The sequence below is a fragment of the Sus scrofa genome, chromosome 14 (assembly GCF_000003025.6).
Source record: "Sus scrofa isolate TJ Tabasco breed Duroc chromosome 14, Sscrofa11.1, whole genome shotgun sequence".
NCBI classification, from domain to species: Eukaryota; Metazoa; Chordata; class Mammalia; order Artiodactyla; family Suidae; genus Sus; species Sus scrofa.
The window spans coordinates 56,638,080-56,779,048 of record NC_010456.5 but is presented as its reverse complement, the minus strand read 5'-3'; the positions used below and the strand labels follow the sequence as shown (position 1 = coordinate 56,779,048).

The following is a 140,969-nucleotide window of genomic DNA, read 5'->3' as shown; positions in this document are numbered from 1 at the left end:
GGAGAACACATCCTAACTTTTTCTATGAGATCAGCATTACTCTGATACCAAAGCCAAATAAATATATCGCAAGACAGAAAACTACAGATCAATATCCCCTATGAATATTGATGCAAAAATTCTCACAAAAACAGAATCCAAGAACATATTAAAAGGATTGTAGGTGTTCCCATAGTGGCTCAGTGGGTTATGAACCTGATTGGTATCCATGAGGATGCAGGATTGATCCCCGACCTCTGTCAATGGATTAAGGATCCAGCATTGCCGGGAGCTTTGGTGTAGGTTGGAACTGCAGCTCAAATCCTGCATTGCTGTGGCTATGGCTGCAGCTCCAATTTGATCCCTAGCCTGGACCTTGCAGGTGCAGTCCTAAAAAAAGGGGGGCGGGGGACATTATACAACAGAACAAGTGGATCCCTGGAATACAGGGTATGTCAACAAAAGAAGAACAATGTATGGAGTTCCCATTGTGGCTCAGTGGTTAACAAATCTGACTAGGAACCAAGAGGTTGCGGGTGTGATCCCTGGCCTTGCTCAGTGGGTTAAGGATCTGGCATTGCCGTGAGCTCTTCTGTAAATTGCAGACGTGGCTCAGGTTCCAAGTTGCTGTGGCTGTGGTGTAGGCCGGCGGCTATAGCTCCGATCAGACTCCTGGCCTGGGAACCTCCATATGCCACAGGAGCAGCCCAAGAAATGGCAAAAAGACAAAAAAGAAAAAGAAAAACAATGTAATATACCACATTAATAGAACCAAGGAGAAAAACCCACATGATCATCCCAATTGACGGAGAAAAAGAAATTCATAAAATCCAAATCCTTTCATTATTAAAAAAAAAAAAAACTAAGAAAACTAGGAATAGAAGGGAACTTCTTCAACATAATAAAGGGCATTTATTAAAAACTCATGGCTAACATACTACCCAATGATGAAAACTGAAAACTTTCTTCCTAGGATCAGAATAAGACAGGGATATGTGCTTTTACCACTGCTATTCAACAGTGTAATGGAATTTCAAGCCACAGCAATTAAACAAAAAAAAAGAAAATGCACCCAAATTGGAAAGGAAAATACTTTCAGATGACATGATCCTATATACAGAAAATCCTAAAGAATTCAAAGATAAGGAACTAGAGCTCATAAAATAATTCAACAAAGTTGCAGGATACAAGATCAACACACAAACATCAATTGTGTTCTGTATATATGTAATAATCCAAAAGAGAAATATAAAAAGCAATTCCATTTATATCAGCACCAAAAAGAATAAAATATCTAGGGGTAAATTTAACCAAGAAGGTGAAAGACTTGCACACTGAAAACTACAAAATTTCAAAAAAAAAAAAAAAAAAAAAAAAAAAAGAAAAAGAAAACCTAAAGAGAACTAACTAAATGGAAAGTTATATCTTATGTTCATGGATTAGAAGACCTAACCTTAAGGTATCAGTACTATCCAAAGTGATATACAGATTCAAGCCAGTACATATAAAAATTCTAATAGGTTTTTTGCAGAATTGGGAAAACTGATCTTCAAAATTATTATAGAATTTTAAGAGACTACAATAGCTAAAACAGTCTTTAAAAAGAAGAACAAAGTCAGAGGAACCACATATCCTGATTTCAAAGCTTACTTCAAAGCTATAGTAGTTAAAACAATGCAGTAATGCCATGAGAACTGACATGGCCTAGAAATAAGATCCAGGAATAAACCCATGTATCTATGGTCAATTGATTTTTGACAAGTGTGTCAAGAACGTTCAAAGGGAAAGATCAGTCTCTTTAACACATAGCGCTGGGACAACTGGATCTTCACATTTAAAAGAATGAAGTTCAAACCTACCTTTTACCATATACAAAAATGAATCCGAAGCCTATGAGCAAAAAAACCTTTAAATCTCTTAGAAGATAAGATAGACATAAACCTTCATGACTCGAATTTGGCAATGATACCAAAAGCATAACAGACAAAAGAAAATACAGTAAGTTGAACATCAAAATTCAAAATTTTGTGCACCAAAGTACATTATCAAGAAAGGAAAAAAAATAGGAGTTCCCGTCATGGGAATGAATCAGACTAGCATCCTTGAGGCCACAGGTTTGATCTCTGGCCTTGCTCAGTGGGTTAAGGATCCGGTGTTGCCGTGAGCTGTGGTGCAGGTCGCAGATGCAGCTTGGATCCCGCGTTGCTGTGGCTCTGGTGTAGGCCTCTGATTCGACTCCTAGCCTGGGAACATCCATATGCCACGGGTTCAGCCCTAAAAAAACAAAAAAAGAAAAAAAAAAGTAAAAAAATAGGAGTTCCCTAGTGGCTCAGTGGATTAAGGATCCAATGTTATCACTGCTGTGTCTCTGGTCGCTGATGTGGAGTTGTGGGGCCAATCCCTGGCCCAGCAACTTCCCCACTTTTTAAAAGAAAGTAAAAAATACAACCTTCGGAATGGGAGAAAATATTTGAAGATCACATGTTTGATAAAGGCTTAATAATCAAAATGTATAAAGAATATATAAAGGTTTAATAATCAGAAAATACAAAGAACACTACTCAACTGTAAAAACAAAAAACCCACTAAAAATAAGCAAAGGACTTGAATAAACATTTCTCCAATGGAGATATGTAAATGGTCAATAAGCAAATGAGAAGATGTTCAACATCACTAATCATTAGGGAAAAGCAAGTCTAAACCCCAAAAAGATGCCATTTCATACCTCCTAGGATGGCTGTAATAATTATTCATATAAATATAGATTTTTAAAAGCAGAAAACAAAAAATGTTGGCGAGGATGTGAAGAAATTGGAACTCTTATACATTGCTAGTGGGAATGTAAAACGGTACAACTAACTGCTGCGGAAAAGTTTCCCAATTCCCCAGAAAAGCTAAACATAGAGTTACTATATGACCCAGCAATTCCATTCTTAGTACACAAAAGAACTGAAAACAGGAATTTGAGCAGATACTTGTACACCAATATTCACTAAATAATTCACAAGAGCCAAAAGGTAGAAATAATTCAAGCGTCCATCAAAAAATTATTGGATAAATAAAATAAAACATAGACATACATTGGAATGTTTTTCAGCCATAAAAATTGTGAAGTTCTGATGCATGCTCTAACGTGGAGGAATCTGGAAACTATTATTAAATGAAATAATCCAGTCACAAAAGGACAAATACTGTATGACTCCATTTTTATAAGGTACCTAGAATACCAGGTACCCCGTAGACTTATTGTCATAGACTTAGAAGGTGGATTAGAGGTTACCTGGGCCCAGGGGGATGAGGAGGAAATGGGGAGTTATCACTTAATGATTTGTGTGGTTAAAATTGCAAAGTTTTTTTTTTCTTTTTTGGCTGCACCCAAGGCATATGAGAGTTCCTAGGCCAGGGATCTGATCCAAGCCATAGCTGCAACCTACACCACAACTGCAGCAATGCTGGATTCTTAACCTACAGCAGGCACTCCCTAAAATTGAGAATTTTATGTTACATTTATTTTACCACACACACACACAAAAACAGGCTATGGATGGAGACAAAAATTAGAATGTGGTAAGTACTACAATGCTCATATATCCAAGGATAGAGGGGGTGGGGCTAGAACTAATGGGCTAGCAAAGAAAGAGCCCAGGAAGACTTTATAGATGAGATACCACTTAGGTGGGCATTTTCAAGGTAAATAAATCAGGAGAGGAGTACTCAAAAGGGCAATATTTATGGCAGAAGATAATGCTAGGGAGATAGGTGGGGCACAGATCATGGGTACTGATCCTTTCAAATTCCTACATTTCCTGACTGCTGCATAAACTGACTGTGACTAAACAGAGCTTATGCCACAAATACCATTGGGGAATTGTCCCTTCTTCCCAAAGCACTGTGACGGAACTCTAGGAGGAAGCAGGCAGTAGAGGTCTGTCTAAATGTTTACAAAGAGTACAGCCAGGGGCGATTACACAGTGTCAGGGCAGGTGGAGGCAGGCTGGTCCTAGAAGCCCATCTGGGACTGCGTATTGGCGCCATGCTCATAAAACGAGCTAATGGAATTGAGAGTGGCTGCTTTCCACACAGCGATGCGACCAGATCAATCAAGCAAACAACAACACAAATAGCAAAGAATCAATAAGAAGGGAACTTCAGTTTCCCCAGCAGAGGTTTGGCAGAGAGAGTTCTGTGTGGATTTCTGATGAAAAGTCAGCAAGTAGAAAAATCAACTAAAAATAGAAACTCTTTTAACTTTTATGGGAACTCGGAAGTGTAACATTAGAATTAATAATAGATGTTTGCAGGAAACCCTACATATTTCCAAACAACTCAACCATAGGGAACCCTAAGACTCGTTTAGGCTGTTGCCAGGTTATTTTTATACTTCACCTATGACAAAGAAATCAGTTCTAAAGATTGTGTATATGAATGAGCAGATTTACTCTCAACTGTACTAGTTTGTCACTCTCATATGTGAATCTGGGGATTGCTCTAAACATTTAACACTAAAAGCTAGACACTAAAGTGATTTCTTCAGCATCTATGATGTTGTGCTAGAATGCATTACTTTTGAGGTTCTAGTTAAATTCAAGATCCAACACAGTTCCAGCTTTACAACAATGATTAAAAAAAATAGCAATCACCATATTCAATGGCCTGCAGTTTTATCTAGACTTCACCAAGTGTCTGAGCACCCCCTTGAGTGGGGGAGCAGAAAAAATTCTTTAAATCTGCACCTATGTGTCTATAGCTATTAGCGCACTCTGTTTGGTCATTGAAAAACACTCTGGAGTCACTCTTATGAGGCAGAGCACATCATCTCCAGAAAGGCTTTTTTGAAATTCAAAATCGGAATCTGGAAAAAGCCATCCTCTGAGCTGATGGAGCCTATTAATTTATTTAATCAGAATTCAATTCAGTGACCAGCCAGTAAGTCACTCAATATATCCCTGAGAGAATGGGACATAGGCAGATAAGCTCTTTTTCTCAGATGTTGCCACAATAATGCTGCATTAAAAGTCCACCTAGCCCTTAACAGGTGTGTGCTCAGGCTTAGGGTCTGCAGGGGACTGTGCTGTGGCTGTCAGACCTGGCTCCGTGGAGCAGTCCTGCTGCAGGTGAGGGTCCATTTGGATTGGGACCGAGGCTGGTGTGGGGCTCAGCTGTCAGGGCACTCAGGTCTCTTCCATGATGGAGCTGCCCTTCTTCTTTGTCCCCTCGCCCCTTCCCAGCCACTTTTTTTTTTTTTTTTTTTTTTTTTTTGCCACCCTGAAGCACATGCAAGTTCCTGGGCCAGGGATCAAACTTCAGTGACAATTCCAGATCCTTAACCTACTGAGCTACCAGGGAGTTCCCTCTTTGTTCCTATATTTGTCTTCCACTCTTGTTTTTGGTTTTGTTTTGTTTTGTTTTGTTTTGCTTTATCTAGGGCCGCTCCCACGGCATGTGGAGGTTCCCAGGCTAGAGGTCGAATCGGAGCTGTAGCCACCGGCCTACACCAGAGACACAGCAACGTAGGATCCGAGCCATGTCTGCAGCCTACACCACAGCTCAGGGCAACGCCGGATCCTTTAACCCACTGAGCAAGGCCAGGGATCGAACCCGAAACCTCATGGTTCCTAGTCAGATTCGTTAACCACTGTGCCACGAAGGGAACTCCTGTTTTCCACTCTAAATCTGCCTTCTGTGGTTTTAATATGGGGCACTTTATTTTCTTTCCTTTATTTTCTTTCCTTTCTTAGCATATCAGTTTTTTTTTTTAACTTTTGTTGGTGGTTGCCCTATACATTTGCAGCTAATCCAACCACTTTGAACTAACACTAGATAATGTCGTGTAGTATGAGTACCTTGTAACAAAATAATCCTAATTTCTTCCATTCCCTTGTTATCATTGTTGTCATTTTATTTATACATAAGCAGACATAAGCATAAGACTCACATATATAAATATGATACATAATCATATGTAATCATATACATTGTTGCTATTATTTTTAATAAACTGTTACCCATTAGATCAATTAGAAATGAGAAAAAATTAAAGTTTTCATTTTACCTTTACGTATTCCTTTTTTTTTTTTTTTTGGTCTTTTTAGGGCCGTACCTGTGGCATATGGAAGTTCCCAGGCTAGGGGCTGAATCCGAGCTACAGCTGCCAGCCTACACCATAGCCACTAGGGATTGAACCCTTGTCCACATGAGTATTAGTTGGGTTTGTCACCACTGAGCCACAATGTGAACGCCTACTTAATCCTTTTTTGAACTGCTCCCTTTCTTTGTGTAGATCCAAGTTTCTGACTTATTTTATTTTCCTTCTCTCTAAAGAATTTCTTTAGGAGTTCCCATTGTGGCTCAGTGAGTTAAGAACCCAACTAGTATCCAAGAGGATGCGGGTTTGACCCCTGGCCTTGCTCTGTGGGTTAAGGATCCAGTAATGCCACAAACTGTGGCGTAATTTACAGATGTGGCTCTGATCCAGCATTGTTGTGGCTGTGGTGTAGGCCTGTGGCTGCAGCTCCCATTCAACCCCTAGCCTGGGAACTTCCATATGCCACAAGTGCGGCCCTAAAAAGAAAAAAGAAAAGAAAGAAAGAAAGAGAGAGAGAGAGAGAGAGAGAGAGAGAGAGAGAGAAAGAAAGAGAGAGAGAGAGAGAGAGAGAGAGAGAGAGAGAGAGAGAGAGAGAGAAAGAAAGAAAGAAAGAAAGAAAGAAAGAAAGAAAGAAAGAAAGAAAGAAAGAAAGAAAGAAAGAGAAAGAGAAAGAAAGAGAGAAAGAGAAAGAAAAAAAATTTCTTAAACCTTGCTTGCAAGGCAGGTCTACTAGCAACAAATTCCCTCAATTTTTGTTTATTTCTCCATTTTTGAAGAATAATTTTGTGGGATACAGAATTCTAGATTGGTGGGGTTTTTCTCTCAACCCTTGAAATGTTTCACTCCTCTTGCTTGCATGGTTTTTGAGCAGAAGCCGGGTGTAAGTCTTATCTTTGTTTCTCTATAAGTAAGGTGTTTTTTCTCTCTGGATTCTTTCAGGATTTTCTCTTTCTTGGATGGTTTGAAAATGATATGCCTAAGTCATTTTGTTTTGTTTTTGCATTTATACTATCATGCTCTCCGAGCTTCCTGAAGTTGTGGTTTGGTGTCTGACATGAATTTGGTGGAAATTATCAGCCATTATTATTTCAAATATTTGTTTCTTTCTCACTTTCTTCTCCTTCTGCTATTCCCGTTAGAGGTAGCTTACACATCAGTTGTTGTCCCACAGTCCTTGCATATTACGGTCTGATTTTACAGTCATTATTCTCTTTGCTTTTCACTTTTGGAGGTTTTTATTCATACATCCTCCAGCTCAGAGATTCTTTACTTGACTGCATCTAGTCTACTAATAAGCCCATCAAAGTCCTTCTGCATTTCTAGAACAGTGTTTTTTTATCTCTAGCATTTCTTTTTGGATCTTTCTTAGGATTTCCGTCTCTCTGCTTACATCACCCATCTGTTCTTGCCTGCTGTCTACTCTACCCATTAGAGCTTTTAACACATTGATTATAGTTGTTATAAATTCTCGGTCTGAGAATTCCAATATCCCTGTCATGCCTGATTCCGTCTCTTCAAGTTATGCTTTTTGCCTTTTGGTATGTCATACGTTTTTTTTCTTGTGGCCACACATGATATACTAACTAAAAGGAACTGCTATAAATAGGTTTTTAGTAATGTGGTGAGATGTAAGGGAAGGGAAACCACTCTATGGCCCTATGTTAGGTCTCTGACTTTTAGTTTGTTTTTTTTTTTTTTTTTTTTTTTGTCTGTTGTTGTTGTTGCTGTTGTTGCTATTTCTTGGGCCGCTCCCGAGGCATATGGAGGTTCCCAGGCTAGGGGTTGAATCGGAGCTGTAGCCACCGGCCTACGCCAGAGCCACAGCAACGCGGGATCCGAGCCGCGTCTGCGACCTACACCACAGCTCACGGCAACGCCGGATCGTTAACCCACTGAGCAAGGGCAGGGACCGAACCCGCGACCTCATGGTTCCTAGTCGGATTCGTTAACCACTGCGCCACGACGGGAACTCCAGGTCTCTGACTTTTAGTGAGCCTATGCTCTGGACTGTAGACTTCCCAAATGCGTCTCATTTTTCTCCTCCTCTCAGGTGGGAGAGGATGGCAGAGTGGCCTAAAGTTGGATAGTTCCCTATCTCCATGTGGAAGGCTATGCTGAGTGGAGTTGGGTATTTCCCTGCTCCAGGTTAGTTAGGCTCTGATAATACCCCAGCAGGTTAGGCTCTGGTTAACTAGTTTCCCCTGAGGGCAGGTCTCATGAAGAACAGAATGCTCTGGCATATTTCAAAATGGTTCCTTTTCCCCTTCCTCTGCCAGAAGCATGAGGGGATTTTTCTCCAATATTTTCTATGGGAACTTGGCTGAGGTCCTGGAGGTAAATTTCACCATATTGTGGAGGGCCCTCCCTAGAGTTTTTAACTCTCAGACTTGTGCACATTAAGCCTCCAGAATCTGTCAGTCACAGTTCTGGTTTTCCTGTGTTGGTACTGGGTCCCACCTGGTTTTTGTTTGTCTCTGCTCTGGTAGGGTTTCATCTGTCTCTCCGGTCCTGGGGGGCAGTCTTTTGCCCTCTGTCCTTATATCTCTTACAAACCCTAAGAAGAGTTGATTTTTGTAGTCTATTGAGCTTTTTTCTTGTTAGGATGGAGTGGCAGTGTCTAAGCTCCTTACTTGTAGAACTGGAAACTGGAAGAGAATGGCCTACTCTTTCAAAAAACACTAAGAAATAATGAGGTGGAGCAAAACAGAAATGATTTCAGGAAGGCAAACTGCCCAGACCTAGATGTCTCTCCCAGTTGACCTTCTGACCCTCTGGTGACAGGGCTGCTGCACTCTGCAGGCTTCCAGCTGCTCCTCCTCTTCCTCCAGTAGTCACCTCCCTCATGGCTCTTGGTTGACCCACAGGTGTTCAGCTTAACTCCCGTAGTGGCCATCCTTCTTGTGCTGCCATCCTGATTCATGGTTCTCATCCTGTCCCTTACAGCCACCAACATTTTTATTTCCTTTTTGGCCAGCATATCCCCTTTCCAGCCATGGCCAGAGACTTAGGATTCAAGCTTCTTAGTCTCTGTAGGTTTGAGAATGTGGAGAGATTTAACCATGTTCCAAGGTGAGGAATATTCAAGGTAGTGATAATTCACCACCCTGCAGGGGACACACCTTTCCACCATAAGCACACTTCGTAGCAATTCTTTAAGCCTTCAATAATCAGAGCCCATTTAGAATGATAATTGCCTCACATCCAGTAATATAAGAGCTGTTGTCTCATCTGGATAGTGTAGCCTATGTTTACACAGCTTTCACTGCCCACAGTATTCGTATTCATTTTACTTATAGTCAAGATTTAGTTAGGAGTTCACTCCAGCCTATTCTCCTGAGATTGTTCTGTTTTGGACACAAACAGGATTTCATACGTATCTCTTTTTTCGCTGTTGTTGTTCTATAAATACTTTAAAAATGGAGTCTGCATAACTGAACCAGCTCCTGACTTTAAGAAATTTAGAAATTAAAAAGAGGATGGATGAAGGTCACCAAGACCTCTAATAAAAGTCAGCTTGAGACGGTTGACTCTCAGGAGCAGACTTTGTGCTATTTCAGTCTGGAGGGATTGGAAGCTACTTCATGATGGAAATAACTTTCTGAGTTGGACTTAATAGGAATGAGTAAGATTGTGAGGAACTGGTGGGTGACAGGGAAGTTCAAATAAATGGAAAAGCAGGAAGAGAGGCAGAATATCATGGGCAAGATCTGGGAAGAGCAAACAGCTCAGGTAAAGAGATAGCTGTAGGAGTGTGATAGGAAATAAATTCAGAAAACAGGCTAAGTCCTAATGCAAGGGTCTTCAATGCCATGCTGGGATATCATGGAATTTGGAGTCAGACAAATGCCCTGATAGATAGAAAGCCACTAGACCTGATCAATGCATGATTAAATCTTGTTTATGCCAGCCCACCATCCCAGCCTACTGATATCCTTGAGACTTTCATTAAAACTATGAGCTATCTCCTCCATCCCCAGACCCCATGTAGGTTTGATAAGCATCCTTGATTATGCTTTTCTAATCCAACTACAAAATGTGTAAAAGTCATGGCTATAGACATAACTCTAAAGTGACCTCCCACTAGATGGATCACTCAAATTCTTTGGGCTATGCTTATTCAACCATGTAATTCTCATGAAAAACAGCATCATCCATAGTTCTCAATAACAACAGATATTACTGATTTCTTATTTCAATACACATGAGTTACACTCACTATTACACTCTTATTTAAACCTTTCGCCAGTGCTCAAAGATGAAGCTATTGAAACTTACCGCGAATGCCTTTAAACTTCAGTGTCTCTCCTGTGACAGACAGGTTGAATCTCAACCTTGAATTGATTGGTCTTCATCAATCTCCAAAGAAAGTATGGATTTTACCAAATAGATTGATCCTTTCTAAAACGTTTGGGCAACACTTAACTCCTTTAATACCTATCTGGTTAATATAAAGAGCTGTTGAATTCACAAGACCAGTTGGAAAGTTCTTTTTTGTTTGTATTTATTGAGGCTAACTGGAAAGTTTCAAATCTGGCACAGGGGGATAATGAAATAGATTTCAACTTAGCCAAGAAGCATGATTTTCATCTAAGTAGACCTGAATTTCCTGAAAATTTAAAAAATAATCTAACAGTGCCAGCATGAGCCCTTAGTTGCCTAGGTAATAAAGCAGGTTTCCATGGAAACACATTGGTCTGTATCAAAGAAATGCTTTGAATTTTAATGGAATGAAAGATCACTGTCTAAGAAAGACCAAATAGTTATTGCTACCTGAACAGTTCTTGGTGGTGATGGTTAGCATTTTGTGTTCATATTGTTAACAATGGTGGTTGTTTTGCCAGGAAAACAAGCTTTAGATATGAAAATAATTGTAATAGCTAATACTCTGCCTCGTTTCCTCTGTATACCACAGAGTTTCAGTCCCCATGTGTATTCTTACATTTATTGTAGAAAATTTTTATTTCCTAATTTTGTTATACTTTTGCATTAAATGTGAGAAGTTAAGGTGTAGAACTTTTCTTCCCAATGAAGTTAGTAAATGGGCCCACATGCTATGATCGTTCTTCTAAGTACATGAGCCTCAGAGTGTAATGAAGTACTGGGCTCCATTTCAGAATATGCTTTCTGTTTTTGCAGACAAGCCCTCAGAGCACTCTGCTCCCTGCTCAGGGAATGTTCAGGGAACATCTGTTAACTGAAAGCTTGTCTGACTTGACGTTGATGACTATTCCTTAAAAGCGAATTCACAAAGGGGTAGAGCATCTGTAAAAGGCTTTCTCGCAGACTTGCTGCAATTCACAGCAACTAGGCATAGAGAGGTGAGTAAATCACATAGCTAGTAAATGGCAGATCCAGGGTTTGAACTCCTGAGGTCTATTACAGAAAGTGGGTGACACTAGCCTGTGTGAGACTTTGGCGGAAGGCCATTTGACTTGGTAGGAATCTTACCTCTCATGTCTGGCCTTCAATATGCTATCTAAACTAGCTGGGCTTTATGTGACAGGCCTTACAGTGAGCACAGATGACTAGGCTTAAGAGGAGAGAAGTGAGCTGGGAAGTAGATTGAACGTCATTACCCGAGGAGAGCAGGGACTGCTCAGCCAGAACTGCTCACTCAATGCATTTCCAATAGGCAGGAAGCTCTGGGAAGGACGCCACCTTGTTTGCAATTACATTTTCCTTTTATGATATTAGTCCGGGCACAAAGCTTTTTATTAAATCAAAGAGATTAAAAGTCTACAGTCCTTTGGTCTAACACTTACCCTTGTCTCTTCTGTTTCCCGTACCTTCATGTTTTATTTATTTATTTATTTATTTATTTATTTTTAAGGGCCACACCCATGGCATATGTAGGTTCCCAGGCTAAGGGGCGAATCGGAGCTGTAGCCGCCGGCCTACACCACAGCCACAGCAATGCAGGATCAGAGCCACATCTATGACCTACACCACAACTCACAGCAATGCCAGATCCTTAATCCACTGAGCGAGGCCAGGGATCGAACCCGGAAGGTCATGGTTCCTAGTGGAATTCGTTTCTGCTGTGCAACTATGGGAACTCCGATAATTAAGGCATCTTAGATTTGATGAAACCCAGTATTACTCTCTTTAAAGGACTTCTAAGTCCAAGGTCAAGTGGCTTCTAAAATACAGCAATACTAATAACTAACATTATCTTTTTCTTTTTTCTACAATGCTTACCTAACATATGTAATAGAATGTATTTTTTCGCATAATATCTCCCTGCTAGAATGCACATTCCATAGAGCAGGAATTTTCATCTTTATTGTTTTTTGATGTCTCCCAAGCCCCTACAACAGTGCCTGGCACATGAGGAATCCCATAGATATAAAAGTTCAGTAACCTGTCCAAGGTCACACAGCTTGACATCACTGGCAGGGGTGGGGAAGAGGATTCGAGCCCAGTCTGGTTCTGAACCTACACCCTTATCCATTGAACTCTGCTGCCTCTAACACTGCCTGTGTTCCCCTTCTTGATTTAACTCCTATTCTAGGCTCTCACTCTACTTGGTGCACGCCTCTCTCATAGCTCTTCTTACTCTTCATTAAAGGATAGTATGGCCTATGTCCTCTGCAAGACTCAGCTTCTCAAGGGCCAAGGCCTATTCTTATTCATCTTTGCACCCCCAAGGCCCACCCCAGTGCCCCGCACTGTGCAGATGCTTAATGTCTGTGAAGTAAACTGGCTATGTACGTATTGAGCAAGAAGCATGAAAGAAAAGTCAAAGGTTCCAACTGGCAGCCAAAGGACTTGTAGAGCTGATGAAAAAGAACAGTTTAGAAAGAGAAGCTCTTCTGAAGAAAGAATACTGAGTTCCAGTTTGGAACTTACTGGAGTGATGGAGATCAGTGCCTTGGAAAGAAAACTGGCAATAAGGTTCTAAGACACAGATTTGCAAGTCTTTCTGACAGAAGTGCTAACTGAAGCTATGACAGTGAATCAGCTCACCATGGAAAAGAGAAGGCAAAGAAAAGAGAGTGGGAGAGAGAGAGAGGGAAGGTAACATCTTTGAGCATACCTATAGTAAAGGCAAGAAAAAGACAAGGAGTCAGCAAAGAGACCTAAAAGAAATTCCGAAGGTTCTCTGCAGCAACACGAAAGTCAAAGGAATCTTTCTTCTGTTTGTGTCCCTGAGTAGGTGTCTGTGATGACTGCTTTGTTACACAGTACAGATTATAAATAAAAGTCTGTGGGCAGCAAGAGAAAAACAACACATACGTTTCAGTGCTACTGGGTCTGTCTGGCCCTGCCCACCATTAGTTTGGGATCTACTTAGTTCAGACCGGAGCACACCCACATGCAATTGCTGGCGACGGCAACCGCCAGCACAACACGCCTTCCGCCTCTTCGCACTGACTTCTCTTCGCCTCCTCTCTCCTCCAAACATAGGTTGGAGATTACACCCCCTCTGTGTCAAAACAGCACATCTGAAATCATCTCATGGCCCCCACATTCTTTCACTTGCCCTTGTCTTCAAGGTTTTGTAAGGTGAATTCGGCCTCTGCAATTTTTATCCTGCACTATTGTGGTTATTATTGTTCTTTTTAACCATATCAACACCTCGAAATTTCTCTCTTCTAGTTGTTTTTGCTGTTGGCTAATTGGTGAACCACAGAAGTCCTTGAGAGTAAGTTGGGGCAGGGGAAGGGGCACTACTGCAATTCATTGAATCTCTCTCTCTCTTTTTTTTTTTTTTTGGTCACTTTTTGGGGGGCCACACCCCGAGCATATGGAAATTCCCAGGCTAGGGGTCGAATCAGAGCTGTAGCTGCCAGCCTATACCACAGGCACAGCAAAAACAGACCCTAGTTGCATCTGTGACCTGTACCACAGCTTGCAGCAATGTCAGATCCTCAACCCCCTGATCGAGGCCAGGGATCGAACTCACATCCTCATGGATACTAAGTAAGATTCTTAACCGCCTCAGTAAATCTCTTTAGTAACACTTTCCTTGTTTGTGCCACAGGCCTCCCACTGACTGGTAGGAATTGCTTAGCTGTTCAAGTGGCAGTTAGCACTAGAGACAACTGACTTTTGAACTAGAAGAGCACATAAGATAGTAAATCCATTAAAAACTTAGTAATCACATTATAAACATTCTGAATGGACATTATTTTTACCATTCTGTAAGTCAAATGCAGACGACTTTTCTCAGGCCAATTACCCTATCTATCTATCTATCTATCATCTATCTACCTACTTACCTACCTACCTATTGCCACACCCATGGCATGTGGATGTTCCCCAGCTAGGGACTGAACTCAACTGAACACCACCACAACAGTGACCCAAGCCACAGCAGTAACAACACAGGATCCTTAACCTGCTGAGCCGCCAGGGAACTCCACTATACTTTATTTAAAAAATTATAACATATTCATATATGGGACATATGTTCATTCTTTTTCATAGGAGAGGAAGACATACTTGTACAGTTTACTTAAGTAATTAGAAAACAAATGGCAAGTTTCAGAAACAGAACACACTGTCAACTCTTCCGAAGCCCTCCCTGGTTACATCCCATATCCCTTTTCTTAATACTTTACTACTTATTGTATGTATCCTTAATAGTATAACTGGGTTTTGCATGTTTTTACCTTGTGTAGGTGGGAACATGTGGTATTTACTCTTTGGCTGACTTGTTTCTCTCACTCAGTATTGAGATTCACATTATTATAAATGGCTACAGTTTTTTCATTGTTTTTGGTGCATTATATTTCACCATATGGCCACATCATAATTCATCCATTCCTTTATTGATTTAAGTTTGGGTTATATGCTGTTTTTAGCTATTACAAAAATGCTCATATACAAGAGATTCTATAGAACTGCTGAATCATAGCAATTGTATATCTTCAACTTTACTAGATTGTTTTGTCTTTTTAGGGCTGCACCCATGGCATATGGAAGTTCCCAAGCTAGGAGTCAAATTAGAGCTGTAGCTGCCAGCCTACACCATAGCCACAGCAATGCCAGATCCGGGCTTTGTCTGAGACATGCACCACAGCTACGGCAACACCAGATCCTTAACCCACTGAGAAAGGCCAGGGATCGAACCCGCATCCTCATGGTTCCTAGTCAGATTCATTTCCGCTGCACCACCACAGGAACACCCAAATTTACTAGATTTTATTCTTTGGCCTGGTGGGTGTCTGATAGTTATGGCATTGTGATTTTCATGTTCATATCTGTGGTTACTAATAAGGATGTGCACACTTTCTGTTGCTTACTCTTTGGTGCTCTGCCTATTTAAGCCTTTTACCTTTTTGGGGGGGCTATACCCTTGGCTTATGGAAGTTCCCAGGCTAGGGGTTAAATCAGAGCTACAGTTGCCGGCTTATACCACAGCCATAGCAACATGGGATCTGAGCCACGTTTGCAACATACTCCACAGCTCAGGGCAACGCCAGATCCCTGATTCACTGAGCAAGGCCAGGGATCCAGCCTTCATCTTCATGGATGTTAGTCTGGTTCGTTTCTGCTGCGCCACAATAGGAACTCTCCCTTTTGCCTAATTTTTAATATTAGGTCATCTGTTTCTTATTGATTTGTATGTGCTCTTTATATATTCTGGATAGTAATTCCTGTTACATGCTTTGCAAACTTCTCCCATATTGTGTCTTTTCCACTTTATGGTGTTATTTGGTAAACAAAAGTCCTTAATTTTAATGTAGCTGAATTTATGGATCTTTTCCTTTATGGCTAAAAAAAATTATTCTCAACCATAAAATCATAAAACCATTCTTCCATACAGGTCTGCATATCTGAAATCCTTTGGAACCAGATGTGTTTTGGAATACAGACATTTTTGGATATTGCAAAGGTACCATGGGACATACAACATATACTATGTGACAAGTACTAGGACAGTAATTATAATAAAAAATATCAATGTTTCTACAGCAAAACATACAGTCAACTAAGTGATATATAATGACTATCTGTCACTAAATTACATTTTTCACCAAATGAGGGCCAAAGAATTTGATATTTCAAGGTTTGGGGATCTTATAACTAGTATAAAAGTTTTGGTAGCTTCATATAACAAAAATGGAATTATTTCAAAATTTGAAGGAACTTACTGGTAGAGCCATGGACCTGGAATTTGTGTGTGAACATTCTTTACTCCTTATTCAAATTATTTAATGGTTTAGGACTATTCATATTTCGACTCTTGAGTCAGCTAGTTGTTTCTCTTGAGATTGTATAATCATCCAAATTTTATTTGCACTAAATTGTTCATAAGATGTTCTATTTTGATTTCTAAAATATAGTTTTCATTATTGTTATAACATCTCTCCTTTTATTGCTCTATACTGTTAAACATTTGTCAATTTTTATTAGTCTTTTCTCCCCCAAAAAATCAATTCTTGGAAGTTTAACATCTACTATATACAGTTCTGTGCTAGTGAATTGCTTCTGAACATAACAAAACAAAAACTCTACCTTGTTTGCTGATTTTCATTGTGTAAAGATCCCCATGAGGGAAATTTCAAGCTACCAGTTTGATGTTATTGACCATGGAGTTAGCAAGAGGTGTATACAATTGGTTCTCCTGAGCCAGTACAGGCAGTGTCTAGCGTACCACTATTTTCCATTGCATTCATATCTGCTCTTAGCATTCTTTCCCTCCTACTTTCCTTAATTTTGCTCTTCTTTTTCTACTGTCTTGAAAGGGGATGTTTAGCCAAAGACCTTTCAGCTCCTTTTCTAATACACATATTTAAGGCTACAAACTACCCTTTAAACACTGCATTAGTTTGTTTTTTTAATATTTTTTATTTATTTATTTATTTTGCCTTTTTGCCTTTCCTAGAGCCGCTCCTGCGGCACATGGAGGTTCCCAGGCCAGGGGTCTAATTGGAGCTACAGCTGTGGGCCTATGACACAGCCACAGCAACGCAGGATCCAATGCATCTGCAACCTACACCACAACTCATGGCAACGCTGGATCCTTAACCCACTGAGCAAGGCCAGGGATAGAACCTGAAACCTCATGGTTCCTAGTCCGATTCGTTAACCACTTGCACCACGACAGGAACTCCTACATTAGTTTTATTCCTCAGGTGTTACTACTGTATTTTATTGTTCAGCTCAAGATATTTTCTCATTACCATTATAACTCTGGCTACAGTTATAAAGACTTGCCTCTATAGTTCTTTATTGCTTTCTAGTTTAATTGCATTGTGCTCAAAAAACATGTGCTGAATGATTTCAATCTTTAAAATTTGTTGAGAGTTACTTTACAGCTAACTGTGACTAATTTTGGTAATATGTCATGTTTGCTTTCCAAAAAACATATGTTCTGATTTTGGTGGTGTTTTTCTGTGTATATTCATTAGGTCAAGTCTGTACATCATGTTATTCAAATTTTCTATACACTTATTGATTTTTAAAAAATTTTTATTTCATTTTTCCCGCTGTACAGCATGGGGATCAAGTTATTCTTACATGTATACATTTTTTTTTCCACCCTTTGTTCTGTTGCAATATGAGTATCTAGACATAGTTCTCAATGCTACTCAGCAGGATCTCCTTGTAAATCTATTGTAAGTTGTATCTGATAACCCCAAGCTCCCGATTCCTCCCACTCCCTCCCTCTCCCGTCCGGCAGCCACAAGTCTATTCTCCAAGTCCATGATGATTTTTTTTTTTTTTTGCTTGTCTTAATCACTGGGAAAGGCTTGTTAAAATCACCTAATATGGCCACATACATTTTTCTTTATAATCTTATCAAGTTTCACTTTATACATTTTACATATATTTATCACTATCCACATAAAAATTTAAAATTTGGAGAGTTCCCTGGCAGCCTAGTAGGTTAAGGATCTTGCAGTCACTGCTGTGGCTCCAGGCCTGTGAACTTCTGTATGCTGCAAGCATGGCCAAATAAATAAATAAATAAATAAGACTTAAACTTTTAAATATATATGTATTTTCAACTCAGAAATAATTCAAGGAGTTCCCGTCGTGGCTCAGTGGTTAACGAATCCAACTAGGAACCATGAGGTTGCAGTTCGATTCCTGGCCTTGCTCAGTGAGTTAAGGATCCAGTGTTGCCATGAGCTGTGGTGTAGGTTGCAGATGCGGCTTGGATCTGGCGTTGCTGTGGCTCTGGTGTAGGCCAGCTGCTACAGCTCAGATTAGACCCCTAGCCTGGAAACCTCCATATGCCGAGGGAGCGGCCCTAGAAATGGCAAAAAGACAAAAAAAAAAAAAAGAAAAAAGAAATCATTCAGGAGTTCCAGTCGTGGCGCAGTGGTTAACGAATCCGACTAGGAACCATGGGGTTGCGGGTTCGGTCCCTGCCCTTGCTCAGTGGGTTAATGATCCGGCGTTGCCCTGAGCTGTGGTGTAGGTTGCAGACACGGCTCGGATCCTGCGTTGCTGTGGCTCTGGCATAGGCCAGTGGCTACAGCTCTGATTTGACCCCTAGCCTGGGAACCTCCATATGCCGCGAGAGCGGCCCAAAGAAATGAAAAAAGACCAAAAAAAAAAAAAAAAGAAATCATTCAAGATTCCTCCATTCTTTCTATATCTCATTGGTCATACTTAAAAGATACTTTTTTTTTTTAGGGCCACACCTGTGGCATATAGAGGTTCCCAGGCTAGGGGTCAAATCGAAGCTGTAGCCACTGGCCTATGCCACTGCCACAGCAACTCAGGATGTGAGTGCCAATGCTGGATTCTCAACCCAGTGAGCAAGGCCAGGGATCCTGAGTCTTCACGGATGCTAGTCAGATTCATTCCTGGAGCCACTATGGGAACTCCAAGATACTATTTTTATATAAACCGCCCTTCATAGTGGAAAAGAAATGGTGGCTCTGGGAAAACTAAAGCAACCCACTTAATAAAGTCCATTAACTATTACAGAAATACTTCCCATGTTGTAGAACATTATGTTTGGTGGTACTTAGCTTCACATAGCCAACCTGAAAATCTGCATATGTTGAATTTGGAAAAGATCGAACAGCTGCAAAGTGCAGAGCTGTAAACTGCTTATGAGTTTTTTAAGCACTTAGAACTTAAGCAAGACTAGGTAATGGAGCAGATGGAATCAGTAAGTGAACTAAAGACTAACCTTTATCCATAAGCGTGCTTTCAAATAAAGATTCTGCTGCACGGAATATATTAACTCATATACTGAAATAACATCCTTTCAAAATATCTAAAGGCGCATTTTTTCATTCCTTAAAAAAAAATGTCAGCGTTTAGAGTAAAAAGAGCTACAAATAATTAAAACAATAATGCAAGTATTAATTTTACCCACTCTCCTGATCAAATTGTAGCACCTTCGCAAATTTCAGATCCAAGTCCAAGGATTTTTAGCTGTAAACTCTAATCATGCTCACTTTTTAATTCCACGAACTACCAGAACTTGCGGACTCGACCTTTGCTTTCATATTCTTTCACTAGATGTCTCCAAATACCAACTAAAAGAATCTTTTCCATCTACAAAAAAAAAGTCGCAAGGGTTCAAAGCAAGAACAAGGTGATGCCGGGAAATGTAACAGGATGAAATCTCAATGGGGAAACTGGGAGATTGGTGCCCTGAGTTCTCAGTTTAGTCACTTTTTTGCCATGTAACCTGGGGTGTCATCCGCCTCTTTCTGGAGCCGTTTCTTTCTCTCTCTCTCTTTTTTAACCTCAGAAGCGTAGAGTTAAGCCTTCAGGGCTCTTTAACGTTCCGTCCAGCTCTCACCTCCCAGGTGCAAACTTCCACACAAAGCCGCCTTTTCCAGTAGGGCTCGCTCCTGAATTAACCCTTCCGAGCGGCGCTTGGCGAAACAGATATAGAAACTGAGACACGAAAGGAGCATAGTTCGTTAAAGTTACGAAAAGCTGCAAGGAGAGACACTGAAACGTAGTAAGTACAAGGCTGCTCTGAAGAGTGACCGGACGCTAACCACGCAGTACTTCTACTTCTCCAGGAACTTCCTCCCTTGACTGAGCAGGCCCGGAAGTCACTCTAGCAGGTAGGAGTGTGGGACCGGAAGTCCCGCCGTTTTTGACCGGCAAACGGTAGCCCGTAAGGGTCACAAGGCCAGCGAATCCGCCGCGCGAATTGTTTTCCTCAGGTGGTGGGTTTATGCCGCAGGAGCCCAAGTCGGCGAGACGACTGTGCGGCACTGGGACTCGGCCCCGCACCCTTCTTCCCCTGTTGTTGGGCTGTGTGACTTTTTCCTTCCGTTGGCGCCGAAGGGAACTTGCTGCTGGGCGGGCGGAGAGGTCAGCCTGCTGGCGGGGCCGGGGAGTGCGAGGCGCTCCCGAGAGGGTAGGAACCCAGGAGGTCGCCGACTCTCCTCGAGCGCCGGGTTTCTCCTCTGCCAACAGAGGAGTACTCCTCGTTTTGCCTAGTTGTTGTGCTCTCGTGCAGTTAATTGTACAGTACTTCGGTTCGAACAGCAGCTTTGTTAAATGGGCAATGCTCCTACCCTGAGCGTCACCTGCCGATGGGGAAACAGGCTCGGGAGAATAAATGAACCGTCTTAAATGACAAACTGTGTGAAAGTCAGAATTCTAACTCCGGCTTTCTGAGATCACGCTGCCACCCCAGCAGAGGAGCAAATTACAGTGTAAAGGATAAGTTTCAAAAGCGAATGCTCTTACAATACCATTCCTGTGGGACTGATTAGTTTCAGTCGCGCCATTAAAATCCAGAGGCATAACTTTAAAAAGAGGGGATTGGAGGGAAAGACGGTATTTTTCCTTTGGTTTGCCTCCTCTCGAATTACAAGTTCTTTGTTAATATCACGTGTTTTGGTTGACAGCTCGAGCCCACCAGGAATGGCAGCCCCATCTATGAAAGAAAGGCAGGCTTGCTGGGGAGCCCGGGATGCATACTGGAAGTGCTTAGATGAGAACACAGAGGACGCTTCTCAGTGCAAGAAGTTGAGAAGCTCATTTGAATCAAGTTGTCCCCAGCAGTGGGTAAGTCACACTTGGACATGTTTCTGTTCGCTGTTAAAATACATAGCACTTACAGTGAGTGGTGGACTATGAAATGAAGCACAGTTTGAGGCTTCTCAAGTCAGCAGTTTCTGTTAGCAGCAAAGAAAACCTTGTCTGGTAATCCAGGCTTGTTTTTGTTACAAATAGGGCAAACGTTTGGAAAAGGTCATCTGACTCTTTAAAGATCATTGAAAAACAAAATAAACATAAGAACAATAACTAAAAAATTCCAACCCCCTAAACTGATAAGACTTCTCTAGGTTCTTCTGAAGAGATATTTAATCTTGAGAAAGAGTTAGCAAATTCACTGTCCTAGAGCTACTATCAGAAATAAAAGCATTCCCATTTGTCACCCAAAGCCATATAATTAAAATACAGAGAAAGGAGTTTAGAAAGTAGAAGAAATAAAATATCCAATGGGAGTTCCTTTGGTGGCTCAGCAGGTTAAGAACCCAACCTAGTGGGCTGTAAGGATATTGGTTCAATCTCTGGCCTCGCTCAGTTTGTTGGTTAAGGATCCAGCATTTCTGCAAGCTGCGGTGTAGGTCATAGATGTGGCTTGGTTCTGGCCTTGCTGTGGCTCTGTTGTAGGCATGCAGCTGCAGCTCTGATTCGACCCCTAGCCTGGGAACTTAGATATTCTGCAGAAGTGGCTGTAAAAAGAAAATAAATAAATAAATAAATATTCAGTGGTAGATTCTGCCACCAGCTGCTCCAAATGCCTCCCTGACATGTGTCCATGCTCTCTGTTGCCTGGCCTTAGAATGGGAGGGTTTGAAAAAGGGAACTGACATTGCTGGGCTCCTTAAATGATCCTGTATAAGTGCTTGGTACTCCTTCAGTAATACTCTTTAAGATGGGTTGTTACTTTCAATTTCCAGAGGAGGTGAGTGAAACCCAAAGCATTGAAATAACTTGCTCAGTGTTGGTTAGTAATTGGGAGAACTATAGGTCTAAGTCAGGCCTAGTGGCTGATGTGAAGCTGTGTGCTTTTTCCTCTCATGCTGCTCCAAATTGTACCTAGTAGTTTGAGTACAGATGGTTTTAGAGATGAAGTGGATTTAGGATCTTCTCCCTCTCACACCTCAGATTTTTAGATGAGGCACCTAAGGCTGAAGACCTCAAGAAGGGTGTGATGGAGGGCGGGGATGAATGCAATGCATAGACAGTTGCTTTAGATGAGCCCTTCATCTGTAAAAGCAGCATGATGTAACCTAGCTCATGGAATTACTATGCAGAGCAAATGTCTAACTTGACATACAGACTGAAAACTGATAAATGAGGGGCTTTATGATGGAATTAGATAATGATTTAGCCCCAAAATATAATACATCTTTGGTATTCCCATCAAGTAGATTCATTGAGAGTCAGCTCCTGTTTGAAGAATTTGGTAGAAAGTGTGGGAGTTTGGGCTGACATCACTCTCCTTTATGGCCTGGATGCTGCACCGCCTGTGCTGTCCTCTTCTCACCCTGCTGTCTGACCCCAGGGTCACTGAGGAACAGGGACATGGGTGGGAACAGGGATGGACTTGGGGGCCTGGGGTCGGAGTGATGAAGCTCATCGAGGTAAGTCATGACCAAGGTGTTGGTGGGTCCCAACCCCTCCCACCCCTACCTTTTCCCTGGAGAACCTCTTCACTATGAGACCTGTCTTTAGACAGCTTAGCCATGATCTTTCCCTCAGGGTTGCACATCAGAATCGTGTGGAAATTTTTTTCTTTTTAGGGCCACACCTGCAGCATGGAAGTTCCCAGGCTAGGGGTCAAATCGGAGCTACGGCTGCCGGCCTACGCCGAAACCACAGCAACGCCAGATCAGAGCTGCATCTGTGACCTACACCACAGCTCATGGCAGCGCCAAATCCTTAACCCACTGAGTGAGGCCAGGGATCAAACCTGCGTCCTCATGGATGCTAGTTAGGTTGGTTACTGCTGAACCACAATGGGAACTCCCATGTGGAAATTTTAATAAAAATAGCCATGTCCCAGACCTCACCTTAGATCTATGAATTTCTGGAAGCTTTTTAAAAAAGGGTTCTGGCTCTGTAGGTGACTGTCGTGGATAACCATGCCTGGGAATCACTGTCTTCACCCCTTTGATAAGTTACACTTCAGTCCTATTTTTTTTTTAATCCCTTCTCTCTCTAGCAAAACTCACTGCTTTTTCTTCAACCCAGTGGCTAATTGACCCTCCCATCTCTCTGATTTCAGGGCAACTTGTGTTCTCAGCATCATAAAGGGTTTTTAAAGCCAGTCAGGTGCTTCTTTACTGTAAGTCTCTTCCACTCACACACTGAGTGAGTGGCTGAGCACCATGCCATGCAGGCTCATCCTCTCTCCATCCAGGTCACTGCATCCTTATCAGAGCTCACAGCACAACAGATGTATAATTTATCCCTCACAATAACTCTGTTCCCAGTTTTACATGTGAGCACATGGGCACACAGAAATGTGGTCACTTGGAAGTGCAGAGCCTGGATTTGAGCTCAGCCGTCTGAGTCCAGACCCCATATGCTTCCCTGATCCACATCCTTCTTTCTGTGCCAGTCATGCAAGAAAGGAGCCCAGGAATTAGGCTGCACAAGTCTCACATTGTCCTAGAAACTTAGTCATCATGCAAATCTATTTAAATACAAAAGTGCTAGCTCCTTGGTCCCTTCACAGTTAACTCCCCAGGTTCCCCTCCTCGGGCCTAGCAGCCATTGCCATGCTAATTGCCATCCTCTTTAGAGTTCCCTTCCAGGCCACTCCCTTTCCCAAGGCGGGCTTCTCTACAACCATGGCTGAAGTACCACTTTCATGGTGATGCCCAAATCTGCATCCTCACCATGGCCCTTTCTCCAAGTCTAGAAGAACCTTTTGGGCTTTTAAGTGAGATGTTCAGAAGAGCCAACCTTGATCTCTCCCTCGTCTTGTAGCCAACCAGCCTCTCCTCCCACACTCCCAACCTCAGTGAAAGATGCTAACAACACAGTTCCAATTCACTGTGGGAACTGTTAAAGGACAGTTCTTCGGAGGGAAGCAGGAGAACACAAGCAATGGCCCTGCAGTGGGAACAGGTCCAGGGTGTTTCAGGAACAGCAAGGAGAGAGCTGAAGTTAGGGTCTTGGGTGATGGAGGCCGGTGACGCTGGAAGTTCTGAGTGATATGGAGACTCATTGGAGAGCTGTGGGTTCAGGGGTAAGGAGGCAAGTGAGGGCATAAGAGGGATGAGAGTTAGCAAAAAGATGGTGGGCCATTGGGTTGTTGGCATCAGGGTCCTAGAGTGAAGGGGGTGGTTGGAGGAAGGGAGGCTCAGAGTTGGCGTTATGGAAGGGCTGTGTTTGTTGGTATGGTCCAGGACTAGGCTTTGATCCTGGGAGTAAGGTGGGGTGGAGGACTGGGTCATAGACGAGGTCAAGGAGCCAAGAGGCCAGGGTGTTGGATCAACCACATGGACAGTGACTGGCCAAGAGGTGGGACAGAAAATGGCAGCAACCTGTGAAGTTGTAGATGATGCAACAAAGAAGCCGATGGGAGTGGAATAGAGGATTCAGAGTAGCTTCTGAGTGCCTTCTTTGTGGGACATTGTGTTTTCATCAGCTTTAACTTTCATTCAGTCTAATAAGGTACTCGTTATCTCATTTACATAGTAGGAACTAAAGCTCAGAAAGGTGAGACGCTTTGTTCAAGATCAGCTAACCAGTGAAGTAGTAGAAAGGGGATTTGAATGTAGGTCTCTGATTCCAAAGTTTGTTTTCTTTTACTAAGCTGAAGTCACAGCCAGAGAACAGAGATAAAAATAAAACCACCAACTAGAGATGTACAATGAAAACTTCTATCATAAAAGACTAAAAATACAATTTGTTACGTGATAAATATGCCACACAACTACTAGGCTGTCACAAAACCAGATTAGTCTTCTCTGCCCCTTTGCTTATCTAGTCAGTCTGTATTGTATAATGAATGGTCTTACCTAAAGGCTCCTGTTGGTTCATAACTAGGAGCGAGCAGGGATCAGGTCTAGGTCATTCTAGCATCATCCAGCACAGTCTCCCACAGAGAGCAACTAGACATCCAAGATAGTTGATCCCAGAAACAATTTCAGATATTGTCTTTTCCCTGTGAACCTCTGAAATGTCTCAGAAATTCCAGTGCTTGGGCATTCATGCCACTGTCCTGTGTCTCGGTTGGTGGTTTAGAGGACATTAGCATCATATGTACACAGTGCTTCTCAGTAAATCCTTGTTTAGACATTAATCTCTTCGAGGTGCCACTAGTTGAGGGTCCTCAACTGTTCACCAAACCAGGTGGTACAGACTACGGAAAAGAGCTTTTCAAGCAGAGAGTGTGGTGTATGCAAAAGCGTGGAAACAAGATGCACAGGAGAGAAGCACCTTCAGGAACTGGGGCGGCTCTGGATGGCTCAAGTTGCGGGGCTGGTGGTAAGCTCAGGGGACAGACAGAGACAGAAACTAAGCCATGAATGACCTTGTTTGTCTGACTGAGCTGTTTGGATGTTGACCTTGAAGGCCATAGGGATACCCTGAAAGATCTTGATCTAATTGGGATTTCAAGAAGATTCTACTGGGCAGAGGTGCAACAGATGGGAAGTAGAGAAAACCAGTCAAACAGCTCTTACGGCAGCGCAGGTGAGAAATGATATGGGCCTGTACCTGGCCATCATGGGGGAAAAGAGATGGAAGCATTTGGGTGGACAGTGATGCAGTCACTGGAACAGATACCAGAGGAGGAGGGATGTTTGGAGAGGAGTAAGTTCTGGACAGGATGGGGCTGAAATGTAAGTAGGACAACTAAGCGAAATTGTCCTTTAGGCAGTTGGAGATGTGACAAGAAATGCAAAATTCTGTTGATTTGTCACAGAAATATTAAGGACATTGTCCACCTCTTCATCTAGTGTCCTTTATTTTATTTTTTATTTTTTTGCTTTTTAGAGCTGCACCTGTGGCATATGGAAGTTCCCAGGCTAGGGGTTGAATCAGAGCTACAGTTGCCAGCCTACACCACAGCCACAGCAAAGTGGGATCCAAGCCACATCTGCGACCTACACCACAGCTCATGGCAACACTGGCTCCTTAACCCACTAAGCGAGGCCAGGGATGAAACCCGCATCCTCATGGATACTAGTCAGGTTCATTACCCACTAAGTCACAACAGGAACTCCCCCTTCATCTGGTATCCTTTAATCTATAACCCCCATCCCAGCTCAGTCAGCCTGTGGCCACCAGGGGTACGTGGTGTGACAGTGAGATTCACTAACCTGCTGTAACCAGGGAGCCCGTGCACCGAAGTTGCTGTGGGCCTCTCACCAACTGAAGGAAAGGAGTTACGAGGTGTGGGGAAGGGAGAAGGTAAAACTGAAATGAAGCAGTACTTGGACAGGCTCAGAGCAAAGCAGGGCGGCATAGAAGGAGGTTGTCCACTCTGGACAGAGAGGTGGACCCAGGGCCCTTTATCCTACAGAGGTAAATGCTGAATGTTGTCATGCTGAGAAACCTCTTATTTGAAGTCCTGCATCCGAGTTGGAAGCCAAGGCTGCTGCTTTGTGTCAAAGTGCCTCCCAGATCCTCCAGATAAAATAGGGTGTTTCATTCTTACTGAAATAACCTCAAAGGACAAATTTCTGATAGTTTGATTTTTAAAGAACAGAGTTTCTTGCTGAGTAAGAAAGCAGCAATCACGCAAAGGGGCCTGTCAGGACAGTCTGTGGCTGCAGTGTGTCCACGGAGAAAGTTGACTTTGTAGCTGGCTTTATCTCAGTCTCTTTATCCAGCTAAAGACAGGGTAGGGCAGATTTTTATATTCTTAGTCTAAGCTAATTTTTACTCCCTCGGGCTCAACTGAAATATTTAAGGATTAAATCCTAAGAAAAGCTTTGCTATTCAGACAGTGAAAATGTACTGTTGCCTTGTTTGCAAAGCAGCTCACATACAGACACTGGTGATTTTGTGGTTGCCTTGATTTTCCACGTAAGAATTTACTGTTTCAGGATATGGGTTTCAAGATACTCCAAATTCCCTATGGCAAGAGGAGGATGTAACTTAAAGTCTTACCATCAGTTTACTTGCTTATAGTTCATAATTTTTAACTATGTGTTTATGTCCTTAAATGTATGTTTTCAGATAAGATAAACTTAATAAAAATATCATGGCTAATGAATTAAAAAAATGTTCTAAACTTACAGTTGATAGGAAACAACTTGTATGATGTCTTTAAATCATGAAGTCATGACTTGAGAGTTCTGTAGACTCTGACCTTGCATGGGAGTTTTCACATCTAAGCACAGATGTTCTTGAGAAGGTGCACAGGGTACTCAAATTCTCAACAGGGCTTTTTACCCAGAAAGGGTTTGGACTCACTCTCTCTCTTTAGAGACTCATATATCAGATGCACTGATTCAAACCGGTTCTAGAATATAAATTACTTATGCTATTTATATAATTTATATTGAATAATTAGCTACATTTAAATCTGTGCTTTTGTTTAAGCCACATAACTTGCCCTTATTTCAAATCCTTTTTTCTCAACAGATAAAATATTTTGATAAAAGAAGGGACTACTTAAAATTCAAAGAAAAATTTGAAGCAGGAGAGTTCCAGCCTTCAAGAACAACTGAAAAGTCCTAAGCTATTCCTGAACGTTTCAGAAAGGTTGAATTAATTTTTTTGGACATTGAGAAATGCTCTATGGGACAATAGTAATTTGAATTATGGTAAACACCAGTGCTTGTTCCATCTATACAGCTCTTAATTAAAGTGATCAAGTAACAAGATTCCATTATTCAAAGTATGAAGAATTGAAATAAAATGATATGAAATATGCTAAGTATAGTAAAAAATATTTTAAGAGAAAAATTAAAGCTTATAAAAACATGTGTACTTTTGTTGTTGTTGGAGGATGGGCAGTAGGCAAATACTGTCTAGATACAGATATGCACTGGAAAAGTAGGCTTGCCATTGTCCTGGGAGTTAGTATTTTAATACAGGCACAAAAAGATGAGGAATGGAAGAAGGTTCAACTTCAACAGGTAAAATAACAAAGACCATATACAAAAAACCCTACAACTGATATAGTTAATGATAAGACAGTGACTCCTTTTCCCCTAAAATCAGTAACAAGGTAAGGATGTCCTCATCTCCATTCAACACTGTGCTGGATTCCTAACTACTTCAACAAGACAAAAAAAGAAAAAAGTGTAGGATTGCAAACAAATGGAACCGGCTCTATTCACGGATGATATTATTATCTCTGTAGAAAATCCCCAAGATTTGACAAAAAACCACCCAGAATTAATAAGTGAATCTTAGATGGTGGCAGGAAACAAGCTCAGTATATAAAAGAATATCGTTTTTGTGTATACCAGCAATGAACAACCAGAATTTAAAATATACCGGTTACAATAGCACTTAAAAAAAAAAAAGAAGAAAAAGGAATGCTTAGTTATAAATCTAACAAGATGTTAGGACTATATATCCTGAGAACGACAGAACACTTTAAATCAGTGAAGAACAACTTAATTGGGAGAGGTATTGTGTTCATGGGTAAGACTCTGTTGTTAAGACATTCTCCCTGTTTTTTTTTTTGTTTTGTTTTGTTTTTTTCTCCCTGGTTTTTTCTATGAATTCAAAACAACCTCAGTCAAAATCTCAACAAGATTTTTGCTAGATATTGACAGGCTGATTCTGAAATCTGTATGGAAAGGCATATGGTCTAAGCCAAAACTATTCTGGAAAAAAAAAAAAGGCGCCAAAATTGGAAGAGTCATATGATTTCAAAGCCTATTATAAAGCTACAGTAATTGACAGTATTGTATTGGCAGAATAGACACATAGCTCAAAACAACATAACAGAGCAGTACACCCACACAGGTAGAGTTCTTGAACTAAGTTTGGCCAAGTTGCAAAGGTGAATCAATGGAGAAGTGCACACCATATTTAAAAAATGGAAAATATAAAACTATAAGACTTCTAGAAGAAAATATAGAGAAATTCTACATGATTTGGGGTTTGTAAATGACTTTAGATGATGACATCAAAAGCACTATAACAGAAAAAAAAAGCGAAGGTGGACTTTTTCAACAGTAAAAATGCTCTATGAAAGATACTATTGAGGAAAAGAAGATATAAACTGGGAGAAAATATTTGCAAATCACATATCTCAAAGAAGTTGCAGGGGGGATGGATGGACTGGGGGTTTGGGATTGGTATATGCACACTGGTATATGAAATGAGTGGCCAACAGGGACCTGCTGAACAAGGCCAGGGACCGAACCCACAACCTCATGGTTCCTAGTCGGATTTGTTTCTGCCATGCCACAACGGGAACTCCTAGAATAAAGAACTCTTATTAAAAAAATCACCTGTTTAAAAAAATAGGCAAATTATGTGAATAGTATTTTCACAAATCTTTTCATAGGGTTATAAATAACATTGTATTATGAAAAGATGCTCCATATTATTTACAGAGTAATGTAAATTACAACCATGTTTACCTGTCGCTACACACCTATTAGAATGGCTTAAATTGGAGTTCCCGTCGTGGCCCAGTGGTTAACAAATCCGACTAGGAACCATAAGGTTGCAGGTTCAATCCCTGGCCTTGCTCAGTGGGTTAAGGATCCGGCGTTGCTGTGAGCTGTGGTGTGGGCCGGCAGCTACAGCTCTGATTCGACCCCTAGCCTGGGAACCTCCCTCCATATGCTGTGGGAGTGGCCCAAGAAATGGCAAAAAGACCAAAAAAAAAGGCTTAAATTAAAAAGAGTTGGAGTTCCTATTGTGGCTCAGTGGGTTACAAACCAGACTATTATCCATGAGGATGTGGGTCTGATCCCTGGCCTTGTTCAGTGGGTTAAGGATCTGGCATTGCTGTGAGCTGCAGTGTAGGTTGCAGATGTGGCTCAGATCCTCCATTGCTGTGGCTGTGGTGTATACTGGCAGCTGTAGCTCCAATTGGACCCCTAGCCTGAGAACTTTCATATGCTACAGGTGCAGCCCTAAAAAGAAAAAAAGGTGACAGTCCCTGCTGGTGGGGGAGGGGGTTGACTGAAGGGGTTACACAAAGGAAACTGTAGGTGTTGAAACTGTTTTTCTATGGCACTGGTGGTGAATCCATGTGTGCATTTGTCAAAACCACAGAACTGTACATTGTAGGGAGTGCGTGCACATCAAAATAAAATCAACCAGGGCTTTGGAGGGATCCTCGTTTGGAATGAAGACTGATAAATGAGTCTATTATAAGTATATGACATTAACTCACTGAAAGCAGAGGCTAAGAAAGGGGTTCACCCACATAACTAAAAAATGGTGTTCTGACTGGATTCTGTAAGGTTAAAGACAAAAGGAACTACCCAAATTGTTAAATTTCATAGGGGTATAGTTCAGCAATTCAGAAACTACAATGAGAACCAGGTTTGTGTTAGGAAAAGCAGTTAGAAATAAGCATGAGGTGAATATTCTATTAGGAGTCTTGGGTTGGTGTCAGAGGGTATTGGTGAGAATTCCTGTTTATATGAACATACATGGATGTTGTACACACATGGGCTGGCAGACACCCAGGTCCCCAAGTTCTGTCCACGAGAGGGCCTGCAATGACACCCCAGGAGCAACAAGCACATCCAGCACCCATAACTAGGTTACTAATGGTATTTGCCAGTAAACGGAGACAATGATCCTCAGTGGAATGTCTGACTCTAGAGCTGGGATAGAGAAAATTAAAGATGGGCCTGGAGCATTGTGTAGTACTGGAATGTAAAGGAGTACTTTAAAAAAACAAACAAGCAAAAGAATGGGAGCACATAGAGGACACAAGAGCCATCCATGTTGACATAAACAGATGCCTGAGGGCCAAGACTGCCTTCCAAAATTCCAGGTAATGAAGGATGCCCACTAATGGGTGATCAGGTCAGTGGGCAAAAAGTTCAAGAGAAACAGCTTATTAGCGTGGCCTCCATGAATCTCTCCCCAAAGATTTATTAAAAACTGCGGTACTTTTAACAGTTGCCTCCGAATCCTCTGAAACTCCTCCTGCAGGAGGGGAAGCTCACTTTTCCTGTCCTTGAGCATGGGTGAGGCTGGGTGACGGCTTCTTTCTAACAGACCATTGAAAGTGAAAAGTGGTCACTTTCCAGAGGAGAACATGTCAAATACACCCCTAAACAAAAGGTCAAAGTAGTAGGTCAGAGAGATGTGATGAGAAGGGCACTTAATCACTGCAGTTTCCTTCCTGAAAACCCATGACCTCAGTCTGCTATGAGAAAACACCAGATAAGCCCAAATGATGAGACATTTGCTAAGTACCTGATGGATACTCTTCAAAAATGTCAAGATCGTGAAAGACAATGACAGACTGAATCTGTCAGAGACTGGAGAAGGGTAATGGGCAGGGTCAATGCAGTGTTCCTGTCCTGGATGCCAAAGCCAGGGCTTCTGGGACAGAAAAAGTGCATTTGTGGGGAAATGGGTAATATGGGCATAGATCAGGCTTGTAGTCTGTCGGTGAGCAGCACCATTATCGATGCTAATTTCTTAGTTTCGATAAATGTCCATGGTTATGGCAAGATCCTATTAGAGGTTTCTGGGTGAGGGACATATGGAAAGGTTGCAATATCTTTGCAGCTATTCTGCAAAACAAAAATTATTTTAATACAGCTATGGAAGAAAGCTGTAATGGACTCTGAAGTTTAAATACTGTTAACAAAGACCCACACGTGATTGAAGTTCATTGCTGGATGGTGAGGGTTACCAGTAAATAATAATCCTAGAATATCAAACAAAAATCCTCAGAAGAACAAACACAGTAAAGCAACACTTGTAGGTTCCATCCTCACTAGTGGTAATGACATGTTAAGAGTAAGTCACCTTCTTTGGGTCCAGACTGACAACTGTCAGCGTATAAACTATTTCTAACCATTATATGGCATCTGGGCAAAAGTGGAATATGAAAAGTTCCTGAAAACTTCATATGAATGATTATGGCCTAGTTCATAGCTTTAAAAATAAATTATGAACTTTATAGGGAAGCTGGCTGGTATCTTGCCAAGCATGTTTCTTCCCCGAGTAAAAGTAGTTACAGAGCAGCAGAAAGAGGCTAATGACTCAGCCCCATGAGAACCCTTTGCTTCCCGCACTCGTGCCCCTATGTTCCTTTGACGAGAGGGTGGTATTAATAACCAGAGCTGCCTTAAATCTGCCTTACTCCTACCATAATCCACATTTCTGACAATACCAGTTTCTAGGAAAGAAATGCTCTCACGGGTTCAATCTCTGGCCTTGCTCAGTGGGTTGGGGATTTGGTATTGCCATGAGCTGTGGTGTAGGTCCCAGATGAGGCTCGGATCTCCTGTGGCTGTGGCTGTGGTGTAGGCCGGCAGCTACAGCTCCAATTCTACCTCTAGCCTGGGAACCTTCATATCCCACGGGTGCAGCCCTAAAAAAAAAAAAAAAAAAAAGACGAAAATAAAAAGCACTGTTTCATTTTCACAATTGCTTAAAATATTTTATTAAAGAAGCCATACGACTTAGCTAAAAATGTTTATTAAAGGGGACAACATATAGTAAAATATTTAAGGCACATGACAGAGTTTTGGCATTAAATTGAAAGAGGAAATGCAAATTAGCCCAGTGGATTTTAGAATCTATTTCTTCATAGATTGAAAACAGTGTTTGAATAGCACCGCTAACTCATGTCAGGGAAGGCACGCGCTTCAGGACCCAGCGTCCCCGGGCCTCAGGAGCTGCTGTCTGGTGTATTCCCAGATCAGCAGAGCTCCGCTCACATGGACGTTGAGGGAGCGGATGATTCCCTGCTGAGGAATCTCCACACACACATCCAGCTGCTGAATCAGATTTGCCGGGATTCCTTCACGTTCATTGCTGATGAAGAGAAACCGGAGAAGGGAAGTTAGTTTCCTTGTAATAATCAATTTTCTTCTCAGATATTCCAGTAACATTCCAGATAATGCTACTGGAAGAGAGAGCTTAACCAAATGAAACACGTCTATGGTACCAGGAAAACAAAGAGTGTAGCAAAAACATTTGTGGGTCAATTCTGTGTTCGCCTGACCATCTCAAATGGGAGAAATAAAACAAAAACCAGGGGGGGCGTTCCATAAACCTTGTAAGTCAAAACTCAGGTGTGTGTGTAGTGTCAGGAGTCCAGGTAAAATTGAAAACCTTATGAGATATTTTCTAGACAGAGACTCGAGACAGTGTTCTTACCCCAACAAGAGGAGGGACTTCTCAGGAAAGCAGAACTGGGTTAGGTCTACACTTCTGGCAGTTTGTTCCACACCCACTATGGTGTAACCTTCTGCTTTTTTCTCTTGCAGATAATCGATTAGCTGAGGTGGTTTGACCTTAATATTAGTTTAAAAAGAGCAGAATATTAAATCATTTATAGCCCTGCTGAAAGAAAAATCAGTTTCTAAAAAAAACTTTTAAGAAACTGAAATTTGTTAAAAGGAAAAGGACAGAATTACACACTATAAAAAAGACCCTCCCCCAAAAGAACTCCTCCAACATCACATAAATTTATAAAACAAAAGTTTTATAACAGGACATATTTTACCAGCCACAGGACACATTTTACTGAAAAATTGATGACTTATAAAAATACAAACTTTAAACTAGACTACTGGAAAAGGATCTGGGAAGATGGTATACTACAAAAGATTCTAGCATGTGAGAATTTTAATAACAAATGACTTTCTACCCACCTCCACTAAAGGAAGCCACTGCTCTGCTGAAACACTGAGGTGCTGAAACTGCTTGTCTCTGATGCACTGAAGGCTGCTGACGACAAGGGCCGAGGCGCCAAACACCTCGCAGGTCCGGCAAAGCCCTAAACACGAAAGGCCTTGGTTACTGCTGCCAGTCTAGGGCCAAGTTCACTATGTCCCTGACATTCCTCTCAAGCTCCCAGAGAGGGTTAAATGTGGAAAGGGGAGCCAGAAATGGCACTGGGTTGATTAAAAATTTTCAGCACCAAAGGATTTTCAGCAAGCCTCCTGGAAAACTATAATTGTACCTCCTAAATTGGTTGGCTTATCAATGAGTGAGGCCACTACAACCAGCCTACTGATTGATTTTCCGAGTCTAGCAGCACGATCCTGAAACACCAGCTCCAGGTCTAAGTCTGGAACATTATTTTTCCATGGGATAATCTTCTTCTGAACATCAGCCCACTCTGACTGGTTATCTGCTTCACCTGAGTGAGGACCTGGGAAGGAAAAAGAAAATATAACTCTCTCTATTTATTTACATACATAACCATTTTTAATAGCTTAAAATGATAGTGTACAATGAGATTCATTACAGAACTTTTGGATTCAGATACAACTGGCATTTTCAATAATAGCTTAAAATTTTCAAATTCTACTTTACTAACCAACATACCATATTTCGTAAATATATAAGATGCATATTTTTTTCATATTTTAGCATACCCCAAATTGGAAAGTATCTTAGAATCCGTAACGGTATCATAGTTTGAGAGCATTTTTTCTTTTCTTTTTTTCTTTTCACCAGCACCCTCGGCATGTGAAAGTTCCCAGGCTAGGGATCCAATCGGAGCTGCAGCTGCTAACCTACACAACAGCTTCAACAATGTGGGATCCAAGCTGCATCTACAACCAACATCGCAGCTTGCCGCAATGCTGGATCCTTAACCCACTGAGCAAGGCCAGGGATTGAACCCACATCCTCAGGAGCACTATGTCAGGTTCTTAACCTGTTGAGCTACTAATACTCAGAGAGAGCATTTTTCCTTAGAGGTACATAAAATAATGGTATCTCTGAGAAACATGGTGTATTAGATTGGAATAATCTGTAGCAATAATGTATTCCTGAAAATAACAGTCTTTACCTTAAATTAACAAGCACTTGGGAGGCTTTTCTACAATGAGGCCTGTCTTCAGGAACAATGATCTCCTAACTAACTCTATGAGTGCACAGAACCTCAATGACCCCACCAACTATAAACTGAGATCTCTGGCTCACGACTGAAGCTCCTTCCAGGCTCCTCCTCCACCATGTCCCACTGCAAACCTGGCTGAGCAAACGAGGGGCACGCTTACTGGGATGAAGAGACAGGCCAACGCTGTGCTGAGGGTGAGCTCCCAGAGAGGAGGTACCCACACCTGAGGGGTGAAGCGACAAGGAGTGGGCCCGGGAGGGCTCAAGGGAAGGGAGCTAGCTAAGTCTGCCAAGCCAAGCCCCTGGGCAGGGAGGGCAAAGGTACGCAGGGCACATGCGTAGAGCGCAGATGCCCGAGGCCTCCGGTGGTGCTTTGGGGTCGCCCACAGCAGGCAACGGATGGACGAATGTTAACTCACACCAGATCCTGAGAACTCTGTATATAACAATAAAGAATTTCTTCTACAGGAAGGAGTCATGACAGCGCTTTAAGAAGTGGAGATAATAGTACTCATTTTGTGTTTTAGAAAATCTCTCTTATAAGCAATGTGGAGGATAAGATGGAGCTGGAAAACCATTGAGCAGCTTTTGTACTAGTCCAAGCACAGGCGAAAAGTCTAAATTAAGTTGATGCAAGGGGGGCTGAAGAGGAAAAGCAGATCTGCCAAGACCTGATAACGGATGGCTGTGATGAGAGAGAAGCATGACTTCTGTGTGTCAGCCAGAGCTGCACCACCAGGAGCACAGACAGGGCGGGTCTGCGTGGAAAGGTACAGGCATTTGGAGGCGGAGTGTAAAGAGCTCGTGGATGCTGGATGCGCGTGGGTCCTGCAGGCCCAGCAGAGAGACTGCGCACAGCCAGAGCTGCACCACCAGGAGCACAGACAGGGCGGGTCTGCGTGGAAAGGTACAGGCATTTGGAGGCGGAGTGTAAAGAGCTCGTGGATGCTGGATGCACGTGGGTCCTGCAGGCCCAGCAGAGAGACTGCGCAGAGACAACCATTTGCAAATTGCAGCTGCATATAGGGTGGTGGTTCCCAACTGCCGAAGTTAATACAAATGTGCAGGGAGAGCAAACAATAAGTCTCAGCATAAAAACCGAGCTGTGATTTCCTTCTCTATCAAAAACCTCTGTAGCTTTATCCCCTTCTAGCAACTCCTCACTCCTCGGCTCAGCTCTGAGCAAAACTCAGACCGGACGTGCACACAGGCTGATGCTCTGACTTCCCCTCCCAGCGAGGCTGTGCCCTCCCCGGTCACCGTCTTTTGGCCCCAAATCCACATCTGCTGTTCTGTTTTGAGAGAGTTCTTCATCCAGACTCTGCTTGACTTGCTCTCACTTCATGTACGCCTCTGCTCAATGCTAACTCCTCAAAAAGGTCTTTTTTTTTTTTTTTTTAATCTTTTAATTTTTTGTCTTTTTGCCTTTTCTAGGGCCTCTCCCACGACATATGGAGATTCCCAGGCTAGGGGTCTAATGGGAGCCAAAGCCACCAGCCTACACCACAGCCACAGCAATGCCAGATCCAAGCCTCGACTGCAACCTACACCACAGCTCACGGTAATGCCAGATCCTCAACCCACTGAGCAAGGCCAGGGATCGAACCCACAACCTCATGGTTCCTAGTCAGATATGTTAACCACTGAGCCACAACAGGAACTCCAAAAAAGGTCTTTTTAAATCTTCTGTCACACTATCTCTTTACCCTGCTTTCTGTTCTCCATTGTGCTTTCTACAACCTAATGTCTTATCTATCTATTTAGGGTTGTCCCCCTGGAGGAATGTAAGCACCATGAGGGCAAGGCCTTTGTCTTAAACCAGCACACGGGAGTCAATCAATAAATCTTTGTTGACTGAGTAAATAAGTTAAAGGTGGTACATTTTAAAATGCATTCCTTGGGAGTTCCCGTCGTGGCGCAGTGGTTAACGAATCCGACTAGGAACCATGAGGTTGCGGGTTCGGTCCCTGCCCTTGCTCAGTGGGTTAACGATCCGGCGTTGCCGTGAGCTGTGGTGTAGGTTGCAGACGCGGCTCGGATCCCGCGTTGCTGTGGCTCTGGCGTAGGCCAGTGGCTACAGCTCCGATTCAACCCCTAGCCTGGGAACCTCCATATGCCGCGGGAGCGGCCCAAGAAATAGCAACAACAACAAAAGACCAAAAGACAAAAAAAAAATAAAATAAAATAAAATAAAATAAAATAAAATAAAATGCATTCCTGAAACATCTAGGGTGTTTGATTAAAAAAAAAAAAAATGCAGTTTCCTAGAACTCTCCTCCAGATATACTGGGTTAAAATCTAAGGGTCAGACCCAAGAATCTGCACTTTTAACAATTTGTCCAAGGGATTCTTAAAAAACACTAAAATTTTAGAGAACTATAAATATAAGGGACATGTGGGGGAACTCCTAAGTTGAGTGAGAAAAGTCAGACGGGAGGAAAATCAGGATAGCAGGAAAAAAAGACGTGCACCCCCAGGAGCACAGATAAAGGTCAGGTACAGCGAAAGACGAGCGTTTATTTGGATTTTTTCAAGAAGAAGACAGAGACAGTGTCTGATTTTCTGAAAGTCTCAATGATGGACATGGGTTAGAGAAGCCAGAATCAGGACAAAATGTGAGGGACAGAAAAGATGAGAATACAGATCTTTACTACACATCGCTTAAGGTTACCTGTGATTTTTAAAACGGGTGAGGACTTGGGGGCAGCTTGACTGTGAAGAGAAGGAGAGAAAGCTGAAGGGAGGGAGGCGTGAAAGGAGGGGTAAGACGTAGGAGGAAGAAGAGGTGCGCGGTGGCCAAGGCAGACCCAGCAGGGATGGGAGTGGAGACCTCTGCCTATTCCTAAATGGGACAAGGGAAGAGATTTCTTGATTTGGCACTTAGAAGAAAAAAGAAATCCCTATGTTTTCAGAAATATATTGTAGAAGAGCAATGGCTATTAATTAACAACATTTCTAAGAAAAGAGAAGCCTTTAGTTTCATATAGTAAAGCAGATCAGGCTCTCTTTGGCTTTTACGACAAAGCTAATGTCCACTAAAAAGCACTCGTCAAAGGGACACCACACTTCCTGCCTTTTCTCCAAGGCAAGGAGCGGGGTTCATCACATCAATAAAAAAAATGATACTACCAACTAACTACCTGTTATAAGGAACGTGAATCAGTGAGCCTGACAAAGGCAACGAGGGGGAAAATAAAACAAAAATTCCTTTTACCTATGTCCTGCTGAGACCAGTCACTTGGTGTCAGTTCACAGAGCTGAGTTGGAGAAAGGTACCACTGAAATCCTGTATCTAAAGGAATGTCAGTGAACCTGGTAAATTTATCAATGGCGATCCATTCATCTTCGACAAGGCCGGAGAGGCGCGGAAGGACGTAAAATATGGTCTGCAAGGAGAATTGTAAAATCTAAATGTTTTCCCTTAAAAATAACAAAGAGATACGTGATAATATGTTTAAAGTACAACTTAATATGATATATCCTCCCTATCACACCTGACCACATTACATACTTTCATTTGTATCTTAATGCAATGTTCATCTATATTTCTTATCTTCTCTAAGAATTTAGGGGATTAATTAAAACAAAATCCTTGAGAGAAGACAGACCCTCTCCTCCAATAGTTCTAATTGTGTACAATACACATTGCGCTCTTGATAAGAGCAAAAAATATTTTTAATCAGCACTAATGTTAGACAACTTCTGGATAAATGCTATTTATTGATAACCAAACACCTCCAACAAGTAGTCAAGTTCAAGCTCTTTTTTTTTTTTTTGATTTTTTGCCATTTCTTGGGCCGCTCCCGTGGCATGTGGAGGTTCCCAGGCTAGGGGTCAAATCGGAGCTGTAGCCACCAGCCTACGCCGGAGCCACAGCAACACAGGATCCAAGCCGCATCTGCAACCTACACCACAGCTCACGGCAACGCTGGATCCTTAACCCACTGAGCAAGGTCAGGGATCGAACCCACAACCTCATGGTTCCTAGTCAGATTCATTAACCAATGAGCCATGACGGGAACTCCAAGTTCAAGCTCTTGAGATGCCACATCTTCACTCTCGCCGCCATTATACAAGTTCAGAATCTAAATTTTGCCTGGACTGTATCTTAGCTGGGTGATGTTAGACAAGCCATTAGCCTTTCTCAGCTTCAACTTCCTCATAAGTAAAATTTTAGAGGATAAAATCAGGATAAAACAGCATATAAAAGTGATCAGTAAACTGCACAGTGTGACTCCACCGTAAATAGCAGTTATTTCATTATATAACAATCCTTCTTCCCTCTTGTACCTACTACAAGAAGACTGAAATCCAGATCATCCTCAAAGGTGAAAAGGCACATAAGAAGCAGAAACACAACTGGCAATTTACAAATGAAATTACAGGAGTGCCCATCATGGCACAGTGGAAATGAATCTGACTAGGAACCATGAGGTTGCAGGTTTGATTGCTGGCCTTGCTCAGTGGGTTAAGGATCCGGCATTGCTGTGAGCTGTGGTGTAGGTTGAAGACACGGCTCGGATCCTCATTGCTGTGGCTGTGGTGTAGGCTGACAGTTGTAGCTCTGATTGGCCCCCTAGCTTGGGAACCTCCATATGCCATGGGTGGGGCCCTAAAAAGTAAAATAAATAAATAAACAAATTAATTAATAAAAATGAAATAATAAATTTATAACAATGTGCAAGGCTTCATAGAAGTGTTTAGAATAAATACAGTTTTCTTTTTGTGAGCAATATTCATGCAAATTTAAACTGGCATAATGAATGGAACTGTTTATGAAGTAGGTACTAAGTTTACCTCTACATGTTTTAAGAGTTCTTGTAAGCCATTATTTTATTTACACATACAGTTATGGTTCATATAATTAATGGAGAATGAAATATATAAAATATATGAGAGTGAGGCAGTCAAAGTCAGGATGAAGGAAAAGCGGAGGCAAGGGACTTACTCCTGCTGGAGAACTGAATAGAAAAGGCTGACTTAGCACTAGAGAGTTATTAAGAGTCCTTCAGAAAGATGTCAAACAAAGCATTCTGGGCGCTAAAGGACACAGAACAGAGCATGTTAAAATATTTGAAAAATCCTAAATAACTTTTGCAATGAAGCAACAGAAAGTACACAGTAATGTTCTATGATGGATACCTCACAATACATAGATTTGTATTTGTTTAAAAAGGCCAGCTAATTAGTAATCCACATACCAGAAAAAAAAAAAAATCCCCCCAAACTGCTTATGAACAGTAGCTAAAACTATTGATACCCTCAAGCGCTTCAGAGGAAAAGTCCTAGGTTTTAAATTCAAAGGCAAAACATTATAGTTACAGTTGAAAAAGGGAGAAAGTAGGAGTTCCCATCATGGCTCAGTGGTTACAAACCCGACAAGTACCCATGAAGACATGGGTTCATTCCCTGGCCTCGCTCCGTGGGTGAAGGATCTGGCATTGCCATGAGCTGTGGTGTAGGCTGGCAGCTGTAGCTCCGATTCGACTCTTAGCCTGGGAACTTCTATATGCCGTGGCTGTGGCCCTAAAAAAAAAAAAAAAAAAAAAAAAAAGAAAAGAAAAGAAAAAGGGAGAAAGTAATTTATACCAAATTTTATAATCTATATATTAACTAATCCACATGCTAATTATAATAAACAAGTCTATGGCTCTTAAAATTACATAAGCACATTCTGTTACAATCAATGAGGTGGGGCATCATTTGCTACACAGTCAATCATCCAGAACCTAAATATGCAGTTAACAAGAGTTATCTTTTGCTTCTTTCATAACAATGGGCTTCATTACAACAAATCTCACCTGCACAAATGTTCTCACTCATTTCCTTTTAATGTCAGAACAGATTTCTGTTCAGAGTTAAATATTCCCCCTTCCAGTGTTTACAAGCCAGACACTGCCTGAGAAACAGAAAGTGAAAATGACTAGCTGCTTTTCACTGCCAAAGAGTGGCAAGCAGGCTATCTGCATGAGGTGACAAACTGAAAGAGAGACCTTCAGGATGTGAAGGGGATGTTGTCAAGGGGGAAGTTACCCTCATTAACCTTTAACAACTGTGGCCGGAAGGAAGCCTTAGGACTAGAAATGTGATGGAGAATTCACAAACGGTATTCTCCGCTCACCTCGAGACAGTAATCCTTAAGTGGGTGAAATGTTGCAAAGAAGAAATGTTCTTGGATGCGCTGCCAATTCTTCTTGGCGTTCCTGAGAATTAAAAATATGTATGAGGCACAGACTAGGGCACTTACTCTGGTGAGGGGGAAAATCAGATCTCTGAAAGAGGTACCGCAGAACTTAGGATGAATGGAAAATCGTGTGAACTTTATCCTAAGATTTACACACCCTTGTCTCTAAGATCGACATGCTTTAGACACTGACTGACATCCTTTAGAAACTGACCCTAAATTTGACATTTGGAAATGATACTCAAAGACAGGGAGTTCCCGTCATGGCTCAGTGGTGAACGAATCCGACTAAGAACCATGAGCCTGTGTGTTTGATCCCTGGCCTAGCTCAGTGGGTTAAGCATCCGGCATTGCTGTGAGCTGTGGTGTAGGTTGCAGACGTGGCTCGTGGCTCGGATCCCACGTTGCTGTGGCTCTGGTGCAGGCTGGTAGCTACAGCTCCGATTCGACCCCTAGCCTGGGAACCTCCATATGCCGCGGGAAGCAGCCCTTGCAAAGGCAAAAAAAAAAAAAAAAAAAAAGAAAAAAAGAAAAAAAGAAATGATACTCAAAGACAAAGAAATTGAGTAACTCTCACAGTCAAACAATAAACAGTGATGCAATAAAGGCTCCCGAATTCCAAGTGTGGGGATCAATCCAGCAGTGTGTACAGAGGCTGGGGCTGCATCAAGGTGACGGGGAACAGGGATGGTTGTCACTGGACAGTGATAGGAAAGTCTCGTAGGGCAGCTGCCACGTGTACAACTCACATGCTTGAGGGAAAAGGATTCTACACGGGAATTGGGTAAGAAATCATGACTGGGATCACTGAGTCTCTCCGGCCATAAATCCTTTTTTTTTTTTTAAGGACAGAATATCATCACATAAGTCACTTATGAAAAATACTTGTGAAGATTCACAACATGCAGCCAAACTATCAACTTGCAGAGGCCAAACAAAAGTCATACGAAATTAAAAATTTTTAACTTTAACAAATGCAAACAACAAAAAGCAAAAAATTCATTGTTTTAAAAGGCAGAAGAGGTAGAAATAAAAATTATACAATAAACCATTACCCTCAGTTTAAACTCATGACCAACAAACCCAGAAGGTAGCAATTTCCAGAGGCCTTCCGGGCAAGATCGATCGCTGCCATGGCCCTCGGACCTTCTTCACCAGCCGCCCCCTTTCCCCCCAGTTCCTAGTCCCTAGGGTGCTGCTCCGAGTCAGGCACCCTCCCTACTCCATCCACAGCAGTGGTGTTTTATCTGATACTAGGCATCCGAGTAGGATTTTGTTTGAGGAATACAGAAGTTCTCTTAGAAAAGAAAAAGGGAAAAGCCTCTAGCTTTAACTGGGACATCCGAGGGGCTAAAGGTATGGCTTTGAAGTCAGACCATGCTGCTTCTCAGCAGTTCTCTGACAGCAGAGGATGATAACATCTGGCTACACTGAAGAGAAACATCTAAAGGTACATAAATTAAACATCAAGGATAAAAAAAGAAAAAATAAAATAAAACAAAAAAGGCCAGTGATGGAGCCGACAACACTTAGACTTATAACTAAACTGTACATCAGGGAGTTCCCATCATGGCTCAGCAGTTAACAAACCCAACTAGCATCCATGAGGACACAGGTTCGATTCATGGCTTCGCTCAGTAGGTGAAGGATCCAGTGCTACCGTGAGCTGTGGTATAGGTCGTAGATGCGGCTGGGATCCTGTATTGCTGTGGCTGTGGTGTAGGCCGGTGGCTACAGCTCCAATTCGACCCCTGGGCCTGGGAACTTCCATATGTCATGGGTGCAGCCCTAAAAAGCAAAAAAATTAAAATAAATAAACTGTACATCAAATCACAACCCAGTGAAGCCTGCAAACTCGAGCGTGGTATGCTGCCAAGATGGGTGGAAGGGGAGCTGAACACATGCTTTCTTTGTGCCCTGTGGGACCATGTGCAGGGGATAGGTCCACTCACCCTGCTCCATGCATGTTCTCCACCTGGTCAAGACTGGACTCAATAACAGAAGTCAGAGCGTCAAGTTCTTCAATGTGCAATGATTTACACATGCTCCAGATTTTCTTAAGAGCAACCATGGCGTACAGTCGAATGCTGAAGTTATGATTAAAACACCAGTGCAGTACGATAATAAGGGCTTGCTTCAGAATCAGTTTCTGAAAAGAAAGCAGAGAAATCTTCAAATGTAAACATGGACCATTTTACTCTTGACTGTATAACCAAGAACAAGGTGTACAGGTAATAAAAATGATACACCATAAATCTCATTTCACTGGTTTTGCATTGTCATTCTAAGACAGATTAGATACACTGGCCCGAGAAATTTCCTCAAGAAACAAAGTGTCCTCCCAGCTCTTTAGTTTTATTTATGATGCTGCTGCACATTTTTCCTGCAAAGAACAAACAGCGCAGGAGCTACACCACCTCTCTCCTAGGTCAGAAAGTACTGCCAGCTCCTACGCCAGGCCGTGCCTGCTGCAGGCCACACAAGCAAAGCACTGAGCTGTACCTGGTGACTCAGCATTCATGAAGCCAGGTCACTGGGACCTCTGGTAACACCGCCTGTGAAAAAAACAACCCCCCTATGACTTGGCTTATCAGCAGGGGCTCATGCCCACCATCCTAATCCCAGACATGTGCACTTTACCTGAAGCCCTGGCTGCACGGTGTGTGATAAAGAGAGGTTTCTCTTCTCATCAGCCTCTCTGTCACACACAGCCCTCCACACCCTCCCGGTCACACTGACTGGTGGCCCTCGTGGACAGCACATTCCAGGTCCCCCCAAGGTGTCTGCACTGTGACCCTACGATGATGACAACTCCAGGGCAGTGTTTCCTATCCAGACCTCTTTGCTGAGCTCCAGTCCCCTATGGAAGGACCCCTCATGGGTGCCTGTGGATGTCACACAGGGGACAACTCCAACTCCTAGCCACAGGCATCACCTGCCCACCTGGTCCTCCTCCTGCTTCCCCGGCTCAGTGAAAGGCAACCCAGCGCATCTCCCCGTTTTCCATCTGCGCCATCAAATCCATCACCAAAGTCTGGTGTTTCTCACTGCCAACACCTGTCCTATCCATCTACTGCTACCCCTATACCACCACCCAGCACAGGTCACACAGAGGCACTGTGAGGTCACAGCAGCCGCTCCCTGACTGCTTGTCTGTTTCCAGTTCTGACCCCACATGACTAATCCCACACCTGCACTCACAGCACACAGATCTGATCTAAATCCTGCAACATTTCCCTGGGGCCCCTGGGGAGGTTCCAGACTCCTCTTGCCCTGAGCACTCAAGGCGTGGTGCATAGCACTGCTGAGCTGGGGAGGCGAGAGCTCTCAGCTGCTCTCTCAGCACCATGCTCACCTCACTGACCCCCTCACAAAGGCCCTCTGTGGGCTGGACCCTGCTTGCTCTCTAGCCTCATCCTATGTCTCTACCTCCAAGCAAACCACCATCTTCCCGCCCTCGGCTGTGCCAGCCTCCCCACCTGACCTGTGCACGGTTCCCTGCCTGCAGGACCTGAGACATGGAGGTCTATGCCAGATGTTCCCCAGGCATCCTGTCCTCGGCGCACACACACACCACATGGCATGGCACACACACAGCACTGCACACTTCACACAACATGGCACACACAGCACACAGCACACATTGGTCTGCAGGCTCTCTAGACCTTTACCCCAGTATCTCCATAGTCTAGTTCAGGGCTAGTAACTATAAGCACTAAAAACATTCTGAATGAATGAATCAATGAAATGAAGCCTTGATACCGAACTCCACCAGGAATAAAGCAGGCCTGCCAGGTATAAAGAAGGATTAGAGATGATTCAGATAGCACAGAAACTAAGATTCACTGAGCTCATGGAACTTCCTTGTTATTTAAACCTCATACTACTCTTCGGAGGTAGGTAGCTTTATGTCCACTTTACAAAAACAGGAAAACTGCAGAAATAAAGACTGAGTGCCTCTCCCTGGGCTGCCAGGCCCAGCCTCCCCCTGCAGTTGCTCCCCATGCTTCTAATGTGGATTCACTTCCAGAGCTGGTCTGCGCCCTCTGAGCTGTCAACCACCTGTAACAGTGCAGTCCCTGGTCTGCCTGGCTTCTCTCAACAGAATGGAAGTCAATCTCCTTCCTGCACTTACTGAAAATAGAACGAGCACACCTGCCATCGGAGGCCAGCGCTCTCCTACCCTTAGCAAGTGTTAACAAGAGCTTTCACGTAACTCTAACCAGCACACTGCCATCTGGCGGACAGATACCGTAACACACCATCAATTTTAAGATAGCATCATGGTTTTGGGGTTAAAGTATGGTGGGGAGAAAGGTCTGTCTTAGGATAAATGAAACAAGTTAACAATGAAATTGGTTGTTACTGTGTTTAAAAGACAGCAACTCTTTGAAAAATCCTAGGAAACCGCCCTCCTCCCCCCCCCCCCCGCCCCGGGCCAATATTTTACTTCACTTCAACACTAAACAAGACTTATTTCATTCGGTAGACTTGAGTTTGAACTGCGCAGGTTCACTCATACAAGGTATTTTTCACTAAGTATGTACTACGGAGCTGCGCCATCGGCACTTGGTTGAATTGTGGATACAGATGAGGAACCTTGTACTATGGGGGTGGCTACAGAGCCATACACGGGATTTTCCGCCGCACAGAGGGTTAGGGCCCCTAACTCTGGAGTTGATTGAAGTTGATCACCGGTCCATGTATTAATTTTCTCCTAGAGCTGACAACATATCAGTGCCTTCTCTGTAGATTCATGAATGCAGCATCTTACTCTGAATCTTACCAGCAGGTTTTCCTAAATTCTTGGCAGCTGCCATAGAGATTAACCAGAATTAGCTAAGATCTCTACGGCTCTGCGTGGAAAACCCCTAGGGAGGGTACACTGAACCTGAGAAAGACAAAGAACTGGCCTATATGCTCCAAATGATGACTGACAGTCATTTTATATAAACCTTCAATTCCACAATGGCTTTTAATACACTGACCATAAATTTCTTCATACAAACATCTAATAAATAACTCTGTCTGCCAAGGAACAGTCAAGTGCAATAATGGAAGGCCTACTTAAATAATCTTATGTAAGCACTTGTCTAAAACTAAGAACCCTGGAGTTCCCGTCGTGGCTCAGTGGTTAACGAATCCAACTAGGAGCCATGAGGTTGTGGGTTTGATCCCTGGCCTTGCTCAGTGGGTTAAGGATCCGGCATTGCCATGAGCTGTGGTGTAGGTTGCAGACGCGGCTCAGATCCCGTGTTGCTGTGGCTCTGGCATAGGCTGGTGGCTACAGCTCTGATTTGACCCCTAGCCTGGGAAGCTCCATATGCCACGGGAGCAGCCCAAGAAATGGCAAAAAAACAAAAAAATAAATAATTAAATAAAAATAAAAAAATTAAATTAAGAACCCTATCACTAAAAACTGCCCGTTACGTTGTCTAGAAACCGACCATGTGCTCAGGTGCCTCAGGGTGTGTGCACGTGGGTAAACTCTCCTGTGCGTTCGTGTCTAAGCGCGTGTGCCATCAGAGGGGAGTGGAAGGGAAGGGGAGAACGCACCAGGGATCCGCTACAAAAACATTAGGACAAATACACAAATTCTATTTTGAGAGTCTAGTTTGAACTCTTCTTATAAATGATTTAAACTCACCTTTTCTGGAATATTTTCAGTAATGATGTCCAAATGTGACAAAACTGATAAAAAGGTACAAATGCTTGTTTTAAGGTTTTCTTCGCCCTGAAACAAAAAACCAGATAAACGAAACAGTCAAGGCTCCTGTGAGCCTGCATACCTCAAGGCGCCGCACAGGAGGACGCCACGGGGCCCAAGACATGAGGCCGTCTCTTCCCCAGTGCAGCCATGTCTAGGTGGGGACAGGGGACCAGAAGCAAAGAAAAGGAAGGGAATGTCCTAGAACCAAACACCCTCAATAAGCATGCGGCAGCTTTTTTTTTTTTTTTTTTTTTTTTAATGGCCACAGCAATGGCGTAGGCAAGGTCCTGGGCCAGGAAGTGAAACTGAGCTGCAGCTGCTGACCTATGCCACACTCACAGCAACGATGCCAGGTCCTTTAACCCACTGCGCCGCATTGGGGATCAAACCGACGCCTCCACAGCAACACAAGCCGATCTAGTCAGATTCTTAACCCACTGCACCACAGCAGGAACTCTGAGAGCAGCATTGTAAGCAAGTAGAAAACTTGATCAAATTTTCATGTTGGAGAACCTGCTCTGGTTTGGGTGTGGGGAGCAGATGAAAGGGAGGGAAGAGAGGACACAGGTGGTCCAGTGAGGGGGAGGAGCGCAGAGGATGATGCAGCCTGGACCAAGACAGAAGATAGAGACAGGAGACTGATAACCCAGAAACATTCAGGAGGGGAGGTCAGCAGGATCTGGTCCTGAATCAGACATGCAGCATGAGATGCACTGAGTTTTCTGATTTATGCAACTGTGGTGCTGTTTACAACAGTAGAAAAAAGATGAGGTCTGGGGAAAAAAATCAGGCTCTTGGTGTTAGATGTTCAAGTTTTAGGTGGTTTATAAACATTCATGAAGAATGTCTATAGCAGGAGTCGGCAAAGTTTTCTGTAAAGGACCAAATGGTAAATAAAAATGCGGCTGTGAGGTCCATGCAGTCTTTGCTGCAGCACTCGGCTCTGTCACTTCAGTGCACACACTCACAGAACATAAGCCAATGAGTGGGCGCAGCCTGTGCCAGTGACCTTTGGCCAGGCCAGCTCACCCCCCGATTTAGCACTTCAGGGAAGGTGTCTGGAATAGAAATATCCATCAGTGAATCTTTTGCGTCAGTTAAGTGAATCCATGAATTAGACAAAACTGACTATAAACCAAGGAGAAATTCAGGAAAGAAGGTCCAACCTTGAGAAGCACCGACACTTAACAGCTGGGGAGGGAAGGAAAAGCCTGCAAAGAACACAGAACAGAGGGAACAGAGGGGTGGCAGGAACCGGAAAGTGTGTCACTGAATGAGAACAAGGGAGTGGCAGCCCCAGGATGGGCCTGGGGAGGCAGGAGGAGGCCCTAGGGATCGTGCAGCAGGGCCCTCTGAGAAGGAAGAGCCAGGAGGCGGGTCTACTGCAGTGAACGGTAGGTGAGGAGAACACAAAGAAAGCCTCAAATTGGGGACCACAGACCGCTCTTTCTGGAAGTCTGTGACAGAGCAGGGAGATGTGCTTACAGGAGAGGAAGGAGCAGGCAGTATAAACACCCATCACAATGGATGGGAAGCATTTGGGTAAGAAGGAGCAACAGCCCAGAAGAGAGCCTGAGGGCTGGAGGTTCCGAGAAAGCAGAAGGGACAAGCAGGAGGACCTCGGCAGCAGGTTCAGGGCCTCGGCGGCAAGGCAGGAAGCAGGCCTGGGTGGATGTGGACCAGCTATGCTTGCTGGTACGGTTGCTTTTGAGAAGGCAGAGGACTTCCTGCATGATGACTCCTATTTTCTCTAAAACATGAAAGTTAAGATCATCTGCTTAAAATAAAGGAGGAAAAGAGGAGTTCCCGTTGTGGCTCAATGGTTAATGAATCTGACTAGGAACCGTGAAGTTGCGGGTTCGATCCTTGACCTCAGTCAGTGGGTTAAGGATCCAGCATTGCTGTGGCATGGGCCAGCAGCTATAGCTCCAACTGGACCCCTGGCCTGGGACGCTCCACATGCCGTGGGTGCGGCCCTAAAAAGACAGAAATAAATATATAAAAAATAAAGAAGGAAAAGGGTGTAGAGGACACTGCCCTTTTTTGGATATCTATTCTGAACCCCTTTCCACCCCACAGGTCTTATGAGAAGCTGAAGATGCCAGATAATCATTTTCCCAGCCTCTTTGCCACTGAAGAAAAAGCACCTGACCAGGACCCAGAGAGGCCTGTGCCCATGCTGGGTGAGGACTCATGGCCTAGGAGGCAGAGCCCAGAGAAGCCCCTCGTCGCAGGTAGTAGAGGCAGCGGGCGGGCAGCTGGCCAGGTTGCAGCTCTGCAGTGATGGCTCCACGCGTCTGGGGGTGATGCGGTGCCCCTAATGGACCTGAGCTAGGGCACACCTGTGGGTGCAGCCTCACCTTGTTTCTGCCTATTTTCCAAGCAGAATTCTGCAGCTTTCCAGGTGTTGTGTAAACTACCTACCCTCTTCCTCCTCTGCTGTTTTAATCCCCTTTGATTCAATCAGCAAATGCTGTTTTACCTGCTTACAGTGAGAAATCCTAACTGATGTCCACAGGGAAAGGTTTGAAGGGACTACACTGGATCTGAAAGCTTTTTACGGAAAGTGGGAGGCGGAGCTAAGTGGAAAGACTTGGCAGAACTGCAATGTCACTGGGGAGACACAGGGGACAAGAGAGTCAGGAAGGCTGGGGCCATACCAGAGCCAAGCTGCCTTTCGTGAGCATTGCTGAAGCAGCGTTCACCAACTTGAGAGCAGACAGAACAAACTAGATTAATAAAGCAACAGATCTGAGACACTCTCAAGGGAGAAAAAAAAAATCACAAAATATTTTCCTTAATTCCATGGCCATGAAGAAGAGAGGGAGTGGGAAAAAAAAAAAAAATACAGCTTTTGAACTAAACAGGCATGCGAATCAGAACTTTGTCTCTTCTCAGTGGTGTGACAAGTTACTTCATCTCTCTGGACTTTTTTCATTAAGTAAAGTATAAAATCTCCAGCCTGCCTTTCAGGATTATTATGAGGATGATTTGCTTTGCTTGTGATTTGCTCATGACTCCCAGGTTTCAGGTGGGAGCTGGGGACAGCGAAGGACCGCAGAGGGGGAAAGACAGCACATCAGTTTCTGTTCTATAGGATGAAGCCTGAAGCAAGGGTGTGAGAGGGCCCAGGAGGCAGCTGGAGAGGCAGGGAACTGTAGAGATGGGTGTGCAGGAAGAGAAGAACCTGCCACCTAAGTCACCACCTCCGTATACAACCGGCTAGAGAAAAGGCACCTGTCCATGTGAAAGGCTGTGTGGTGGGCAGAAAGGAGATGAGAAAGAAAGGGCTGCCTGCAGCTGCATGCGCAGCCCTCGTGTGCAATTTCTGAAGATGGTGCAGAGCTCGGGGATTAAGAAGAGCAGCAGAGAAAGGCCAAGATGCTCACTCTCCAAGTTTAACAGAAAAGAAAAGACCACTGGGACGATGGCCAGATGGAAGAAATGCCACTTGGGTAAGAGTGAAGAACTCGGGGTGAAGGCCCAGAAGGAAGCACAAATGAAGACACGGGGACAGATGGGGAAAACAGGACACTTTTCCCCCAGAAACAGAGAGAAGGAAACAGACTGAGGGAGGCACCTCGGTTTCATATGACGTGGAGGGCAAGTCATTTATGGAGAAAGGGACGGGTGGATTTGGGAACCAGCAGAGAACACTCAAGGCAAGTGCTAAGAACTGCTGTTTCGAAACAACCTGCTATTTGTCAGGAAGCCTGCACTGCAAGCTCTATCACGAATCTGGGTATTGATTCCTTAAAAACAATTTTTGAAATATAAGAATCTTGGGGGAGTTCCCACTGTGGCTCAGAAGTAATGAACCTGACTAGCATCCACAAGAAAGTGTGTTCGATCCCTGGCCTCACTCAGTGGGTTAAGGATCCGGTGTTGCCATGAGCTGTGGTGTAGGTCGCAGACGCAGCTCAGATCCAGTGTTGCTGTGGCTGTGGTGTAGGCTGGCAGCTACAGCATAACTAAAACCTTTTCTTCATTTAAAAAAACCATGAAAAATCTCTTTTACTTACATAAGAAAAACAGTCCCAGAACTTTGGAAGAAACTGGGGGAATTTATGAAGAATCAGTATAATAATCCATTCTATAAAATACTTTATGGATGCTTGATTATTGATGAAACCAGCCTGGAAAATCTTGTCAATAATTCTGTTTAAGAAATTCTGAGAAAAATAAAGTTCACAAATTAAGCTGTTGTGATTACTGTTTTTAAACATTTACATTCCTTGAGCTATAATTAACATAACGTGTAAGGTTAAGGTACACATGTTGACGATACACTGATATATCTTTTCGCAGGATGACCACCACCAGAGCAGCACTAGTAATGTCTCTACCACATCACATAATCACTCCTTCTTTGTGATGAAAACAATGAAAATCTAGTCTCTTACCAACTTTGAAGATGGTTATTCATTTTCATTAAGAAATAGTCACTATTGAGGAGTTCTCGTCACGGCTCAGCAGTTAACAAACTGACTGGTATCCACGCGGACTCAGGTTTGACCCCTGGCCACACTCAGTGGGTTAAGGATCCGGCCAGGATCCTCTGTGGGTTGCCATGAGCTGTGGTGTAAGTTGCAGACACGCTCAGATCCCAAGTTGCTGTGGCTGTGTTACAGGCTGGCGGCTCTGGGCTCTAGCTCCGATTCGACCCCTGGCTTGGGAACCTCCATATGCCACCAGTGTGGCCCTAAACAGACAAAAAAAAAAAAAAACAGTCACTATTGAAAAAACAGCTTCAAGTTTTATTGTGGCAAATGAGACTTTCAACAGTTAAAATACTGAGGGGAAAAATATTAAATGCGGACGTATAAATCTGTTTCCAGTTTATTGCTACAATACCTACCTAAGTGCCATAGTATTCTTTTTATTTAAGAAAAAAAAAAATCTTTTGCGTCATAAGTTCAATTTTAAGAACTGACGTATAAATTTTGGAGTTCCCGTCGTGGTGCAGTGGTTAACGAATCTGACTAGGAACCACGAGAATGCAGGTTTGATCCCTGACCTCACTCAGTGGGTTAAGGACCTGGCATTGCCATGAGCTGTGGTGTGGGTCACAGAGGCGGCTCAGATCCCGCATTGCTGTGGCTGTGGCATAGGCCGGTGGCTACAGCTCCAATTAGATGCCTAGCCTGGGAACCTCCATATGCCACGGGGTGGCTCAAGAAAAGGCAAAAAGACAAAAAAATAAAATAAAATTAATAAATAAGAACTGAAGTATAAATTTTAAGCAGATTCCGTCCTCAATTTTAAAGTAGTAAGTGACAGTTTCTACTACACAGTCTATTCACATGAAAACATTATGCTTAAAGGTACAAACGTAATAAACATCATACCTGATCGAATCTGGGGAAAAGTACCAGCAGAGTCTGCCATATCCGGTTTTTCACTCTGTGTTGGTGAGAATTCACATAGTATCGAGTCTTAGACTTGGACACCAACTCGTCCTGAGGGGATGGGATCAACATTAAATTACCTACTGAATTTGTGACTAATGAAAACAAAGTCAACGATGACTTTAAGTTAAAAAGGTCTGAACTGGGCATACGAGCCTATTTATCTTCCAAAAGGCAGAAGGATAACATTGTGGCTCTGCAGAAACGAACCCAAGGATGCGGGTTCAGTCCTTGGCCTCGAACAGTGGGTTAAGGATCCTGTGCTGCTGGAAGTTATGACATAGGTCTCAGATGTAGCTTGGATCCCGAGTTGCTGTGGCTGTGGTGTAGGCTGGCAACTGAAGCTCTGATTCGGCTCCTAGCCCAGGAACTTCCACATGCCGCAGGTGCAATCTTAAAAAGACAAAAAAAAAGAAAAGAAACACTTTCTTATGATTTATTTTTTCTTTTTTCTTTTTTTCTTTAGTTTCCTTTCTAAGCAATGAATTTAGCTGCTTTTGTTTAACTTACCTGCTTTTAAAATTAGAAAAGGAATCAGAAAACTGTACTTAGTATAGGAGGTACTTGGAAGCACAGTTTTCTTTGCTTCTGCCCCTTAGTGGAGGGGGGGTGGGGGCCAGATGAGTGGCCCCAGGTTGAGAAGACACTGAGATATATGACAGGGTACCCTCCCGGGCTCTGAAATTCAATGTAAACTCCCTAAGACGGGAGTACCAAGTAAGTGGACAGAGCCAGGCCATCACCAGAGCCCAAAGAACTGCAGCACCAGGGCTTTCTGCATGAGTAGAGCTCTCCCTTGTTTTCAGGTCTGTGCCAACCAATTTCAGCCAACTGTCAGGCTTATTTCTGTTACCAAACTACTGGTGCTTTGGCTGCTAAGTTAAGACTCCAGTAAAGAGAGTATGAACAATTTCAAATGTGTTAAAGATGAAAAAGCTATTTTCATCCAATGTAGGCAACTCCTCATCTGACTTGGCAAATCCTGTGATCTTTTTTCTTCTGTCTGCATTCTGCATTTGAATGCATGTAAAACTGTGTGACATGACAGCTGAGTGAACACAGATTTCAATGACCTCTGACAATGTAATCATAACCTCCCTTACTATTATTTCTTTGAGGAAAGTTTCTTTCTTTTCTTTTTTTTTTTCTTTTGTCTTTTTAGGGCCTCACCCGCGGTATAGAGAGTTTCCCAGGCTAGGGGTCTAATCCACAGCAGGATCCAAGCCATGTCTGCAGCCTACACCACAGCTCATGGCAACACCAGATCTTTAATCTGGGCAAGGCCAGGGATTGAACCTGCAACCTCATGGTTCCTAGTTGGATTTGTTAACCACTGAGCAATGATGGGAACTCTGGGGGAAAGTTTCTTTTGATCTAGGTGGTTGTAGGTGTCATGTACTGCTTGGTCTCAGGGCAGCTATGAAGGGACCCACTCGGGCAGATCCCACGGGTCTTCGGGAGCAGCACCTTTGATAGGGATGGCGTAGCACAGGTATTTATGAAGTCCCGATAAAGGACCATATTTAAAGAGGGAAACTTAGGGGACACTGGGAGATCTCTGTAAGTAAACAAATTGCTCAAGAAAGCCATCAGCACAAGGCAGGTTTGCTTCTTTACTGGAGCCTTGAGAATTGCCTCAGGTCGTTGGGGGGGGGGGATGGGATGAGGCCTGAAATCAGATGCAGACCAAGGGCAGGAGCTGGAGGACCACCCTTCGGAGGATCTGAATACACACCTTAGGGGATACTAAGGAGGAGCTACTACTCCCAGAAAGGAAGAGGCGGGCCTTCCCAACCCCCACTCCCCTTGGATGATAAAACCGTAGCCCTCCGATCCTCGGTCCTCAGGGCAGAACCTCCTTGCCTGCCTGCTTGCATCTCTCACAAGAATCCTTTCCTAATAAATCTGTTTCTTGCCTATCACTTTGTCTCTCGCTGAATTCCTTCTGTGTGGAGGCATAAAGAACCTGAACCTCAGTAAGTCCAGACATCGGGTGAGTGAAAACGTGGGGTCAAGTCCCAATCTGGGTTCTGGCTAGGTTCAGGCTGATAATACGTCAGTTTCGCCTTTGCTCCCTGAACCTGCCAGCAGGGCCTCACCTGGAAGTGCTAAAACTCCCTTTTCAGCTCCAAACCTCTGTCCTTTATCTGTTCCACTCAATGAGCTCTTTTATTCAGAAAGATCTTCCTTTTCGCTACTAGCCTGCCGACATTCTCTAGGTTCATGAGCCTCCGACCTGACCTAACCCCAAGAATGATGTCTGCAGGATCTCCAAGAGCACATCCAATTCCTTTCACGACCTCAAACCCATTTGCAAATCCCCCACCCTTGAATGAACCCAGTGGTCTTAAATTCTCTGACCCTACTTTCAAGTTGCCAGGCACCCCAGAAGAGAAGAAAAACCATGCACCCTGACTTTATTAATGTGTGTTCTAGCTTTGGCTGCCTGACCAGTGGTTCTCAAATGCGACAGTACTTCGAATCAACCTGAGGACTTGTTAAAACAGACCGCTGGGCCCCACCCCCGTTTCTGGCTTAGCAAATTGGGATGGGGTTTAGAAACCTGCACATCCAACAAGTTCTCTGGTCCAAGGAAGACCCTTTAGGGATCACTGCGCTAGGCAATCATTTTGCTAATTTCAAGTCTCTGCCAGACTTATTTCCACAAGGGGAATTTGAATTTTTAGGACTTTCCTCAAGGCTTTAACCCAACCCCTTTTCTTCCTTTGACCATAAGATCCTTCTTACTACCTCAACAATCTTCCTTCAACCTTCCTAACTCAACCTCCTCTGTCTTCAACCTCCTCTTCTTCTTGTATCAAAGGAAGAAAGGTCCTCATATTCCTTTCAGAGAATTATCAACTCTATTTTCAAGTACAATTTTTGCCTGTATTTGCACATTGGCTCACCCTTCAATCGACTGCAAGCTGGCCCTACCTCCACGTGCTTCTGGCAACACCCAGAAATTCCCAGCATCCTCTTCTCCACTGGCTTCCCATCTGCTCTGGGCCAATGTTCTTGGCCTGGGCAAGTTTCTAATACATAAATTTTCTTTGCTTTTCCATCCTCCATAAAGCTTATGCTTCTATCAGACATTAGAGCTAATCTAGGCTCTCCAAGGATTTTTGAAAAAATACATAACATTTAAAAAAAAAAAAAACCATTTGAAAGTGTCCAACTCAGTGGGTTTTAGTATATTTACAGAGTTATACAACCATCACCACTAATCCCAGAACATTTTCATCACCCCAAAAAGAAATCCTGTGTCCACTGGCAATCACTTCCCAATATCTCCTGTCCTCACCACTCTCCCTGAACCACTACCTTCTGTCTTATACATGTGCCTCCTCTGGACATTTCATGTAAATGGAGTCATACATGAGTTGCCACCTATCACTCAGCCCAACGTTTCCTAGGTTCACTGATACTTATTCTCAGTTTGTTTTTTGTAGCGTCTGAGGGGATGTGAAGTGGCCGGCTGGCCTCTCCACAGCCGTGACTCACTCTGTGGCCTGGACCACTTCCTCAGCACACAGCAAGCTCTGATTCTCTCCTATCACCCAAGCCCACACCCCTCCGCCCCTCCCATTCCTTCGTCTCTTCTGAACACACACCTCACTGTCTCCACCTGCTCAACCACCATTGGCTTCTCGGCTCCTGTTTGGACCCTCATTCCCACATCACCAACAGGCCTTTGGGAGAGGTGACTAACAGAGCTGTGTCGCCAAACCCAGTGGCCAACCATCAACCTCATTTTCCTCCCTGCCTCCCAGCAGCACTATCCCCATCTGACCCTTGGATCCATCCCTCCTGGCGTCCTTCTGCTTCATGGACAGAGTTCAGCCCCATGTCACCTACTAGAGAGGCTCTCTCTGACCTGCTATCTAAACAGTTACCTCCCCTCCTTGTTCTGCTTTACTTTTCTACCAAACATTCATACAGTTTCTATTACAGAGCAACATGCATTATAACACGTATGTGTGTTCCAGCTGATGGAGTACTCTGCTCCTTTAAATTTTACTCATCCTTCAGGAAACCAGGAAATCACTATTTCCTCTGAGATTTCCCCTGACTCCAACAGTGTGAAGGAGAGAATTTTTGCATAAGAAGTACTTCCTAGGTTTTATGCAACTAGAACCAACTGCTGCCTGCACAAACAAGTGTATAAGGGACACTGCTGTGTCAACCCAGGGGACTCAAGTGGTTCTGTGGCCACCAGTTACATCCCAGCATTTAAGCAGAGGCTAGAAAGCAGACCAAGCAGGACATCTGCCTCAGCCTCAAATCCAAATGAGCACCATGTCTGAACTGGCCCTTTCCCCTTCTCCCCAAACGTATTACCCCAGTCCTCAGACAGTGGGATATTCACTTATAAATGCTTCTGCAGACTCAACAAAATCAATTCTTCCCATTATGCCACTTCCTAAATTTTTACCCTTTCATTCCATTTCTTACATAAAATAATGTATGGCTGTATCACCCTAAATATCACTGGTTTTGACTGTACTGGAAAATACCCAGAGTAACATGTAGATAAAATGTTTGTTCTCCAAAACAAAACCTGAGTTGGACAATTACTAAGCAAGATTTAACTAAAAATAAATAACATAAACCTTATGATATTTCATGATGGAAAATACTTAAAAATACATATTGTGTCAACATAAAGAGCATAAAGGATTTTAACTTGTCAACTATACAAAAAACAAGATACTTTAATGTAAAATAAAGCACATTTACCTTATCTAATAGTTTGACTGCAAGATCTTCTATGAACAACTTATGAGACATATTTGAGCCATCTAATAAACACAGGAATTTGACAGCACAAATTCTCACATAATGGTCCTCTCTTTTAGTACTAAAAATAGAAAGTGACAAATTACATTAATACATTTTTCAAATAAAAAATTATGTTAAATATTCATTTCAGGAGTTCCTGTCGTGGCGAGGTAGTTAACGAATCCGACTAGGAACCATGAGGTTGCAGGTTCGATCCCTGGCCTTGCTCAGTGGGTTAAGGATCTGGTGTTGCTTTGAGCTGCAGTGTAGGTCACAGACGTGGCTTGGATCCCAAGTTGCTGTGGCTGTGGTGTAGGCAGGTGGCTACAGCTCTCAATGGACCCCTAGCCTGGGAACCTCCACATGCTGTGGGAGCAGCTCAAGAAAAGGCAAAAAGACAAAAAAAAAAAAAAAAAAAAAAAAAAAATCATTTCAAAATATCAAAACTTTTCAAAGTTTTCTAAACTTAAGTAACTTTCTATTTAAACACAATGCTTTTATTTTTTTATTTTTTTTTTTTATCTTTTTAGGGCCACACCTGAGGCATACGAAGATTCCCAGGATAGAGGCTGAATTGGAGCTGTAGCCGCTGGCCTATACCACAGCCACAGCAATGCCAGATCCTTAACCCACTGAGTGAGGCCAGGGATCAAACCTGCGTCCTCATGGTTACTAGTGAGGTTCATTTCTGCTGAGCCATGACAGGAACTCCAAGACAATGCTTTTAAATTTAGGACAGATGGTGGAATATAACAAGTGATTATATCAGCAGGAGGGTCTGTACAGAAAGCTGGAATGAGCACAAATTCACCCAGACTTCTGGAAAGACAAGGCACACACTCACTGACCCAGAAGCAGTAGTTATCTGTGGACGGAACAGATCAGAGCTCATGAGGCTGCTCCTGGAAGAGAACCAGACACCCCCTGCTCAGGGCAAGGATGGACTTCACTGTGCAGTTAAGCGCACATCTCTGGGGCCGACTAGGAAAGCAGTGAGCTCTGAGAACCCCAGTGTTTTTTCAGTACCCAAGTGTGGAAAGACAAATTAAGTGAAGTTGTTGATAAGCATTTCCAAAGTTCCTTGTAAGTGTTAGAATGTGAATGAATGTCATCTTAACTGAACAGACAAAACATCTGTCAAGTTGAAATCAAAATATTTTGCAATCATCAACTGAAAAATTTCACTTACTGCTATACTAAACCAGTCAAGAAGGCAAAAAATCAATTAAAGCAATTAACAATGAAAACTGTATATATTTAATGAAGAGTGGCAGATGATTTAAAACACAGCTATGACTCTAGGGATAATAAACTTCGTTGGTAACCAGATACAAATATCATTTGCTGTCCTAAATTCTAAAATCAAAGAAAATCCTGTAACAGTATTTATTATCCTTTTCACAAACACTACACACACAAATATTTGAAAATTATGTGAGAAAACAAAACTTTCTTAAAATGCTCTCCAAAAATTAATTTCAGTGGTTAGATAAGAATAGGCGGGAGTTCCCACTGTAGCTCAGCAGTAACGATCCCAACTAGTATCCATGAGGATGTGGGTTTGAGCCCTGGCCTCACTCAGTGGGTTGAAGATCTGGTGTTGCCATGAGCTATGGTGTAGGTTGCAGACATGGCTCAGATCTGATGTGGCTGTGGCTGTGGCATAGGCTGGCAGCTGCAGATCTGATTCCACCCCTAACCTAGGAACTTCCATGTGCTGCAAGTGTGGCATTAAAAAGACACACACACAAAGAATCGGCCTACTCCAGAAATTAAAACTTTAGGGCCTATCCCCAAAATTATTTTTGCATGAGCATAGTGAGTTGTTAAATAGTGAATTTTAGCCAAAAAAGAATACGCTACGTGTGCTGATGATCACCCCGCCCTCAACAAAAAGAAGAGGGTTAGGGATTTTATGTTCCCCATAGTTAATCCTTTCCTTTTCACTTCTCTTTTTTGGGCTGCACACACCACAGCCACAGCAACTCGGGATCCAAGCTGAGTCTGCCACCTACACCACAGCTCACGGCAATGCCGGATCTTTGACCCATTGAGCGAGGCCAGGGATCGAACCCGCATCCTCATGGATACTAGTCAGATTTGTTTCTGCAGCACCACAGGGGAACTGCTCCCCATAGTTATTTCATTATTTCTTTATGCTGGACTTTGCCCTAAAATCTTTTTTTAAGTTTATCAAATGTTAGTGAATAGTGACAGATCTGAAGAAAATACTGTATCAAAATTTCTAATGCACCTTTGAAGGCTAATGTAATACCTTATACAGAAGCTCTCTCATACGATGTTAATATACTGAGTATTCCCTTCACATCAAGACATGGAAGACCCACCACACTTACTTTTCAATAACAACATTCGCTGCACAATCATGTCCGAGATTTTCTACAAAGGTCTGTATATCCTGGATAAGCCTTTCCATAAAACACATGCAACAAAGAACAACAGGGGTTAGACAGGAAAATTAAAGCCCTAAATTAAAAGTTATTTAATATTCATTCAACAAAAGCCTTAAAAAAGACACACAATTCTACCTAAGTACACACGTACTTTAAATTATGAGAGTTGAAACAACAGCATCTTTTACCTCTGATCACGCCGAAACACTGTCCCAAATACACACGCCTCCAGGACAAGTTCACTGTAATTGTTAGCACTTGATAAAGATCCTTGGGACACATTTGAAGCAGAAACTATCCAAGATTGGCAGCAATAACTTATCAATATATTGAAGACTCCAGTTTTCATAGCCGACATTTCAATTATCTTGTACATAATCTGGAATGAAATACAATAGTTGTTTTATCCTTTGATCAGCTTACTTTTGTCAGAAAAAAAAAAACTCTCTGTCGCTAAAAATTGTGACTTGCATGGCATCAAATGATAGTGTCAATGCAACCACAGAGTCTAAAAAATTAAAAATTCTTTATTGTTAGAATTTTGCAAGATGATCAACAATCGCAGAATGCTCACTTAGAATGCGTAATACTAAAAATAAATAACGTTTTACGGACAGTGATATTCACCCAGGACTCTCCCAGAGAAACAACTGCCCAAAGCAATAGAATAAAAGGGGGCGGAAAACACCTTACCCTTGACATTCTGTTTTCTTCGCATTTGCCAGGGCCCACCCCTCCCCCAAAGCAGCCAAGACCACAGTGTCTGTGTCCCCAGGAAAGGACAGAGGCAGTGCAGGGACAGCAGGGTAGTAAGTGGGTTTCTTTTCCATCCTCCCCTTCGGAAAAGGGGTGTATGTGAATCCAGAGGCATGATATAATTCCTCTATGTGGTGTTCCCTACCACGTAGGAGTGATTTGTAAACACAAATGCCTCCAGAAACCAGAACGACCTTTTGATGAGGTTATATTCCTTTTGATGAGGTTATATTCAGAGAAAGATTACTTTGTACCAGAAAAGCAATAGCACAAATACACTGACACAGGGCACCTGACTTTGCCCTCAGGAGAGGTCAAGCCACAGTCTGGAGTGGAGAGGGAGAAGGGGTGTGCCCCACCTGGAAGGGCCAGTGACTGGACAACACCAGGCGCTGCTGTCATAGAGGAATGACCAGTGTAGCCACAATATCCAATTTTCCAAGAGAAAGGGAAATACAGATTTCCATGCAAATTTCCCAATTTTTTTTTTTTTTGTGGGGGGTGCACCTGCAGCATGCAGAAGTTCCTGGGCCAGGGATCACATCAATGCTATTGAACCCGTGCCACAGCAGTAACCAGAGCCACAGAAGTGACAACACTGCATCCTTAATCTGTTGAGCCACCAGAGAACTCTGCAAATTTCCCAATTCTTAAAAGCTAAGAATTCAAAATTCCTATGTGAAAAGCAACGAATTCAAAACTTGTACTCATGATTATAAGAAGCAAATATGTTTGTAAGGTAGATGTGGTTCATCGGGTACTGTTTTGCACCTACCCTTTTATAGTTAACAGATTTTCTGCTTCTTACTCATGACACCCAAGAAGGTTTAAAATATTTATTGAATGAACAAATAAATAACAAATCTACTGTGTAGTTACAAACATAACTCACTTCTTCCTCATGTGCTACAGGTAACACAAATTAAAATGAAAAAAAGACTTATCCTTTTTTTCTAAAGTAATCAAATTCATAGAAACAACAGAATGATGCTTGCCAGGGGCTGCAGGGCTGGGGTAAAGGGGAATTGTTTAGGGGATTATAAAGGGGATACAGAGTTTCAGTTTTACAACATAAAAATGTTCTGGAGACCTGTCATAACAAGGTGAAATCTAGTTAACACTACTGAACAATACATTTGAAGATGCTAAATCTTAGCTTACATATTTTTAATCCCAATTTTTAAGAAGTTACCTCTTTTATTTTGAAATACGTCTGGCCCTTGGTTTTTGCAGCAATGGTCAGAACTTTGGGATCAAAAACAAATTGAACAAAAGCTCTTAAATTAGGCCAGAATACCAGTTGAGTGTTGCTTAAAGAAGCTATGATTTTCCAGGCCATGTCAAAAGACTCTATGCAGAGTGATTCACAGGAGGTCAGAAGCTGGTAGAAAAAAAAAAAAAAAAGAAATACATAATTATCACAATTTCAGACACGGATGTCTGTTCTTATGATTATTCTTTAACTCATGTCTCACTATAACCTACCTTGGGAACCAAAATCTTCATGCAATGGAACACAGGTAAAACTTGATCGGAAGGAAGAATTGTGAGGGCTTCTAGTGCAGACTGCAAAGTCCTTACTGGCATTTGAACAGCAGGGAGAACGGGTTCCAGAATTTCACTCTCTGAGGTTGGTATAAGGGTGTGATATTTTTTCAACAAGAAAGAGAGGCAGACCCACTGGTCATGAATATATTGTGCAACTATTTTCCCCCATCCTTGGGAAGATGATGATTCCTCGGAAAAACTGAGACAAAAAACAAAGTCACTACCCCATCTTTCCTTAAGGCTGTCTCAATTTCCTTTGCACATAGTACACTATCCTTACAAGGGAGAAATTACACAGTCATCATTAAATATCCTAAACCAAGGAAACCACATAAACCTCAATTTCCTAACTACCCTGAAATCCCCTGGTATTTTCTCTCACTTTAAATGATTCCATGAAAACAAAAAGCAGAGAAGTTAATGGGTTTCCAGGAGCAGAGATGACGAACGTGGTAGCTCAGCTCTAAGCTCCCATAACCCTCTGAGTGAGGATGGGCAATCACTCACTATCTCATGACTGAAACATGAGCACAAAGATGCCTTCCTGTGCACACTACACTCCAGGGCTGAACGTACCTGCCGTCCTCCTCGGTGAGGGGCTTCTGCAGCGTCTGGTTGAGCTGAAGGGAGGAGAGGAACCTTTCCATGGGGCCTGCATCCAGGGAGTCTGGCTGCAGCTCTGACTTCTGGTCGATGGCCTCGCAGACCTTGGCCAAGGCAGCCATGCTGACGGCTCTCTGAATCTGTGTGCCCAGCGTCGGCTCCTGAGGGGAACCAGGCCGATCTTTTATTTAATGTAAGCAAATCCTAACCAGCAAGAACCTGCACATCTACGAGAATCTCATGCCCTCCCTTCCCTTTTCCTGCTGCTACTGAACATCACAGGAAAGAAGAGGAAATCCAATCCCCGTCATGCAGTTTTACCATTTCTGTGCGGATCGGTGGCAAACAAACTTCAAGTGGCAATAAAAATTCAGACTAACAGACAATCTGGATGCATCGCTCCCAGGGGTGAGCCTTGCTTTAATTGTTTGGCTGAAGTGAACTAAAAAAAAAGACTCCTGGCATGTACACAAGTAACCCCTTCAGCCAGCTGGGTGCTGCCTTCACAGAGGTGATGGAGCAGCTAAGAGCTGGACTCAGGAACCATAGGGCCCAGGTCTGAATACTGACTCTGCACTTGCCACCAGGTGACTGTGGATAGCCCCACGCCTTAGTTTTACTCATCTGTAAAATGGGGACAGGACTAGAATCTACTTCAAAGGATTACTTTAAGATTAAGAAAATGGGTTACTTCCGGTGAAGCACCTGAAACTCTACACGTAGGAGCACAGAGGAAGGAAACCATGGCAGCCTGGCTTTGTACTCACAGAGAGAAAATCAGTAACCTCTAACCAAGAAGCTGAGTGTACAGGCAAGAACCCACACAGGGCAACAGCTTCCCCAGTTCAGGCAAGAACCCAGACAGGGCCACCAGGAACATCTCCACAGAACATTTCACCATGCCTTGCCTTACCACCCCCAAATAAACCGAGTAACTCTAAGGATAAATTTCCCTTAGCAACACTGCCAACATGGGAGATAATACACGGAGGGTTACTTTTGAGCTCGTATGGTCTCTATTAACCTTAATGGATTTCAGTGAATTACTAAAGAAAACAAGCCAATTCTGAAGAATTACTGTGGATTTGATAGGGATGGCATAGACACAGGTATTTATGAAGTCCTGATAAAGGACCATATTTAAAGAGGGAAACTTAGGGGACACTGGGAGATCTCTGTAAGTAAACAAATTGCTCAAGAAAGCCATCAGCACAAGGCAGGTTTGCTTCTTTACTGGAGCCTTGAGAATTGCCTCAGGTCGTTGGGGGGGGGGGAATGGGATGAGGCCTGAAATCAGATGCAGACCAAGGGCAGGAGCTGGAGGACCACCCTTCGGAGGATCTGAATACACACCTTAGGGGATACTAAGGAGGAGCTACTACTCCCAGAAAGGAAGAGGCGGGCCTTCCCAACCCCCACTCCCCTTGGATGATAAAACCGTAGCCCTCCGATCCTCGGTCCTCAGGGCAGAACCTCCTTGCCTGCCTGCTTGCATCTCTCACAAGAATCCTTTCCTAATAAATCTGTTTCTTGCCTATCACTTTGTCTCTCGCTGAATTCCTTCTGTGTGGAGGCATAAAGAACCTGAACCTCAGTAAGTCCAGACATCGGGTGAGTGAAAACGTGGGGTCAAGTCCCAATCTGGGTTTAGGTTCAGGCCCTTAATATTGTCCGATTCAGTTCGGTTTATATTCTGGTCTACATTCAAAACTCATGGTGTCCTTCCCCAACACTAATACACTAATATACAGTAGAGAGGATGCTGAAGTCTTAATCAGGCCTCCTTATAATTTTATTTTAGGACATTTCTTGAAAACTACTTTGAAAATTAGATGACGATGATATTATTACTTTGGCAGGACTCACAACCAGGGTCTAACTCCAAAGCCCAGGCTCATAGCCACTATGTCTTATTTTACCATGTTTAAGAAATACCTCTGGGTACCAAAATCTAGTGGAGAAGACATATACACATACATTATTTCAAAAACAAGTAAGTTGGAAATAAACACAAAAATGGAGGCTTAAGGAGCGACAGGTAAATGAAGGTCCAAGAAGGCCTTTAAGAGAAAATGTAGTTTGAGTTGGACATAAAGGATGGACCAGATCCTGCCAACGGTCCCCGGAGGGCAGGGCATTCATTCTCAGTGGAGGACCAGGAACGAGAGGAAGGACGGGCATGTGCCTCTGAGCCGTGAAACTCCAGGGGGTGGCCTGGAGCAACTGCAGCGGGAAGGAAGGGGCCAGCTGTGGACGGCCGGGCATGACAGTGAGGTAGGAAGCTGAGGATGGAGGGCTCTGCAAGCAGACTGGGTGAATCTGAACACCTTCACATGCCCCTTACTGCTACCTGGGCCAAGGACCTAGTGGACATCCCCTATCCATATTTAAATGATTTTAAGACTGAAGTTACCACACCTTTTGTTACATACCTAAGATCATAATAGGAGTGCCAATGCTCATCAAATATTATGAGCAAAGGCTTATCATTTTCAAAATTAAATTTCAGTAGATGCTTTTTATGATATCAAACTATTGTCTAATAGTCAAGGATGTATTCCATGTATGCTTTGTTCAACATAACCAAAAGCCTTGAAGCAAAGAGGATTACCTGTCCACTTCCCGTCTCCTGAAGATGCCGGATGGATGCATTTATCAAAGGAGAAATAACTCTCCAAATAGGGTTACCTCTTTTCCACCCAGTCTTCAAATGGAGATTTATAAGCTCAGTTAATACCATCAGATATAAATGGCAACGATCCAGATCTGAAACCTAAGAGAAACAATAAAACACCTAATGAGCAGGGTCCATGACTTTCACAAAACCAAGAGAGTTCAGACAAGAAATAATTATTTTATTTCAAAGTAATGAGGAGTTCTTGTTTTGGCACAGCAGAAACGAATCCAACTAGGAACCATGAGGTTGTGGGTACGATCCCTGGGCTTGCTTAGTGGGTTAAAGATCCAGCATTGCCATTAGCTGTGGTCAAAAATGCGGCTCGGATCCCACGTTGCTGTGGCTCTGGTGTAGGCTGGCGGCAACAGCTCCGATTAGACCCCTAGCCTGGGAACCTCCATATGCCTCGGGTGTGGCCCAGAAGGACAGAAAAGACAAAAAAAAAATTAAAAAAATTAAATAATAAAAGTAACAAAAGATGACACTGAAGAGAGGAAAAGTTGTGGGCATAATGGCCAGAGAGATGGAAACGACAGGAGAGGATGATGTCATCAGCGCTAGCATTTCAGGAGGGAAGTGTCAGCAGTGCCAAGAAAACATGGTCCAGGTGTAGACAAAGATCACAGACAGTTTCAGAGTGACCCATTTCCGAACGGAGCGGAGGATTACAAATGAGCTCATGAGGAGGAGGAGCAGGAATTGAGAGGGTTCCTGTAAAATGAGGGGCCCGAGGCTGTTCAATGCTCAGGACAAAAATCCCGGAGGAAGGGAGAGGGTGAAAACACAGGAAAAAGAGAGGCTGATCAATGTGCGAAATCGCTGAGAAGATGGAAGAAAAGGAACTCCAGTCTGCCTTCCTCTGCCATAACCCGGGAGCGGGGAGGACGACTGGGGCCTACGGGACAGACGGCTGACAGTCTGGAGGAAGGCACTCCGCCTGGTGCTGCTGTTTCCCTGTGAAGTGAGGGGAGCCACAGCCCTGCACCATGAGGGGGACGGTTCATCTCTCGCTATCTCGTCATAGCCTTGTGTTGGTACCTGGAAATCAGCCATGGAAACTGGCAAATGCTACAAATCAGGGCTCTGTCCCCCTGAGAGCCTGTTAGACACTGACCATCATGCTGCTAAGGGGAGGGAAAGTGGGGGAACAGATTTTCATTAAACTCTAATAAGCTACCAAATAAATGTACTTAATTGGAAATTCTAATACCTATTATATTAAAGAGTAAATTTTTCAAAATAATTTTAAACTATCATACACTCCATTTACTTTTTAAAATCTTTGCCTCTAAAAGAAAAAATTCCCATCAGTCTTTCCCTTTTTAAAGCTATTTTTAGCTTCAAATTTCAAACAAACAAAAACACTTAAGTTATATAATGTGTACATGAAAGTCCACTATACTTCTTTTGGGTATATGTCTGAAAATTTCCATAACAAAAAGGTAAAGTAATACTAAAAGTGATAAAGTGATACTGGAACAAAACAAGAAAAGTTCCTTCTGTATTAATGCCTTCTTGGAAATGTAGGTGGAGCAAAACTGCTATTAACAACTGTTTTTTGTTTTTTGTTTTTTGTTTTTGCCTTTTCCCACAGCATATGGTGGTTCCCAGGCTAGGGGTCCAATCAGAGCTACAGCTGCTGGCCTACGCCATAGCCACAGCAGTGCCAGATCCAAGCCATGTCTGAGACCTACACCACAGTTCACGGCAACGCCAGATCCTCAACACATTAAGCGAGGCCAGGGATCGAACCCACAATCCCATGGTTCCTAGTCGGGTTCGTTTCTGCTGAGCCATGATGAGAACTCCTGTCCCTAGAGATTTCAACACCCCCCCCCAAAAAAATGAAGGATAATAGGCATTTCTATAAAATTGGTATTTTCAAAATATTCTTGAAGAAAGGGGAAAAAAAAAAACCATTAACTTTTCCAGTGTCCTAGAAAGAACAAACTGTGTGGAGAGCAGAGACAGGGACAACAGCTACCTTCACAGAGGGTCCCCTTTACTTCAGACCAATGGTCCCAACTCTCATTGCATTGAACACAGTAAATACTTCAAATATGTTACACCATTTGAAGGAGAAGCCCTGGGAAGCAGAGGTACTACCTCCACTTTGTGGCTGAAGAAACTGAGGCTCAGAAAAGCTGCAGAACTTTCCCAAGGTCACAGTTATGACAGATCAAACTGGTACCAGTGATGTTTGTTCTGCTAAGGTCACTTAGCGAGAAACTATCACATTCATTTTCTTTTCAACTTAATACAGGGCCTGCTAGTCAGGAATCATTCAAACAGTGAGGAAAATACTGAGAAGTTATTCTAATAAATACTTACACTACTTAGTTCATTCATGGTAAGTCTTCTAAGAATAAATTCAGAAATGCTCTCCGTAGTGGACATAACAAAGTTTTGAAGAAGAGTCGACACCTCATCTGTATGGGGAAAAAAAGACTGTGCAACTAAAATGATAGAAAAAGGTTATTTAGTACAAAGTACACCAGATATTCTAGTAAAAGTTCAACTATGTTAAGCATATGCATAAATCACCAAAAAAATGAATTCTAACAATGTAATGGTCATTAATACTATGGGGAAATCTATAATTAATTTTAAAAATCATTTAGGAGTTTCAGCTGTGGATAAGACGGAACAGAGACACACCCTTTCTCACTGAATCCAGCTATAAACCGAGATGGAGAATTTCCAACAGTCACCTGAAGACTCTGAAAGGCAAAGAGCAGGAGAAGGACTGAGAGAGAGGCTACCCTGAACAGCAGCGAGTTGACTCTGGTCCTGCAGGCCGGCCCCAGATGGAGGAGCAGTCAGGAAAGTGAGTGGCAGGATGGGCCCCAGCTCTCTGGCCAGGGAATGAAAAGAGGATCCCGGAGAACCAGCCTGTGAGTACCTAGGAGATTTCAGAGAGGGAAAATGGCCCCAGCAAGTGGTTTACGGGGTGCTGGGCTCATCCTTGGGCTGCTGGGCCTGGATATAATACCACGCAGCACAGCTAAGACTTTTAGAACTGAACCGACACGCGTGCAGCTCCTAGCAGCCACTGGGTGGAACACATAGGTTGCAGGTCAGACAGGGTGGCGAAGGGCTTGAAAACAAAGTGACAGCAGAACCAGCATGCACAGAAGCTGGGGTACCAGGAACTGAGCCCTAAACCAAGCCAGGCTGACTGTTTGCTACACTGTCCACAGGACCTAAATAAAATCCAGAGTCTCATAACACAATATTCAACATATCTAGGATACCATCCAATAAACTGGGTATAGGAAGCATGAGGAATTCCTAGCTCATGTGGATTAGAAAAATTTACAAATGATGACACAAGGTGATGGTGATGTTGGAGCAATCTGATAAAGACTTTAAAAGAGCTATTAAAAAGTGCTTCAGGAGTTCCTGCTGTAGTGCAGTGGGTTAAGACTCTGACTGCAGCAGCTTGGGTCACTGCAGAGGCTCGGGTTTAATCCCCAGCCTGATACAGTGGGTTAAAGAATCCAGTATTGCTGCAGCTGTACCGTAGGTTGCAATGCAGCTCGGATTCGATCCCTGGCCTGGAAACTTCCATATGCCATGGGTATGGCCATTTAAAAAAAAAAAAAAAAAAAAGCTTCAAAAATCAATCAACACATACTTTGAAATAAATGGAAATACAGAAAGTCAGCAAACAGAAGATATACACAAAAACCAAAAAAAAATTTATAATTGAATGTATAACAACTGAAAAATTTAAAACTCACTGGATGGGATTAATAACAGAAAGGAGATGGAAGAGAAAAGAATCAGTGAATCTGCAAACAGATCAATAAAATATGCAATCTGGGGCTACGGATTGGGGAAAAGTATTTGTAAATCACATATCCAACAAAGGACTTGTATCCAGAACACCTAACAAACCCTCATTAATTACATACATTTCATACAAGTCTGGAAACCAAAGACTCAATTTAAAAGTAGGCAAAAGATTTGAAAAGGTACTTCATAAAATGCTACATCTATCTCTCTCAGATATATTTTTTTAAAATGATGACTGCATTAGAAAAAAAAGTAAAGCATTACTTTTAAATGTTCCTGTTACTTATTATATAGAAAACAACACTATATGGTCTCTGAAGTGTCTTGGGGATGAGTCACTGGCCAATTCAAGAAGCCACCAGCAGATGGCTGGAAAGCAAAGCTTTTCAGGTGCTAAAAAAGAACTAATACCAATGAACATGGTAAGAACAGAATATTCCCCTCTTCTATCATCTCTGCCTTTTCTTTCTCCTCAACTCACATCTGAAACTTACATGGATAGCATAAAGAAGTATTTCCTTTCCACAGATACAGCCAAACCTTTTATTTTAATCAAAAGTTAATTTGAGATTACAAGGGAAAGCTTAGGGTTTGAAGAAGAGAGAACAAAGTGACATGAAGAAAAAGTCGATGCTGTTAATGTTTCCAATATTATCATCACTACTACCCCATGGTGTTTCCTAGCAATCACCACAGTACAGAAGACCCTCTTTCACTCAAAACCCCTGTCCACCGTCACATCTCTAAATTTAACAGTCCATATGACTGTACACGAACTGTGTGCAAAGGCTCAGCAAAGGTTCAGAAGGTGTTTAGGGGTTTGTTTCCTATTCTGTACCTCATATAACTGATAGTGGTAACCTGAATCCCCCAAAATGATGTCTGTATTGGTCAAAAAGCTACTCAGGGAGTTTCCTTTGTGGCTCAGTGGTTAATGAACCGGACTAGGAACAATGAGGATTCGGGTTGGATCCCTGGCCTTGCTCAGTGGGTTAAGGATCTGGCATTGCCATGAGCTGTGGTGTAGGTCACAGATGCGGCTTGGATCCTGCATTGCTGTGGCTGTGGTGTAGGCTGGCGGCTGTAGCTCTGATTGGACCCCTAGCCTGGGAACCTCCATATGCTGCGGGTACAGCCCTAAAAAGCAAAAACAAAAAAAACAAAAAAAAACAAAAACAACAACAAAAAAAACCCCTACTCAATCAAAATCACCAAGAGATATCACTTCATAACCCATTAGGATGGTTATTATTGAAACAAAAAGAAAAGCAAAAGCTAAGTGTGTCAGCGAGCCCATGGAGAAACTAGAGCCCTGTGCACTGCTGACTAAACTGTTAAAACAGTACAGCTGCTATGGAAAACAGATGGTTCCTCAAAAAATTAAACAGAATTACCGTATGATCCAGCAATTCCACTTCTGGGCATATATCCCAAAGACCTGAAAGCAAGGACTTGAATAGATATTTGTATGCCAATGTTCACAGCAGCATTATTTGCACAGCCAAAAAATGGAAACAACCCAAGTGTACTTCAACAGATAAATGGATAAACAAAATATGGCATACACGTACAACGAACTATTACTCAGCCTTACGAGGGAATGACTTTTTTTCTTTTTTTTAGGGCCACACCTGTGGCATATGGAAATTCCCAGGCTAGGGGTTCAATCCTATGCCATGGCCACAGCAACTGGGGATCCGAGCTGTATCTGCGACCTGAACCACAGCTCAGGGAAACATCAGATTCTTAACCCACTGAGCAAGGCCAGGGATGGAACCCTCATCCTCATGGACCCTAGTCAGTTTCATTAACCACTGGGCCATGAAGGGAACTCCTGGGAATGATGTTCTGATACAGGCTACAACAAGGATGAAGCTTTTGAAGACACTGTGTTAAGTGAAATAAGCCTGACATAAAAGGACAAATATTGCATGATTCCATTTCTAAGAGTCAAATTTTCAGAGGTAGAAAGTAGAATGGTGGATGCCAGAGTGTGGGGAGGAAAGGGGTGAGAGGGGTCACTGTCTAGCAGGTACAGATTTTCAGTTTGGGGGGGTGAAAATCTTCTGGAGACAGATGGTAGGGATGGTTATGAATTATGAATATACTTACTGTCATTAACTGTACACTTAAAAATGGCTTAAGTGTAAATTTCATTATGTGTATTTTACCACAATTTTTTTTTTTAAGCTACCTCAAGAACTGTTCACATAGAAGAGATAAAAGCCAGAAAACTAAAGCAACTCAGGAAAAAAGGGACACTCCTAGAAAATGATGGTATGCACTATGGTTACAAATTCAGCACGTAGTAAGACCAAAGTGTGATCAGGCAGTTACTCTCACTCACATAATCCAGGGTGAAAAGGGGGTACAGTTACAATGTAACTAAAGTACATTTCCTCAAGTACACAAATAAACATTGTAGAGTTATTTCTACTGGAACATCGTTTTACAAAAAGTCTTCCTTTATGTATATATGGATATATCAGAAGTCAGCTCACAGTCCCTGAATCAGATCTGACAGTACATACCGCAGCCTGGGGCAAAACACAGCCCTGTGGGCTGCTTCCACTGCAAGTTCACAATCACAGGCGTTAAGAGCATCCAATGCCTCCCAGCAAGCCTACAATATTGCCCTATCCATTTCCCACCCTCTTCCCCAGGCAAAGGCACCCCAACTTCCTGCACCCCCTCCTCCATCCTCACTGCTTCGTCTTGCGCTTAAAAAAAAAGAGAATAAACCAGGAAAGAGCCTCTCTGGCCTCCTCTGCCTCCCTACCCACCTGTACCGCTCCCTGTCAGGGCTCCAGGCTAAGGCCAGCCCCTCCCCCTTAAGCCCTGGATCCTAGGCAACTTCCCCTCCCTCTAGACACCAGCAGGCCATCACTAGCCCCGCATCCCCCACCTTCAAATTCTCCCTCCCGGATCATCTTCACTAGCACATAAACACTGCTATTTTCTCCATCTTAAGGAAATAAAACTTCTCTCATCTCACCATAAACTGCCCCATTTCTCTGCTCACCTATTCACAAGACCCCCTGCAAGAGCTCTTTATACTCAACAGCTCCGTTTCTCTCTATGAGCTGCACCTCACCGTCCCAAATTGTTCCCATCCATGTCATCACTCCATGTGGCTAAAACCAATGGTCAATCCTCAGTCTTTTTTTCTAGTTCGGCAGCAGCATTTGATACAGTTATCACTCCTTTCTTCTGGAGACACGTTCTTCGCTAGTTTCCTGGATATCATATTCTCCTGGTTTTTCTCTCCTCTTGCTACAGTAAATTCCCAAGTATCCATCCTGTGCTGGTTCCTCTCCATCTCCTCAACTTCTCGACGCTGGTGTCCCCCAGTGCTTGGACCTCTTCTCTGTCTATACCCACTCCCTCAGTGTTCTTATCTGGTCTCCTGGCTTTAAATACATGCGTATGCTAATGACTCCCAAATTTACATCTCTGACCCAGACTTCTCCCTGAATTCCAAAGCCAAATCCCATATCAACAATTCCACTATGAGAGCAAAACGGTATCTCACACTTCAACCATCCAAAAACGGAACTTCTTATCTTTACTCCACAACCTTCTCTAAAGCCAGTCTTTCTAATCTCAGGGAAAGGCAACTCCAACATCTTTGGAGTTTATTGACTGATCCTCACAGCCTACATCCAACCCATCAGCAAGTCCTGTTGGCACAACCGAGATCTTAACAAGACTCCCTGCATGCAGGGAAGTACCTGGTGTAAGCCTAGTGACTCGTCCTGGCTCTTGCCCTTGACCCTCTGTGCTGTATTCTCAACACTACAGCTAGGTGAGTTTTTAAACCCTGGGTCAGATCTAATCACTCCTCAGCTCAAAAACCCTCTCATAAAAGCCAGTCCTTAACATGGTCCAAGGAGGCTTTCAGAACAGTCACCACCCCCCTTTACCTCTCAAAGCTCCTGTCCTGTTGCCCTACCTATCTTGTCATCTGCTCCCTGGACAGGCTGCCCGCACTCCCCGCTCCCTCCACTCTTGGAGGTCTTTGCTTGAATGGGACTCTCACAGTGAGGCCTTCCCCCCAACCCAACTGAACCTGAGCGCTGGACCTCCAGGCCCCAGCAGGCCCTGCCCACTTGCGGTTGTTCTTCCCCCTCACACTGCCATATGTTTTATGGAGTTTCTGTTCACCATCCTTCTTCCCACCCCACCCTAGTCCCCACAATAAAGCATAATCCTGACAAGGGCAGGGACTTTTCTCTCCTTTTCCGGGGCTGCGTGCTGCGCTCAGAAGGTACTAGGCGTTTAGGAGACAATCAACAGCCGGGCTGCACGAATGAGTTCTCCTACACAGGTCAAAGGTCGACCACAGTCTCCCTCCACCAAGACCCTCACAACTTCGGAGCTCCCCAGTGTTGCAGTAGGCTAAGGACCTGGTGTTGTCATTGCTGTGGCTCAGGCTCAGGTCACTGCTATAGAGAGGGTTCAATCCCTGGCCCGGGAAATCCCACATGCTGTGGGTAAGGCCAAAAAAAAAAAAAAGGATTGTCATGTCTTCAAAACTTGAACATCAGCTCAGTAATTGCCACAGGTTTTTTTGGTTTTGGTTTTGGGTTTTATTTTTATTTTTATTTTTTTTGTCTTTTTGCCTTTTCTAGGGCCGCTCCTGTGGCATATGGAGGTTCCCAGGCTAGGGGTCGAATCGGAGCTGTAGCCACCGGCCTATACCACAGCCACAGCAATGCCAGATCCGAGATGCATCTGCGACCTACACCACAGCTCACGGCAATGCCGGATCCTTAACCCACTGAGAAAGGCCAGGGATTGAACCCACAACCTCATGGTTCCTAGTCAGATTCGTTTACCACTGAGCCATGACAGGAACCCTGGTTTTGGTTTTTAAATACGGCATATGGAGCAGAGGAAAAAGTATCTAAGCACATACTCTCCACACCTAGTTTCTTCACTTCTTTTCTCCCCACATGTCATTCTAGCTTTAATAGATTAAAAAGAAAATAGAAGGAAAAAATGATAAAACACAGGAAAAGAACCAAGAGAGGTCAAAGAGGGAAACCAGTCATTTGTACTCTCTCAGGAAGATGGGGAATGACAGAATGAGGAAGCTGGCTGACATGTACATGGGGATTTATCACAGTGTCTCTAATTTTTTTGTATATTTAGAGATTTCCATAATAAAACACTGACAATTTTAGAAAATGTTTAAACACAGTAAATCTAGGTTGTCCAAAGCAGCAGCACACTGCCTGACCTCCATCTCACCTGCTCACACATGTACACAGTCATGCCTGGGAGCTGGGGAGGCTGTTTCCAGGACCCCTCCCCCCAGTACTAAAATCCAAGGACACCCAAGTCCTTCATATAAAATGGTGCAGTCCTTGTATATCACCTACACATCTCCCCCATACGCTTAAAATCATCTCTGGAATACTTATAATACCTAATACAATGTATATACTATACAAATAGTTATAAATACAAAGTAAATAATTGCTGGTGCACAGCAAATTCAAGTTTTGCTTTTTTGGGAACTTTCTGGAATTCCAACCCCCGCCCAAAATATTCTCAGCCTATGGCTGGTTGAATTCATAGATACAGAAGGCCCACTGTACCTAGTTATTTCTGACCCTGCCACTGTGTGTTCGTTGACCTTCGTACTAATTGGTTCCTAGATTATTTACTCATTAATAAAATGGAAATAACTATTTTCTTTTGCCCCCATCGAAGAAATCCTTTCAAGATTTAACTGTATTTAAAGTTAATGGTTTACCAGTTATCTGAAAGTCAATGACTATCCAAGTTACACAGGAATTTCTTTGGCTCTTACTTGTAGTGTAGGAAAGATGCAGGAGGAGCAATGGGGACTCTTATTCTGCAGGTACGGACATAAAAGGTGTACACAGCTACTTAGCAGGACAATTTTGCATATCTTAAAAGCTGAATATGCACATACACTAAGAACCAGTCATTTTGGTCCTGGGAATACATACACTGGAAAGACACACACAGGCCTGGAGGAGACGTGCAGACAAGTGTTGAAGGCAGCACCTCACATGGTAATAAAGAATAAACTACATGCAATCCAATGTCCACCAACAGGAGATACCGTAACTGTGGAGCCATCGTACAATGGAAGATAACACAGCAGGGAAATAAAGAGGTGTAAGGAAGGACATGGCTAGATCCAAGAAACATGCTAAGTGGAAAAAGTTATAGAGCACTTCTTACAGGAAAGTAACATTTCTATAAAGCTCAAAAGCAGGAAATGAGATAGTATATTGTTGAGGAATATACCTATTTATGAGGTAAAACCATTTTTTAAGTGCATGGAAGTGATAGAGATAAAAGTCAAAATAAGAAGGCAAAAGGCAGGGGTTGAGGAGGAACAGGTAAGCTCATTCTTCAGTTGTGTGGTACATTCACAGGTATTTAATTATTTTTGCACCACAGTTTACATATAACCATCACATAGTCCTGTGTGTATCAAACATCACAACCATTTTCCAAAAGGCATCCATGACCAGTCTGCACCTGAACACACTGAGTCTGGTACTTTCAACAATCAAGACAAGTCAAATGAACCCAAATTTATGCCCTTAACGAAGTTAAAAGTCTTATAAAACCTACTGTTATGTTGATGACATGCGGTTCTGCTCTCATCATCAAAAATATCAGACCATGGAAACTAGCTTTTGAGTGTTTCACAAGTCTGTGTTACAGTCCAGCCTTCCAATAGCATCCTGAGGTCTCACTTAAAACCAGTGCTTCTCCAGCATAGTCTTTTCTAAATAGAAAATTTCTAAAATTCCAAATGAAACAGGTCAGAAAGATTGGGAATCAGGCTTACCCATCAGTAGTCTCACCTCTGATGTCCGTGGGTTTTCAACTACTGTTTGATATAAACCTTAGTTTAAGGTGTGAAGAAAGAGCTCAATGCTTCTACCTATTACCATTGTACTCCCTGGAAGAAGTATTTTTCTTTTCTTCTTGTTCCTTTTTTGGCCACAATCGCAGCATGTAGAAGTTCCCAGGCCAGGGACTGAACACTGAATTGACACCACAGTGGTAAGCAGAGCCACAGCAGTGACAATGCCCGAGTCCTTACTCCTAGACCAGGGAACTCCTCAAGTATTTTCTACTTGAAGGTGCTTCCTTAAAAACAAGAATTATGGAATCCCCATTGTGGCTCAGCTGACTAAGAATCCAACTAATATCCATGAGGATGAGGGTTCAATCCCTGGCCTCACTCAGTAAGTTAAGGATCTGGCATTGCTGTATGAGGCATAAGGTGCAGCTGCAGCTCAGACTCAACCCCTAGCCTGGGAACGTCTATATGCTGCAGATGTGGCCCCTACAAAGAAAAAAAAAATTGTAACATGACTGCTATTCTGATGCATTAGCTTACTTTCTATAACATCTAGCATAATGGCAATTCGAAGTAGATCTTGCTTAAGACAATACACAAAATTAAAGGGCATGCATAAATTTTTTGAAAAAAGCAAATGAAATTGCTTTCTAAAATCAATGGTGACCCACAAACGTGAACACTAAAATGTCAGCTCCATGAGGGCATCTCGCTCCTTCACCTCTTGTATCCCCAGTACCACCAGGAGACACTCAGTAAATACGTGCTGAATTTAACAGTTCAGGAATTTCCTCTCATTCTGAGTACCAACCACATACCAAGCAAAACACCAACAGAAACTATTGATCCTCACCATCTTGGGTACCGGAACCTTTCAACAAGCAAGTGTGCAGTAACTTCAACAGCAACTGCAGGCATCTGTCAGTTTTCAGCAAAGGCATGTAGGCATTGGTACCAAACTTCACAAGGGCATCCAGAAGAGGATCTAAGAATATCCTTAATACATTCTGTGTTCTCCGCTTTTCACTAGACATTAAAAGACATGCCCAAATCAAGCATTTCAAAAGCATACAGCAATTACTGCCCACCTACAGTTTGTGGAATTGGTTAGCTAAGATTCCACTAGACAGCATTACTCTTGTGGATGACCCCACCACCTGGAACCTACCAGGATGGACCGTTGCATCTGTGCTTTCTCAGCGAGAGGGTGACTCACTGGAGAAGACAGCACGGGCAACATCTGTCCTCAACTCTAGGCATGAGTAGGAAGGAAATCCTACACCCAATTTACTTGCCAATAAAAGTGCTGAGACCCTGCTTCCGTATTTCAAAAAAACAAAAGCCCAACATATGCTAGTCAAGGAAATGAGACATGTTAACAAAAAATAAATAAATATTAAAAAATTAAAGAGCTGTGAAAAACTGTTATAATCAACTATAGTACTAAAACTGTCTAGAACAGAGATTTGATGTTAATCAAATTAACTGCATTATCACGCAAATACACTACCTAATAAAGCTGCTTTTTGCAACAATTATAATCTGGTGACCATCTGCACACATTTCTCAAAATATAAATGAGACTGTATTACTTTTATTACCTTTTCAAATATTACACATTTTACAAAGAAGGGTAAAAATCCAGTAAATGTCTTCACCTAATCTTATGCTAGGACCTTACAATCCATTCTTCTAATATTATTATATAAAACCAGTTTGGGGTTTTTTTTTGTTTGTTTGTTTTTGTTTTTTTTTTTGTCTTTTTGCCTTCTCTAGGGCCACTCCTGCAGCATATGGAGGTTCCCAGGCTAGAGGTCGAATCGGAGCTGTAGCCACCAGCCTACGCCAGAGCCACAGCAATGGAGGATCCGAGCCACGTCTGTGACCTACACCACAGCTCACGGCAACCCTGGATCCTTAACCCACTGAGCAAGGCCAGGGATTGAACCCGCAACCTCATGGTTCCTAGTCGCATTCGTTAACCACTGAGCCATGACAGGAACTCTGAGGGGTTTTTTTTAACTTTCTCTACTTTAAATGTCTAATCCTATTAATTTCTTGTTAGTTTTAAACATTTTTTTTAGTATACTACCAATGTTCTAGCTCCTTCCTTTAATACACTGTTATCAATTCCATACCAATCATTGAAATGTCTGAATGTATACCATAGTCCTGATCAGCTTTTTTTTTTCAAGTTTAGAAACACTTACCTATATTGACTCTTCATTCCTTCCACATCCACGGCCAGCAAGACCATCATAGCAACAAGCTTGGCTTCAAACCAGTCAGGCATACAGCAGTTTTCGCCTCCTTAAATAACAATAGTTAAGGGTTGCAAAGCATTAACAAAATCCTTCCAAGCTGATGTTTCAAAAATAAAACAGCTAAATGATTATGTGTTATCAATATTCGATTAGAGGAATACAGGTGAGCTTAAATAAAGTAGAACACCCTATAGTATAGCTAGCTCACTGTTACACATTAAAATACGAACACAGCACATCTCTGCAGGCCAATTGCATGCCATGCACTGGCATCAGTGCTGCAGATACCATGGTTCCCGTGCTCATGAAAGTTATGGTGCAGTTGTGAAAAGCCTGCATCCAAGAATATACAGAGAAGTGGCACTGGTGGTACAGTGGTGAGCATAGCTGCCTTCCAAGAATATACAGAGGAATGCAAAATGATAGCTGCAATGAGTGCTCTAAATGGTGCAAGCAGAGTCCACTGGGAAGGACAAAGTCATCCTGAAGAAAGGACACCTGGGTTGGGTATATACCTGGGAAAGAAAGAGCCAGGGGAAGGGAAACAAGACCTTTCCAGGCAAAAGGAAGAGCATGACAGCCCTCCAGTAGGAGAGAGCATGCTGGGATACAGGGTGAAAGAGAGTACCAAGATGAGGCTGTAGAAAGAGGTCGGGAGACTACGGACTTTGCAGGCATGTAATGGATTCCTATGTTTACCCCCAAAGGCAAGAGGAGGCCAGTAAAGGTCAAAGTGAATGTGTACAAGAATCTGTAAGATCCTAGTTTGTATTTTAAAAAGAGGAGTTCCCACTATGGTGCAGTGGGTTAAGGATCTGGCATTGCCACAGCTGCTATGTAGGTTGCAGCTGTGGCTCAGATTTGATCCCTGACCTGGGAACTTTATGTGTGCGTGTGTGTGTGTGTGTGTGTGTGTGTGTGTGTGTGTGTGTGTGTGTGTCTTTTTTGTCTTTTCTAGGGCTGCACCTGCGGCATATGGAGGTTTCCAGACTAGGGGTCTAATCGGAGCTGCAGCCGTTGGCCTACGCCACAGCCATAGCAACACCAGATCCGAGCAGTGTCTGCAACCTACACCACAGCTCATGGCAACTCCAGCTCCTTCACCCACTGAGCAAGGCCAGGGATCGAACCTGCAACCTCATGGTTCCTAGTCAGATTCATTAACCACTAAGCCACGATGGGAACTCCCAGGCCTGGGAACTTTCATACATCACCAGTGTGGCTGAAAAAAAAAAAATAAGATTTCCCTGGGTACAATGTGGAAAAGAGACTGCAGGAGAGGCAAGAGTAGATGCAAAGTGACCAGTTAAAAGGCAATTCTGGCATCTCAGGTGAGAAGTGAGAGTCCCCCAAAATGTAACCAGAAAGGGGATGGAATGGATACAGACACAAAGGCTGTGGCATCTCAGACCTGTGTTTGAACCTCAGTCCTACTGTTTATTAGCTATGGGACCCTGGGACCCTGTCCTCACAGAAAGTTTAGGTCATCTTCTATGAAATCAAACTAAATAAACCTTAACTTTCTTCAGAGTTTTTATAAAAATTAAATAATATATGCAAAGTTCCTAGAACAACTTTTGGAAGAAAGAACTTGGTTAACTCATAAAATTATTATTTTCCTATCCTTGAAAGCCAATTAAAGTAAAACTAAATCACGGATAGAATTCTTTTTCATTCTATCATAAGAGTATACTCTTCATCTCAGCTCCCAAGAAAAATTTAGTTAAGGGACCTAGTTTTCCAGCCCAGTGGTTCAGATACTAAAAACATATTTTAAAATATTCTGGAGTTCCCATCATGGCTCAGTGGTTAACAAACTCAACTAGCATCCATGAAGACCTGGGTTCGATCCCTGGCCTTGCTCAGTACTTGCAGGATCCAGTACTGCCGTGAGTTGTGGTGTAGGTGGCAGACATGACTTGGATCCCACATTGCTGTGGCTGTGGCGTAGGCTGGTGGCTACAGCTCTGATTGGACCTCTAGCCTGGGAACCTCCATATGCCGTGAGTGCGGCCCTAAAAAGACCAAAAAAAAGAGGATATTCTAATATATTTTGATACAAATTTGTTAGAATAGTACAGAGGACAGACAATACTAAAAATATAACTTGCATGGAAAATAACTTGGTTTTAAAGATGCAACAAAAGGATAAACTTTATCATATATTATTCTTTAAAATGTTATAAATACCATTTTATTATCAGTAAAAAATATGTATTCTTTAGAAAATGTAAATGTTGGGCTCTCCAAAATAATTTAGTAGGTTAAATGTATAAATGTTTATAAAGGTGGATTGTTGAAACTTGTTCTCTGAAACATTTTTACTCACACGGATGCTTTATATTCCATATTCACATATAAATACTCATCCATTAATGAAGACTAAAATGAAATCAGATGCCAACACACTTTTCAGTTCCCTGTATATCTGAGCAATCAGATACCTTCTGACCTCACTGGAGGTGGGGTGGAGGTGCTATTTGAGAATGAAATGTTTCCAACCACGAGGGCACTTAGGCCTCTCAGCCACTTATATGCCACCGAGCTGGAAGCCTCTGGGTGTAAACAGTACACATATTGGTATGGAGAGCACATGTGCTGGGGCATCAAAGCGGCTAACCAGCAAGTTCTCACTTTCCTCCAGCCAAGCGCCAGTAGCTGAGTTCTAGCAGCACATACCCTTGTTGAAGTCATAACAATTTTTCACCTTGGAGACTGAGAGTGAACGTTCTCAGTCAGAAGTTTAGTGGGTTTTTAATGATTTCTGATTTCAAGGAGAGCCACAGGACTAGCCTGATGACAACAGAGTGCTTTTCCTGTCCAGTGGAGGACTCACTCTCACAGTGATTTTTGCTGTAGGTTGCTTCCTGAGTCCTCCACTACCATACCAAGGAAATCATGCTACGGAGCCGTGGTTTGCAAACCTCAGCATCTGTCAGAGTCCCTCAGAGGGCTTGTCAAAACACAGAAGGTAAGTCCCAACCCAGAGTTTCTGATTCAACAGGTGTGCGACAGAATTTAAGAATTTGCATTTCTAAAAGATTTCCAGGTCATGCTGATGTTGCTGGTCTGGAAACCATTCTCTGAGAACCCCTGGCAGAGAATTCTTTATATATTCTTCCTATTTTCTCACTGAGACTAAAAAAAGTGTAGGCCACAATAGTTTTAAAGAAACAAAGTATTACTGGCTATCTTTTAATCATCTTAATGCATTTTAACCCTGAATTATCAGCCAAATCTTAGGACACAAATTCTAGAACTGAGTATAATTTTAGAAAATGCAAACTAATCCATAGGGTCAGGAAGCACATCAGGGTTGTCTGGGAACGGGAGAGGGACAGTAGAAATGGGAAGTAAGGATTACAAAGAGGCGTGAAAACACCTTGGGAGTGATGGATATGTTCACTATCTTGTGATGCTGATGGTTTCCTGAGCATACAGAGGTTAACGCCACGATACCGTACAGTCTAAATATGTGCAATTGAATGTATGGCAATCATACCTCAATAAAGCTGTTTTCCACATTTGTTGTGCAGCGACATTACACATACTACACCTTGGGATTATTCTGTCTCTTCAAGTACCTTGGTTATTACATTTTTTAAGTAGGCAAATTATTCAACTACAAAATCTTTACATAAAATATCCTCTCTGATGGACTAAGTATGAATTTGTTCAAACATATTTCACTCTTCGGTTGATCTTAACCTTTCCAAGTTCTGACAAGCTGTTACTACTATTTCCAAAGTATGTCTCACTTTCTCTAATTTAGAAAGTCTGCTATGAAAGCTTTCCAACAGTTTTGCTTTTTTATGATACTGGTTTTATGTGGTTTTCATTGTTGCTTTTTGTTATATACCATATATATGATATGGTATATAATATATATATCTAAATATATTATATATATCATATGATATCATATATATATCTACCTAACACACATCCATCCTGCTCTCTTAACCATTCCAACCTGGGCTCCATGCTATAGACAGGCAGACAAAGATGGACGCCAGCCTACTTTCAATTCCCTGGACACAAGTTCATCCAAGCTTTGTGAGATACTCCTCCCTACTTTCCTTCTTAATTTCTACTTACACATCAGGTACTACCTCATCTGGTGACCTCTCCTGACCCCCACCAGTCTACCTGCTCTGGATCAGTACCACTTACCTAATTTCCCCATCTCAGTGCTTGCATCTTTCAAGGCATTGCACTAAGGTCATCTGCTTACTTATCCACTCCCTTGCTGCATTATGCTCTCTCTGAGGGGAGGGGATACATCTTTCATCTCTGTAACTCCAAAGTCTGGCACTCAGAAAATACTTGATATACGTTTGCTGAATAAGAGGGTAAAATCTTATCTGTAATGACCATGTCAGACCAAAAGAAAAAAGCTATTTGAGGTATAGAACCTAATTAAAAACTTTGAGGAGTTCCCGTCGTGGCGCAGTGGTTAACGAATCCGACTAAGAACCATGAGGTTGCGGGTTCGGTCCCTGCCCTTGCTCAGAGGGTTAACGATCCGGCGTTGCCGTGAGCTGTGGTGTAGGTTGCAGACGCGGCTCGGATCCCGCGTTGCTGGGGCTCTGGCGTAGGCCTGGCTCTGGCGTAGGCCGATTCAGCCCCTAGCCTGGGAACCTCCATATGCCGCGGGAGCGGCCCAAGAAATAGCAACAACAACAACAACAAAAAGACAAAAAGACCAAAAAAAAAAAAAAAAAAAAAAAAAACTTTTGAGCTGATGAGTCTTTACAGAAAAACAAATTTGATCTTTGTTTTTTAATGTACCCACAGCACATGGAAGTTTCCGGGTCAGGGATCGAACCTGAACCAAAGCAGTGACCTGAGCCTCAGGATCCTTAACCTGTTAGGTCACCAGGGAACTCCCAAATTAAATATTACATATAGTTTATGCTCAAAAACTAAAGCTAAAAATGTTTGCTAATAATGATTTTATTAAATTGTTCTGAAAACTGCCCAATAATTGATAACTAAAATTTTATAAAGGTACTTAGCCAAGGGTATTAAGAGTCAAACAAAAATATTACACACAAACGCCTCCTTTGACTTGAGATCAGTTTTTTAAAAACTTATATGACCATATTATACTAAATAGTATCCTTCAAGTCCTATAAATGTTAGGTGAGAAACTTTTAAAATCTTATTTTATCCAATTTTGAATTATTTAATCAGATCTGATGCTGCTATATACTTTCTTTTCTTTTTTTTTTTTTTTTTTTTTGGTCTTTTGTCCTCTCAGGGCCGCACCTGCGGTATGCAGAGGTTCCCAGACTAGGGGATGAACTGGAGCTGTTGCTGCCAGCCACAGCCACAGCCACAGCAATGCCAGATCCAAGCCTCGGCTGTGACCCACATCACAGCTCACGGCAACGCCAAATCCCCAACCCACTGAGTGAGGTCAGGGATCAAACTTGCAACTCCTTGGTTTCCAGTTGGATTCATTTCCGCTGCACCAAAACGGGAACGCCTATACTTTGAATTATAAGACAAGTTCTGTAGATATTTTAGGGAGTTTAATCTGTGCTAACTCTAATAAGGACTGAAATGTATTTATTTTTATGGGCCTAACAAAAGAATCTTCCCAGCAATAGTACAGAAAATTTACTAGACAACAGAGAGAATAAAACACAAAAGAAAAATGCTCTAAGAAGGACAAACAGATAAACTCATGTATTGTGGAAGGACAATTAACCAATCATTTAAGACCTATTTCATGATCAGATTAAAGAAACCAAGAAATGAAAATGATGGTCTGAGACAAAGCTAGGAAATTTAAGACATGTTAAATGCAAAGAGGCAATTTACCCAAATAATCACTAATAGCTTTAATAATGAGGAAGCATTAGAGATGTAAAAAGAATGCTAATTAATGAATCTGCTGATAGTTCTTCCTTCACACAGACTTACACATTTCCCCAGAGAGGATGCCAAATTGATCTTTGCTAAGTATCTGGTAACAAGAAAAAACTAATAAAACCATCCTTTCAACCAGAATTTTTCTCTAAAATTACTTTTCATAATCAGTTCACACTAAATGTAACAAACATTTACGAACATTTTGCTTGCTTTGAAAACAAACAAAAGATGAACAGATTTATCTACAAATATTTCCACTATGGACACTCCAAAACACATCTCCAAGATTTAGCCGACAAAGATTCAGTATTGCAGAATTAGATTATGAATTTATTTATGTTCAATTCCTACTCAGGCAGCTTAGCTCATTTCTTAAAACAGTTAAAACAGCTTAAAAATCTCAAATCCTAGAACAGATAAAGAACAAGTAAGGAAGCAGTTTTACATGCTGGTTAGTCACATTATTTGGCTGAAATACAGGTTTGACATGAGTAAAACAGCACACCTTTGGTTAAGCCTGTATCTCAATCTGAAAAACTAGTATAAAGTTCTTCAGAGAGGTTTTGGTTACATCAATCCAGAAAAAATGATTTCAGACTTACTTTCCCAGGCAGGCGACTTAATATATTCATGGATGAGGTTCTTTACATAAGCATTTAAAAAGGATGTCTCAGCAAGCCCAACGGAGCTACTAGGCGAGTTTCGCCTAAAACAGCTCTCATGAACACACAGCCAATCACAGAGCTAGAAAAGAAAACAGTTAGCACTTATTGTAAAAGCCTAACTCAACAGAGGGTTTCTAATTTCCCTGAGCCAATTTCCTTTCTTCTACAATAAACTGAATTTAAGTGACTGAACACAACAAAGTAACAGAACGCCCATTGTCATGATTGAGTTCCACAGTGCAGACAACAAAAAATGTTTATATGCATGGATGTGCGTATATATACGTACATGTGCATATATGTTTTTTTAATCTCCTCAAGAATTTAGAAACTTCATTAACAGGCGAGAATTTTTAAAGTACCTGATATAAAATGCATGTTTTGATAAGATGTTCTAAAGAACATGTCTTTGAAACATATCACATATGGAAAGCAAATTACCACCTTAAGTTAAAATTCATTCTGGTTTCATATACTAAAACAAAGATTTATTTTTGAGAGAATGTAGAATTTGAAATGTAAGTTATAATTAAAGTCCCTACCCTCCTCGCGAGTTTATTTTCTATCATACATGCATTTTAAAATACAGTTGATCTTTGAACAACTCACGTCCACACTGTGTGGATTTTTTTTCAACAGTAAATACTACAGTACTTCAGGACCCACAGTTGTGTGAATCCTCAGATGTGGAGGAGCCCTGGATACCTTACGAGGGCAGTTTCTTCATAAACTAAACATACTCTCACCACATAGTCTGGCAACCGTGTTCCTTGGCATTTACTCAGTTGAGCTGAAAAGTTATATCCACGCAAAAATCCAAATGTAAATGTTTACAGCAACTTTATTCATAATTGCCAGGACGTAAAAGCAACCCAGATATCCTTTGGTTGGTAAGGGATAAGTAATATTATTCAGTGATACAAAAAAGGGAGTTATCAAGCCATGAAGCAGCATATTACATAGTGAACAGAAGCTGGTCTGAAAAGGCTTCATAATGTAGGATTCCAACCAAACGACATTCTGGAAAAGGCAGTAAAGTACCAACACTAGGGGAGCGAGTGAACACAGGATTTTTCCAGCATGGAAACTGTTGTGTATGATACTGTAGTGGCGAATGTCTGTCAAAGCCCAGAACGTACAACACAAAGAGTGAACCCTAATGCAAACCATCCACATTAGTTAATCATAAATAAGGCATCAATATTGGCTCATCATTGGTAACAAAAGCGCATGCTTAATGCCAGAGCTAATGATAACAGCAACTGTGGGGGATGGGAGGGTGCAGAGGGGCTATATGAGAACTCTGTACTTTCTGTTTGTGTTTTCTGTAAATCTAAAACTGCTCTAAAAAAAGACAAGTGGCTGTCTCATCAAACCAAGGGAAAAAGACAAGAGAAGCAGGAGGTATTTACATGTAGCATGGTCTAAGCAGGGAAAACATGTTTATGTGCATTTTTTCATTTAAACTTCCCAGCTCCTATCAGATAGCAAAATAAATTCCAGATGGATTAACCGCCATTTACAAACATATTATACATATCAATCCAATGAACAGACTTTATTTGGATACCTGAGCAAAACTGAACATGTGAACAAACAAAATGCAAAAAACAAACAGAAAATCACATTTATTGAACATCTGGAGAAATGCAAACACCAAATATTTGAAATCAAGAAATTAACTACATTTTCAGGGGTACTAAGGGCCTATTTCTTAGCAGTATCTTATCCTTCAGCAGTATATATTTCTAGATGAAATGGTAAGACGTGAAATAAAAGTCCAACAAGGGAGTTCCCGTCGTGGCGCAGTGGTTAATGAATCCGACTAGGAACCATGAGGTTGCGGGTTCGATCCCTGCCCTTGCTCAGTGGGTTAACGATCCGGCATTGCCGTGAGCTGTGGTGTAGGTTGCAGACGCGGCTCGGACCCGCGTTGCTGTGGCTCTGGTGTAGGCCGGTGGCTACAGCTCCGATTCAACCCCTAGCCTGGGAACCTCCATATGCCGCGGGAGCGGCCCAAGAAAGAGCAAAAAGACCAAAAAAAAAAAAAGTCCAACAAAATACAAAATTTCCCATTGTGGTTCAAAGGGTTAAGAACCCAACGTAGTATCTGTGAGGATGCGGGTTTGATTCCTGGCCTCCTTCAGTGGATTAAGGATCTGGTGTTGCTACAAGTGGCCGTTTAGGTTACGATGTGGCTCGGCTCTCGTGCTGCCATGGCTGTGGAGCAGGCCTGCAGCTATACCAGTATAGTGGTCCAATTCGACCCCTAGCCTTGGAAGTTCCATATGCCCCAGGTCTGGCAGTTAAAAAAAAGTAATAATACAATAAATAAAGAAATAAATTCTAAAATATTTAATCAACTGAATTTTTAAATATCACATGTTGAGTTATTTAGCAACATGCTATAAAATATGCAAATGTATGAGACAATGAAAAATAAAATTCAAAACAGTAAAATCTTAATTTGCTTAGAAATATATCATTTAAAACAAACATATAGTGAGAAAGCAAGAGTGAGAATACACATATTAAAAAAATTAAGACTTAAACCAAAAAATATGGATTTGATGGCTGGCATTACAGGTGATTTTTATTTGCTTTCCATGGTTCTGTATTTTCCAGACTTCACATAATCCAATGTATTTATTTTAACATATTCTAGGCTGATTTCTCTTGTTTCTCTCTGCATACATAGCTGGAATCGCTTCCAAAAGGAAATAATCACATCTCTAGCCTCAGTGATCTCTTAGGCACGGGAGAAATAAAAAATTAAAAAAAAAAAAAAAGGTTCCTGTGCTCAAAAAATATAACTTATAGAGGACACTGACTAGGACTATGGATAAGGCTAATAAAGTCATTAGCAGGAATTGAGTGCTACAGATGGAAACAAAACAAAAAAGAGGACGTGGAGATGGAGGAACCCACAAGGAGGAGCAGCACCATCAATGCCACGGCCGGACCTCGGGCCCCTGCACGTGGGTTCCCGCTGAGCCACTGCAGGAGAAAAGGCAGACACTTGGGATTTTAGGATGAAATAGATGCAAAAAGTCAGGAAGATTATGGATTACCCAAACGTCAGGCTTGGGCACCTGACTAGATGAAAGTGCCACGAACGGACAGAAAAAGACAAGGAGGAGGTTTGTGTTTACTCACTGCTTTTGAGTCTAACAACGTCCTGACTCCTAACACACCTCATCCAGAATCTAGATCTGCCCGCTAACACTGTCTTCTTTTCTAAATGGTCTATCTCCGTTCCAAACGCTTCCTGCCTCCCACCTCTCCACAGGAATCTTAGCAGCATGATTACTTAGATCCACTCAAAACAAACAACTTTTGAAACTTTTGAAAAAAAATCTCTGTTGATAGATAACAAAGCAATCATAGTCTACATAAAAGGCTAGTAATGAATTCAGTTAGAAACAATTTTTCATAAGGTTTTCAAAGACCTCGTTAAATATTTTCAACCTCACCTCTGTCCACAACGAGGTTCCGCGTCCTAAGGACTCCTCTTGTCTCACAGACATGAGAAAAGTCGCCATGTCAGAAAGGGACACTTTCTCCTAGGGGCAGGGCAGTTTTTTAGAAAAAAAGCACTCATTTAAAAATTGTAACGGAACTAAAATCTCTGTAAAAGCAATCTAGCATACTATTTTACGTAGAATTCTATTAGTTAAATCAAAAGCGATTTCTGAAAAAGTGTCGAACTTTTAAAATGAAGATACTGATTACAAACAACCATTACATAAAACGAAAGATTACTTTATAAACCTATTTTCCTTAAAATCAAGGTTACTTTCTGAGATGGGAGGTGGTCACAATCTAAAAGCCAAACCAAAAATATTCTATTAAAAATTTATGTATTACTTAAATCAGAAGTGAATCTTACTTTTCAAAGGCAAAAGAAGGACCCCTGCCTTAAGAACACCACCCAGACCTTTTCCCCTGAAGGTCGCATGTCTTCCATTAAGGTATTTTGCTCTAAGCCAGGTGTCAGCACAGCTACTCAGGAGCCTGTTTTGTAAACAGTTTTACAGGAACACAGCCACGCCTGTTCATTTATCGATGGTCTATGGCTGCTTCTGAGTAGTTGTGGCGGCAAAGACTCCACATGACTCAAAACATCTAAAATATGCACTTGCCCAGCCCTTCACAAAAAAAGCTTGCTGACCCTTGTTCTCAGCAACAGTGTTACTGGAGCTCTGTGAAAAACAGAGAATAAAGATACATTCCCTGAATGTCAATTCACTGGAGGATGTGCAGGAAAAATACAGAGGAAACCAGGTGAGAGGCTCCAAGAGTCTCTCCCTGCTACAGTCACACAGCTACCTGCCCCTCCCAACCCCCTTCCCCCCCCCCCCACCGCCCCGACCCCAACATGCATGATGTCTACCAGGGGGACTCCGGGGAGACCCAGCACCGGGGGTTTTTACTGGAAGCCAGTCACACAGACCCTCTGCACAGCACTTACACAAAGATCCCAGGCCCCAGAAGGAAAGCAGGTGTCCCTACAAGTACTGCAGGCCCAGTGAGCTCTTGGGTAGTGGGATGGCAGGAATCCTCCCAAAATCCATGTTCCCAGCTGCCAGCTAAGGGCCAACCTCATAAGCAGGGCTTTCTGACACCAGCATCACAGGCCTGCTGTGTTAACTCTTCGATGGACACCCACTTGCTAAGAAGATTCCTACCCTGGAATTAACACGAGTGAAAGAGACACACTCACCACATCTACCAGGTTGATAGCCGCCCGAAGGAGATAGCACTGGGCCGCCCCTCTCAGCAGGATCTGGTGTGTGATCATGGTGCACTGCAGGACGTCCCTGACATCAGAAACACACATGTCCTTCCACAGTCCCAAGCACTGTTCTGATAACTGTGATTACTGACAACTTGATGACAGCATCTACACTTTCTAATGCAGAAAAGTCACTGCCAGTAGAATTGCAAAGCTCTTAAATCTCTGGTAACACTCAATTTTGTGAGCCACATGGGAAGTCCATCTGGTAGAGCTCAATTTTATCCTTATTTTGTTGTCTTTTTAAGGCCACATGTGTGGCATCTGGGGGTTCCCAGGGCTGAATCGGAGCTGTGGCTGCTAGCCTGTACCGCAGCCACAGCTATGCCAGATCTGAGCCATATCTGCGACCTACACCAAGCTCATGGCAATGCCAGATCTTAACCCACTGAGTGAGGCCAGGGATCTGTGTCCTCATGGATGCTAGTCAGATTCGTTTCCACTGAGTCATGACAGGAACTCCTTATTTTTAGTTATTTATTTTTTTGACCACACCTGAGGCATGTGGAAGTTCCCAGGCCAGGGGCAAACCCACAGTACAGCAGCAGGTGACAAAGCTTGATCCTTAATCCGCTAAACAACAAAGGGACTCCCTAGAGCTCAATTTTAATATGAAATAGATCTTCTTTTAAAAATAACAAAACTGGAGTTCCCTTTGTGGCGCAGTGGTTAACAAATCCGACTAGGAACCATGACGTTGCAGGTTCGATCCCTGGCCTCGCTCAGTGGGTTGACAATCCGGCGTTGCCATGAGCTGTGGTGTAGGTAGCAGACACAGCTCGGATCCAGCATTGCTGTGGCTCTGGTGTAGGCCGGTGGTTACAGCTCCGATTAGACCCCTAGCCTGGGAACTCCATATGCCTAAGGAGCGGCCCTAGAAAAGGCAAAAAGACAAAAATAAATAAATAAATAAATAAAAATAACAAAACTATAAATAAAGATGTTTTCAAAGTAAGAAATTTACATTTTTTGAAATACTTTTATTTATTTATTTATTTAGTCTTTTTGCCTTTTCTTGGGCCACTCCCGCGGCATATGGAGGTTCCCAGGCTAGGGGTCTAATCAGAGCTGTAGCTGCCAGCCTATGCCAGAGCCACAGCAACACAGGATCCAAGGCGCATCTGCAACCTACACCTCAGCTCACGGCAACGCCGGATCGTCAACCCACTGAGCAAGGCCAGGGATCGAACCTGCAACCTCATGGTTCTTAGTTAGATTCGTTAACCACTGCGCCACGACAGGAACTCCAATTCTTTTAAATTAATATTTATATTTCATGTTTGATCTCTTGTTTCCTACATATCAATGTAATAACAACAACTTACTGGCCTTATTTTAAAGTGGGCAAAAATCCACTAGTATGTATTATGGCATATATTTTAATTCATAAGACAAAATAAATTCAATCATATGAATAATAGATTTGTTTCTTTTTTTTTTAATTTTTATTTTTTTGGCTGTAGCCATGGCATGTGGAAATTCCCAGGCCAGGGATCAAACCCAAGCCATAGCTGTGACAACACCCCATCCTTAACCACTAGGCCACCAGGGTTATGAATAATAACCAGGGAACTATGAATAATAGATTTTTAAAATTTACCCTTTTTTATATAAAATGAAGAGTGAAAAAAATCCCAATGCCAATGCTGACTAAACCACTCACTATGGATTAGAACAGAAGGGAAGACAAATTTACTAATGGAAAGTTACTACAAATAACCATACATGAACATACACAGAGTAAATTACCTGAGGGCAAGAAGGCCTTCTACACCCAGAGCTTTACATCTCGGAACACTGGCCAGAGCCTTAGAGAGAAACAAAATGGGAATAGCACACCAATGTCTACTTGTCATCTTCTGAATAAATTTTAACAGGAAACTACCTGAAAGAAAAGAGGCTTAAGATATCATGCTTGTCAATAAGCACATGAAAAGATGCTCGACATCATCAGACATGAAATAGGGAAATGCAAATCAAAGACCATAATGACCTATACCTCCACACCCACTAGGATGGCTATAATCAGAAGGACAGACAGACAATAACAAGTGTTGACAAGGATGTGGAGACACCGAACCCATATGCTCCTGATCCTGATGAGGATGCAAAGTGGTGCGGCCAGTGTGGAAAATAGTCTGGTAGCTTCTCTGAAAGTCAAACACAGAGTTTTACTCCTAGGAATAAAAATGAGAAGTGACAGCTGGGAGTTCCTGCTGTGGAACAATAGGTTAAGGATCCAGTGCTGCTGCAGCTGAGGCACAGGTCATAGCTGCAGCTCCCGTTCAATCCCTGGCCCAGGATCATCCAAACAAAAAAAGAGAAAAAGCGAGAGAGAGAGAGAGAGAGAAGTGAAAAATTATGTTCCCATAAAAGTTTCTATATGAGAAGTTATTCATAATAGTTAAAAGTGGAAACAACCTGGAGTTTCCCCTCATGGCTCAGTTGTTAACGAGCCGGACTATTATCCATGAAGATGTGGGTTCAATCCCTGGCCTTGCTCAGTGGGTTAAGGATTGGGCATTGCCGTGAGCTGTGGTATGGGTCACAGATGCTGCTTGGATCCGCACTGCTGTGGCTGTGATGTAGGCTGGCAGCTGTAGCTCTGATTCGACTGCTAGCCTGGGAACCTCCATATGCCTTGAGTGAGGCCCTAAAAAAGACAAAAGATAAAAGTGGAAACAACCCAAACATCTTCCAACTGATGAGTGGATAAACGGAATGTGAATCTGTATAGTATCTATACAGTGGAATATACACCCAGCCATAGAAAGGAACCAAATAGTGATACATGTTAAAACAAAGGTGAATCTTAAAAAACATTATGCTAAGTGAAAGAAGCCAGACATAAAAGGCCACATATTCCATGATTCCTTTTCTTTAAAATGTTTAGAATAAGCAAATCTATAAAGACAGAAAGTAAATTAGTGGCTGACAGGAGCTAAGGGAAAGGGAAAATGAGACATGAGTACTTATGGGCATGGAGTTTCTTCTGGGGATGATGAAAATATTCTGCAATTAGTAGTGATGGTTATACAACTTTGTGAATATAGTAAAAACCATTGAACTGAACAATTCAAAGGGGTGAATCTCACGATGTGGGAATTATATCTCAATGAAGCTGGTGGAAAAAAAAAATCAATGTTATTTCAATTTCGTTCTTTTTAGTAAAGTATTCTACTATATTGTAGAGATTCTGATAACCATGCAGCTATATTTGTTTTTGAAAGTTAAGGCGAAAGATACATTTTTCATTGTTGGAGATGTTAAAGCAAAGATAAGAATTACCACTGGTAACTGCCCCTGGAATCTGCAAACAATAATTAGATCTTTCTCACAGGCTATTTCTTAACCTACCCTGAATCTAATTACTATAATTAATTTAACTATTTTGAGATATAAAGACACGGTGCTCTATTCTGCTTTCTCTTAACGTGTGATGTCTTAAGGATCTTCAAGTCATGTAGTTTATGAGAATGTTTCCCTAGATCATCACTGTAGAATGACTTTTAAGAAATCATTGGATGCTCCTGAAAGGATATTATGTGTATTTTATTTCTCCCAAAGTGCTAACCCGAAATTAGATACGCTTAAAATATTCACTGGAAATTGCTGACAGAAAAAACTACAAAGTAAAAACCGTAAGTAAACATGCCACTTGTCCTCCCCCACCCACCTTGGACTAATTAAGTTTCCATCTTTTGCCCAACACCTTCCTCACGAGAAGGATGGCAATGGCCAAGCTTGCACTTCACATTCATTCACCACGTTGACAAGGGTGAATGTCAATGCCTGGCACTGCCACAAACACCAGACACTCAAACTCTAGGGGGTGCTGATTACACCTCACTCATACTGCCCAATGGATGCAGATGTGCCAATGTGGTCGGCAAATTAACCTCAAGACTAAACCTCCAAATTCTAGCACACTGAAGAATGGCTCTGAGTTATCTTTTCCACTTTAATTGTTAAAAATTAAATCCAGAGGAGTTCCCGTTGTGGCGCAGCGGAAACGAATCTGACTAGGAACCATGAGGTTGCGGGTTCGATCCCTGGCCTTGCTCAGTGGGTTAAGGATCCAGCGTTGCCGTGAGCTATGGTGTAGGTCGCAGACGCATCTCAGATCTGGAGTTGCTGAGGCTCTGGCATAGGCCAGCAGCTGTAGCTCCAATTCGACCCCTAGCCTGGGAACCTCCACATGCCGCTGGTGTGGCTCTAAAAAAAGCAAAAAAAAATTAAATCTAGAAATCTAAAGTTGTGATGTACAGACGACCATCTTTTCCCTTTTGCTGCTGACTTCTGCACAGATGTTACCATTGGTATTGTTCACCTTATTTGCAGGTTAAATACAAAAGAGAAAAATATATATTTCATAGCCAGGGTCACTTTCTAAGTCTCAAAGCTCAGAATGAGAAAAAGACTTACTTAGAAAGCAGAGTAAGTCCTGCTGCTCAGCAAGCAAAATAACACTGGTTTTGTGCTTTGCTCACCAACATCTCTCATCAGAAAGAAAAATACACCTCTAATCTGAAGAAGTGGGACATTTCTAGGACACAAGGTATTATACAAACTAAGTTTTTTTTTTTTCTTTTTGATCTAAGTCAATATCTATAAAGAGACAACTTTGCTAAAATGGACATTCTGTTTGTAACTTTTTCCTAAGCCCAGGTTTTTTTTTCCTTCCATTTATTTTGCTAATTTTTGAAACTGAATAGAGACAACTAGAAAGAATGGCAGAACTGCAGCCCACATTCCAAAATCACTTTCATGCTACTCACGCTGTTACTGGTCCTATGTTAGTTATATACACAAGTAAAAGTGTGTACTCAATTTCAATGGACACCAGTATAATTCTGGAAAAATATGCATATCCTGGAAAAGGGAACTATTTTGATAACACTGATTATAAGAGTCATAGCATGGTGCTTATAACCAACACACAAAAAATGTTCTAAAATTTGAAGCTAATAAGTTGAAGCTCTTTACTGACACGTACTCTTTATTTCTTCTGGAAGAAGGGAAATGTAAGTGACTAAAAACTTCTGTAATTTCAATCCCAGTGGAGAGCCACTTCCTATCAGCTGGCCTGGGGACCTATAGACAAAGAGGAAAAAACCAAATATTTAAAATCTATTTACACATAATACACTGAAACGAAATGGAATATGGCCCAAATGTTTTTCAATAATAAAACAATAAAACTATCTCCTTCTGAACCTGCATGTTATTTTTCAGTAAAATCTTGAGTATCCTTCTGATTATAAATAAAAACATTCAGATCTTCTAGGAAGACAGACATGAGTTAGTAACACGCTATCCTAAGCAGGCATGGACTCCCTTTTTACGACACTTTCTCTGACATGTATACATGAATCTTGCCAAACAGTATCATTTAAAAAAACAAAGTCTAGGAGTTCCCACTGTGGTGCAATGAGTTGAAGGGTTCCGGTCCCACTACAATGGCCTGGGTTACTGTGGAGGTGCAGGTTCCATCTTCCGCCCAAAGGAGTGGGTTAAAGGATTCAGTGTTGCAGCAGCTGCAGCATAGGTCGCAGCTGCGGCTCAGATTCAAACCCTGGCCTGAGAACATCCATATGCCATGGGTGCAGCCATAAAAAATTAGTTAAGTAAAAGTCTAAATGATAATTCAAAAATATATTTTACTGTTTCCAACACATAGCCCAATGATTTTAAATCTTTACGTAGTAAATAAAAGAAATAACATTAATAGAAAGACAAATATTAGTAATAAATCACTTTTGCAAGAGCATTGAATTGTGAACATCTACTAAAGTCACGTGGGGTTTTTTTTGCTATGTGCTTCTGCAAAGAACATTATCTGTTAATTGAATACATTACAGAGCTAGGAAACAGAAGGCATTCACAATAAATGTGTTTGTCAACTCTCAGAAAGCATCAAGTTGGTTTTACTGCTCTCTAGCTGTCTAATTGCTTCAGAAAACTATTCAATAGTAATGAGTTATTTGAAAACTAAAAATAACTGGCAAATCAAGCATTGCTATGCTCTTTTGATATTTATTAAATAGGACTAAACATTAGTATAACTTAGCACAGACTAATTTAAAAAATTTAAAGAAGTTGGTGGTGAGGGGTTTTCTTTTAGAGATATACCAAAGACTTGTTAAGTATAAATTTAGCTGTCACAATTACAAAGACAATCTAATTTCAAAAGCAAGTGAAATTTTTGAAGATATAATTCAAGAGTACAGGTAATGCTCAAAAAAATGAGGATAAGGCAGAATACTGACAAATTCTTCTGACTATCAACCTCAACAAAGGGTAGAGGTGGCAGATAAGTAATACGTCATTGAGAATGGCCACCACTGTCAGATATGGACAGTGCAAAGCTAGAATAGGCCCTGAGGTCACCAACCAGAAACAGATGTATTGGTGTGAACTGATGTTTTTTAACATGGATAGATGGACAGATAGGCAGATACTGAAACATAGGTAAGTTGCTCAACAGACAGAGCCAAGAAACAAATGTAAGACACCCCTACACACAGATGTCAATTAAACAAACACAGTAAAAGAAAACTTATCATTTAGAGACTGTGGTTAAAAGATAAATAAAAATTATTTGTATTATTCTCACAATTTTTCCGCAAGTCAAAACTAAAAGAAGAAAAAGGGGGAAAAAAGTATAAACTATTATCCAAAGCCAGTACAATTTCCAAAAGGGTAGAAATCAGGAATAAGGGAAAGAAAGTAAGCTGTGAAAAGTATCCTTTCCAAAAGCCCAAGAATGGAAGGGTTCAAAGTAAGAAAGAAAAGAAAAAAGGAATACTTCATACAACTCCTAAAAGGCAAGAAGAGGAGTTCCTGTCGTGGTGCAGCAGAAACGAATCCGACTAGGAACCATGAAGTTGCAGGTTCAATCCCTGGCCTCGCTCAGCGGGTTAAGGATCCAGCGTTGCCGTGAGCTGTGGTGTAGGTCGCAGATGTGGCTCGGATCTGGCGTTGCTGTGGCTGTGGCTGTGGCTAGCAGCAACAGCTCCAATTCGACCCCTAGCCTGGGAACCTCCATATACCATGGGTGCGGCCCTAAAAAGACAAAAAAAAAATTTTTTTTTTTTTAAAAAGGCAAGAGGAGTTCCCATCGTGGCTCAGTGGCTAAGGAATCCCACTAGGAACCATAAGGTTGCAGGTTCGATCCCTGGCCTTGCTCAGTGGGTTAAGGATCCAGCGTTGCCATGAGCTGTGGTGTAGGTCACACATGTGGCTTGGATCCTGCATTGCTGTGGCTCTGGTGTAGGCCCGTGGCTATAGCTCCAATTAGACCCCTAGCCTGGATACCTCCATATGCCGCGGGAGCGGCCCTAGAAAAGGCAAAAAGACACACACACACACACACAAACGGCAAGAATAACAAACATAGAAGGGACAACATAGAAAAAGCTGAATGTCTATAAGGCAACATATATATGTACCAAATGCATCAAACAATCTGGTCCTATGTCATAACCATGTTAACTTATATATCAAATACATATTACTGCATTGCTGCTAAATAACAATGTTGATTTACCTGCTATACAGAGAGCTCTCTGAAAGTGCATCCATTAATGGTCCAATAATAAACTAAAAAAAAAAAAAGGAAAAAAATATTTGATGTTAGGTTGTACCTGTAATTCTGTAAAGTCAGCTTGCCCTAAATGCAGATCCTATACATGGAGCTACAGATGAGCTGTGACAAGCAGAGCTGATCTCTTATGCTGAAGGTTAATTTATGACAAGTCTTGGAGGATACATATGTTAATTCCACCAGAACAGAAAAACAAATATTGAATTTTCCCACCTGATAAAAACATGGAATACCAAGAAGAGGGTATATGTTGTGTTCATAAGGAAGAAAGGAACCCAAAGAAGGAACACATGGTGGAAAAGAAAGGCAGTTAACAAAGGAAAAACAGAAAGATACTAAAGAGAAAATTTAAGCCCTTATGCCTGGAAGATAAAGGGGTGAAAATACATCCTCAAAAATATTACTAGACAAAAGCAAGCTTATAGGAAGTACACAGCTAGGAGAATGTAGAAAAATGATGCATATTAAATGTAGCTGGACAATTAGGAAAGTATACTTAGGCTTCCTCTAAATGAGAAGTAAATTACTATACCCAGTCAGAGATCACGTGACTCACAGGGCATCATAACATGAAACTTAAAACTGTCATTCTCTTGGAGAACAGACTTGTGGTTGCCGAGGGGGAGGGAGTGGGACAGACTGGGGGTTTGGGGTTAAGAGATGCAAACTATTGCTTTGGGAATAGATAAGCAATGAGATCCTGCTGTATAGCATAGGGAACTATATCTACTCACTTGTGATGGAACAGGATGGAGGATAGTGTGATAAAAAGAATATATATACATGTGTGACTGGGTCACTTTGATGTATAGTAGAAATTGATAGATCACTGTAAATCAACTATAACGGATAAAATAAAAATCATAAAAAGTAATAAAACTGTCATTCTCACAGTCTCTTTGCTTTGTGTGATTTCCAACAAATGGAAGTATAAACACTAATAACAGAACTCAAAGGTAACCTCTACTCAGTACAGGAGAGACTAACTCACTGACTCAGGTTGAGGGAATAGCATCACTCAATAGCGGTAATACAGTGACTGAGAATTGTGCAAAGAGTATTACTAAGAAGTTTCTACACCAGTTTTCATGCTGCTGACTTTTGTTCAAAATACTGATACCAAAGAACTACTTTTTCATAATGGTAATGATGCAAGCAGCTTGTCAACACACTACATTACAGTAAGCCTTTCCCAAGTACAGTAGCTAAGTTCAAAGAAACAGGATGTGCTGCATGCATATCTCTAAAATGTTACTTGAGATTTTATTTTTATTGTTTATTTTTTGTCTTTTTAGAGCTGTAGCTGTGGCACATGGAGGTTCCCATGCTTGGAGTCGAATCAAGAGCTGTAGCTGCTGGCCACAGCCACAGCCACAGCAACACAGGGTCCGAGTTGCATCTGCGACCTACACCACAGCTCACGGCAACCCTGGATCCTTAACCCACTGAGCAAGGCCAGGGATCAAACTTGCATCCTCATGGATACTAGTCTGATTTACTTCTGCTGAGCCACAATGGGAACTCCCTACTTGAGATTTTTGAGCCTGTGCATGTATATATATATATATACACACACATATACACACACTCACATACATATATATTGTTTGTTTGTTTGTTGGCTGGCCCTGCGACATGTGAAGTTCTAGGCCAGGGATTGAACCCATGCCACATCAGTGACCTGAGCCACTGAAGTGATACGGTGACAATACTGGATCCTTAACCTCCTGCACCACAAGAGAATTACAACAGGTTATGTCTTACTGCCATTTTTTTTTTTTTTTTTTTTTGGCTGTGCCTGCAGCATGTGGAGGTTTCCCCTGCCAGGGATTGAACCCGCAACCCGCACCACCACAGTGACCCAAGCCACTGCAATGACAATGCTGGATCCTTAACCCATTGAGCCACCAGGGAATTCCCCTAGTATACATCTTTGAAGACCACACAGAATACAACAAATGCCTTCGCCTCCCATCTTTTGACAAAGGGAACAAAGGAAAGGAAAGGCTGTCCTTACCTCAGAAAATTCTGGTGAAAACGGAAGAACCCTGGTTTCATACAGCTCCAAAAAGTGAGTAACACCTTCTTTGGTCAGGATTTTATTTTCACTTTCAAACATTCTTTTATAAATACACAGATGCCAAGATGGGTGAAAGAGCCAACATCCTGTGGGAATAAATATCCAATGTTGACGCTTTATTCTCACGTTACATTGTTGCACATAAACTATATATTCATAAATAAATACATAAACAAACACATTCCCTTTATTGTATGTAACACTACAAAAGTGAGTTTGTTTTTAATCACATCCAAGGGTGTTCACTGAATAATAAAAATGACTTCAGTATTCAGTATTCCATTTTCAGATAGTTTCATCGAAAAAGACTACAAGCAAATGTTATAGTGGCTACTGTGTACAAAAACTAAATATTACCCCATGCAGGCAGGTTAGAAGTTCAGATTTGGAGTGATTTCTTCTCTCAACTTACTTCAATCCATGTTTCATACAGAAATCTGAAACTGTCCCTCCTCTGCTTAAAACCCTGAGTGGCTTCTCAACACTCAGAATAAAATGCAGACAGGGCATGAACGGCCCCTTGACCACTACTCCCTCATTTCCCCGCCTCCCACTCCCTCCCCTGGCCCAGGTCACTACCCCACTGAGCTGTTCACATCCCAAGGCTTTTGCACCCAGAGCATCTCCTCAACTCCCATGTCCTTCCTGAGGCTGGCCTTCAGACTGCCCTCTCCAAGGTATGGCCTCACCTGCCAGATACTGCTCTTCAACCACTAGTTTGTTGCTTGTATAGAACTTATAATCAAAACTATCTTTTCATGGAAAACAGGCAAAAATCAAATGAGTACACCTGTCTCACCACTTTACACCAGAGCTTAGCATGTACTGGACAATAAGTAAACTTCTATTAAGTAAATATATATATATATATGAATGAGAAACAAAAAAATAAACATATACCTTAGAGATTAACTCTTTTGAAATATCCTTTAATTCTATTAGAAAAAATTCAGCATTTTTAACTCATGTCATCCTATAAATACTTTTTTTTTTGTAATTTACACCAAGATGCTTGTTCGATTCCTTGGCAATGGTAATTTTTCAAAATCTGTCGCTGCTATTTGGTGTGGTTTGCCAAGAGCTGTGGGCAAAATGTGGTAATGAGAGAATGATTTTCATAGGAAATGCATAAGTGAAGTCACGACAGGATTCGATTAAATTCTAGCCCCAGGTGGGACTATAGATTCTTATGGTCTGTGAAAAATCCCAGGGTATCAGAAAACAACCATACCCATCAGCTGAATAAAGCTCAATTCTTAAAGGGTCAAACTATTAAAGTTGTAATTATCTAAAGAAGGCACTAAAACCCATTTTCCTAGGTTAATTCTCATGTGTAAACACAATAATGCAGCATTTTATCATTCACATGAATAAAAAACACTGTGAGCTGCATTTAGCTGCTTTATAAATCTAAACTTGATTTCATAAAATAATTTTAGGAAGCTCCAGCTTCATTTTTTTTTTTTCTCTTAAAAGGCTCTCACAATACAGTGCTCGTAAAGGACTTAAAAAACATATTCAAGGAGTTCCTGTTGTGGCTCAGCAGGTTAAGGACTCAACGCTGTCTCTGTGAGGATGCTGGTTTGATCCCTGGCCTCACTCAGTGCATTAAGGATCTGGCGCTGCCACAAGATGTGGCATAGGCCACAGGTGCAGCTCGGATCCTATGTTGCTGTGGCTGTGGCTTGTGTGCGGCCTTTGCTGCAGCTCCAATTTGACCCCTAGCCTGAGAACTTCCATTTGCCACACATGCAGCCAAAAAAACCCCAAAAACATATTCAAAATAATATCTTGGTATTTTCTCTTCCTAAGAAGAACAATCTACAGAACAATAACTGAAAGCCCAAGACAGTAACTCTGACAATAAAATATATTAAGAGAATAAGAATAGAAAGCAGGAGTTCCCGTCGTGGCGCAGTGGTTAATGAATCCGACTAGGAACCATGACGTTGCGGGTTCGATCCCTGCCCTTGCTCAGTGGGTTAACGATCCGGCGTTGCCGTGAGCTGTGGTGTAGGTCACAGATGTGGCTCGGATCCCATGTTGCTGTGGCTCTGGCGTAGGCCAGTGGCTACAGCTCCGATTAGACCCCTAGCCTGGGAACCTCCATATGCCGTGGGAGTGGCCCAAGAAATAGCAAAAAAAAAAAAAAAAAAAGACAAAAGACATAGAGTGACAGACTGGACCAAAAAAAAAAAAAAAGAATAGAAAGCAGTTAAAATATATAATCCCAAAGAGCCTTTATTAAAAATGAACGAGACACCATCATTAAAACATTATCAAAGAGTCCTTAAGGGTATATAATGAAATAATTACATATGAAATTATATGCTGTCTAGAAACATGCTTCAAGTTCACTTGGTGGGAGGGGGTGGGGGTGTGTGAGGTCACACATAATATAAGGTGGAGGCCAGCCCTGAGCTGATCATTGCTGAAGCTGGGCGATGGAGCTCCCCACAGAAACTGTTCTCCTTCTGTTAACTACCTCATGTTTTCCATCATCAGAAGTTTATAAAATTACCATACGTCTAAACTATAGGAAACTCTGCATCCATTTAAAATTAAATTTTCAAAGAGTATTTAAGGACAGCGGTAAATGCAACTGGATATACTGCTGAGTGAGAAAAAAACACTATGGACAATCAATCCACAAGGTATGTATCTAGAATGTCAGCAGCTGTCTCTGGGTGGCATGTATGCGCATGACATTCTCTATAATAAATGAGAGTTAGTGACACAATCAAGGGGAAAACCACAAACGTTATAAAAAAATCAAAATAAAAGTAACTATTACCATTTTCCTCTGACACTGCATATTCGAACAGATTGTTTAGCTTTGGTAAAACTGGCTTTATAACATGTATCTGAAAACAAAAGCAAAAAGCCACAGGAAATGAAAATTCACCTTTAACGACGCAAAAGAACTTTCACCTATTTACATAAAGGAGCTCTTCTGTCACCCCCCCAAACCCTGCCATCATCCCCCTGTAAAAAATATGCAAAAGGTGCCTGATTTCTTCAGCTCTTAAATCATGTAAATTCAGGTAAGACTGAATGTGGCAAATAATAAATATAACCTAGAAGACAGTTATGGTAATGCTATCTTTCTAGAGTGAGTATCATAAATTATGTCACACAGTCCTCAACCATCCTGGGAAATAGGTAGGGAGGATAATACAATATTTACAAAGAGGAAAAAATACTGAGATACCTTCTCCAGTAACTCGAGTTGTTCGAGGCCACACATTGAGAAGCAGAGCCAGTTTAGGGCTCAGTGCTCTTCATTCTCCTTAGACTCTGCTGCAGATACCAGAGTCCAACTTATGTATCCTTCAAACTAAAGGCAAGTCAGTTTCTAAATAGTGAGGGTATTAATCTACTGATTAAGGAAAACCATGTAAGTTTATGAGTTGAGAAACACTTTTTCTTTCTTCCTCATCCTCACATCGATATACATTGAGCACCAAGGAGTCATTCTTTATTTCAGTTCCCAAACAGGGCTCGGTGCGCATCTGGACCTACACTGCACAGTGACTCCATGATCGCTGGCCCCGAAGTGGCCTGCTGCTTACACACTGGGAACCCTGCACCAGGGATTCTCCAAGGCTGGTCCCCAGAAACGAGGCATAGGCATCTCCTGGGAGCAGGTGAAATGGTCGAATTCTCAGGCACCACCCAGACCTACTAAATCAGAAATTCTGAGGACCAGACCCAGCAACTGGTACTTTAACAAGCCATCTGGGTAATTCTGATGCATGTTAAAGTTTGAGAACCACTGCACGAGACTAGGTAATCTTAAAATCTTGAGTCCTCTCAACTTAAAAATTTCATGATCCTACAAAAGCTAATTCCAAGTCCACTGAAGACAATTTTTCCAGTTTCCATTCCCAGGACCAGGTAGGCAAAGATGCAAGAAAAGAAAGGAAGAGAGGGAGAGAAGGAGGAAGGAAAGAAAGAAAGAAAACCTATGAAATCCAAAGGCTATTGTTTACTTAATAACAATTTACCTCAGACTTTAAGTAACATTTTCCCAAATGCGTATTTCTTTGGAGAGTATTCATAACATGGAGAAACTAAAAACTAACAAATACTTTAGAAGTAAATGTCAAGGGAAGATCAAATAAGACTAAATTCTTTGAATGATAATTTAAGTCAGCTGAAAGTAGTACACTTGTATTCCATTATGTTACATCTAGGTTGCCCTTTTTATTTCTTTTACAGAGCATTTGGAAAAAAAGAAAAACAACTAGATCTACTTAGAATTTGTTAAAAGATGAAAACACTTACCTGATTTCCTTCAAGAGTTTCCATAATTAAAATATAGTTTTCCCAAAACTTTAGAAGCTCATCTTTTTTCTTCTCAGACCACCAAAATAGACTTGGGCCTGAAATGGTTTAAAAAAGAAAATTAGTTCCTAGATTTAGTTCCCAAATTAGAATATTTCACAAGTTTCTAAATGACAGCAATTCTTAAAATTATGCCACTACTATGAAATGCTGTTTTCTCGAACAATAGAGGATGCCTCTGCATCAAGGCCTAGGTAAGAGGCTTGGACTAACAGGAATCTCTCTCTCGCTTCTTTTTTTAAAATGATTTTTATTTTTTCCATTGTAGTTGGTTTACTACAGTGTTCTGTCAATTTTCTACTGTACAGCAAAGTACAAATATATATTCTTTTTCTCACACTATCCTCCATCATGCTCCATCATAGCTGACTATATATAGTTCCCAGTGCTATACAGCAGATCTCATTACCTATCCATTCCAAAAGCAATAGTCTGCATCTATTAACCCCAGATTCCCAGTCCACCCCACTCCTTCCCCCTTCCCCTTGGCAATCACACAAGTCTGTTCTCCAAGTCCATGAGTTTCTTTTCCTAACAGGAATCTCAAAAGGAGATTTCTTTTTTAAATGAAGGTTACTATTTTGGAATTCCGGGTAGGAATGACAGATTTGAACACATGAACTGAACTTTCTCTCCCCAATAATCTCACTGTAACAATAAAAGATTTTTCAACGGCAAAAAAAAAACAAGAATGGAGAAAACAGCACAGCAGATAACAGCAATGAAATCTGTAATCAAAATCAGTTGAAAACCAAGCAGACTCAAAAAAAAAAAAAGTTATTAAGTTGGCATAAGGAAAACAAAGAAAAATCTGATTCACACTACAAAATACCCCCAACCCTAAGGAACCGGCAGCAAAAATGACTTGTATAAGCAGAGGTGAAAAATCAAGGCTAAGAGTTCCCACTGCGGCACAGCGGAAATGAATCCGACTAGGAACCATGAGGTTGCAGGTTCAATCCCTGGCCTCACTCAGTGGGTTAAGGATCTGGCGTTGCTGTGAGCTGTGTTGTAGGTTGCAGATGCCGCTCAGACCCTGCATTGCTGTGGCTGCGGTATAGGCTGGCAGCTGTAGCTGCTATCGGACCCCTAGCCTGGGAATCTCCATATGCCATGGGTGTGGCCCTAAAAAGAAAAACAAAAAAACAAACCAAAAAAAAGGCTAAATTAAAAAGGATTTGTTCAATGTGTTTAAGAAACAGCTCCCAGATCCTCCCTCCTGCATTCTGAATGGGGAAAAGGCTGGAATTTGTTCTCTGGGGAAGGTAAAACAGTGGGTCCCCAGACTGAGGTGTACTGGACACAGCTGAGGTCTGGGTGCTGCCACATTTAGAGGGGAAATGGACATGTCTGCACCCTGGACACGGAGGCCCCCTTCACCTGGCCCCATCACCATCTTTGCCCCTCAGGTCCGAGAACACCGACCAGCCTTCACTATCCAGCAGATGACTGGAAGACCATCTCCATGGAATGTGGCCACCCCAAGAGGAAAGACCCAAAAATACTTTCATTAGAGATTACTCAACAAAATGCCTTGGCTGGATCCCCCCACAGAGAAGGTCGTGGTCAACGAGCACCACTTATGCCCTTAGAGCTTTAAACATGACTTTTGGTTTCACGTTCTTACATATATGCAGGGATCTAAGAACCAACAGACAGTTAGGGAAACCTCTACACTAACGATCAAGACCCAAACAACCTAACACAGAAACCTGGAGAAAACCTAAAAAAGAAAAAAACTTCCACTAATATGTCAAAGGGAGATAAAAGAAGATAGTGCAGTTATTGATATAAGAACAGGATACTATTAAAAAGGGGACATTCCCAGAAAAAAAAGATCTCATGAGAATAAAAATTGGACAGCAAATATAAGAAACTCAAACAAAGGACCGAGGAGTTCCCGTCGTGGCACGGTGGTTAACAAATCCGACTAGGAAACACGAGGTTGCGGGTTTGATCCCCGGCGTTGCCGTGAGCTGTGGTGTAAGCCGCAGACGCAGCTCGGATGCCACGTTGCTGTGGCTGTGGGGTAGGCCAGTGGCTACAGCTCTGATTTGACCCCTAGCCTGGGAACCTCCATATGCGCAGGAGCGGCCCTAGAAAAGACAAAAAGACAAAAAAAAAAAAAAAAAAGAAAGAAACAAAGAAAGGACTGAAAATAAAGTTGAGGAAATCACTCAGGAAGTGGAGAAAAAAGACAAAACCATAGAAAACAAGAGAGAAAAGATACCCTGGATCAGGAGGTCCAATATCCAAGGAGAACAGAAAGCAAAGGGAGGAAATCAGAGTAATTCAAGAAAAATTTCCAGAATAGAAGGACACGATGTCCAGACTGAGCTGGTCCACTGAGTACCCGGCACCCCCAAAACTGCACAATGCAAACAGGCTCCCCAAACTGAAACTGCAAACACGGCCTCTACAATCGCCCTTGGAGAAGAGACAGCACACACAAATAAATGGGATTCAGAATGGCTTCAGATCTCTGGATAGTAACAATGGGGGTTCATGCTTCTATGAAAACAGATCAACACACTTAAAATTGTGAATGGAAATATTCTCCAAGTCAGAATTCTTCCCCAATCAAACCATCCATCAAACATGAGGGCAAAATAAAGGCGTCTAGACATACTTGGTCTTGGCTTCCAAGAGAGCTGCAAGAAAACATTACTGCCACACCAACAAAGAGGATCGGCTGAAAAAAATCTACAAAATCCTAACTTCTAGGGGGTGTGGGGGAGCATCAGAGAGGTTGCAGCATGACCAGATGATCTGAATTCCAAAGGGCAGAAAGCCTTTCCAAGAACAGACAGGACACACAAACTGCTTCACCTCTGGTCAAGCACAAGAGGAAGAGGTGGTCACTAGAAAAAGCAGTTAAAAAACAAAATAAAATGTTTAAATAAATAAAAATTTTAAAGGTCAACTGTGGCCTAGATTAGAAACTCTTGAGAACTCCAAGGAGACCATGCCCACCCACCCATCCCTTTTTCCTGCCCCTCCCCCAAGTGTTTCATGAAGGACTGTCTGCAGGAGACCCTGGGGGCCCAGGCATGCTGGGCAAAGGGCAGACCATCCATGCCCCACAGGGGTTCAAGGTGGTGGACAATCAAGAAAGCCTGCCAGTTTTACGGTCCCTATGACAGGAGACCAAAGCTGTTGGCCCCTGGAGAAAACCCTCCCACACCCCCATCCTTGCCCCTGACACCAGGCAAAGTTGGCTGCCCCTGGGAATGGATAAAAACTCTCTCCCCTCAACCCTGCGCTGACATGAAGAAACTCTTTTGCGTCTGCCACTCATACAAAGCACATCTGCTGCTGTGGAGGAAGGGCAGGAAACTAGCACCCAAGACCTACCACAGATACAAGCAGAATGCAGCCACCACAGGAGAGGGTAAGGAAACTCTTAACCCTTCAGTAAGAGGAGGCAGAGGTTATCTGCCAATGGAGAGGGAACGGAGATGGCTAAAAGCTTGAACCCTAAGGTATGGGCATATGGGGCCTAAGAGAAGGCTAGTGCAGAAGAAATGAAAAGTTCCCTCCTTTCTCATTTTAAGCTTTGCACCAAGTAACATACATCAGCAGTCTACCCTTGCAGGAAGGACAAAGGCATAGAAGAAGCTCTCCATCTGTGCAACCGGCATCATGGGCTTGAGAAAAACTAGAACACTGAGGAGAACCTTTTGGTAAACTAGGCTTCAACACTAAAACATAAGGTAGTAACAATCCACAACTGTAGCAATAACAAAATCCAAAACCAGCTCAACTAGAGTTACTCAACACCCAACAGCCTAACAGAGAGGAGTGCCTATCTCTAAGGCACAAATATTTCATTCTCTACCAAAAAAAGGTGGTTCCATTGCCAAGAGATAAAACAGAAAACAAAACCCAACTTAGAGATCGTCCAGGTACAGAACTTACACATAACTATGATTAGTATACTAAAGGATTTGGTGGAAAAGGCAGACAACATGCACAGATGGGGTTTTTCAGGAGAGGAAAACTATAAAAACGTGTCAGATGGAAGTGACAGAAATAAAAACATATCTGGGAGTTCCTGTAGTGGCTCAGTGGAAATGAATCCAACTAGCATGCATGAGGATGTAGGTTCGATCCCTGGCCTCGCTTAGTGGGTCGGGGAGCCCTTGACGTTATTAGCTGTGGTATAGACTGCAGTAGCGGCTTATCTTCAAAACCGCAGAATGTCTGACTCTTTGAATGTTTTATTTTGGTAATTTTAAATGTTTTTCCAGTGACACCTCTTATCAGATGACCATCACCTTGTGGACTGTTAAAATATTTACTGTCAGATGTTTTCAACTGTAAAAAAAAAATCTAATTAAAAAAATTAAAACTGGAGTTTCCATCGTGGCACAGCAGAAACAAATCCGACTAGGAACCATGAGGTTGAAGGTTGGATCCCTGGTCTCATTCAGTGGGTTAAGGATCCAGTGTTACCTTGAGCTGTGATGTAGGTCGCAGACGTGGCTTGGCTCTGGCATTGCCGTGGTTGTGGCGTAGGCCAGTGGCTACAGCTTAGATGTGACCCCTAGCCTGGGAACTGCCATATGTCTCGGGTGTGGCCCTAAAAAGACAAAAAAAAAAACATTTTTTTTAAATTAAAACCTCATTCTATTAGATCAATTGCAAAAGTACCTCAAAAGGTCGACTTAAGGCTTATATGCTTAACAAATAGTAATAAATCCTACTAAGAGAATTACTAAGGAAATTTCAAAAGAATGTGATGGTTTCCACAATCAAATTCTAACCCAAGACTCAATTCATCAGTCAGTATATGTACATAATTTTCCTTAGTGGGCGCTAATCCTTTTCTATTAGAACGGACCTACCACGATATAGTGCAAATTTGGTCTGTAAAGTCCCTCCTGGGCTCAGTCACATTCCTAAATTATTCCACGGATGCACAGTATTCCACCTGCTCTGGGTCAGAAGGGTGAGAACGTGCAGACTGTTCTGTATGTAGCGATTTGTGTCACTTCGGAGTACACCCTGGAGATGAGGTTTCCAAGGTTTTTCAGGCTCTATGGGGACCATGAGACTAACCAAATTCTCTACTGATCACGGAGACGACCCCAGGAGCTGGCTGTCGGAAGCGGGGGACCTCCCTACCAGGAAACCAAGTAGGGATGGTAAGAGGGTGGGACGGGGGTGGCTCAGTACCGGTTTCTTCTCCCGGGGCGCACGCGTAATCGGCCCCCTGTTCCGCCGACACTTCCACAGCCCGCTGCAGCAGGTAGCGCGCCCGCTTGCGCGTCAGGGCATCCTCGGCCCAGGCCAGCCCAGCCTGCACTGTCCTCCAAAACCGCCAGCAGCGCCGGGCGTCTGGGCCCGCCTCGCGTGCCGCCGGGGCACAGTCCACGCCGGGCTCGGGCAGCAGCTTCTCGGCCAAGGCGCTCAGCACCAAGAGCTGTGGCCCTACTAGGCCCGGCCCCAAGGGGGGCCCGGGCGCGACCAGCCCTCCCCACACGGCCCGCAGCGCTGCCCCGCCGCACTGGCCCAGTGCTGGCAACAGTCGCCCGGCCACCAGTGCCACCGCGTCCTCGGAGGGCCCCGCCTCGTCCCCGCCCAGCGCCAGGGCCAGGGCGGCCTGCGCCACCCGCTCCAGCAGCGGCGCGTCCTCGAGGGGCCGCAGGCAGGGCCCCACGGCCGCCAGCACCTCCACGGCGGCCTCGCAGGCCCCCTCGAGGCCGGGTGCAGGTCTCGCGGCGAGCAGGTCACGCAGCGCCTCCTCTGCCAGAGCGGCCGCCAGCTGCGGGCCCCCGGCGAGGCGGGCGCACGAGCGCAGGGCCGCGCCCGCCGCCCTCAGCACGCGCCGGCGCTGGCGGGCCGGGGGGCCGGTGTCCGCGCCGCCCATGAGGCGCCCCGGCAGGCCCCGCAGCAGCGGCACCAGATACCCGGCGGCCACCTCATGCGCCGCCTCCGGGAGCGCGCCCGCGCCGCCGCCGCGTGCTTCCTCGTCCTCGAGCCGCTGCAGAAGAAAGCGCAGCGTCTCCACGCGCTCCGCGGACGCCTCCCCGCGGCACAGCGCCCCAAGCAGAACCCGTGGGTCCCGGCTCTGCGACAGCAACGCATCCGCCAGCACCCACTCCATCTGCCCCGCGCGCCACCAACCCCAGGCGCCGGGAGGAAGGCGCCGGCGTGCGCGAGTGCGTGCGCGTGCGCGGCTGGCCGTGGCGCGCGCCTGCAGGCTGGGAACTTGAGGCCCAGCCTTGGCCCTCCTGGAGCGCTTTGACAGGTTCCACCCTGCCGCCTGAAATCTGATCCTCTTGCCCCCGCCCCTTACTCTTTTCAGAAGCAAAGAGGCTCGGTAAGCGTTAACGTCGTGGCTATATCAACTACATCGATTCCTAATTGGAAGTTGGCCTACATGAGGGCCCTAAATCAGTCAAGCGTGCCTGAGAAATGGGCGGAGGTACATCTGGAAGGTGTGCTCACGATCGCCTAGGAGCTTATTTTCAAAAAGCTGTAGGTGGCCCCACGCACAAAGGGATTGACACGGTGGGTCTGAAATGTGTTCCCGATACCTGCATAAAAAAATAAATAACAGAAACACAAGAATGATTTAGAGGCCCTGATAGGTACTATAGCTATGAGCCAGGATGGGGCAGAAAACAAGATGCCCACACTGGTGCTTGCAGTCAAATGCCCTAGCTGACTAGCACACAGATCTTCACACATGATGCTAGTGCTCCCATTTGCATTCCTCCAAATAGCCCACGTGTCTGTATTTCTGACAGCATCTATTGCTAAATAAAGAAACCAAAAACCTGGTTAGGTTTCTGGTTCAATCCTAGGTGAACTGATGTGGGTGTACTTTGCCTTCCAGCCATATAGATTTCTCCCTTAGTCAATGGAGGAGCTGCAGCCCCAACTTCAAAGAGCTTGATGTGCAACAAATATAATAGATAAGGTGTGATTAAAGTTACTTAAATTTAAGGTTATTTTATGCAATATAAAGTTTTATTTAATTTTTATGTTTTTGACTTTATAATTTAAAGTTATTTAAAGTTATCTAATATCATATATGAAAGTTTTTTCCCATATTTCAATAATTCAGTTTTTCATTGATAGAATATATAAAAGTTTCCATTGTAGGCCAGTTTAGGTTGTGTCAGTAAATATCAGCTGCCTTCAGCATTTAATGTGCCAATAAATATCAGTTTCTTTCAACATATATTCTTCATAAATCTATCAAACAAAAATGGGGAAAATCTTGAGTAGACACTTAACAAATGAAGATACGCAAATATAAGCATCTGAAAAGGTGTTGAGTATAATTAGTCACTAGAGAAATGCAAATTAAGCCCTCAAAGAGATATTGCTTCACACCCATTAGAATGGTTAAAATTTAAAAGATTGTGCAATCAGATTTTGGAGGTTCCTCAAAAAACTAAAAATAGAACTACCATAGATCCAGCAGTCCCACTCCTGGGCATCTATCCAGAGAAAACCATAAATCAAAAAGACACATACACCCCAATGTTCATTGCAGCACTGTTTAAAATAACCAAGACGTGGAAGCAACCTAAATGTCCATCAACAGAAGAATGGATAAAGAAGATGTGGTGCATATATACAATGGGATATTACTCAGCCATAAAAAAGAATGAAATGGTACCATTTGTAGCAACGGAGATGGACCTATAAGCTATCATACTAAGTGAAGTTAGTGAAAGACAAAACATCATATGATATCACTTATATGTTGAATCTAAAAAAAAAGGATACAAATGAACTTTTTTTGCAGGACAGAAACTGGCTCACAGACTTTGAAAAACTTATGGTTACCAAAGGGGACAGGCAGGGGGGAGGGATGGACTAGGGGGTTGGGACTGGCATCTCCACATTGAGGTATATAGAGTGATTGGCCAACCGGGACCTGCTGTACAGCACAGAGAAGTCTACCCAATATTCTGTGATAATCTATGTGGGAAAAGATTCTGAGAGAGAATGGATATGTGCATATACATGACTGGGTCACTTTATTGTACAGCAGAAATTATCACAACCTTGTAAATTAACCATAAAAAGAAAAGATCAAATGGCAAGGACTAAGCAAGTGGAATAATAGGAACTCCCAGACATTACTGGTGGGTGTGTAGATAACATAACCATTTTGGAAAATCTTTTAACAAATTTAAAATATATCTACTTTATGATTCAGCAATTCTATCCCTAATTACTTGCCTAATTATTTTAACATATTCCAACAAAAATGCTTGCACAAGATTGTTTTTGGCAACATTAGTCATTTTAACCAAAAACTTCCTAAAACCTAAATGACCATCAAGAGAAGAATTGATAAACAAATTGTGATCAATTACTATATTGATGCTATTCATCAGTAGGAGAGAATGGATTACTAACCCATGCAACCACTCAGATAAATCTCAAAAATATTTGGTTGAACAAAAGAAGCCAGAGACAGAAAGTTAACATGAGGCAGAATAATAACTCAGGTAGTTAGTGTAGGAGCATGGGCTTCCATGCCTTCTTTGACATGGGTGTTGATTAACATTCGTGGCCTAAGGGCTCCAAGAAGTAACACCCCCACAGGCCTTGTTTACTATAGAGACTGTACCTATGCCCAGATGGACATTAATCCCTAACCCCCTGTGACTCAGTTTACTGGAAGAGAAGGGAAAATAAACCATGAAACTTATAGGACATTTCTACCCCTAAGACCCCTATTGGACAAAGACTGCTATAGGTAATTGAACAAGGCCAGTGGGAGAAAACCACATCTTTCTGGACCCCACATTGGTACCCCCGCCCCATCTTTAAGGGATAAAAACCCCTATAGGACTATAGGGAGCAGGGGCTCTTCTCCCACCTCCCAGTAGCCCTGGAAGCTATTTCCTTTCCTGTAATAATGACTTGGCTTGCTTGCTTGCTGCCTGTGTGTTCGAGAAGTTCATTCTTCAGCTTCGTGAATAAGAACCTGGATTCCGGTAACATCCTTCTGGCATCAAACATACGGAATAATTTCATTTGTGAAATTCAAGAATGGGCAATAGTAGTTTTTGGATAGAAAGGAGAACAATTGTTGTTATGGTGAGTGGAGGTTGACTAAAACATGACACAAGGGAACTATCAGAGGTGATGGAAATATTCTATTTTGTTCGGTTTTTGTTTTGGGTCACACCTGTGACATGAGGAAGTTCTGAGGCCAGGGATGGAACCCACACCACAGCAGTGACACCAGATCCTTAACCCACTAAGCCACCAGGGAATTCCTGGAAATAATTTTATTTCCATTAGGGTGCTGGTTACACAGATTTCACGTTTGTCAAAACTCCTTGAATTGAACAAACACTCAAGATCTAAGTTTTACCTCAATTAAAAAAAAAATTACATTAAAGGGGTTCCCTGGTGGCTCAGTGAGTTAAGGGTCTGATATTGTCACTACTGAGGCTCAGGTCATTGCTGTGGCACAGATTTGATCCCTGGCCCAAGAAATTCGTCATGTTTCTATCAGGATGAGTCCCTGGCTACCCATCGCCCTCAGAATAACGTTTTAGTCTCTTAGCCTGACACCCAGGATGCCTCTCGATGTGGCCCTGCCCGCTTCCCCAGCCCTGTTGCCCTCATGTCCCATAGACACTTGCATGTCAAAGTCCTTAAACATGCCCTGTGCTTTCACTTTGTCTTTTCAAAAGCCCTTCCAAGCTCTTCATTTAGTCCACTTGACTAGTTCTTTTCTTATCAAGACACAGTTCAAATGCCAGTCTCTCCAGAAAGTCTTTCCTCAATACCTCACTCCCTGCACCACCACCCAGTCCACCTAAGTGAGGGCATCTTCTTCTAAATTCCCCAGACATCCTCGCAGGTCCTAACACAGGATGTGTCACGCTGTGTTGTGGCTGCAGGTTTACTTCTCTGCCCCTCCCCTTGCAAGGGCAATGGGAGAGCTGCACAGGATTATGGAATTATACATTTTATCACACTAATCCCAGTACCTTCACCTCTGGCTATAGCATGTTCATGAAATGCTTATCTCCCACTTCTCAGTGAAGACCCAAAGTACAAGGCATATCCAAACAGCCCCTCACAAATGCTGCTAACAATACTTCTCCTGGCTTCCCACAAGTTTCAGCTGTGGTAATAATAATGGCTAATAGTTACTTATCACACTTATAAATAAGTGTGGTAAAAACACACTTATATATATAAAGATATTGATATATACAAATATATTTGTTAATATCTAAAGATATTAACAGATACTACATAGATATATATATTAATACATATAAAGGTAGTAACATGGTAATATCTTTATATATCTATTTTTGCTTTTAATCCTCAAACCAACATAAATGAAGTACTATTATTTTTCTCATTTTACAGATGAGGACACTAAGAACCAGAGAGGGTGATTAACTTGCCTCGGTATCACACAACAAAAAGCAGCAGAGCTGTCTGCTCTAAGCTGTGCACTCTTGGGAGTTCCTGATGTGGAACACTGGGTTAAGAAGCCAACTACAGCGGCTCAGGTCGCCATGGAGTTGCAGGCTTGATCCCCAGCCTGGCACAATGGATTAGGGGTCCAGCATTGCCACAGCTTTGGCATAGGTCACAGCTGCAGCTCTGATTTGATCTCTGGCCTAGGAACTTCCATATGCCATGGGTAAGGTCATAAAAAATAATAAAATAAAATAAAAAAGCTGTGCTGCACTCTGCTACATTTCCTCCAAAACGTCAGAAAAGAAAAGTATACAGGAGTTCCCGTTGTGGTTCAGTGGTTAACGAATCCGACTAGGAACCATGAGGTTGCGGGTTTGATCCCTGGCCTTGCTCAGTGGGTTAAGGATCCAGCGTTGCCGTGAGCTGTAGTGTGGGTTGCAGATGCGGCTTGGATCCCACGTTGCTGTGGCTCTGGCGTAGGCTGGTGGCTACAGTTCCAATTCGACCTCTAGCTTGGGAATCTCCATATGCCTCGGGAGCGGCCCAAGAAATGGCAAAAAGACAAAAAAAAAAAAAAAAAAAAAAAAAAAAAGAAAGAAAAGATAAAGAAAAGTGTACAATTACCTGTGTCAAGCTTCCCTCACTGCATAGTCTGCACTGCCAGGATCTAGCACACACAGAGTAAATATTTGTTGTATGAATGCATGAATGAAAATGTGTGTTTCTGCCACATCTTATGAGCTCCTTGAGAATTAGGATTTGGCTTTTAATTCATTTTGTAGCCTAGACACCAAACATAGCACCAGAAACATGGTAGCTACTTAAAAAGTGCTCAAAGGGAGTTTCCCATTGTGGCTCAGCAGTAATGAACCTGACTAATATCCATGAGGACACGGGTTTGATCCCTGGCCTCGCTCAGTGGATTAAGGATCTGGCGTTGCTGTGAGCTGTGGTGTAGTTCACAGATGCAGCTCAGATCCTCCATTGCTGTGGCTGTGGTGTAGGCTGGCAGCCATAGCTCTGATTTGACTCCTACCCTGGGAGCTTCCATATGCCATGGGTGCAGCCTCAAAAAGACAAAAAAAAAATTTTTTAAGTGCTTGAATCAGAATTTAGTATTTTAGGAATTCCCATTGTGGCTCAGCTGGTTGAGAACCCAACATTGTGTCCATGAGGATGTGGGTTTGATCCCTGGCCTTGACCAGTACGTTAAGGATCCAGTGTTGCTTCGAGCTGCAGTGTAGGTTGCAAATGTGACTTGGATCCAGTGTTGCTGTGGCTGCGGCATAGACCTCACGTGCAGCTCTGATTTGACACCTAGCCTGGGAACTTCCATATGCCGCAGATGTGGCCATAAAAAGGAAAAAACAAAGAATTTAGTATTTTATAGTGAGAGTGCTATAAATTGATCAGTCAGAAATTTTTCAGTGACATAATAATTCTTGGAACATCAACATGTAAAAGCTGAGGTCTTTGTTGCCTGGTTCAACACATAACAACATACTGCTTTGACAAACGACCCCGGTGTGAGGATAATTGGCTACCCCTGCTCATTCCATGGAGACGAAGGGTTACTTGGAAGTGATATGTGAATAGGCTTTAGAGGAGTTTTGCTTCCCCTACTCCTCGCAAGTTTCCCATTTCATTTGTATATGACTAGTTGTTATTTTAATTGAAGTATCATTGGATTTATAATGTTGTGTCAACAATGTTGTGTTAGTTTCGGGTGCACAGCAAAGTGATTCAGTTACACACACACACACAGACACACATATCCTTTTTCTGATTATTTTCTTTTATGAGTTACTAGAAAATACGGAGTAGAGTCCCCTGTGTTACACAGCAGGCCATTGCCATTTATAGATTGTATATATAATAATGTATATCTGTTAATCCCAAACTCCTAATTTATCCCTCCCCCTTTTCCCCTTTGGTAACCATAAGTTTGTTGTCTATGTCTGTGGTTCAATTTCTGTTTTGTTTATAAGTTCATTTGTATCCTTTTTTTTTTAAAGATTCCACATATAATTGATAGCATATGATATTTGTCTTTCTCTTTCTGACTAACTTCACTTGATATGATAATCTCTAGGTCCATCCGTATTGCTGTAAATGGCCTTATTTCATTCTTTTTGATGGCTAATATTCCACTGTGTATATTTACCACATCTTCTTTACCCAGTCCTCTGTCGATGGACATTTAGGTTGCTTCCATATCTTGGCTATTGTAAATTGTACTGCAATGAATATTGGGGTGTGTATATCTTTTCTTTATTTGTTTTTATTTTTTTAGGGCCACGCCCATAGCATATGGAGGTTCCCAGGCTAGGGTTGCAATCAGAGCTATAGCTGCCGGTCTGTGCCACAGCAATGCAGGATCCAAACTGCATCTGTGCCCTACACCACAGCTCACAGCAACGCCAGATCCTTAACCTGCTGATCGAGGCCAGGGATCAAACCCACATCCTCATGGATGCTAGTCAGGTTTGTTAACCACAAGGGCAACTCCCCATGTATGTTTTTGAATTGTGGTTTTCTCCAGATAGATGCCCAGGAGTGGGATTGCTGGATCATAACATATGTAACCCTATTTTCAGTTTTCTAAGGGACTGCCATACTGTTTTCCATGATGGCTACACCACACTTGTTATTTTAACATCAAGAACAGGTGTCAGTGTAACAAGTGTCATGTCAGAGTTGCCCTACCCCCAGTTGAGCTGGTTTAGCTGTATCTTCGTGTATCTATTCAACACTCTCTCTGGCATCCCTTACACCCAAAGCACTATGCTATTTCCTCAGGCCACACATGTGTGGTTCTGAGAAAGAAAGTCCTGTGCTTTGTCTTGTGGGTGTGAGTGTCCAGCAGTGGCCTCTAAAGACGCACCTCCTGGGACGTGTTCCATCCTCCGCCTCCGACTCTCAAGCTGACTGACCATCCAGGCGCTTGGTCTCTCACAGCACTGTTTCCAACCTTTGAGTAATTCATAGGTGTGGGTGTGGGTTGTCTACACCACACATGTTACCTCTTCCCAGGAGGTCTCTGAGGATGGAGATCCTTGACTGTCTTCCCATCTGAAACAGAACTCCCATAAATGTGATTGCTGGCAAGCTCCTCTGAACTTTAAGCCCTTCCCACTTGCCCAGCTTGAAATGGATACTGCTTCCCTCTCCGGAAGGTGAATGGAGAGGAGGGCAGAGCAGATGGAGGAGTGGAGGTGGAAGTGAGGAGTACTGACCCTGCTCAATGTTCCCCCCATCTCTTTCCCCCAGGGGTGTCTGCATGAGCTCAGGGATGGCTCCTGCGGTGGGCTCTGCAGGAGTTTAATTTGGTTTTTCACGATGCTGCCGAGGAAGCAGTGGAAAAGAGCTGCTTGAAAGTGTGAATGGATACCCACGGGAAATCATACATGATGACCACGCTGACTCAAGGTAGGTAGACAGGGCCCAGAACCGGCTGAAAGAGCTCTTGAAGGCAGGCGTCTGTGATGCCCACGTGCTCTGGGATAACAGTGACCCCTGGTCAAACCCCAAACTCTCATGTGTTTAGAAGCTGACGTTTCTCTGGACAGAAGATGGTGCTGTTGTCAATGCAGTGTGCTTTTTCCGTCCTTCCAACATAGCCTCTCGGTTGCAACGTGGAAGCCGTCTGCAGAAAGAAAGGAAATAGCAATTACAGAGCAGGATTTCAGCTGGAGTCTTTCCTTGAACCTCTGAGGGTCTAAGAAGGAGGCGGAGATGCTTGATAAGCTCTGTCTGAGATTCTCGCCTTGTGATGTCTCCCACGAAAGCCCTCAGAGAATCTTCACGGAGAAAATTGCTGTCGCCGTTTCGGTAATAGGTTTATGTGAAGGGTAGCAGCTAGAGAACGCAAATTCCCTGTGGGGACTCAGTGTCAGATACCATTAGTTAGTAACCCAGTATCTGTCCGCTCTTCTCCCTGGCTCACAAAAGCTTGGTTTTTCTTCAGGATGGCAATACGTTAACCCCTGGGGCAACGTCTCATGCTCAGACAACCTCCTGGACCCAACCTTCCTTCCACTTAGGGGATGGGGCTGGCCCTGAGTCCCAGCCCTGGCCAAGGAGGCTTAAGCAGAAGCCGGCAAGGGTGTGTCTGGGAAAGCTTTTGCTTTCTGATGAAAGGAGAGAGAACATCACTTCCTCGGCCTCCTCTGCTTCTTCCCACCCAAATGCAGTATGATCTACAGACCCACAGCAGCCATCTCCAGCCCATGAGGACACAAGCACCACAGACTAACTCTGCATTAAAAGAAACAGAGATGAAGACAGAGGAGCCTGGGTTTCTTGGAGCTTCTCAACCGATGCTATCAATTATCCATTTCTGGATTTGCTGTTCTAGGAGTAAAATTGGCCCCTCTCTGCTTAAGCTTTTTGCTGAGTTTTCTGTAACCTGCCATCAAGTGTTCTTCTCCAGTAAGAACTCCTACCCACCAGTTGTCTATTATTTAATTTTGTTTTGTTTTGTTTTGTTTTTTAAGGCTGCACCTGCAGTGTATGAGGGTTCCCAGGCTAGGGGTCCAATCCAGGCTACAACTTCCAGCCTACGCTATAGCCACAGCAACGCCAGATCCGAGCTGCATCTGAGACCTACACCAGAGTTCACAGCAATGCTGGATCCTTAACCCACTGAGTGAGGCCAGGGATCGAACCAGCAACCTCGTGGTTCCTAGTCAGATTTGTTTCTCCTGCACCATGACGGGAACTCCTATTTAGTATTTTTTGGCTGCACCTGTATCATATGGAAGTTCCCCGGGCCAGGGATGGCACCTGTGCCACTGCAGTGACAACACCTGATCCTTAACCCACTGTGCCACCAGGGAGCTCCTGTATTATTTACTATCATTAGCTTGGTTCATTTTGAGCATCTCACTCTTTCCAAGCTGAGGAGCCTTATTTTGACCAATTGCCATCATTCATACTGGGCGGTACCGTGTTCATCCCGGCTGGGCTGGCCCAAAACAGGAGGAGGCAACACAACTGGTCTCTTCACCCACTTCCCCTTTCTCTTTTCCTCCACTTGTACTCAAGGGACTGACCAAGGTCAGGTTGGTTAGGACCATCAGTAGCATCTAATGGATCCGTGCATTTTCACTGGGACTTTCTAGGAAATAAGTTTTTTGTTTTTTGTTTTTTTTCTTTTTAGAGCCGCACCCGCAGCACATGGAGGTTCCTAGGCTAGGGGTCAAATCGGAGCTAAAGCTGCCAGCCTAACCCACAGCCACAACCACACAGGATCTGAGCCGTGTCTGTGACCTACGCCACAGCTCACGGCAACACCAGATCCTTAACCCTCTGAGCGAGGCCAGGGAGCGAATCTGCCACCTCACGGTTACTAGTTGGATTCATTTCTGCTGCGCCACAAGGGGAACTCCTCTAGGAAATAAGATCTTTACTTGAGTTGGCCTCACCCAGTTGTTCTCATCTTGGTACCCAGTAGAAGTCCTGGGAATCTTTAATCCCCCGGAGCAGGGTGTTCACACAGAACATCTGGGCCTCACCCTAGACCAATGAAACCAGAAACTCTGAGTGTGGGGAGAAGCATCTGTGTTTTTTTTTAAAAGCTCCACAATGGAGTTCCTGTCGTGGCTCAGTGGTTAACGAATCCAACTAGGAACCATGAGGTTGCAGGTTCAATCCCTGGCCTCACTCAGTAGGTTAAGGATCTGGCATTGCCGTGAGCTGTGGTGTAGGTTGCAGACGCGGCTCCGATCCCGCATTGCTGTGGCTCTGGTGTAGGCCTGTGGCTACGGCTCCAATTGGACCCCTAGCCTGGGAACCTCCATATGCCGAGGGAGCGGCCCTAGAAATGGCAATAAATAAATAAAAAGCTCCACAAGAGGGTTGAGAGTGGCTGGCCTTGTTCTCGCATCGCCATTCTCATTAGAGATGTTCACAGTAATTAGGGGAGGAGGGGGGAAACTACCTGGGGACAAGCCATCCTCTCAGCACTCAGCAAATATCTCTGTTATACACAGACACTGTCTCGTCTCCCCTCAGGGTGGCTGTGCCCATTTGGAGAGGCGCAGAAAGATGAGGGTGCTGAGCCATTCACCAGCCTAACTCCTGTGAAGGAAGGGGTGTGGCTGCACCCCCAGGAAGGGCTCTCCTAAGATCCCAAGGAAACTGCCATGAAAGACAACAAAATTTCCACCCAAAGTTTTAAGACAGTCTAGGAGTTCCCTGGTGGTTCAGTAGGTTAAGGATCTGGCATTGTCACCACAGTGGCTCAGGTGGCTGGTGTGGCATAGGTTCGATCCCTGGCCTGGAAACTTCCGCATGTCCCAAGCGTGGCCAAAAAATGTAAAAAAAAATGTTTTTTAATTAAAACAAACTAAGAGCTATTAAAAAGAAAAAAAAAAATCACCCATACTCCCCCCACCCCCTACTAGCTCCTCTCCTTTTCTCTTTGATTTTTCTGCAAACTTCAGGGGTCCTGCATGAGCCCCCAGCACAGTGATTGCAGGATGGCTCACGAGAGGCTTCAACCCGTGGGACGGGGTCCTGAGGTCCTGAAACAGATCCCTGAGAGCTTGGCGGTCGGGGAAGGCAGGACAAAGTCGGCTCATTCAATCTGTTTCAGAGGCAAAAATCAGAATTTTCAGGCTTTCTGAATCCCCTACTCTGCTGCTGCTGGTCCAGGCAGGAGACGGCAGTATATTCAGTCACAGGAGGATTCCTGTTAAATGATGAATTGTGATTCTATAGCAAGCAGCACATCAGCGCAGGAGAAGCTGAAGCCCGGGGAGTTCTTGCCTGCGTGGGAGTGCTGGAGGGGCCTTTAACGGCTGCATTTGCAATAAAGAAGGAGGTGAAATCCATTACCGACAGTCTTTATTTTGTAAGCCCGCTGATAAGCGATGGCACTCTCTAGAAACTCTTCCAATCATATTTTGCCTGCTGCTTTTAGCCAGACTTGGACATAGCAGGCCAATCAAATTCTCACCAATACTCAGGGAGCTTCTCCTGGAATACTGGGAATTTCCTTTCCCTGCTGCGTAAGTAGGTGTCCTTAAAGAGGGTTTGGCTTTTGGATTTAAATGTTTGTCCTTGGGCTCAGAGCCAGGGGGCAGTGAGTAGCTACTGGTGATTCCTCCTTTGGGGGTGTGACAAAGATCTTAAGGTGAGCAATTAAGACAGTCTTTAAGGTTTCGTGCAGAGGTATTGTGTGCTTTCTATCCCTCCTGCTTAGTTAAGGAAGAAGTGGTTTATACCCCAGAGAGCAGATGCCATTGGGGTATAAACCTCTGCCATGCAGCTTTCAAGCTTAAACTAGTTTTCTATTTCTTGGGCAGGGTGGCACCTACATTTCCCCCCCCACCTCACATGAATGTCTTCTCTACTGGGTTTTCTTTCTTTGCAAATCTTTACATACAAGAGGTGATGATTCATTTTACATTTCAACTTAGAGGGTGTTTTTGGTTGAGATTAATGTTACGTTGATGAACTCTGAGTAAAGCAGAGGATCCTTTTCTAATGTGGGTGGGGCACATCCAATCAGTTGATGGACTAACTAGAACAACAGCCAAAAAAAAAAAAAAAAAAAAACAAAACCCCAGCCTCACTAAGCAAAAGAGGAAACACAGCAGCAGACAGCCTTCAGATTTCATCTGCCCCACTGGCTGTCTTGCAGACTTGGCATTGTCAGCCTCCATAAGTGCATGAGCCAATCCCATAAAATAAACCTCTTTCTCTCTACAGCTACACACATATCCAATTGGTTCTATTTCTCTGGGGAATCCTGACTAATATACATAAGTTCCCAAACCCATAAGTATGTCTGAAAACATTTTTTTTGATAGCTGCACCTGTGGCATATGAAAGTTTCCGAGCTAGGGGTTGAATTGGAACTGCAGCTGCAGGCCAATGCCACAGCCATGGCAACAGCAGATCTGAGCCACATCTGCAACCTATGCTGCAACTTGCCGCAATGCCAGATCCTTAACATACTAACCAAGGCCTGGGATCAAACCCACATCCTCATGGACATTATATCATTTTCTTAACCAGCTGAGCCACAGTGGGAACTCCTAAAAGCACTATTGATTAAATGCAATGTTAAATAAAGTAAAAAGGAAAAGATATATTATTTGCTGACTGTTTCAAGTTTGTTTTAAAGATTGTTGTCTTTTTAAGTTGGTGATCTCTTGTCTTTCTTTTTTTCTTTTTTTAGAGCCACACTCACAGCATATGGAGGTTCCCAGGCTAGAGGTGGAATCAGAGCTACAGCTGCCAGCCAACACCACGGCCACAGCAACTTGGGATCTGAGCCACATCTGCGACCTACACCACAGCTCACCGCAATGCTAGACCTCGACCCACTGAGCGAGTTCAGGAATGAAACCCTCATCTTCACGGATACTAGTCAGATTCGTTTCCGCTGCACCACAGCGGGAACTCTGATCGCATGTCTTTCTAATGCTGGGTAGTTTTAATTTTTAAGTTCAGTGTTTTCCTCATTGGCCAATAAACTTTTCATTGTTTCTGAGTTTGCAGGAAATATGTAGTCCTTTTTTTTTTTTTTTTTTTTTTTAGCATATGTGCTGCTGAAGCGAGCACAAGGAAATATGTAGTCTTTAATTTTTTTTGCAATCAAGTAATCAATCAGTCAAGATGAATTTATTCAGCCTCCATCTACTATATGCTCTCTAAACTGTATAGCTTATAACAATCAGCCTTATAAGGCAGGTTTATCTTCCTCCCTAGGCTAAGGTGAAAGAAGGGAATGGAAGGAGTCCGACAGCCACGCAGCATAAGAACACACAGGAGAGAGGCCAGGAGGGGGCTGATCCTTTCAGTGGGAAATGCTGAATTGGTCTTTAAGGTATGCTACCCAGAGAACAGATGAAAAGACTTTGCAAAAGACTTCTTCTTGCACCCCCCCATTCCACCCCTTATCCAGCAGCAGAGGCTGAGAACAGAAAACACCTAAATAGTCTAACTTCAAGAGGCCAGACCCAAGAGGAAGAAGGCTTCTGGGGTAGGTAGCATGATGAAGGGCAGGGAATAGAGGTGGGAGCCCAAATGTTAAAAGGGCAAAGAAACAGTGGGAGAATGACAACAGTAAGTTCTTGCAAAATGTACCCCCCCAACATGCAATACCCCTCCCTCACCCCAACACACACTCAATTCCTTTTACAATGAAGAGAGACAGGCTCCTGCTTCCTGCAAAGGAGACAAAAGAAATAGTCCTTGAACTTGTTTGTGGTCAATTTGAAAATCCACATATTGGTAAACTAGCCTTAAATCTAGCGTTTGGGGAGTTCCTGATGTGGCACAACAGGTTAAGAACTTGACATAGTGTCCGTGTGGATGTGGGTTTGATCCTTGGCCTTGCAGAGTTGGTTAAGGATCCAGTGCTGCTGCACATCTTGGAGAAGGTCACAGATGCAGCTTGGATCTGGTGTTGCTGTGGCTGTGGTGTAGGCCTGCCGCTGCAGCTCTGATTCGATGCCTGGCCTGGGAACTTCCACATGTCACAGTTATAGCCCCCAAAAGATTAAAAAAATGTACATAGTATTTGGGCAACGTCTTTTTGAATCTAGAGCTGAACTTATGGAAACTTAGTGCCCTTGAGAATGGGCTGAACCATGAGTTTAGCACCTGTCCACATTTCTCGGTAAATATGGATTCTCACTGGTTTGGGGCTATGGTTGAGCTTGGTATTGCTTATATTATGGGACTGCAAATGGCTGTACGCAAATGAATTTACATTGCCTGCAGTCTTAGCACCTGTCACACCCTGTAGATGGCAGAAGGAGTCCACATCAGCAAGGGTGACATGAAATGGACTTGTTCATCCGGCAGATAACTTGAGTACTTGTGATGTGCAGAGTGCTGTGTCTGGGGCAGTGAGTGGCCCTGTTCTCAGGGAGATTACAGTCTGAAATTGTTTATAAATAACTGATAACTGTTATGCTAAGTACTGCGAAAGAGAAACAGGAGCATGCTGAGAGCCTGCAACCAGAGGCCGCAATCTGGTCTGGGCTAGGACTGACTTTCCTGATTAAAAGGATGTCAGCAAACTAAAGAATGAGGGGAGGCGTTCCTGTCGTGGTGCAGTGGATTAGTATCCATGAAGATGCGGGTTCCATCCCTGGCCTCGCTCAGTGGGTTAACGATCTGGCATTGCCGTGAGCTGTGGTGTAGGTCACAGACTTGGCTCAGATACCGCATTGCTGTGCCTGTGGTGTAGGCTGGCAGCTGCAGCCCTAAGAAAAAGCAAAAAAAAAAAAAAAAAAAAAAAAAAAATGAGGGGAATTAACCAGTTCCCCAGGGGAAACTACTTGGAGACACTGAGACAGGAGGGAGCATGAAAAAGGCGGGTGGAAGAGCAAAAGGATGGGGTTGGGTGGGGGTGGGGAGAGATGGGCAGGCTAGGTGGCCAATGGTTAAGAATTTCTGACTTGATTTTTTTTTTCTTTCTTTTTTTTTTGCTTTTTAGGGCCATAAGAGTGGCATATGGAAGTTCCCAGGCTAAGGGTCCCAGGCCTATGCCATAATCACAGCAACACAGAGGTCCGAGCTGCATCTGCGACCTACACCACAGCTCATGGCAATGGATCCTTAATCCACGGAGTGAGGCCAGGGTTTGAACCTGCATCCTCATGGGTGCTATTTGGGTTGTTATCACTGAGCCACGATAGTAAATCCCAGACTTGGTTCTTGGTGGGAAACCATTGCAGGGCTTTTTGAAGGGACAAAGGACTGTTGAATGACATGATTTTTTTTTCAAAGTATAACCATTATGTTGAAAGAGAAGGACTGCAAGATAGAGTCATTCACAAACTCCTTAATTCAGCATTCAAGGCCTATTTCTTTCTTTCTTAAAATTGTGGTGGAATTCCCATCGTGGCTCAGTGGTAACAAACCTGACTAGTATCCATGAGGATGCAGGTTCGATTCTTGACCTCCCTCAGTGGGTTAAGGATCCGGCATTGCCGTGAGCTGTGGCATAGGTCAGCAGCTGCAGCTTTGATTTGAGCCCTAGCCTGGGAACTCCTATATGCTGAGGGTGTGGCCCTAAAAAGACAAAAATCAGACAAGACTCATAAATGTCAATAAAGAGAAACCACAGGTTATTTCATTCATAAACAGACACAAAAACCTAAATAAAGTATTTTAAAAATTGTGGTTAAGGAGTTCCCATCGTGGCTCAGTGGTTAACAAATCCAACTAAGAACCATGAGGTTGTGGGTTCGATCCCTGGCCTTGCTCAGTGGGTTAAGGATCCGGCGTTGCCGTGAGCTGTGGTGTAGGTCGCAGACGTGGCTCAGATTCCACGTTGCTGTGGCTCTGGCATAGGCCAGGGGCCACAGCTCTGATTAGACCCCTAGCCTGGGAACCTCCATATGCCGAGGGAGCGGCCCTAGAGAAGGCAAAAAGACAAAAAAAAAAAAAAAAAAATTGTGGTTGAAATACACATAACATAAAATGGACCATCTTAGGAGTTCCCGTTGTGTCGCAGTGGTTAACAAGTCCGACTGGGAACCATGGGGTTGCGGGTTTGATCCCTGGCCTTGCTCAATGGGTTAAGGACCCAGCGTTACCGTGAGCTGTGATGAATTTTACAGACGCAGCTCAGATCCTGCGTTGCTGTGGCTCTGGCGTAGGCCGGTGGCTATAGCTCCGATTAGACCCCTGGCCTGGGAAACTCCATATGCCTTGGGAGCGGCCCTAGAAAAGGCAAAAAGACAACAAAAAAAAAGGACCATCTTAGCCCTTTGTTTATACGGTTCAGTGGCATTAAGTACATTCACACAGTTGTGCAACCATCTTGCAAAACTGAAACTCTCTCCCCACAAAACAACTCCCAGACCTGCTCCTCCAGCCCCTGGGACCCAGCATTCCACTTCTGTCTCTGAATTTGACCTTTCTAGATATCCCATATAAGTGGCATCTTATAGTGTTTGTCCTTTTCCAATTGGCTTATTTCACTTTGCACAATGTCCTCAAGCTTCCATGTTGTAATGTGTGAGAATCCCCTTCTTTTTTTAATAGCCGAATAATACTTCTTTGTAAGGATATAACACACATTGTATATCTATTTGTCCATTGAAGGAAAGTTGGGTTGCTTCCTCTGCTTGGCTATTGGGAAAAATGCTGCCACGAACATGGGTTTACAAATGTCTCTCTCTATTTTTTTGACCATACTTGCAGGATATGGAAGTTCCCAGGCCAGGGATTGAATCCAGGTCACAGCTGCGACCGATGCTGCAGCTGCAGCAATGCTGGGTCCTTTAACCCACTGTGCCAGGCCAGGGAACAAACCTGCGCCTCAGCAGTGACCCAAGCCGCAGCAGCTGGATTCATAAACCATTGTGCCACAGCGGGAACTCCTACAAATGTCCCCTTTGAGTCTGTACTTTCAATTCTTTTGCGTGCATACCTTCAAAGGCTATTTCTTGAACCCCCTTTTCAGGAATGATGCCACACTAAATTCTATGGGGATTTAGAAAAATGAATATGACACAACCACTACCATCCCAATGAAGACAGCAAAATGCTTCCTCTCTCTGCTGATTTTGGGAGAGTAGATAAAGAAGAGGTGGCTGGATAGTTAGAGAGGCAGGACGGGGAGTTCCCCACGTGGCTCAGCCGAAAAGAACCCAACTAGTATCCATGAGGACGCGGTTTGATCCCCAACCTCGCTTAGTGGGTTAAGGATCTGGCATTGCCTGAAGCTTTGGCAGAAGTCACAGATGTGGCTCGGATCCTGCATTGCTGTGGTTGTGGTGAGGGCTGGCAGCTGCAGCTCTGATTCGACCCCTGGCCTGGGAACTTCCATATGCAGCGGGTGCAGCCCTGAGGAAAAAAAAAAAAAAATCAAATTAAAAATAGACAGAACAACCTGAACTGAATTGTGTTACAGAAACATGATTTTGGAGTCCATAAGTAGAAAGAATTGGAGTGGGCAAAACTGGAGATAGAGGGCTTAGATACAGGTAAGAAAAAAATCAGGGCCAGAAGGAGCCTGATATCAGCAGGGATGGAAACAAGGCATTTTCCTTTGGAGTTTGTGTCAGTCATGGTTAAGCTCATTTGTTTCTTGGTTGATTTCAGAATGTTCTGGTCTCCACCCACAGGATCCCTCTCTCTGAGGATCCAGCAGCCTGTCAGAGGGAGAGAGTCTCTTCCTCCAGGGTTTCCTTCGGTGACAGAGCCCCTGGTTCCTTGGGACCGGATGAAAGGCAGCCCAGGAGCGCCCAGCGTGCACCGTCTTTCAGGGCCATTTGGAGCAGCAGTTTTGAAGGACACGTTCTCAGAGCAGGAACTCCCACTGGGCAACTCAAGAAGCCTCTGGGCCGCTCAGTCCCTTTAGCTATTTTTAGTGTGCTTTTAGATTTAGAAACAGCAGCATTCTGTAAAAACTCATTTTTTCTGCTTCCCTCAGGCAGAAAATTTCAATCTCAAACCTTCACACTAAATGACACAGCGTTGGAGCGTTCAGCTTGCTTTCTTCCTTCACTGTTACCTTGTCATCACCCTTGAAGGATGCTATAAACTCAAAATCTTACCGTCCCAACTCAAGCAGCAGACAACGACAATTCGTGGGGTCTCTAACTATATTAAGACCGTGATGTCAAGCTAGGGGAAGGGTCACCATAACCAAACCGTGACTGAGAGATACAAACCTCAATGCCCACCCCTAGAGTAACCAAGCTTGAACATGAATATGCACTAAGTGGTCCTCAGATTTTGGGTTCATCTTAAAAGCTTCATTTATTTTAAAAGCACTCTTTGGGAGTATAAGAAATCTGTTTGGTTTTTTTTTTTTAATTTGGCCTTTCCGTCATGGCACACTGGAAACAAATCCAACGAGGAAGCCTGAGGTCGTGGGTTTGATCCCTGGCCTCACTCAGTGGGTCAGGGATCCGGCATTGCCGTGAGCTGTGGTGTAGGTTGCAGATGAAACTTGGATCTGGCATTGCTGTGGCTGTGGTGTAGGCTGGCAGCTGTAGCTGCAACTAGACCCCTAGCCTGGGAACCTCCGTATGCCATGGGTGTGGCCCTAAAAAGCATAAAAAAAAAAAAATTCTACCTGGAGTTCCTGTTGTGGCTCAGTGGGTTAAGAAGCTGACTAGTATCCATGAGGATGCAGATTTGATCCCTGGCCTTGCTCAGCGGGTTAAGGATCCAGCATTGCCATAAGATGTAGTATCTGTCGAAGCTGGGGCTTGGATCCTGTGTTGCTGTGGCTATGGCCAGAGGCTGCACCTCTGATTGACCTGTAGCCAGGGAACTTCCATGTGTTGCAGGTGTGGCCCTAAAAACAACAACAACAACAAAAAAGCAAAAAATTCTACCTTATCTTCTTCACCTGTTACCATTAAGAGCTCTAAAGAAAAGGAAGAAAAAATAAAGGGCGGGGGGATTCTCCCTGGGGCTCAGCAGGTTATAAACTCAAAAAGGATTCAAGAGGATGTAGTTCAATCCCTGGTCTCACTCAGTGGGTTAAGGATCCTGTGTTGCTGTGGCTGTGGCATTGCAGCTCTGATTCGACCCCTAGCCTGGGAATTTCCATGTACGGCATGTGTGGCTGTAAAAAGCCAAAAAAAAAAAAAAAAAAAAAAAAACACAAAAAAAAAAAAAAAAAAAAGACAATAGAAACATCAGTATATCAGTGTTTCATTTACTTCTTCTTTTTTGTGGGACCCATTGCCAAGAGTGAGATGCCAAGTTGTCTGTAGTTGGCTGCTCTCTGAAGTGCTGAGAAACATCCAGATGTACAGGACACCCACCAGCTACAGGCTTAGCTGGGAATGTGACATAAATTTATCTTTCCATTTTTTTAATTTTGAAAGTTGTCGAGCCTATAGAAAAGTTGAATGAATACTATACCATTCAAGGACATCTTATGACTTTCACCTAGATTCTCTGATTGTTAATGTTTTACTATATATACTTTCTCTCTCTATGTATATGTGTGTGTGTGTGTGTGTGTGTAATATCTGTGAGAATGTACACACACATGTCAAACATGTGAAAGTCAAGTGTAGACCTCATAACCCCCCACCCTAAATGCTTCAGTATGTATCTTTTAAGAACAAAAACATTGTCCTTTATAATCCCAATGCTATGATCCCACCCAATAATAAGAACATTGATATGTTAAAGGAAAATTTTCACAAAGGTAAAAGGATTACGCTTATCCAAATACAAAATGAACGTATGCTTAAGATTTCACTTAAGTCATGCTCAGCAAGGGAGCGGTTAAGCGGTCACAACCTGTTCAAAAGGGAATCCAGAGAAGATCTGTAGATGAGCAAGGCTGAAAGGAATGAGCAAATGGAGGCAAAGCTGGCATCTTCACATTTCTGGGCAAGGATTATTTCCCCTTGCTCTCCATTATCTCCATTATCAATGGCTGTGAAATAACTCAGAAGCAATGAAAACCACAGAGCCCCTATCTCGTCAGAATTAGATGACCCTGAGGGTTGTGCTCCAGACCAAAGTGGGCCAACTTTTTCTCTCAAGGGCCAAACAGTAAATATTTTAGGTTGCAAGCCACGTGGCCTTTGTTACAACTCCTCAGCTCTACTGTTGAACAAGAAAGTAACCCTAGAGAATGAATGAGGGTGGCTTTGTGCTAATAAAACTTTATTTATAAAGCCAAGTGGCGGGCCTGTTCTAAAGAAAGCAGTTTCCCCCTGAAGCACAAATTTCTCTAACAGATTTACAAATAAGATACTCTTATGAGTTGAATTGTTTCTCCTCAAGATTCCCATGTCAGAATGGGACTGTATTTGGAGATGGAGTTTTTAAAGAGCAGATTAAAATGAGGTCATTAGGATGGACCTTCGTCCAATACAATGGTGGCCCCATAAGAAAAGGAGATTTGGGAGTTCCCATGGTGGCTCAGTGGTAACGAATCTGGCTAGTATCTGTGAGGATGCAGGTTGGATCCCTGGCCTCTCTCAGTGGGTTATGGATTCATTCAGCATTGTTGTGAGCTGTGGTGTAGGTTGCGGACTCGGCTTGGATCCTGCGTTGCTATGGCTGTGGTGTAGCCTGCAGCTTCAGCTCCAATTTGACCCTTAGCTTGGGAACCTCCGTATGCCCTAAAAAGCCAAAAATAAAATAAATAAAAAATTTTAAAAAAAGAAAGAAACGGGGATTTGAACACAGACACACAAAGAGGAAGGACCACGTGAACATATAGGGAGAAGAGAAGCCAGGGAGAGGAGCCTCCGAAGAAATTGTGAGAAAATACATCCTGGCTGTTTATGTCACCGGTGTGTGATGCTTTGTTATGGCAGCCAAAACACAATCACCACAAATGTCTTTCACTTTTGAAAAGATGGCTATTTAATCATGGGTCAAGGGAGTACGATAGATCAATATCTCACTAAAGTCACTTTGTCAAGTGTGCTTACTTCAAGAAGCACTTGAAAGTGGGGGTGGAGGAAAGGTTTCGACGTTGAACGACTTTGGAAACTATAACAAACCCTCGTTCCTTCTTAATACCCTCTATAATCTCGGTATGTCAAAGCGCTTGAGAGGTCCCACAGTAACACCTGTCTTAACTGGCTGGGTGTGACTCGGTTTCGAAAACTTGGAGGGACTTTTTTTTTTTTTTTAAGATAGAATTCTGAATAGGTAAGTCAGTATTCTTGGAATATGCTTTGGGAACACTCGTGTGAGCCGAAAATGAAGCAGCTGTTCTGAGAATGTGCAGATGCCATGAAGCAACCTTGAAAGAGCGTAGGATTCAGAAGGCTGGAGAAGAGAACCTAAGAGGTTTCCAGGCTCTCATGCCCAAACCTGTGCCATCATGACCTGGACAGGAGGACATAGGAGGCTGGTTGGGGCTGGAGCTAAGGGCTCCTGGTGCTGTCCCAGAGGACCATCATTACCTCCGAGGAGAGCCCGAGTCCTCGAATTTCCTATTGCAGAATAAGGAGCGGAATTTAGAAAAGCTGGCTCTTGGTGTCTTCCTTTCAGACCCCCCGGTGATCAGTCCCCTCCTCAGCAGAACAGAAAGCTCACAATAGAATGTAAAATGGTGCAGCCACTATGGAAAACCGTGTGGAGGTTCCCAAAAAACTAAACATAGAGTCGCTGTATGATCCAGTAATCCCACTCCTGGGCATCTATCTGGACAAAACTATGATTTGAAAAGATAATGCACCCCTATATTCATAGCAGCGCTATTCTCAGTAGCCAAGACTTGGAAGCAACCTAAATGTCCATCAGCAGAGGACACATATCTACAATGGAATATGACTCAGCCATAAAAAAGAAGGAAAGAATGCCTTTTGTAGCAACATGGATGGATATAAAGATTATCATACTTTGTGAAGTTAGACAGTGAAAAAACAAATATCATATAATATAACTTTTATGTGGAATATAAAATATCACACAAATGAATTTATCTATGAAACAGAAACCGACCCACAGACATAGAGAATCAACTTGTGGTTGCCAAGGGGAAGGAGGGCTGAGGGAGGGATGGAGTAGGAGAGTGGGGTTAGCAGATGCAAACTATTCTAGATAGAATGGATAAACAAGGTCCTGCTGTACAGCGTGGGGAACTAGGTTCAATATCCTGTGATCAAACACAATGAAAAAGAATATATATGTATAACTGAATCACTGTGCTGAACAGCAGAAATTAACACAACATTGTGAATCATCTACACTCCAATAAAATAAATTAAGCAATGAGATCCTGCTGTATAGCATAGGGAACTATACATAGTCACTTATGATGGAACATCATGGAGGATAATATGAGAAAAAGAATATATATATATGGATGACTGGATCTCTTTGTTGTACAATAGAAATGGACAGAACACTGTAAACCAATCATAATGGAAAAAATAAAAATCATTAAAAAGTAAATAAAAAGATTAAAAAAAAAAAAAAAAAAAAAGCAGCTCCAGAATACTAGCCTATTAAATTCTGCAAATCAATGGAGTCAAAGGCCGGAGAGAGCGCGCAATATCAGCTTCAGGCCACCAGATGGCGCGCGGCATCCACAGTGCTTCTGCGCCGGCCTCTGGTTGGTCCCCGCGCTGGCCCAGGGCCCAGAGAAAACGTGTTGTGCGGCTCCTCTTAGGGGAGCGCCCTGTACGGGTTTTTTTCCCCTTACACTTTAGAAAACCTGTGTATAGAAGAGCATGTGAAACACCACACTGCACAGCTGTGCTCTTCCTGTGCTGTCCTTCCAGGGGACACGTCAGCAGCATTTTCCCCTTGTCTGGAGAGTTTCAAAGCCCAGTTTCTTCTTGCATTTTTGTTCTCCCTGGATCTTGAAGTCTGTAGGACTTAGCTTCCATTTTGAAACCCACAATCCTGCTGAAATAGAATCGCTTGGAAAAAAATATCCCAAGGATTGTTTATTAGGTCAGGCAACCACATTTCTGGCACGGAAAGGAACTCTGCAGACACTTTGTTACTCTGGTATTCTGACAGCTAACACAGTGGGGTGTAAAATTTTTACGTAATCCCAAACCTCAGCCCTGAAGAGTTAATGATGTTACTCATGCCACTGGGGCATGAAAGAAAGACTCGCATTTTTGGGCGGTTACTGCTTGCCCAGCGTGGTGCAGTGAGCCATGAGGCTGAAGGCCAAGGGACTCTGGCCACCCAGGCAGTGAAATAATTCCCCAGAAATGCACTGCCTGGAGTGGAAATGCTAGGAAAGGGAACATTCATTCCAGGGCATTATGGACGGTCATTCAGTCTGAAGTTTGCTCGCCTCTCAACATGGCCAATCTCACACTTGGGACATATTACATAGATACCAGGAAATGATGGAAATCAAGCAGTGGTCAAGGCTGGGTTGTAAGCAGTGAACTCTTTCCTTCTTTTCAGTTCCAATAAGATGAATAATGAATAACCTAGTTTTTGAATGGAAAGCACATTTCAATAGATGGGTGATGCTTTCAGAAAGGCCTTTGAGAGTTTCCGTTTATTTCCTTCTTTCTTTCTCTTTCAGAAGTAGGGCCCTGGAGTGGAAGACAGAAGCGATATTCCAATAGTTGAGGGCCTACATTTTTTACCCATTCAGAGACTTGTGTGAATAAAGAAAAGCAGACTCTAATATCTACCTTGGCACCTACTATTTGCTAGGCCTTCTGTTGTATGTTTTAAAAGTACTTTATTATTTCATCTTCCTGACAATTTAGTGGTTGGCACTGGCCCAGGTTTTCAGATGAGAAACCTCAGTTCAGAGAGGTTAAGGAGCTTGCCTGAAGTCACACAGCCAGTAAATGTGAGAACTAGGAGACAGACCCAGTTATGCCTGACTTCAAAGCCTGGTTTGTTCTCTTTCACCAAGGCATGTCATGGACTCACAGAACCTTCGAGACGAGAGGGATTTGGGAATTTATTTATTTATTTATTTATTTATTTATTTATTTTTGGCCGCCACCCCCCCCCCCCCCCCCGCATGTGAAAGCTCCCTGGCCAGGGATTGAACCCACATCACAGCAGCAACCCAAGCAGCTGCAGTGACAATGCCAGGTCCTTAACCCACTGAGCCATAGAGGAACTCCTAGGAGGTCATTTAGATAAACCGTCTAAATAAGGCAGGAATTCCTTTTCCAGCATTCTCCATAAGTTGTAAGTCTATGTGTGTCTGAAATCAAAAGCTGAAGCCTAGAGAGAAATAAGAGCAAGACTTCAGAAGACAGATGGAGGGCCTAGATAAATATCCTAGATTTTGTTTCAATTTTATTTAAAAATTCAACAACACACACACACACAAGATGGCTGTAGTAGTCTCAGGTGTGAGTGCTATAATTAAAAGAGATTCAGAGGAATTCAAAACACCTTCCCATACCAGAAATGTACATTCTGGTAAAAAGCCCCCTCTCAGTGCTGGGGAAAGTGAACCACAGGGAGGGAGGGTAGGTGACGGGCCTCAGGCCACACAACAAGTCGGTGGCCAGGCTAGAAATAGCCCTGAACGCTGTGTGTCCCGGCTGTCCCTGGGTGCTGCTCTCCTTGCCACCTCACACTTAGTCCCTTGTCATGACTAGCTGTGTGTGAATTTGGTAAGGAAACCCAAAACCGGGTTTCAGTTTTCATTACATACCGGAAACTTGGCCTCAGATCACTAAAAAGCTCACCGTGGTTTGTGAGCCTCGCAAGCAGATGGAGCCAGGTTCCTGCCATGCGCCTGCCCTGCCGAGGCCAGCAGGGATTTGTGGGTCTGAGCGGGAACCACGTACAATTCCGTAGCCTCGGCAGGGCCGGGTCCCAGGTGCAGGCCGGCCTGGGGTGACACTGGGAGGATAGGAGCCTGGGCAGATCTCAGCCACTGTGGGGGACAGAGCAGAAGGGGACAGATGATATAAGAGGTGGGCATATTCATTTGCAAAAGAAGTTATGGAAGTTGCTGGTGAGATTTATCTTGGTAATTAAGTGATAATGGCTGTATAAAGCTGCTTGAGATGGAATCCCTGTAAAATACTGACAGGACGGAGGTCCTTTTGAGAAATTGTCTTATTGTTTTCAGAAGCAATTTGGGTTTCTACAGTACTATATACCCGCTAACTAGGAACGCCTCAAAGAGTCCTCGTTAGGCAGGGCCCCGGGCCGGCCCATCAGTGCAGATCCCAAAGATCGACCATCTCTAAGTCGCCTGTATTAGCTCACTCCACTATTCCTGCCCCCGGCCCTCAGAGGAAGGACACAAAGTTGTGGGGGTTTTTTTGTTTGTTTGTTTGTTTTTGTTTTTTTTTTAGGGCCGCACCTGCAGCATACGGAGGTTCCCAGGCTAGGGGTCACATTGGAGCTACAGCTGCCAGCCTACACCACAGCCACAGCAATGCCAGATCCAAGCCGTGTCTTCAATCTACACCACAGGTCACGGCACCACCAGATCCTTAACCCATTGAGCCAGGCCAGGGATCGAACCTGTGTCTTCATGGATCCTAGTCAGGTTTGTTAACCACTGAGCCACAGAGAGAACTCCCAATGAAAATGTTCTTTTAATGGCATGGAAAAGTAGGGAGTGTTTTGTTTTGTCTTAAACCATTAAGATCCTCTGTACAACCAGCTTGAAATAACCAGTTTAGTGAAGGGGAATTAGGGGAATTTTGAAGTGACCAGGCTCAAGGAGCATCCAAAGATCTTGCAAGAATTCAAGTTCAAACTACTGTGTAAAACGGAGGTGGCTCTCTCCGCTTGCCGGCTGGCAATGGTGGCCCAAATATCCATCAGGCTGGGGAAAAGGAATAAGGGAGAAAAATATTCTCTAAATATTCTCTGGAGTTCCATTGTGGCTCAGTGGGTTAAGGACATGACATTGTCTCTGTGAGGATTCAGGTTCAATCCCTGGCCTCGCTCAGTGGGTTAAGGATCAGGTGTTGCCTCAAGCTGCCATGTAGGTCACAGATGCAGTTGGATCCGATGTTGCCTTGGCCGTGGTGTAGGCTGGCAGCTGCAGCTCCGATTCGACTCCTGGCCTAGGAACGTCCATATGTCGCAGGTGTGGCTGTAAAATAAGTGCATGAATGAATAAATAAATAAATAATCTCTAAAATATTAACTATATATACATATATAATATATACTTTAATATGTTATAGCTGTATTTTTTTTTTTGTCTTTTTGCTATTTCTTTGGGCCGCTCCCGTGGCATATGGAGGTTCCCAGGCTAGGGGTCTAATCGGAGCTGTAGCCACTGGCCTACGCCAGAGCCACAGCAACGCAGGATCCAAGCCGCGTCTGCAACCTACACCACAGCTCACGGCAACGCTGGATCATTAACCCACTGAGCAAGGGCAGGGACCGAACCCGCAACCTCATGGTTCCTAGTCGGATTTGTTAACCACTGCGCCACGACGGGAACTCCTATAGCTGTATTTTAATTATATATATAAGTTTCTCTTTCCCTAAATGGTGGAAGTCTAAATAAATAGCTGGTCCTCGGAAAGAGAGTGTAGGAAACAGTACCTCCCTTACAATGCTTTGACTTAATGAGTTCTGACTTCATGATGGTTTGAAAGTGATATGCATTCAGTAGAAATGCATTCTTCGAATTTTGAATTGTGACCTTTCTCCAGGCCAGGGATATGTGGCACCATCCTCCATCCTCTGGGCCAGGCTGGGACCTGGGACCTTGGACCCTTTGCTGCAGTGGCTGCAATGCTTGCCCCTTGGAGTTCCCTTCGTGGCTCAGTGGAAACAATCTGATTAGTATCCATAAGGATGCAGGTTTGATCCCTGGCCTTGCTCAGTGGGTTAAGGATCTGGCGTTGCCGTGAGCTGTGGTGTAGGTCACAGACATGTCTCAGAGCTGACATTGCTGTGGCTGTGGTATAGGCCAGCAGCTGCAGCTCCGATTCAAGCCCTGGCCTGGGAACCTCATACGCCACAGGTTGGCCCTAAAAAGCAAAAAAAAAAAAAAAAAAAAAAAAAAAGCTTGCACCAGCACAAACACCTCCTGGAGCAACAAAATACAAAGAAACTATAAGGAGCTAAAAATAACTATGTGCATGCGCAATTGCACAAATTATAAACAATGAGATACAAAAAAAACCCCTAAACTCCCACAGCCACTTAGGCCACTTAGTCAAAGCAGGGTAGGCACATGCCCCTGGCACACAACACCACCAAAGGTGGGCAGACCTCCTGAGCCACCCCTTTAGTGGGACGCCTGGACCCATGCCTATCCTCTTCTCATATAAGGAACCAGCTCGCCCCCCTCAGCAAGCGAGCAAGCAAGGGAACCTGTTGTTTGTTTTCCCTCCCTGTCTGCTGCTGCTGCAGGGGCCCCAGTAAAGCCTTGCCTGAATTTCTTTCCTGGCCTCTTATCAATTTCTATTGATTGAGGAGGCCAAGAACCCACATCAGTAACAGTGCTGGGCAGTGAATTGCAGCTTCTGGTCAGCAGATCATGAGGGTAAGCACCGGATACACCTACCACTGGTCTGTACCCAGACGGCCACTCTGTTTTTCACTTTCAGTACAGCATTCAGTAAATTGCATGAGAGGTTGAACACTTTGTCGTGAAATAAGCTTCGTGTTAGATGACTTTGCCCAACTGCAGGCTAATGAAGGTGTTCATACATTATCTACTTACAATATTTTCAACTCACAATGCGTTTATTGGGATAGAGCCCCATCATAAGTTGAGAAAGTTCTGTATTTTGAACGTTCAAGGTGCAGCTTGCTTATGGGAAGTAGGAACCAGCTCCGCTTCCCACACTCGTCCACTTTCAGGGTCTCTCTCTTTCCCTTTTTTTTTTTTTTTTTTTTGGTCTTTTCTAGGGCTACTCCCGTGGCATATGGAGGTTCCCAGGCTAGGGGTCGAATCGGAGCTACAGCTGCCGGCCTACACCACAGCTCATGGCAACGCCAGATCCTTAACCCACTGAGCGAGGCCAGGGATCAAACCCGCAACTAGCAACACCAGATCCTTTAACCCACTGTGCTGGGATTGAACCCACACCTCTGCGGTGAGCCACTATAGTCAGATTCTTAACCCACTGCACCACAGGAAGAACTCCCCCTTTCAGGGTCTTAAATGCTCTTTCAATGCTTGCTGTGAGAAGGCTTGTGGCTGTGTGTCTGGATGCTGAGGACAAGGACTACCCAGGACTAGTTTTGAGATGATGGTGCCACTTGGGTTCAGTGAGGGAGGGCGAGGGCCGGCTTTTCCGTTGGCTTTTGGGCTTGGTATCTGCTGCCAACATCTCTGAACAAAAGCCGCAGAGCAGCCTCGCTGTCTCTGTAGTTATGTGAGGAACCAGGGGGACAAATAAGAGGAAGGATTGGGACTCGAGGGGCTCTTTGGGAGGCTGCAGCAAGCTGAGGAGAGTTCAGGGGGAAGAGGAGGTGGTCCTGCTGGGTCCTGGGGCACACCTAGGACTGAGGTCCTGGGAGGGAGGGGAAGGGAATCTAGGAATTAGAGCTCAGCACATGCTCCACTCCTGAGGTCATCTGGGAGAGGGGAACTGAGGGATGAATGGCAAGGAGCTCGAGAGGATGTACTATTATTCTCAAAATACGAAGAGAAAATAACCTAAATGAACAACGGTCTCATCACATGTCTGAAGGTGCAACATGCTAACAAACCAACCATGTCTGAACTCAGCTCTTGTGTAATCCTCCATGGCGTGGAGAGTGGGAGCCCTTGCCATGAACATGGGTGGTGTGGCAGGGAGGGGGTCCAGAGGGAGCAAAGCAGCCCCGGGTCCCTGGTGGGGATGGGGGGATGACCGAGGGGATGAGGACATTAGGGTCAGAGATGTAAAGGGAGAAAAAATTGGGGAACTGGGAAGCCTTTTTTTTTTTTTTTTTTTTTTTTTGTCTTTTTAAGGCTGTACCTGCAGCATGTGAAGGTTCCCAGGCTAGGGGTCGAATCGGAGCTATAGCTGCCAGCCTACCCCACAGCCACAGCAACACAGGATCTGAGCTGCGTCTGCGACCTATGCTATGGCCCACGGCAACGCTGAATCCTTAACCCACTGAGGGAGGCCTGAGTTCAAACCTGCATCCACTTGGGTGCCAAGTCGGATTTGTTTCCGCTGAGCCACGATGGGAACTCCAGGAGAGACATTTTAAAAAAATCTTTATGGCCACACCCACGGCATATGGAAGTTCCCTGGCCAGGGCTGGAACCCAAGCCACAGCTGCAACCTACCCCAGAGCTGCAGCAATGCTGGATTCTTTAACTTACTGCCGGGCCAGGGGTCAAACCCGAGCTTCTGGAGTACCTGAGCTGCTGCAGTCAGATTCTTAACCCACTGCGCCATAGCAGGAACGCCAACATTTTGTTTTAAGGGAGTAATTGCTAAAGATCTGTGCTCAATTCAGAATGTAACAGCAATGCACACCTTCTCTTTCTGGGGTCCTTAGATTGTGTCCCCTACAAACAGAGGTCTCCAACACCCAGAGGTCTCAACAGTCCATACGCCCACGGATTTCACTCTGACACTTCCTAGTTGTCCAGTTGTTTTCTTGAGACTAAGTGACACTAAGGAGCTTAAAGGTGAAATTGGATATTTAACCAAGACTAGTTATTTAGACTATGAAATATGTTTTGGAGATGGTATAATTAGTTACATTTTTGCTCTATATTTTTCCTTCCCTTGCTTAGCTCATGCTGGTTCTTCCCAAAGGAGGTTAGTCTAAAACGTCGACTACTTGGAGTTCCCGTTGTGGCTCAGCAGAAACGAGTCTAACTAGCATCTACAAGGATGCAGGTTCAATCTCTGGCCTCACTCAGTGGGTTAAGGATCCAGCATTGCCTTGAGTTGTGGTGGAGGTTGCAAATGCGCCTTGGATCTGGTGTGGCTGTAGCTGTGGTGTAGGCTGGAGGCTACGGCTCCAATTATACCCCTAGCCTGGGAACCTCCATATGCCGCAAGTGTGGCCCTAAAGAAACAGAAGAAAAAAGAAAGAAAGATAAAAAAGAATTGACTACTCATGTCTGAAAGAAGCAGGCCAAAATCTTGGTTCTTGGAAGACTATAAAGCAAAGTTGTCTTTTAGGATTATCTGAAGGCATATAATAAGACAGGAGGGAAAAATGTCAACTGGGCATCTGAACACACAAATGCACACAGATAATGGCAGCCACTCACTGGAAATGTACCAAGTGGCTGACACTTTGTTGTGTGTCTTGCACATGTGAACGTTTTTAATAACAGAATGAATGAACAACCGCCCAGGTGGATGGTAGCAATGTGACTGCTGGCTCCTCTTCCCCTCACCCCTGACACCCACTGACCTTTTCACTGCTTTATGCTCTATTTTAGCAAAGGTATCCAAGATTTAAATATCAGCTTTCTCCAGCCCCTCCCAAATGACATTATTGCCTGTGTGCTGTGTTCTCTGCTACGAGAGAGCTTTACCTGATGTTAACATGAAAGGAGAGTGGGCTCCAATCGCCAGCTTCCCCCCAGAGGGTCCACAGCCTGCCTCCATCACCACATCTCCTGCCCTGGCTTCCTTCCTCAATTAGATTTCAGCCTCTGGAGGAGAGTCGTGGGTTGAATTGTGAGAAGACATGTTGAGTTCCCAACCCCTAGTACCTGCGGCCATGGCCTTATTTGGAAATAGGGTCTACGCAGATGGCATCGAGCTAAGTTGAGGTCGAGCTGTCACAGGTGTGCCCTTGATGCAGCTTGATGAGTGTCCTTAAAAGGGAGAAGAAACACTGAGGTGGACACAGCAGGCTAGAGACCATATGATGACACAGAAAGAGGTGAGAGGCTGCAGCTTCAAGGTGATGGTCCCTTGCCTCACCAGCAGCTAGAAGAGGCAAGGAAGAATTTGCTTCTGGCCTTGGCCACGCCTTGACCTTGGGTTTGGGGTTTCCAGAAATGTGAGACAATAAATTTCTGTTGTCTAAGCCAATCCAAGGTGAGGTTCTTTGTTATGCCAGCCCTGGCAGACGAATGGGGGGGAGTTGTGGGGGGCAAGGGCTATGGGAGAAGAGTTGAAGATCCTGCAGTTTGAAATCAGATCTGAACTTGAGTCAAGTTGAAGTTACTTACTGGCTGATGGTTTGGGGCAACTTTCTCAATGAGCCTCATCCCTTCCTGAGAACTAAGTGGACTAAGAAAAGGGAATAACAAGACTAATTTTGCAGGACAGTTGTGATAATTAAATGGGATACATATGTATAACAGCAAAGTTTTTTTAAAAATGTATTTTTATTGAAGTGTAGCTGATTTACAAGATTGTGTTAGTTTCTGCTTTTCAACAAAACGATGCAGTTATACACGCACACACACCTTTTTTTCATATTCTTTTCCATTATAGTTGATCACAGGATATTGAATTTGTTCCCCATTCTATACATTAGGACCTTGTTGTTTATCCATCCTATCTATGGTCGTTTGCACCTATTAACCCCAAAGTTTCAGTCCTTCCCTTTCTCCCCCCCTTGTAATCCCCCTTGGCAACTACAAGTCTGTTCTTCATGTCTGTGAGTCTGTTTCTGCTTCATAGAAAAGTTCATTTGAGTCCTAGTTTAGAGTCCACATAGAAGTGATATCATATGGTCTTTGTGTTTCTCTTTCTGACTTGGACTTTACTTAGTCTGAGAATCTCTAGGTCCATCCATGTTGCTGCAAATGGCATGACTTCATTCTTTTTTATGACTGAGTAGTAGTCTCTACCTATATATGCACCACATCTTCTTTATCCATCCCTCTGTGGATGGACATTTAGGTCGTTTCCATGTCTTGGCTATTGGGAATAGTGCTGCAATGAACATAGGGGTGCATGTATCTCTTTGA

The 140,969-nt window shown here is 43.1% G+C and overlaps 2 protein-coding genes and 1 long non-coding RNA gene across 7 annotated transcripts; 2 read left to right on the top strand and 1 right to left on the bottom strand.

The window, feature by feature from the left end:
* LOC100512926 (cytochrome c oxidase assembly factor 6 homolog) lies at positions 20,093–27,907 on the top strand. 3 transcript variants are annotated; one of them, XM_003133017.4, is made up of 3 exons: positions 20,093–20,311; positions 20,854–21,013; positions 27,566–27,907. In XM_003133017.4, exons 1-3 carry the CDS (start codon positions 20,172–20,174, stop codon positions 27,659–27,661), a joined length of 396 nt encoding a protein of 131 aa, XP_003133065.1. In that variant the 5' UTR covers positions 20,093–20,171; the 3' UTR covers positions 27,662–27,907. The 3 variants fall into 3 exon arrangements, with proteins under 3 accessions (XP_003133065.1, XP_003359242.1, XP_003359243.1); XM_003359194.4 differs by having other exon boundaries at positions 20,144–20,357; XM_003359195.4 differs by lacking the exon at positions 20,093–20,311 and adding an exon at positions 20,378–20,658.
* Positions 32,507–109,485, bottom strand: TARBP1 (TAR (HIV-1) RNA binding protein 1). 3 transcript variants are annotated; one of them, XR_002338941.1, is made up of 31 exons: positions 108,497–109,485; positions 103,259–103,356; positions 101,766–101,835; positions 98,909–99,057; positions 96,835–96,887; positions 94,282–94,379; positions 91,035–91,170; positions 89,214–89,310; positions 87,964–88,053; positions 84,428–84,569; positions 77,892–77,991; positions 76,535–76,707; positions 67,359–67,483; positions 64,962–65,123; positions 62,324–62,511; positions 61,685–61,946; positions 61,392–61,580; positions 59,632–59,822; positions 59,387–59,458; positions 56,988–57,108; positions 52,188–52,298; positions 50,862–51,011; positions 46,777–46,863; positions 43,082–43,278; positions 41,067–41,148; positions 40,747–40,844; positions 38,160–38,331; positions 34,059–34,250; positions 33,748–33,872; positions 33,251–33,387; positions 32,551–32,905 (listed from the first exon to the last, which is right to left on the bottom strand). XR_002338941.1 is itself a non-coding variant. In XM_005670967.3 (30 exons), exons 1-30 carry the CDS (start codon positions 109,425–109,427, stop codon positions 32,737–32,739), a joined length of 4,869 nt encoding a protein of 1,622 aa, XP_005671024.1. In that variant the 5' UTR covers positions 109,428–109,484; the 3' UTR covers positions 32,507–32,736. The 3 variants fall into 3 exon arrangements, 2 of the variants coding, with proteins under 2 accessions (XP_005671024.1, XP_013838672.1); XM_005670967.3 differs by lacking the exon at positions 40,747–40,844 and having other exon boundaries at positions 32,507–32,905; positions 108,497–109,484; XM_013983218.2 differs by lacking the exon at positions 40,747–40,844 and having other exon boundaries at positions 32,507–32,905; positions 67,359–67,456; positions 108,497–109,483.
* On the top strand, positions 46,870–49,620 carry LOC106506003. Its single transcript, XR_001300955.2, has 2 exons — positions 46,870–48,233; positions 48,919–49,620. It is a non-coding gene; the product is annotated as an uncharacterized LOC106506003 (long non-coding RNA).

Bases quoted from the DNA above. Each gene is read 5' to 3' on its own strand.
- LOC100512926 (XM_003133017.4), top strand. From the start codon at position 20,172: ATGCCGCAGGAGCCCAAGTCGGCGAGACGACTGTGCGGCACTGGGACT. The intron at 20,312-20,853 runs GTCAGCCTGCTG...TTTGGTTGACAG, and splicing joins GCTGCTGGGCGGGCGGAGAG to CTCGAGCCCACCAGGAATGG. The intron at 21,014-27,565 runs GTAAGTCACACT...TTTTCTCAACAG, and splicing joins CAAGTTGTCCCCAGCAGTGG to ATAAAATATTTTGATAAAAG.
- TARBP1 (XM_005670967.3), bottom strand. From the start codon at position 109,427: ATGGAGTGGGTGCTGGCGGATGCGTTGCTGTCGCAGAGCCGGGACCCA. The intron at 89,311-91,034 runs GTAATTTACTCT...TTCTGATGTCAG, and splicing joins GAAGGCCTTCTTGCCCTCAG to GGACGTCCTGCAGTGCACCA. The intron at 62,512-64,961 runs GTAATCCTCTTT...GGTTCCCCTCAG, and splicing joins AGGAGACGGGAAGTGGACAG to GAGCCGACGCTGGGCACACA.